General features: G+C 40.2%; 5 protein-coding genes across 5 annotated transcripts in view; 4 read left to right on the forward strand and 1 right to left on the reverse strand.

Annotated features, from left to right (window-relative positions):
* Positions 1-14,499: 14,499 nt before the first annotated feature.
* LOC149287947 (SLIT-ROBO Rho GTPase-activating protein 2-like) lies at positions 14,500-72,069 on the reverse strand. Its single transcript, XM_089492227.1, has 22 exons — positions 72,003-72,069; positions 48,534-48,726; positions 38,593-38,755; positions 31,872-31,934; positions 31,222-31,437; positions 29,505-29,633; positions 28,780-29,001; positions 27,946-28,047; positions 27,373-27,570; positions 26,197-26,281; positions 25,671-25,698; positions 24,685-24,715; positions 24,279-24,339; positions 24,105-24,182; positions 23,473-23,607; positions 21,078-21,183; positions 20,499-20,720; positions 19,456-19,535; positions 18,690-18,750; positions 15,960-16,109; positions 15,034-15,352; positions 14,500-14,883 (listed from the first exon to the last, which is right to left on the reverse strand). Exons 1-22 carry the CDS (start codon positions 72,067-72,069, stop codon positions 14,500-14,502), a joined length of 3,093 nt encoding a protein of 1,030 aa, XP_089348353.1.
* A 5,476-nt stretch (positions 72,070-77,545) lies between these two features.
* LOC149287948 (protein FAM72A-like) lies at positions 77,546-91,082 on the forward strand. Its single transcript, XM_089492326.1, has 4 exons — positions 77,546-77,697; positions 78,161-78,238; positions 81,357-81,481; positions 90,982-91,082. Exons 1-4 carry the CDS (start codon positions 77,546-77,548, stop codon positions 91,080-91,082), a joined length of 456 nt encoding a protein of 151 aa, XP_089348452.1.
* An 11,165-nt stretch (positions 91,083-102,247) lies between these two features.
* On the forward strand, positions 102,248-104,377 carry LOC149287949 (vasopressin V1b receptor-like). Its single transcript, XM_089492293.1, has 2 exons — positions 102,248-103,133; positions 104,091-104,377. The coding sequence occupies exons 1-2, from the start codon at positions 102,248-102,250 to the stop codon at positions 104,375-104,377; spliced, it is 1,173 nt and encodes a 390-aa protein (XP_089348419.1).
* A 16,688-nt stretch (positions 104,378-121,065) lies between these two features.
* Positions 121,066-133,113, forward strand: LOC149287950 (cathepsin E-A-like). The gene is made up of 9 exons (XM_089492240.1): positions 121,066-121,121; positions 123,207-123,363; positions 124,778-124,895; positions 127,612-127,730; positions 128,512-128,711; positions 128,880-129,002; positions 129,097-129,238; positions 129,951-130,049; positions 132,934-133,113. The coding sequence occupies exons 1-9, from the start codon at positions 121,066-121,068 to the stop codon at positions 133,111-133,113; spliced, it is 1,194 nt and encodes a 397-aa protein (XP_089348366.1).
* A 9,877-nt stretch (positions 133,114-142,990) lies between these two features.
* Positions 142,991-144,179, forward strand: part of LOC149287951 (ras-related protein Rab-7b-like) — a 10,079-nt gene continuing 8,890 nt past the window's right edge. Inside the window, exons 1-4 of the mRNA XM_089492340.1 lie at positions 142,991-143,043; positions 143,163-143,289; positions 143,650-143,865; positions 144,003-144,128. Of these exons, the coding sequence (XP_089348466.1) occupies positions 142,991-143,043; positions 143,163-143,289; positions 143,650-143,865; positions 144,003-144,128 (522 nt within the window). The remainder of the gene's footprint in view (positions 143,044-143,162; positions 143,290-143,649; positions 143,866-144,002; positions 144,129-144,179) is intronic.

Below are 144,179 nucleotides of genomic sequence, written 5' to 3' on the forward strand. Positions count from 1 at the left end.
TAACTAGACATGCAAAATCTGGGGGTTTAATTATCCTTGCGTTTCAACCAGTTACATTAACAATTAAACTGAAATGTACCTAAATTTGATGACTAAATAGATATGTTGACTAAATAGAGAGCTGCGGTGAGACAAATCTCATTGCTGTGTCTTATCTATGAATGACACTTATTTGGCCATTTACAATACATAAACTATTCAGTGAGATGATTGCATAGATTAGGAACAATGTTAACCCTTTTTCTGCAGTGTCCAAGCTCAGGACGGACAGTCCCCTTTGGGACCTAATCCCTCTCTTTATATCATTCTTTCCTAGGCGTTCAGAATGTTCATTGGCCATGAATGCATCACATTGCATATAAACATTTGTTTGAACAAACTCTGAAATGTGCTGTCTTATGACCTATTGTAGTGTGGGGGACTATGCCATGGGCCACTGTCAGTTCTACAAAATGTAATAATACAAGGGTATGCACATTACTGTGACCCCTTGGTTTATGGTATAGGTTGATTTCTCTGTACCCTCGATCAATTAGGGATCTGACCTATTAGTAGCACTAACTTGTGCCATCACTTACTTGTACTAGATTTAGGATGCTTCTTACCTTTCCTTATCCACAACATATGTATCATAGATAAGGGGGTTGCTAAAATTTTACGAACTCAGAATATGATTATATTTATTAGTGTGTGCCATTAGTCTGTCTAGGAGCCTACACAGATCAGAGGTTTAAATGGACAGGTTACTGTCACATGGAGACCTCCATGGTCTGATGATCACATGCACTGTGCAGTTTAGCCGAACGCATCTCCTGAATGGCATTTAGTTAGGTGGTGAACAGGTGAAGAGAGTGGCAAATGCATGTGGGGGGGATTCTAAAAGGGGCAATGCCACAAAAAAATTTAAGGGACCACCATGCATTAAAGCGCATATAATGGCTGGAGTGTCCCTTTAACGCTTTACTAATACAATACCTGCTTATCATGTAGATTGCCTACCACATTAGACAATACAGAAGGACAGTTTGCCAGAAAGTGACAATCGTGCCCTAGGTAAAATATCTGAAATACTGAGGGCAAGTCTGTGTTACCATTATGAAGCATTTTATTTCCGTAAACTAAAAAAAAGTACAAAAAAGGAACTATGATTATATTAAATTTTATTTCTAAAGCCTGCATGATCTGTAGTGATGCTACAATAGGGGAGAGTGAAAAGCAACAATAAACATTAAAAACGACAACATACAAGACTAAAACTAACACAATAACGACATTAATACACCTTAAGGCATACTGGTACAGAAGGAGATGAGGGACCTGCCCTAGGGATCTTATAAATATATAGGAGCTTGCTTGCACTCTATTAGTATATGAGTATGTTTATGTGTGTGTCAACTAAGTGATATTCAAATCTAACAAGGATATTAATAGATAAAACAGGTTATGGGGTGAATATGCATACACATGTACATATTACCCTACAATGCAATCACAGAGTGTGAGATAGATGGCCTTTGTCATACCGACCTGTTTAATGCTGCAGTAACCTCATCTGTGTTCAGATCCCTACTCAATCACAGAATGAACCTCTTTCTCCTGGCTCTGACAGTCAACTTAGTTTCACGCACGTAATAACTACTTCCTCGTTTCCCTTGTTTGTATGCATTGGCGTGCCTTTTAAAGAGGCAGAGCACCTATTTAGCAACGTCGGGCATTATATATGACTTCCCTTTCCCTGTTTTAGACGAACTAGCTAGGCTCGATCTTCTTTTGATGGTGTCATTGATGTGGATGATTCCATACGTTTGGGATGTTTAAAAGTTACATGCGATATGGCACTCAAAGAGTTAAGTATAATGCCATATGCATGTACAAGGCATCATGCAAATATTTCCTGCTGTCTGGTTATACATATATCAGGGCTGGTACTTTCTGGTCACGGGGAAGGTAAAGCCAAGTGGTCCCCGCACCCCCCTAACTCACATTCACTAGCAGACATATTACACACACATTTACAGATCTAAACACACACTTAAATTCATGTTAACACACCTACCCTCTCACATACACTTACACATTCATGCTAAGACAAAATCACTTACGCATACATTTTCATGCTAACACACTCACACACACTTAGACATTCATGCAGGTATTATTATTATTTATTGTTTTATATAGCGCCATCAAATTTCATAGCGCTGTACAATGGGCAGACAGGACATAACAAGTAGTATGTAACATAACAAATTGACTAACAGAGAGAACAATGGCTGTTTGCCAAGTGTTGTGTTACTGAACCCCGCTGCGTTCCTGCCTTTCTGGCCGGTCTGAACTTCTTCACAAAGGGCCAGTCTGGATCACCCGGTCCTAATCAATCCTGGTGGGGTGCATTTGGCCATCTCCCCCATGATCACAGTGGAGACTCAGGTTTCTAGGTATTTATCATAAACTAAAAAAACGCCACAGCAGTCAACCTTAGTGGTAAACTTACATGGTGAGCACAAGTAGCAAACCCTTCAAATGTCATAAAAACAGAGATTGTGGGTTGACATTTAAGCCAACTCTGACACCCCTGTGGCAGCAGTTAAAAGTTCAAATAAGGTTAAAAACAAATATAATTATTATTATTATTATTATTTGTATGCGCCAGATTACGAGAAAATTCCAGGTATTAAAGTGTTTCCAGTGATATTATGGTCCTGGTGCTGGTATTTAGACCATGAGGGGATCATGAATGGGTCATGATTTTCAATGCTGCAGTCAGAGGCAAGAGGAGGGCTGCCACCTTTCAACTTGGAGGGGTGCAAGCCATGCCAAAGGGCCCGGAACATGTGTGTTATTTACTCCTGTTCAAAATGTATTCACCAAATGATGTGTCGAAGCCCAAAATAGGAGCATAGGAAGGACCTGGTTCTGGAGTAAAAGCAGTACATTTGTAAATTGGATTGGCACCAGCTGGGCTTCTTCCTGTTTTTAGTTTTACACTGAAAGGTCCAACCACTGATATATGGCAGAAAGAATGTGGCATTATGTTAAATGAAAGTAATTTAAATGCCTAAATGCTAAGATTTTAGGAACCTCCCTTATCTATGATATATATGACGTGGATAGTGAAAGGTAAGAAGCAAACTAAATATAGTACAAGTAAGTGATGGCAAATTCAAACTTAGTACTACTAATAGGTCAGATCCCTAACTGATCAAGGGTACAGATGAATCAACCTATAACAAAGTCCATGGGCCACAGTAATGCACATGCCCTTGCATTGTTGTTATATTGTTTTTGAAGACCCACAGTGGCCCATGGCACACTCCCCCACATTACAATAGGTCAACATTTTTTTTTGAACACTGTGATGCATCCTGGACATTTAGAAAGTAGGGATTATATTATTTTTTTTACACAACACAGCAGTAAAAGGAATAAAATATATTGTGTGTAATCTCTGTAATGACATTTTACCCCAGGAATGATGCGCCCTTGCACTAGTGCTAAAATGTTGCACACGTGGCTGCACAATAAACAGGTATAGTGAGATCCTTCAATGACATGTCCTAACAGACAGGAAAGAATCTTTGCTAAATATTTCCTCACAATGCGACGACAGACGAACAGCGGGTTAGGTGAAGCCTACAAATCACATCCTGGGGAAATTCCCATTGTAAGAGTACTACTGCTTATAGTCATGTGACTGGTGCTCTTAACCCTTACTCAACCAAGTATAATAGCACATACTAGACAAACAAGGAGAATGTTTTACAAAGTGAATGGCATGGTGGTAACAATTTAAATGATAAACTTTTTAGTTTAACCATGTTAGAGGAGCAGCTGGTCAGAGTGTTCCATAACGCATAGCAAAATCAGTGAGGTGAGTTTTAATCTGCCATTACCTCTGCACTAACACAGGGAAAACTCATCCCTTTTTGTATAGAATGCTGCCAGGGTATGCAATTTATAATACATAGTGGTATCCTGAAAAATTAAGGTTTTGAAATCTTCTCTTTTTCCAATGTATGCAATTTGTACAAAACCCGCTTGACTTAGATTAATCATTTAGTTGCCGTTTGAAAATAGGCTATAATTACATGATTTTGCTATTTACATGACGAAAAGTCATGATTTTATTAAAGACACGGAGGCCAGTATTGCTTAACTCTTTCTTTACTGGATAAAATAGCAGCAAGAAAAAATGAGTAAAGGTACAAAGAGAAAAATATAGTATAACATGTGACCCCAACGGCCAATCCCACAACAGACTGCTTCATAATGCTAAACTCCTCCTCCAAAACTTCCTCTTTCTTTGGCTGGCGAACGTGAAGAAACTTGGAACCAGTAGTCAGACACGAACGTCAAGATCCCGAAAGCCACATCTGAGAGAAACGTTGAACAAGGAAACCTCCTGGAATCCACTTAGGCTGCAGAAAAAACAACAAATAGTAGGAGATCCATGGGTTAATGCCAGTGGACCAGACAGAGATATACGGCATAGGCAACAAATATATAACGTACAATGGAGATACCGAGAAATCACAGATAATCAAAGATGCAATGAAAATGAGAAATAATCATACAGATCATATAAAGAATGCACCCAACACTTACCCTTACCAGAACAAAACATCGGGTGGGAACGAGGAAAAATAGACGAAGGGAGGGAAGCAATACTCGCCTCCGTGTCTTTATTAAAATCATGACTTTTCGTCATGTAAATAGCAAAATCATGTAATTTTATGGCAAGACACGGAGGCTCCTATTGCAAGTTTAAAGCTGGGCAATAATCGATGAGAACATATTAGGGGCAGGTTTGAAATAGAATTCTTTAAACGTAGAATGTCTGGACCAATCTGCCGCTTTCATTAGATCCTCCAAACGGCCGCCAAAAGTAATAACTTTGGTAGCCACTGCACTCCTGGAGGAATGAGCCCCAAAAACCGAGGTATCCACCCCGGCGAGCCCCATAATACGCCGCAACCAGCGGGCTAAAGTTGTAGAAGACACAGGTCCGAATGGAGCTTTGAATGAAATAAAAAGATTAGGATGCGATAGAGATCGTAACTCCACCGTGCGAGCTTCATACTCCCGAAGACAAGCCACTGGGCATAATGACAAATTAGATGGGAAAGCCGGGTAAAAAACAGATGTGATCAACGTTTTAGTCCGTCTGGATATGTTAAAGGTAACCCCGTCCGGGTCGAAGGAACGATTGTCAAAATCCAAAGCACGAACATCTGCTACTCGTTTGCACGAGATCAAACATAATAAAGCAACCAGTTTGGCCGATAAGTCCTTTAGGGAAAGGTCTTCATTCCGAGGCCATGCTTCCAGGAAAGAGAGAACACGGGAGACATCCCAGGTAGTGGAATACCTAGGACGAGGAGGCCTACTAAATCGAACACCCTTCAGTAAACGACAAACCAAAGGGTGTTTCCCGATCGGACAACCATTCAGGCCTCCATGAGAAGCTGAAATTGCAGATCTGTAAACGTTAACAGTTCTGTAGGCCTTGCCGTCCTCAAAAAGAGAGGTAAGAAACTGGAGTACCGCATTCAAAGGTGCTGAAGCGGGATCCAAGTCCCTAGCCACGCACCAACGGGACCAAACTCTCCAAGCTGATCCGTAAACCTTACTGGTTCCCGGAGCCCAAGATGCTGCCAAAAGGCGATTAGTCATGTCCGATACGTCGCGGATTGACCAAGGTCCCCGGAAATCAGCCATGCTACCAGGAGCAGGGAGCCATCCTGGATCAAAGGATGAGGATGACCTTCCGGATTCTGTAGAAGGAAGAGTGACGTTGGCAACAACCTGGGGTGGTCTATCGACATTTCCAACAGCGGAGGGAACCACGGTTGTGACCTCCATAGTGGCGCAATGATCACCAACTGAACCCCCTGACGTCTGACTTGAAGTAGGACACGAGGGATCATGGAAAAGGGGGGAAACGCATAATGGAGGTTTCCCGTCCAATCCTGCGCGAACGCGTCCACTGCCAAAGCTTCCGGGTCCGGGCGCCAGCTGAAGAACCTCGGGAGTTGAGCGTTGAGTCTGGAAGCGAACAGGTCTGTACATAAAGGGCCCCAAAGAGAAGCAATAGAGAGGAACACCGTCGGATCCAATTTCCAGTCGCTGTAGTCCCGTAGGTATCGCGAATTCCAATCCGCTACAGTGTTGTGTAGCCCCGGTAAGTATTCTGCCTGGATGGTAATGTTCTTGTGAAGACAGTGGTGCCAGAAATCCAACGCCAGATTCGCCAATGCCTTGGAGTGGGTACCCCCCATGTGGTTGATGTATCGAACTGCCGAGATATTGTCCATCCTGAGTCTGATACAAACATTGGCGCAATCTTTCGAAAAACTGCGAACAGCAAACGATCCTGCCAGAAGTTCCAGACAATTGATATGAAGCCTGGCTTCCCCTGGAGACCATCTGCCTCCCGTAGTGAATCCCTCGCAATGAGCACCCCAACCATGAAGGCTGGCATCCGAGTCTATGGTGAACTCTGGCTGCGGACCTATGATGGCTCTGCCGTTCCACGCTTCCAGGTTTTTGATCCACCAGCGCAATTCATCCCGTGTGTCTGAGTCCAAGGAAATGAGATCCGCGTAAGAAGCTCCTTTGCGGAGGTGAGCTATCTTCAGACGTTGGAGAGCTCGATAGTGCAACGGGGCCGGAAAGATCGCCTGGATCGATGATGTTAACAATCCCACGATCCTGGCAAGGTAACGAATAGAAATGAAAGGGCGGCTGAGAGCCCGGGTCAATTCCTTGCGAATACTCCGGATCTTGGCAGAGGGCAGACTGAGGGACCCTGATTCCGCGTCTACTAGGAAACCCAGAAATTCCATCCTGTGAGTAGGTGTCATACATGACTTCTCCTCGTTGATGAGGAAACCCAAATCCAACAGAAGCGTAATCGTCAACTGGAGGTGCAACAACAACGTCTGGTGGTCCTGGGCCATGATCAGGAGATCGTCCAGGTAGATGATAAGCCTCACTCCTTGCATACAAAGCCAAGCCACCACTGGCCGTAGTAGTTTGGTGAAGCACCACGGAGCTGATGAAAGCCCAAAAGGAAGACATGTAAAACGCCACTTCTGTGCCTTCCAAAAGAACTGGAGCAGGTCTCGCGACGTCTCTTCCATGGGTACAGTGAGATATGCGTCTTGTAAGTCTAACTTTAAAAGTAAGTCCCGAAGGAGATGGATTCCTTCCATCTTGAAATGTCTGTAGCGAACTAATGCGTTTAGCGACCTGAGATTGATCACTGGACGAAAGCCGCCTCCTTTCTTTTGAACCAGGAATATGTTGCTTACATAACCTGGCGACTCTGCGTTGGCGAGTTCTATAGCACCTTTCCCCCATAAATCTGACAATTCTGTCTCTATCAAAATCTGGTCTTGAGGGGAGAATATAATAGGAGACGGAAGAACAGTCTGGTACGGTAAATCTATCAACTCTATCTTGTAACCCCGAACACAATTGAGGACCCAAACGTCTGCCGTGAGATCTTCCCAAGCAGGGAAAAAATGACGGAGACGACCTCCCACCTGAAGACGGGAAGAAGGGATGGTTATATGTGTACTCACCATAGGGACGTCGCTGTGCTCTTCCGGAACCTCGCGAGCGCCACGGTCTGGCTCTTGACGGGAAAAACGGTGAAGCCTGTCTGTACTGTCGGAAGTTGTCCATCCTGGTAGGAGGGGGCTGAGTGAAGGAGCCTCTGGGAGTTCGTGACGAACCGAAGGTGTGACGGCCGGCCAGACGGCCCCTGAATCTGCCGGCCCTGGTGGAAACCCGAGTGTCGAAGACACGTCTCATAGAGGATTGGGCCTTATCTAACGCAGTAAAAGCCCCTACAAACCTCCCAAGTTCTTTTATGAATGAATCTCCAAACAATAGTCCCTGAGCATCCTTGCCCGATTCAGTAAGAGCAAGGTTAACCAACTTAGGTTCCACTTTTAAGAGAATGGCTTTACGCCTTTCAATGCAAAATGAGGTGTTAACGTTGCCCGCAATACATATTGCCCTCTGGATCCAGCCTAAGAGGGGATCCGGATCAACGGCCTCACCCTTGTCTTTGGCAGTAGCCGCCATTTCAAACAATTTGGCCAAGGGGCCAAAGACATCCAGGTGCTTGTCTTGACAAGACTTGAGGGCAGCCTCTAAGCCCTTTCTGGGGTTCCACCCTGACTTAGATAAGTATTGGACCATTTTAGGGTCCACCACAGGAGTCTCACAGACCTTGTTAGGCACAATAGGCCGTGGACATTCAGCCCGGAGCTTTTGTCTAGCTGTTTTACTAAGTGGTCGTCTGACCCATTTCTCGAGGTATTGGGCGATATGATCCGCCGGAACCCATTCCGCTGATCTAGGGTGATGGAGATCCTCGGGATCGAAAAGGGAATCACCTTGGGGATCTAGAATACCCTCCGTGGTCGGGGATATGTGAGAGACCTTTTGGTCCTCTAGAGTGGGGGATGCTAGTCCCGAGGAACGTAAAGGTTCCTCATCCAAAACCTCATCCTCGGCCGAGGATACATCCGACACAGACCAGACCTCCTCTGCGGAGTCAAGCTCCGAATCCGAAACGTCGGTGAGTGCCTTTGCGCACTTCCACCGCCGTGCCCGTTCAGCCTGGCGCGGAAAGGCTCGTTTGCGTGCTGGAATCACGCCATCTTGGGCGGCATGTACATCGCCAGTCATATTATTTCTGGAGGTCGGAGGATTAACGTGCTTACGTTTAGCAAGCGCCTTCCTAGGTGCTGACAACGTGGTAGGGACTGAGGAATGTGGGTCAGGTGGCAGACTAGAAGTATGGTGATGTTCACCTTGATGACAGGATTGTAGGGCCTGAGAAATTGAATGAGACAACGTGGAGGTCATGGAGCCCATGGCTGCCAAAATGGCCTCTGACACAGACTTTTGAAAGTCCATGTGGAGTCCTGCCCCTGAAGAGGATTCACCTCCTTCCATACCCATAGGTGAAATATTAGTAGTAACTTCCCCACTAGGGGTTACATTTTTGGCTGCCTGAACAGGCATATCACTAGAAGGTTTATGCATGACCTAATAGGTGCTTAGAAGATAAGAACCTATATGAAGAAAAAACTAACCTGCTAAAATAAACTAATCCCAGGGTGGGAGCTTACCCCTGCCTGGGAGAAACTGTGAAAAAGTAATAAAACGCTGTTCTGCAAGAAAAAGACAGGTTCACCAGGGTGTCAGGAGATGCCAAGAGGTAAAACGTCAGAAAAAATAACAAGAAACCGCTAACGCGGCCGGCCGTCACAACAGACTTCGTGAAGAAGAAAAACTAAGTCCCAATATGCGCAGAAGGACGTGTAACTCGTCCGTTGCCGGAACGGCAGAGAAAAAAGCCGCGAACAGCCGAAAAACGGAAAGGAGCCGTCGGGTTCGCGTCTAAAGAGAGAAAAACCTGAACAGACAGAAGTATAAGGTAGAGACCTATCTCAAAAGCACTACGAAACCGACATCAAGTAAAGGGGACAACGGAGGTAGGAAAAAGAACTACATACTAAAAAGGGGGGTCAGCTGAAGGTAAATAAACAATTGAGAACAAAGTAAATAATATACACATATCGTACATATATAGAAATCAAATATACATGGATAATATGAGAGAATTCACTGGTAATACTTATCTTTCCAGTGAGCAGCAAAGAAAGAGAAAGTTTTGGAGGAGGAGTTTAGCATTATGAAGCAGTCTGTTGTGGGATTGGCCGTTGGGGTCACATGTTATACTATATTTTTCTCTTTGTACCTTTATGCATTTTTTCTTGCTGCTATTTTATCCAGTAAAGAAAGAGTTAAGCAATACTCGCCTCCGTGTCTTGCCATAAAATTCACTATCATTTAAAGTTTAACTTTAGCAGCAGGACAAGCTAAACTAAACTAATTAATTTAAACTAACACAGATGCTACTGCTTGATCCTGTTCTAAAGAGAGTATGAGGTGACATGCCAACTGAGGCCTGTAGAGCTTTTTCAATTTCTCTGAGCATTGCACGGTCTGACCTTGGGGTGAATTTGCTGGGAAGATCCACAACTTGAAAGTTTTCCACTTTTGAATAATCTCACTGTAGAATGATAGACTTTATAACCCCTCCCAGATTGATGTACAGCAGCAATTGCTTCTCTAAGATCAGTGCTGATGTCTTTCCTCCATGGCATTGGGCTAACACACAAACCGCTAAAACTTTTGCCTTTATAGAGGAGGTCACACTTGCTGATAATCAGGTAATCAAGGGCATTTGATAAGCAGACTTGTGCATTCAGATTCATACGAATTCCAAATTTACTGAACTCTGCTAACTTCCTTGATTCGTACAAAGCCCCGAAAAATCAAGCAAAAAGCTCTGAATTTTTCACCGACATTCGTGGGTCCACATTCACCCTACCTTTCCTGCTGACCACTTCCACATCTACGTCTGATATCTTCTCCCTCCTCTTCAATCCGTAACCTTCTTTCTTTGTCCGCATCTCCAGACATACCATGGCAACTTATGCCAAAATGGCCACGCCGCACTGATGTCCTCCAATCGGGACACTGCAAGCACCACCATATTGTCTTCAGTTCACGTGAGGGCAAAATGACGACACAAGCAGAGAAGTCCTCTCCACCGATTGAAGGATCAGAGGGTTGACATCACCAAAGCACTGCCATATTGCCCTCTGTTCACCTGAGGGCAATATGGCGGTCCTTGCAGAGCCGTCCTACCCTCTGATTGGAGGATCGGGGAGATGATGTCACTGCAGACCCACCACTTGTTTGCAGTGGCGTCTTTTCTCCAATTGTAGGATCAAGGCGATCAAGGCAAAATTTGCCGGGTTATGTCCACGGAGATGTGGACAAAGAAAGAAGATTAAAGGATTAAAAAGAGAGAAGTGAAGAAAGAAGAAGATCCGGAAGCAGAAGTGGTTGGTGGGAGTGGTTTGCACAGAAGGTAGGGAAACATCTAGAGAAGGCGAGAGAGTGAATGAGTGTGGGTAGGAATGAGAGTGAATATGGGCATCAGGCAACCAATTTCGTTCCTGAATTAGAAATACCTACCGCATCGCAAGTTATTCCGAATCATTTATTGGACTCATTTGCACGTTTAATTAGCAGCACCTGTCGGCTACTTACCATCTCAATTCCTATAAAAGCAGGAAGGATGTACTTAAGTTTTTCAGATATGGCTTTTTTATTTCGGCTTTTTTTGTTGTTGAATTCAAAGAGGATGTGCTCTCTTTTTCACAGGACTGTATGTTCATAGATCTACTTAAGGTAATATTAAGTAGAGGTGTAAATTCCAGGGCTTTGCTTTTGATCACAGCCCAAGACTCAGCTAGTTATGCCAACCACAGTACAGAATTTAGCTTTGATTCTTTTGCACATCAAAGATCATCCACTGTCACCTTGTGTATATCAAACAAAAGCAAGCATTCCTTACTAAAGTCTTCCAATAGTTAGCATGCATTTATCAGTCAATTTGATCCAAGAGAGAATGGAATGGCCTCTCCGGTTGGGGTTTTTGCTGCTCTCTCCTGTGTTTCATCTCTCCCTCTCAAATGTTCTTCCATTATCTTGGATGATTTAAATGATGTATGTGCAGCCGCCTGCTGAAATACATGTGATGGCCCAGGATGTGCTTACTAGTGTGTCTAGTCGGAAGCCACAAAGCAAAGTACAGGATCTGCTGCATTAGTGTCGATAAAGTGATCAAACTTAAAGTGCCACTCTCAGCAAATATAAGATACAATTTAACTTATATGCCAACTCGTGTACCCTATGCTATAAAACATATTACTAAATCATTACCCATCATTGTACTTATTCCATAAGTTATTATTTGTTGGTTTCCAGGTGCTACACAAAAAGAGCAAGGCAGCAAATTAGTTTTATGGTTCACGTCCAGCATTTGATGTGGTCACAAAACACACAATCCCCTTATTTAAAAACACAATTTATTGAGGAGGTTTCACATTAAATTCTCCTCCCCTTAGTCTGGGAATTTGGAGAATACAAAGCACAAAACGGACATACATTATTCCAGTTGTGAAAACATTGCTTACTTCTGCTCATAGATTTAAAGGGAGTGGGGGTGAGGAGACCATTTTAATCTTACACATGGTGTGTTACATACATGACAAAAACATTCTCCTGGACAGAAGCAGTTTTAATATGACATAGCTCCCAGAGAACAGTGTCCAAGAACATTGACTTTTGTTTTAAGTGGTTGAAGTGCCATAAACATTATTTAGAAAGAAAAAGAAAAAAAGCATTGCTATTGTGCTGGCTTATTGCAAGAGAGCATCTTAGTAAGATGCATGCTTTGTTTCTCCTAAAATACACGCACAACAATAAAACTGTTACATTTAACCTTTTTTGCTGCCAGTGTAGGTAATTTAGAAAAATATCATTCACTTCCATGCAGCAGAGAATAAAAAAAAAACTACAACTAATGGTACTGGTTTATGAAGGAGGATGATTTGCAACCCGTATGTTGTCAGAGGGAGCTTCCAATAATGACTCCCCTCCAGAAGTAGATAGTGACAAATGATCACAAACCCCTGAAGCCTTGCACATGTGACTTTAAAGTTCGATCCACAACAGCAGAGGTCTCTACCAGCTTCTCTGTAAAACAAGAGGATTCATAAAAAAAAGAAAAAAAAAAAAAAAAAGATTCCAACTGGTCAGATGTTCACCATGTCTGTACATATGGGACAGATAACAGGATGATCCTTAAAATACACTTATTATTTGTACATTTAAAGTCACCATATTGCTTAAAAAAAACAACTTGCTGGTTGTGTTGGACAATATGGGCCTGACCCCTCTTTGTAGCAGTCTCATGGCAGTAGTTGCATGCTTTGTGATGTAAAGAGATTAAAACACTTCTGTGCTTCATGTCAGAGGAAGCTCACATTTATCATTGCACATAATAAAGGTTACATTATTCTATTACTTTAACCTTTTCTTCAACAACTAGCAGTAAAACCCACTGGTCCCACCTAAGTAAACCATAGTGTCACATCTCTTTATAATATGGCCACTTCGTGTTTGCTGCCCAAGTTTTGCTGCCATGTTCTGTTCTCCACTTAAAATAATTCTGCATGTTAGGTGCCAACATGGGATGGCGAAGATTGCCTAGTTGAAGCACACAGTGTTTCATCTTGGGGTAGGATGCTACACATACACATTCAAATTGCAGCTTTAATTCCTTGGCATCTACAAGTGCCCATAGAGGCATTCAAAGCAGCACCTAATAAGTTTAACATAGAAAGTAGTTATTTACCCTAGAGCCTTGATATGATCTACAACCATTATGTCCTACTTTTTGATAAGACTTAACTCCCCTTACGTGTTGTGTACTGTATATAAAACATACATACTGTAAAATGTAGCATAATATTTATAATGAAGTATAAGACCTATTTAACCAAGTCACCTTTGGTTCCTGCCAAAGCCAAAAGGAATATATTATATAATCCCGAGACCAGATTTCAATTACATTACACAGGGTTAACATCCTATGTCCATTAGACTTCAAATCTCTTATCTCCTTCCCTCAACATGGACCTTAACCAAATGTACCTTGACAGAAGACTCAATCAAAGCTTTTTTTTCATTTTGCTGTGCGTTGAATTGTTAAGAGCTGTTAAAAACAGTCCCTCGTTTCTCTGTGATGTAGGATGCAGTGGAATGTAAAATAAAAAACAAAACACCTCATTTATATATATATATATAAAAATAATAATAATTAAAAAAACCCCTATGCTTTCCCCAAACCAAGATGGCAGATTGGGAAAGGGTGACATTCTCTACTTCCTATATGGTAAACAGGAAGCAAACCACCCCACCCAACTCTCCAAGTGCAAAGGGGATTACGGAGTCAGCGTAATGTTCCATGCAGGATCAATTCAATTTAGAACACTGTTTGAAAGCACCATAATGTGCTCATGTCACCCCTAGAAGAGCAACAGTTAATAGCAGTGACATGCTTAACGCCTATAAAGATAAGAGATTGATAGCCTCGTAGAAATATTTGGATATTTTATTTATTTGACCTACTTTATTATCTGAAAATATCACCTAATCAGATAACTATCTGTCAGACAGGAAAGATGCATGAATAAATTAGAACTAAACTAAAACAAAGGCAACAGTACGGTGAGTTCCACAGGAATATATTCAGACTTTCAGCAATATTTTCAATGCAGGTTGATAAGCCACTGCAGATGACTGGCCCTGGAATTCATTAACCATGTCACTGTCAATATATCACCTTGTCTCTTTTGGGGTTGATCATGCCCATCATTGGCTCAATTTGATCCTACATGAGAAGGTCATTTTCAGTTTGTTCCCAGTGTAGCTGTCCATTTATAGGCAGGCCTTTAAATCCATCGCTCCCCCCCCCCCAACTCCCCTGAACACTTTAGTCACTATGTACACACTGACTAACATTTAATTCACAGTGATGACCCTTATCGCAGTCTATCACACAGGACATGACTTGTCAGGAGGCTGCTGACCAGATGTAGACCCAGCTGCTCCAGAGTTTTGGGGTCCAGATTTAGTGAACATAGTAGGCTTAGGGCGTGTGGCTGGGGGCCTTGATGGTGGCAGGCGCACAGATTTGGCGGTACGGAAAGGACAGGAGATGTCACTTGCAGAGCTCGAGCTGCGCTGGAAGCCAGGTTCCACATCCCTCAAGGATTGAGCATGAAGGGGACTGGAAGGCTCAGAATTGGGGGCAGCCACTGGAGAGGTCTTGAGGGGCTCCAGGGTGTCAAGTACCACATCAGGGGCATGTTTTGCACTGCTTTGGCGCTCTAACTCCCGAAGCTCATTAAGGGCAGAGTTCATGGTGGCTTCAATATCCTGTATGGATAAGAGACATGTGTTAAGATAATAATCTAATGCTCTTTCACATGCATTGTCAAATTTCTCCAATTCCAAAATACTGATAAATATATTGGTATTTTGTACACACATTTTAACGATACTTGACTCTAAAGAAAGTTTAGTCACCTGAGCAATGACCTCTGGGTCCAATGGACGATGATTATTGAAGCTCTTTGACCTTCCTGCAATCATTGCTTTACGTATTTGGGGACTATCCACTCTGTTCTTAAGAGACGAGTGCCTGCTTATGCTGCTGACTGTGCCATGGCCACTGATAGAGCAGCGGTCTGGAGCCTCCCTGGAGAAGCTTTGGCTCATGGTTGGCTGAGATGCTGGTCGTACTGCTCCACCTGGAGATGCTGGTTCCGAGGTGTCAGAACTTGAGACACTATCACTCTGGCGAAAAGTTCTCCGGATGCTACCAGACTCAGGCCTCTTCCTTTGTCTAGCAAAAGGGAAGAGTTGAGTTTGTAACATTTAAGATCCACCATAAGAAGACACAATGAGTCTAAAAAAAAAACTAAACAAAAAAAAAAAACACTAAACCAGGTATTTGTTTAGACTCTGTTTATGTATAGCCTTTTCACCATATAAATAGTTGGTCATGCTGGGAAGGGCTTAAGTGGGAAGACCAGAGTACTGGTGGTGATGTTTGATTGGACCTTTGTGATAAGCTCCACTCGTTGTGAGAGGTAATTGCCAGTGTAGAGGGCTATGACAAGATGACATGAAAAACTTGTGAGGCTGACAGAGGGATGAGGGTATTTAAGGGAGAAGTGCTTAGTGCTGCCATCTGAGGAAAGGAAAGGAAAAAAAGAGGAAGAGGTAGAGAGAAATGGGTAGCTTTAGAAATAAAGAAAAGAGACAAAGAGAATGGAAAAGCAGAGAGAAAAAGAAAGGGAAAAAGAGTACGTAATTTTAAATGTCAGGAACATATTCTAGTGTATACACACAGACACATATATTAATGTGCAGATGTAATATGGCTGTGGTTTCACTAATTTGATAAATGCAAAATTAAAGACCAGATGGGGCCAGAGATGTAAACTTACTTGTTAATATTAGCAAGGTAAATATCTGCCACATGACTCCCAGTGGGGCAGCTGAGGCTAGCTCTAGCCATGATCTTCTCCTCTTGTACCGACTCTGTATTTTGCTCTGGCTCAGATCGGGGGCTAGATCTCTCGCTGGGAGGGTCTTCACTGCAAGAGAAATAAAAATGGTTACCATAATGTAAATTGCACCCTGCGGGTGGTAACACGTACCAAGAAAGAACTTCACTGTGCAGTACTGCATTAAAGTATATAAAAGCCACGGTCTAGATGCCTAACCTCAGCCTTAGACGGTGACACACACAATGCAGCCACTGATCATTCTGGGAAACTAAAGTGAACAGAATATAAACTGCTAAGGTGATCCATTCACCTAAAGGATGACTACTGGGCCACAGCAGCCATTATGGCAATGAACCATGATTAATGGCAGAGCACTATCTCTGCAATACCAAGCCCTGTAGATCCAGCATCACAAGATAAACATGGTAATCAAATGTACTGTATTTTTTAGTCATGGACAGATTTGCTTTATTAAACCAATACATTAAACAAGCGGACAAATTGCCTTGGATGATACCTAGCTGAAAGCTGAAACTAGTCTTTAAACCATGTTCAAGAAATAATTGTATTTATAAACTTAAGGGTTACAATTAGTAACCAAATGCATAGTCAAAGAGGCTGTAATCCAGCATACAATGAAAACATGTTTTAAGGGCTGTAGACGACTCATTTTTGTATTGCTCACACAATGTTTCAATAGAGAACAGCTTTGAGGCTAAACACCTGCTCATTCATAAACTTTGGAAGACACTGGGCGAGTGTTTTAATAATCCACCAATCATACTGAGAGCAGAGTTTGGGTTCAAAATGGCAGCACAAGTCTCTAAACCATTGGGAATATGGTACTGGTGTAGAAGATGATGTGGTATCTGCTCACTATGCAGTAGTTATAGGCATAGCAGGTTGCACGTAATGTTAAACGATGTTGTAACCTTCTCTGTCAAAATGATAGATTGTTACAGGAAAACTCTGGCATATAGGTGGTTAAAAGGCATATCATGGGACAGAGTGGCATATAGGGGGGTATAAGGCATATCAGGGAGGCAGAGTGGCATATAGGGGGTTAAAAAGGCCTTTTTGGAGGCAGAGAGGCATATAGGGGGTTAAAAAGGCATTTTTGGAGGCAGAGAGGCATATATGGGGTTAAAAGGCATTTCTGGAGGCAGAGTGGCATAAAGGGGGTAAAAAGGCATATCATGGGGCACTCTGCCTCCAGAAAAGCCTTATGCCCCCCCATGTAACCCCCCCCCCCCGACTTACCAGTGCTTCTGACTATCTGGTGTCTAGTGGGGGCAGCGGGTGGAGGCCGGCGTTAGTTCCTGCCGGGGCTTCTATGGCTGAGCACCGGACGGTCATGTAACACCGGTGCTCTGTCATAGAAGCCCCGGCGGAAGTGCCAGCAGCAGCGGGGGTTGTCTGCGTCTATTGCGCAGACAGTCGCCGGCTGCCAGAGACTTCTTCGCAGCGCTGCAGGGAATTCTCCTCTCTGGCAGCCGGCGACTGTCTGCGCAATAGACGCAGACAACCCCCGCTGCTGCTGGCACTTTCACCGGCGCTCGGTGATAGAAGACCCGGTGGAAGTGCCGGCAGCAGCTGAGGTTACCAGACAGGAGGATCCAGGTCCCCTGCAGCGCTAGGGAGGATCCGGATCTTAGTCTTATAGTCAGACCTCTATTTTAGGTCTGATTAGAAGACAACCTCGATTATAAGACGAGGGGTATTTTTCAGAGCATTTGTCTTATAATCGAGCAAATACGGTAATAGGCTTCTTTGTGAGCAGGGATAATAAAAACAATGACCTTCATTAAGGAAAAGAATACAACCAAAATTAAATGGTATTAGGCTAGCAATGCTGAGGCCCTAGTAAAATAACCGTAATGGTTTACTTTAGTGACCCTTAGTGGTGAATTGGCAAATTTGTTCAGATTCTGTCAAAGGAAAAAATAAAACTACATAAAAATACAGATAAAACCTTGTTCAGCCAACATATATATCATAAATATCAGCACTTGTTTAATTAATGATTAATATGCGTTGTGAGGTCAGAGAGGCAGCAAAATGCCTATTTTCACCCACTTACAACTCATTGATGCTTTTGATTTAGTGCATTGAAGCAAATGGTAAACAAACAAAAAAAAAAAAACCCTGCATGGTAATACCTCCAAATGCATAGCTTAAATTTACGAGCTTGTGTAAGAGGCCAGGGCGAACATCACCTGAAGCATCGTCACCATAAATGTAGATTACTATAACTAATTGGAAATATTTTGTCATTGATGTAGCCACCCTATCAAAGGATTGCGCATTGCAGTACTTGATGATGAAGTAAAGACCACAAGTGGAAATTGCTAGTGATTTCTGCTACTAGAGGAACAGTCATATTATTTTATATTAAAACAGATCCACCACCACCACCATTTTCTCTGTGAAGGGCCTGGCTTCAAGTCTTTCAGACTTCGGTTTAATCTTGAGCTATGCTACTAGGAAATAAAGCACTTTGCAAAATACCTGCAGTGCTGCCTGCCAGAATGTGACCAGTGGCCATCTGGAACTTTAACAAGCTGTGTCCATTTGTACTACAATGTGTAAGGTTCTTTAATTTCAACAACATTTTTCTATGCACTTTTTGAGATCAGATCCCACCCCAACACTCCTCAATGGATATACCTTCCAGTTGCAGTAATCCGTCTGCTGCCGTATCCACTTCCTGTGCTGTTAGGATGACACCCTGAATGCGAAGACAGAAGAATAAATTACGGTGGTGATCGAAAGGCCAGACGACAGAAACTTGATTTTTTGGAGCGAGTTATAAGAATACCAGCTATACCAAGTATCCTACACAGAGGACGACAATGCTGGGAACACACAAAAATGCTGTATTAATTCACCTATTTTAGTATAATTGCTCTAGCTTTTCTAATAGATTAGGGAAGTGGAAGTTGCTCTACACATTGAAACACAAATTTATATTGTGTAGTTAGTGTGGTGGGGTTTAGTTAGTGGAGAATTAGATAGATAGGGTTAGGTTTAGGTAGGGGTTAAAATAAATTTTAAAAAAACTTAGAAAACTTAAAATAAATGAAAATGATATAGAAATATATAGGATAGTTTAAAAAATAGGGCAAGTTAACATATACTTTTGGTACTTTTTTCCCAGTTATACTAGCTGTGTATAATTTATATACCTGTAAAACTGAATAAGTGTTTTTACCACCATTTTTTTTTCATAAAAAATTGAATTATGTTTAAAAATAAATAAAACCTTACGTGTCTTGAAAAAAAAAAGTACAATCTGTGTGCATACACTAACATAGCAAAAATATAAAATTGCTCTCTTCCTGTACCATAAAATAGCCTAATATTGTTAATGATTTTCTGAGAAATCAGATCTAAAGAGGAGAGACATACAGTAATTACGCAAACAAATTCTTACCATCTTCTGAGCTGTGTGTCTCGACTGTGATATCCAGTGCTGAGTCTTCTACTGAGATTGGTTCACTATGAGAACTCTCACTGCAGAGGAAGACAGAAGAGACAGGTAAAGGTTGAGACAAAATGCAAAAATACAATGGTGACGGGGCAGAGAAAAGGAGGCACCTTTACTGGGTCCTACAGTGCTGCTGTTGGTCCTTTTTGGTCTCTGCAACATTGAGTGAAGCAGAGTGCTAAGATATATCATAATATCAAAGCCTTTTGCTTCCCTCCGTGATGATGCAGAAACGACAAGCGTATGTAAGTGAGAACAGAACTCTGCTTGTCACTTCCTAAGGACAAAGCTGTCCCGAAAACCCTGAGGTATGCTTACACTGGGGTCAACAAACTAAGATGTGACAAGGGTAAAATGAGATTAGTAATACTAAGAATTCTAAATAAAATAGATCAGACGTGAGACATGAGAGGGAAAGCCACTTATCTGAAAGCACAAGACAATAATATGGAACGGAGGTGTAAAAACAGAATTCCACAGAAACACTTGATATTTGACCCAAAGCGTTGTCAGACATATGGGATTGAATACAGCCATTTTGACGATCCTTAGGGAAAAAGGACTGAGGTATTACCAAAAGGACAGTATCCCTCAAACAATGCAAAACCATTAGAATCAAAAGCCATATTGTGTAGTATGAGTTTGTCTGCAAATATCCATTCACTGATCATCTACAATGGAAGTAATTGATACAGTGTCTTCTGATTAACTTTTTTTTTTTCGGTTAATAGAAACGTAGAAGATCTTGTTTTTAATGGATTTAATTAGAGAAACAGCATCCTCCAGTTTCTATGGAACGCTGTCTGATACATATGGTGACAGATTCAAAATTATCTTACACAATTGTGAAATGGGTACCCACTGAAGGCTACTAAGCAGAAAAGTTAGGTTGGCCAACAAATGGTCAGTACTGCTGTATTGGTTGTAGAGCTCGGTCATTAAAGTTTAACCACTGCAATTTTGACTACTAAATTATTGAGTCTTAGTACCAGTCTTCACTTATTGTTCCTGGCACATAGGTAGGTCCTTCCAGTTCACGTGGCCCAGGAAAGATGCTTTCATGCTGCATGATAATTGTCTTGATCAGCTCGTTGACGTGTGACTGGCAGGAAACCTGGTCTTGATTGTCAGGTACGCACATCAGGGTGGGACCAAAGCAGATGGCCAGATTGTAGGGGTCCATCATGTTATCATCACTAAATTGAGAGAGGCTGTGTGAAATGAAGATATAAAAGAAACTGAGTTATCAGACAGTTGAGCCAGGGTATGCAAAGTGACAGGGATAGTGAAGATATGATAATTTATGATGAAACAAGGGTGGACCTAGAAAAGACCTAGGGAAAACGAAGCAACAGAGAAAATAATAGAAGAGCAAAGTGACAGGGATAGTGAAGATTTAATCATTCATGATGAAACAAGGGTGGACCTAGAACAAAGATGCAGACACAGATAATATCTTATAATGGTAAAATGCCACATGGTTTGACCAAAAAGTACGAGTTGAAAGCCAGGAAGCCACTTGCTGAACAGTCAGAGTCCTGAGCTTAGTCACCACGTGGAACACTCACTGATTAAGGAAGGCAAAGAGGTATCTCATAAGAACCAGAGTGGGAGAAGGAAGGCAGAGCAGGACCCTGCGGATGTGGGAAGCACGTTCTTGCATATTGTCCATTGCTGCAATACAGAAAATACTATAGATATCATATCAAAGTATGGGTTGAAGTGTGTATTTTCCTTATAATTAAATTATTCTATCTCAGCAAGTTATTTATGGAATGAATTACAGAAAGTCTTCTATGGCAAGAAATATGTACAAGTAATCTACATCAAAGCATTTCCTAGTGGTTCTCAAATTTGGAGGATTTTCTTAAGTCACCCAATGTAAATGTACAGAGAACCATACATTCCATGTATCTCACAAAAAACTATAGGGTCTTACTACATTCCAATAATATGACCAACTCTGGCTTTATTATAAAAGGCGTATTTTCACCACAGTGAGTATTTTCTGCAAGAATGACTGTGCTTGCTTTGCATAATGCATTAGTTAAATCGGCAAGACGTGCACGGAATCTTAATGACTTAGCTATGCACTATGCAGGCCCAACCTTTCTGGGGAAGCTCACTAGGGTTGGCCCTTCAGGATACATAGAAAAGTCAATGACATGAAGATCCCAAGGTGTGTACAAGTATAAATTTACAGTAATCTATGGTTCCCAAAGATTGTGGATGAGGGTTCTACAATCCATCTCTCCTTTATCCCTAGTGAAGACAGGGACATAAAATATGTCCCTATACAGGGTTTTTGAAACAGACAATGCTTTAAATGCAGACATAAATAATAAATAAGACATTTGCATATTCTTGAAGGTGCACAGGTGGTCAATCAAAATGTCTAAAACCGATTTAACTCCATGGCCAAGCTTAGATATCCTGAAGTCCTGGTTAATGTCTGGAATTCAACACCCCTTGTTCCAGAGTATAATTTGGACAGAACAATGCTCAACCCATGCTACAGGCACACCTCTTAGTGCTTCTGATTGCCTGGAAGTACAATATCTGTTTCATTTCAAATGTATGGAACAACATCAGTAGAGGTATTTATAGATATGGTGGTAAAAGGGGTACTTGGTTGGGAAAAAAAATGTTCAGAATGGTAATAGGAGGCATAAAGTATAACCAAGCATAATAGCAGAATGATACAAATACTCCAGAGGGAAAGTAAAACGGTGTATGGGCCAGCTGCACACAAAAAGTAATAATGATGCCAACGCCCTGCTACACCCAGTATCCATATCCCTAGTAGACCGCGACACAAATAACTGTCCACACAGTGAATTAGCGTTGGTGGCCCCCGCACACAAAGCATAATTATAAATTAGCAGTATACTGTATTTTAATGGAAAACAGACCAGAACACTCCGTTCTATACAAGAGGAATGTGTCTTTAATCCCCACAAGACTGAGAAGAAACCACACAAATTACGTCAGTATGGAGGACTGTGACTCTGTAAGAATAATCTTATTAAAAAAAATAACCACCACCTTAGGTCTGTTTTTATTTACTTGTATGTATTAGAGAAATAACAGTCTGGATACCAAACATAATCCAGACACTTCTCTTTTTTATTAAAATGTGCTTAAAGGACAACTAGTAGATTTATTATATTTATTATAATTTGTCTTCTTGTCTGATATGATGATATGCTGCACTCACAACCAGAACAGGTTCACAACATGAGTGGATTTTATATTATTGTAGGTTTTGGCGTTATATATGAGTAACTGTCCTGTGATGACATGCAGAAGAACACAAAATTTAGCCAAAAAAATCACTGCCTTTGAAGTATCAAAGCTAAATTGAGGACTCCGTGAGAGACAGGCATAATTGCAAAGAGCTAAAGTAGACTTGCTGAGTAGTGAAAATTCCCCTTTAGAAGAGAATATTTGTCAAGCCAAAGGTTATTTATGGCACTGAATTCAACATGTGCAAGCACTGAAAAGGTTAACTACACCCATTGCAAAATGGATTGTCCCAAGGAATGATGATGATGATACTTAGCCACTTCAAAGGGCAGCAACTATTGCTAGAAGACAAGCTTGCTTCTTTGGTAGCTTAGTCATCATTTGGCATGATTTGTTCAAAGACCAAACCGCACCAGAATTTGATTTAACCCTTCACGCACCATAAAGCATATGATAGCCATGTGGTCCTTTTACATTTGTTGCTTTTGCAAATGCTCGGGAGAATTCTGCAGAATGTCATGTGCATTTTCTCCTTTGCCTATCCCCCAGCTAAGTGCCACGCAGGAGATATGTTTCGACCAGACATCTCTCCATCAAAGTGAAATACTTACTGCCCGTCTGCCACATCACTATTATAACCAGAATTTCCATTTAAATACATTGCATTACTATAAAATGTATATCAATTCATGTTATATGTCACACTCAGTTTCTTACAGACACAGCTTAGGAGGTCATGGAATATTTCCTTTGGAAAGAGTGGAGTTGTGAGCCCCCTAAAATACAGTTTGAGGACCCCGGCAACAGAGTCCAAATCATGATCATTCTGATCTTCCTCTAGTGGGTCTTCCCCTGTAAAAAAAAAAAACATAACATGAAAACGGTGACTAAAGGCAACCTTTCTCCAACCTACTCCTACCATGTACTTCATAAAAAGATATTACACACACCCAAACATCTGCAAATATCAATCTCTGACATACAGACATACACATCATAGCCTACAAGCCTACTGTTGTAGTGTAGGTTTTAGACCAGGACCTTACAGTTGATGAGACAGTTTCTGCCTTTCTTTAAAATGTGCTTGAGTTTAGACTGTTAGCCCCCTTTAAAGAAAACTTGTCTAATTTGTATCCAACTACAGTGTGAAACCAACAGTATAAAGCTTAGGCTTAATCCCATTGACGCCACATTGCTTATTTGAGCCACCATCTGAATGATTAACTCATCCCCAAGAGCATCCTGCAAGAGCAGTTATGGAGCAGGACCTGGCTTCTAAAAAATGTATCCAATTTGCCGCTTAAACACACTTTTCCCTGAAAATTTCCATTTTAATGAATATAGCATACCTCGTTCAAAAGCATTCTTTATATCATTCACTTCAACCTGGGAACCAGACACTCGAAATATTCCCTCATGCTGGAGACCTGAAGAATGGATAGAGAAAGGATAGGTTAGCTTCTATATAGAATGAAGCAGTTGTTGAGGTACAGCAACATCTCAAATGAGGGATCAGTAGATACCATGACGGCTGAGAAATCGTATGCAGCTTTCTACCATAAGTGGGATAGGTTGCTTTGAATCCTGCAACACAATAAAAAAAAAAATCATTACAATATGTCTGACCAGATGTTTCTTTTTCAACCAATCCCTCCATATTTAAAGGGATACTGTTAATTAAAAATGGACCCATGTTTTTCCAACACCACCACATATGTTAATTTGCAGTTGCCACTGTGGTTATGTACCCAAAAAACATACAGCTAATTTTTGAAGACAAGCAAAGATGATTGAAAAAAAAACTATATTAATTCCTGATATAAATCACGCTAAAGTCACTAGAAGGTCAGCTCCACCCACTGTCTATAGCATTAGCTAAAACATAACACACGTATCAGATATTTGGGCTTACAGACTTGAAACGCTTACCTGTTTCCGTAGGGTGGACATTCTACGACCACTAGAGAGGGAAAAAAAAAAAATCATTAGAGAGTACACTAAAGGCACACACATATTATATGCTGATAATAGTTAGTCCTACTGTGGTCTCTCTCCTATCAATAATTTGTTGATTGTTGTGGATTGGTTCAGGCAACGTTTGTAATGGGGGTTAAAGAATAAGGGAGATCAGTTCAGGACATGAAATTGATTAGTCAATGAGACATAAAGCTCAGTGGGAGGTAAACACTGATTGCCAAGCGTAAAAGAACAAACTTCTAGTAGTTTACAATAAATGAAAATATTATACTAAAATGTGGGATTGTAACAGTTCCTCTTTAAGGACTTTTCTTCTGCCCAGGTACACATGCTTAGGCCTCAGGACGAGGATGAACCAGTAAACTATTAAGGGGACACCGGTGTCCAACTGGCTATGTGGAAAGGGTAACAGCATAGCAACAGGTCAATTTAAGCTAGAAATAACCTGCTACCAGAGACATTTCTTGGGGGCAGTTCCCCTACCTACCACTTACCTCCATAACAACCGTCTGCCATGTTGAGGGCCAGAATATGAAGGCTGGCCACAGTACTCCGCAGTGTGCATGAGCCAGTTACAAAGTAGATCTCTGATCTCCCCACAAGCCCAAGGAGAAGCAGCATGTTGGAGAGCCTGATTGCCCAACAGGCACCCCTCTGCCACATAAATGGGTGTAGGTCACCCAATGTAGAATGATCTGCTGACACAGCAGAGGCTGCGGCCCCTGAAACTATGTTTTAGTTCTCTCATTTTTTTTTTATTTTTTTGTTTCCCATGGAACTGCCGTCCTAGGCTTAGTCAGCCTAGGCAAGAATATGACTGCTTGCTACACACCATAACGAAAATTATAGCAGCCCTGTGTAATGATTTTTATAATTGTAATCATCCAGAACAACAACTTCTAATTTAGGTGAAAAATTGTCGCAGTTCTGCCGCTTACCTGGCAAGAGAACAATCTGTCCGCTGACCTGTAAAAAGAACCATAAAGCTACATAAAAAACAAAGGAAATAAATTTGCTTCATAAACACTTGGGGCGGTACTCTGGAAAAGCTACGGTCTACGAGAATTTTTATGACTAATATACATTGCATGTTTATAGCGTACCCCAAGCACAGACACAAAGTAGATTACTCATTCAGTCATATTCCTATGCATAAAAAATAAATTAAATCACAAACCACCACCAACTGGTACAAAGGGAGAGAGCCCTGCTCTTGTGAGCTTAAAATCTATATAAACGAGATTGTAAATGGAACACCAGGCTTGTGGAAGTCAATGGTGCATGATCATATGTCCAACACAAAGCCTTTTGTTAACCAACCCTGATTGAATCCACTACAGATGATTCTCATTTGAGATAATTATTGACCTTGTCAAGGTGTCCTACAAAGATCACCTCCTTCAAACCTTGTCCCTGGCAGCAGATGAGAAATGACTTTTCTCCACCCCCTGCTCCCAAACTCACACTCTCCCAGGCTCTTCTGCAGCATGTCATGCTTGGCTTTCAGTTTGGTAATCAGATTTCGCCCCTCCAGGAATTCCTTCATCTTCTGCAGAGAATAAAAAAAGGGGAATTGTTTAATCAGCAAAAGCCCAGCGTTATTCCCAGAACACATAGCTATTATACCTGACCTAGAAAATTCTAATTAATTTCTGTGCTTTAATATAATTGAAGGGATGTTTCTTGGGGCCATATATTACAATTTGTCATTTATCACGTCAGAGACATTGTGTGTTAAATGGAGAAGAAGCCATATTGATAGGACATCCTGTGATATATAGTGGTTTCAAGAAATAGCAGCTTCCCAGTAAAGCAAGAATGGGTCGTGCTCAGAGGTACGGAAGTCCATCTGAAAGTCTATACAGAGGGTGCAAGTTCTTAACATTTCCATAATATTCAGCAGATTATTGCTTTTATTGTTCAAGGAAAATAAAGACATGATTGATATCAGCCAGCACTTTTATTCTGTCCTCCTTTCATACCTATGTGGAGTCAGACCATTATATAATATATTTAATTCAGTGTTGCTATAAGGTGCTCTATGTGATATACCATTAGAATTGGTAAATTGCCAATTGTTTAGATGACATAACCTTTCCATCAATGTATGTGAGTCTTTGGAACGCTTCTTAAAAAAGTAACTTGTTCAGCATACTAACATTTTAAGCATCCTAAAACTATTAGGTCACTTGTGTTGAATAATGACTTCAGTCTTTTTCAAATGGCTCATCTGTATGGCCATTGTGAACTGTGTTATTTTTAAAAAAAATGTTTGCTACCTACAATATATGATAAGAGTGCAGGTAAATATTAGTTTTTTTCTGTTTATGTGAATAAAACAGGGCCATACCTAGGATGTACAGTTATTATTTGGTTGTTCCTTACATAAAAAGCCAAGAATATGTGGTGCTACTAATGTGTGGCCAAAGCTACTTGGGCACAGTGTTCCTTTGGCAGGAGGTGACCATTGATAACATATCAAATATCTGGGGATGTGTCCATGTCTTTCAGTTTGAAGATTAGTTTTGCAGAATAACTTTTTGCATCCCTTTGAATATTACATATTGCATTTTAAGAGAATTATTTTATGGCTAAAAAGAAAAGGCTACCATTCCAGACTGTAGTTAATCTTTAACTCACTGTGAAATAGAACTGTTCGGTCTCCTGCTGGTTGGCACGGCGCTTGGCAATGCTGGGTTTGCTCATGTAGGTCTCCGATACGGTGGACTTTACAGATTCCATGGAGTTGCTATATTGAAAGCAGTCTGATACATCAAAGTCCTCTACGGTCACCATGTCCTGTATAGTCTGCAGCGTGGCTTCCATGGTCTTTTTAACCTAAAAGATGGGAATAAATATGGGTTAAAGTGCGGATGACCAGATTAACAACATGTAGAAAAGGAAAATTAATCATGTAAAACAGAAAACAGAATTATAGAAAAAAAAGAGGCATGGAGACAAAGTAACAATTAAGAACAATGAAGGGAGACAAATTGGAGAACTACTGAATGAAGAGAAAAATAAACAAGAAATCATTCATCTAAAACGAGTAAGAGGGAAGGCACAGCGAGGTCAAAAGCAAGAGCGAGAGGCATTAAATTGGGAAGAATCGGGGCAATTGAGAGACATGGCTACTGTGCAGTCAGAACATGAGAGCAGAGTGAAAATGGAAAATGGAATGAATGCCATGAGCACAGCATGCGGGCTTCGTACCTCCTCATTCTCTATCTGCAGAGTGGACAGACGGCACTGCAGCTGCTGACACCTTTGAGCCAGCTCCCCCTGCAGAGGCTGCTGAGCACAGAGCTGAGACATCTACGGGATACAGAGAGATAATGAGGTTAGAGAACCACCTCGGGGCTCACAATATAATAGCAGAGGTCCAATATTCAAACACCATACATTACGAGAGCAAATAAAGACAGTTTATGTTTTTTTGATAAATGTATTACCGTATAATTTGTTTTGTTTTAATCGATTTAAGATATATTAAAGTACCACAACGATGACAGACCAAAATCTGTTCAAAACCGTTTTCTTTCTGATTCAAAGGCAATGTAGTATTTACTTTTTAATTATATATATATATATATATTTATTATATGACGTATATGTATTATACATTGAAATGTATTTGCATCGTAAACAGAAAGACTGATAGTAATGTGTCTGAATAAATAGAGTCCATGATCTGATAAATACTAGCATTAGCAGCTTACTTGTTAGTATTTTATATTCTGATAATAAACATTCTTAGTCTGCAGACCTAACAAATATCTTCAAAACTTATAAGGAAACAATGTATTGGTCAGGTGTTTTTGCATCCAAATTTTACTAACATTATTATTGGTAAAGCATCCCAACCATTGATTAACAGCCTAACATTTTGTGGTGTTTGACAATTGACAGCTTACATTTTGTTTAAAAAAGTTTTTTTTTTTTTTTACATAAATGTAAATATAATTTTGGCCTACAAATGCCAATACAGATTTGCCTCTCATGCAAGCGTGTGATGTAACAAGCACTAATTATTCATATATGACTGACCGTATCACCCATGTGTGGTTGGAACTCAAACCTCACAGGAGGGCAGAAGACAGTATTGGAGGACTCCATTAGGCGCTGCTTGTCTGCTGAGGCATCTAGATTTTCCGTGGCATTCTCTAAAGTTTCTAGTCCCTCCTGTTTGGAGTGCTGCAGATTAAACTCGGCAGAGAGGAAGGTGCGTAGAGCACGATGAAGACTGGAGTGGTAACCCAGATCACAGCACTGTGGAAAACACTCGGAACATGTAAACATAAAAAAGCAACATGTGGTGCACCATAACAATGATCAGATTTAGGAAGTCCCTTCCATATGCTGACACGGCAGCCGCTTCATCCTATTTCACACAAAAGGCTCCGCCCACCCGTGACCACTCACTAAAAAGTGCTTTTTGTGCATTGAATGGCACCAGTGGTAGTGTGAAGCTTTCAAGAGTTAAGTCACCCTGGGACCTGCATCCCCTAGGGAGAGCATTTTACCTAGGCCACAATCCCTGATGGTCACTACCAAGATCTTTGCCTCACTGACCACTAATATCAGTCCCTCTACTCCCGTAGACATGGAGACCAGGGTTTATCAACCTAGGGTATGTATAACCCAAAGGACCAAGAAAAGGATATATTATGGGTGCCTCCATGCATAACATACTCTGTATACTTATATAGAAATCAACAGTAACCTACACCTAAGAATTATGGCTTGTTTTCACAGAGCCCAGAGGCACTTACATCAATGAGGTCTGATAAGTCGTGGATATAGTATTTGAAGACCGACGCGTTGGTGGCTTCCAGTGCCAGCACATACTCATTCCTGGCCTTGATAGCCTTGACTTTGTTCTCTGTGTATTTTGCCTGACGCTAGGGGATGATAAAAAGGAGGCATTAGAACAAAAGTGCTACAAAAGACATATCTTTTACAATTGTTAATTGGCAAGTATTGCTTAACATTAAGACTTTCCAAGCCCGCATCTTTAAACGTCTGAATCCTGGCTATAAACATGTTTCCCTTAAATATACCAGATTTATTGTTCCTTTCTTATTTCAGAGACGCTTACCTATGTAAATTATATTTAACACTTATCACTTATTTTAACACCTATGCCTTATACAGATGGAACAGCTTATAGTCGGTAGTAAATTATTTTTAACACGGAGCTCATGGGTATAGCTCATATCTCAGGATTGTAACAAATAATAAAGACACGCATATATACGCAACAGATTCACTATCAGGAAATATAAATAAAATATTATATCTATATACTGTATGCACAAATAGTTATGCACAAACATACGTGCAAGTACATTTCTAAATCTGCAGCGTGGTCCCCATCTTATGTTGCATTATTTGATTACACATTATCCTCATCAAGAATACATTGTGCAATTACCCACAATCCAGCACTGACATATGACATCTGTACACATGCTGTCCCCTCCCCACTGGTGTATCAAATGATGCAACATTGCAAGATCTATGCTGAAGACAGATAAGAAAAAAAAGGAAACCCTGTAATATTTCCATATATTTGTATTATGTAAGAGAGAGGCAATGGATGATCTTTAATAACAGACAGGCCTTCCGAAATCCACCCTGTTTGAGATTACAAGAATTGAACAGGTCACTGTGAAACAATACAGAGCGAACAAAGGGAGGATTAAAGAGGGATCGAGGAAAGGGCATACATGAAAATAGAAAGATTAAGAAAAAACGAAAAGAAGTGAATTTGATCATGCAGAAAAAAACGACGAAAGCGATAAGGAAGGCTTAAAAGGCAGAGAGACCACAAACAATGCAAGTCCTGTTTCTCCCCAGTAATGATGGCTGTTATCAGCAGTTAATGATACTAGGTAGTGTTCACAAACAGAAATTCTAGGACGGCGCTACATGGGGAGACATATTAATGGGCATTTCACTGGAAGCTATGGTGATAACCATATGGTGATAAAGCTATGGTGCATTTAGAAAGTTTGGAACCCATTCACTCTTTATAATATGACTACTAAGCTCTTAATAATTCAAAGCCATCACTACCTTTGAACCACTCCATCAGTTTTATCTGAATCTTATTATAATAATATAATTATCTTATTAAAACTATAGCTTGTGGGTTTTTTAATCAGTATTGGAGATACTAACTTAAAATAGATCGGTGTTGCAGGGTCATCTTTATCTAATCAATTTGCCTCTACTGAAACTCTCTCTCCATTCTTCTCACTTACCCTAAATAGGTCAGAGATAACATAGCAAGGAACAATATATTGTTTATTTTAATCTGTAAACACCATAGCATGGTTTATTTTGTGTACAGAACTCTAAACGTTAACACTTGAGAAACATAACTGACCCGCATTAACAAGTAGGCCAGAATACGTACCAGAATCGGGTAACAAAGACTTACCAAAAAAGTAATTAAAAAAAATAAATTAAAAAAACACTTCTCACCTTCTCCTTCATTTTCTCAATCTTCCTAACAGAGCTGCGCCTTATGTGTTTCTCTTCTAATCGAACAGTGGCTGCAGTGTCAGGGGAACGAGGTGTTTGACGATCCTCTTGTTTCACCGACCGGCTCATCTGCTTCTCCTCCTGCTTTTCTGCCTCTTTCAGCTTGCTCTGGGCGCTGATGCTGTCAGCATTATACATGTGATAAGTCTTCATCACCTACAGCAAAGAGAACAAGCGATCAAACCACAGTGGCTGATTACATTTTAACTCAGAAGCATGAACTATTAGCCTGCCTATTAAAATGAATCAGTCATTTATTATAATAAATCATGATGTGGCTGTAATGATTCTTATATCTCAACATTGTGTTTGTGATCTCCCGCAAAGGTAATCGATAAAATATATAATAAAATAAGCATCAATCTACAGCCAAAGCGTTTGAATAATACCAAATTGGGATTTTTTTTTTCATTCACTCACAAGAAAGCAGATGTGCACAATATGCTGGTGCCTTGTTCACAAGGATATTGAAGTTATTACCACGCAGTATGGGCAGGGCCTTCAAAACGGAATTAAAGTTGTGCGATTCTTTATTCAATGTTTCTAACTCTGACGATATAGAAGTATACAAGTAAAAGGTAGCCACTTACTGTGTAAAGCTCATTTAACACTTTCATAAGGTCCTCGTGAAGCTGCAGGCCAATTTCTTTACTCTGTAGAAGCAAAAAAACAAATATTTAATTGACACAAGTACCAAACCATCAACAATATGCAGGTGTAGCGTCACACATACATAGAGTAGAAAAGGAAATCAATGAGATCAGTGATGAAAATGCTGGCCATAGGCATTAAAGGATTCACGCCCATTTTTCCTCTTGGGCTTTAGTGACACACTCTCTCTCTCTAGAAAGTGACATTTAATATGAATTAATTAACAATGACTCAACTTCATCACTTAAGAACACAAAAGATAAAAACCATTTGATGATAGGGCTCACAATAATAACTATGCACCAGCCAAATGTGTTTTAAAAACTGTGAATATCTACATAATAATCATGTACTTAAGTAATTTTTTTTAAATAATATATTAAAAAGGGGCATGAATGAAAAACAAAATTCCTAACATATTAACGGACAATGATGTTTATTTTTATAACAGTAGTGTTTTTACATCTTGTTGATGACAATTGTATACTGTATATGTTTTGCTAACGTACGCCCATTAATATGTAAAAAAATATTTTTTTCCCCCTTAAACACTAACACGCCTTGTCATTAATTTGATAATCAAACTAAAGTAGTGGTGTATGGGAGGGGGGAGGAGGCAGAGTGGTTTATGGGAGGGGGGAAGGAGGCAGAGTGGTATATGGGGGTGTAATGAATTTCAGGGAGGCAGAATGGCATATCTGGGGGAGTTAGAGTGGTGTATAGGGGGAGGTAGAGTGGTGTATGGGGGGTATAATGAATTTCAGAGTGGCATATCTGGGGGAGGCAGAGTGGTGAATCAGGGAGTATAATGAATTTCAGGGTGGTGCAGGGCATTTATGGGGGGGCGGAGTGGCATATCAGGGTGCACAGTGGCATATAGGGAGGTATAAGGCATAAATGGGGGCTAATGGCATATTGGAAGTTATGAGGCATATCAGGGGCACAGTGGCATATAGGAGGTATAAGGCATATCGATATTGGGCATATCGGGGGGGCATAAGACATATCTGGGGGTAAAAGGTATATCAGGGGGCTCAGTTGCATATCACTGGCATATAAGGAGTATAAGGCATATCGGGGGCACAGTGGCATATCAGGGGGCACAGTTGAATCTCTGGCATATAGGAGGTATAAGGCATATATGGGGACAGAGTGGCAAGCTGGGGGTCAGATGTGCATAACTGGGGGCAGTTTGGTAAATAAAAGAAAATATAAAACAAGGCTTTTTTCTCATAGTTTTTATTAAATATGAAAAATAGTTAACATATGAATTAATATTTACTAATAACTTTGTATTAAAACCTAGTTTGAGAAACACTGTTTAGGTTCTTGTAGCTTTTATTATTATGTCAGTAAAATAAGAAGGTGAATAGAGAGAGAGAGGCCATTACAATAAAGAGATGAAAGTGTAAATTGTACGTTTTTTATTACATTATTTTAAATAAAAAAAAATTGCATTTTTTTATCCGATTAATCAAAAAAATAATCGGCCAACTAATCGATTCTTAAAATAGTTAGTTGCAGCCCTAGGTATATGTGTCACCAAATACTCCGCCATTTATTAATACTTTCACCTAATGCACAGCTGTAAAGTCACAAGGAAATGCATGTTACTGAAGAATTTAAATATGGCTTTATTTTTTACATCATGGACCCCAACATTTATTTTCCTCCCCAAGTGCAACTCAACAGAAGGGCTGTAATTAATTAATTATGCGCTATATAAAATGTTTTTTGTTGTTATGTATTCTGATCACAGAAAACCTTTTAAGGTACAGGGCAAATTAATCTGAGGTGCTAGTTAATTAATTTTCAATAGCGGATCAGTGGAAAAGTTAGGGAGACCTCAAGAGAGCGTGCACCAGTGATAGACTAACATGCATTAGATAAGACTGGTCCTTTAATTTTTTTTTGTCAGTAGGATTGGTGGCATAACTGCAAAACTGTCACAATGAGGACACTTCAGCCCCTGATGTTCCCTGTATTGTGCAGGATATATCCCCCCTGCACAATTCATGGTACTCTAAGTACTTTAATATGCATTATTTAAACCTAGATTAAAGAATAAGCACTTATCTTTAATAGAAGATGCAGCTGCAGAAAAACACACCCGTACCACTGACTGGCTGCTTCAACCAGGAACACGTTCTCAGTGAAATCAATTGGAGAGCTTTTCGTACATGTTCAAAAGGACCCTTGTTAGATTACCCCCCCCCACACACACACACACAGTAAAGGGACACCCCCCCAGCCCACCGAGACCAGTTGCGGAGATAGCAGAAGTAGATCTCTAGGTAGGGGGTCAAATCAAAACAAGCATTTGCAACAGAGACCACACACGCACAGTTGAGGGACCACTAAACTTTCATATACATTATAATGCATATGATGGCTTGAATGTCCCTTTAAAATATGTGATGTGGCAGCAAGATGAAGATCTGTTAAGGTCACTGTAGCACAATAGACTCTGCTTGCGTTCTATAGACAAAACCCAATAGAATTGAAAACTGGTTCATTGGCACATTTCAGTTTACTGGCCTTTTGTTTTTCTTTCAATTGGGAGAAATCAATAAAACATATGTGTTTCATATAAGCCACAGCTATCCATAATTGTATTACTGTTATTTAAAGTTACACTTATTAAGGCAATTATGTACTCGTTGAGGTGGGATTCAAATCTTATGTGTGCAAATCATCTCTTACAATTAGCAGTCAAACGCATTTATTCACTGTTTATGCTTGTGCATGGTCACCATCACATTTTTTTGCTTCAGATGGTAAGGTTAAGCTGGCATAATGGGCAACATAAGAGAGCTCTAAGACATGACGAGGGATGCTGGCAAGATGAAGACGTGACAGACGGAGACTGGAGGAAAGATTCTTGGAGGGCGTGTGGTGAGGAGAGAAGGACTCGTTGGGTAATGGGGGTTGAAGAGAGAGCAGGATGAGGAGATACCCTCCGGAGGTCTGACAACAGATGGGCATGGGACAGGCGGGTGAACACGCACTGTATTAGCTGGATCACATTCTGATCCCCTGTAGGTCTGGCAACCCAGCCACTTACTGTGTGAATATCAACAATTATTCAAAATATTACATGTTTATGAATATCTGTACCTATATCTATATAACAATATCCATGTCTAATTTATATATACAAACAGACCTGTATCAGTTTATCTATATGTGGTAATATTGCAACACTTTGTATTGTTTTATTAAATAAACAATATAAAACAAATAGGCAAGTTCGCCACAAATATATTACATAGAAAGAGTTTGGGCAAGTGCTTTACCATGAAGACAGACACAGGAAGAACGTTCTTTAACATCCAATAAATTTAACCCATGAAGAACCACTTCTTCAAAAGCAAGCAGTTATGGCCCTCACAAATTATTGTTCAGTACCAGACAAGGGAGAAACTCAGACGGACTCCCCTCTGCCAACTCGGGGGACTGGTGTTATTAATTAATGATGTTGTTTTTTCTAAAGGCTTCTAACACAGGAGGGGGTAGTTGCCTGCAATCCTATTAATTGTTAATATGTTCCCTTCCACTGCCTCTCCCCCCACAGGACCTTTTAATGTGGCCCCACTACAAAGGCAGGGAAAAGACCACAAGCTACGTTGTATCTTTAACCCTTTCCTACCCCTAGGATACGTAACGAGAGCAGGGTGGACCGGAGGTTAAATATGCAGTCCCATCTACAGTAGCTGGCCACAAATCAAGCCTTTGTGTGGTATTGTACAATTCAACTAGGTTAATTAAAAATAGATCCAACCATCCTAGAACCAATCTACTCATTTTCAACGTTGGCGTAAAAGTTGTGTACTAATTTTCTTCTTAGTGGTAAGTGGCTGTCACATACCTCTATTACTAACCTACTGTATTGCAACCCAACTGTATTTGCCCTTTATACAACAAAAATAGCATGTGTTCAACCTATTCTGTTGGAAGTAACACTTTTTGTAAAACAAAAAAAAAGTCCCCAAATCCTTCCAAAAATATTCAAATTGTACCTAATTCCAAATTATGGCAGGTCACAGGCAAATTGGAAAAAATGTCTGGTTTTATATGATTAAAGCTCCAAAGGAAATAATAAGGTGGCACACTTAACCTGTCTGCTACTGTTGTTCATACCTCAAGTCAAGTATGAAGAGTAGAGTCCAGGAGGAGGACATGGCATGAGGACCCTGGATAAATAAATAATGCATGTTTGAGGCAACTCAACTTGTATACACCCAATATTTCAGGTGTCAACGCTGCAGAAACCGCAGGTGGCAGTTCACCAAGAAATCGCAGGAGTTTACACTGTATGAGAGCTGCACTGAAGACAGCCAGAGTCTTCACAGAATAAGTGAGTTGCATGTGTGTGTTAGTTACTGCGAGGGTGTGTATGTGCGTCTGGGTACATCAGTGTGTGTGGCTTCAGGTTCCTTCCGTTATGCGTTTATGTACTTAAGCATTTATCAACTTCGTTTAATAAACTGAATTGATCTTTCTCCAACTATTTCATGTATTTCTAAATTTAGAATTTGATTTACCAGTAATTTAATTTAATGTAGTAATGTATCAGCTTCTTAAATGGATTAATGTTTTCAATAGTTTATAAAGTGTTTATTAAATGGATTATCAATGTATATTTGCCAAATATTTCATGTATCGATCAATGCTTTAGTATAAAAACTTAATGTTTTGTGAGAGATATTAAATATCTTTATAATGGGACATATTTCATAATTATGATATATAATATTTGATATATTATATTAAGGGGACATATGATGGGAGAGAAGGGAGATATGACTGAAAAGGTAAATATATGAAGGGATTAAACACAGTCGAAGAAGGGAGCATTTCAACAACAAAAAGGTGATGGGGGAAAATCCTGGCTCCCAAATGTTATCGCCGGCTCCTTGATCCAAACCAAATTTGTCAACTCTTGCCTTGGAGGACACAGGTATTGCCATACTGTCCACCAATTTCCGTGCATAAAAAAACCCCATAAAGTCAAGTGGACTTCTACAGTTTTAAGTTTACAGTGTGGAATTGTTCATGTTAAATCTTCCAAAGCATGGAATTTACAATTACTATTGCTCTAGACTAACACAATAAATCTGGTAGGTTATACTCTATGATAAAGCAATTGTGGGTTCACTGGGCAATGAGATCATCAATCAGTATTCAACATAACTCAAAAACAGCAATTGCCAAACAGAAAACCCAAAGACTGGGGGGAAAAAACGGTTCGATTACTTTTTGAGTAAGAGTCTTAGGAAGGAATTTTAGGCTACTTAAACTGTATTTGTTGCTTGTGTATGGTTCACTGAGCTTGCTGACATCGGCACTCATGGGAAAAGACTTGTCATTTATATAAGAGTAGAAAGAACAATGGCATTTTACAGCTGCTGGAGGAAAAAGTACACTTATTATTATTATTATTAACCTATTTACATACTGTGGCTGCATCCCACAGCAATGCAAAACTTATTCTTTGAAAGTTAGAAAGTAGTGTGCTGTAGTGACACAGAAGTATTCAATATTGTTATAACACCCCAATATAAGGGATTTATACCACACTATTGACTGACTGATATACAACTACGTGTCCCACCTCCACTAATAACTCCCTGTATGGTATTACCAGTAATTGCCCTATATATATATTTTTTTTTATATACAGAACCTATATAAAAGAATTTAAATAACCATCACTTAATACATATGCTAATCTATGCCTTAATATGTAGGTTCCCATTTACATCAAATAAAACATATTTTTCCAGTAATTTAATAAGTATGCATGAGGGAGGCAATACTGCTGCATAATGCAGACAGCAAATAAACCTTAAACAGATAAACTCTGACACTACATCACTCAGGGAGATGCAGAACCTTTTTAAATGGGTTGCCTATTGTGACCAGCATGTGGAGGTTTTGTATGTAGCGAGCATAACTAACTTTCTATTAGAACATATTACAGGCCTCAGAATGTCTGAAACAGATATAAATTATAGGTATTGCTGAAGCTAAGTACTACTTCTCACCTATCCTCCTCTGCCAATTCAGTAAATTAAACACACACATTATATATAATATATATATATAAAATAGAAAAACATAAATTACATTTATGTAAGTGGGGCATAGGTGGATATTTTGAGGAACGTGGTCGAACATGTGTATCTTTACATCTGAAGGCTAACGTCAGACAGGCAATGTAACAAAAAAGGCAGAAAACGCAAATAAGGTTGTCAAGAACAGGGCTGCAGGACTTCAGCCCTCAAGGACTGAAATAAGGCCAGACATTCTGTGAATTCTTGTCTGAAGGCAAATAAGTTTAATTTTTCATTTGAGATGCCTGTGCTCAAGTAGGGATATCCAAAAATTGAGGCCTGTTTGCAGCCCTCGATGACTGGAGGTTTGCAGCTCTGATCTAGAAGCATGAACAGCAGAAAGGAGGTTGTTATGCCGCTTCACTGACCTCTGGGCATATATCTTTTGTCATTAGTGCTTTTATAAATGTATTTACATTTTACAAAAGTATAAGAGCATATTACAAGTGTCAGGTATCATATTGAGATTGATCAGCCAAACAGAAGAAGGTTTATGAACCTGCAAATGGATGCGATAGGAAATTAAATGTTGAGGGCAACTCACCTTCTTGAAGAGCCGTCCAGAGTCTTCTCCAACTTGGCCAAAACGAGGAATAATATTGTTCAGATAAATATCACTTAAGGTGGCATGGTCCCGGCTCTCCCTCTTCACCTGGGTGAGAAGAAGGTTCCAACAGTTCACTGGAGACAGGACATTCTGATCCTTCCTGTAGAGGGTTGAGATGAGCAGGTCAGAAAGGACCATAGATCAATAATACAAAGTTTTCAGAAAAAAAATCCCACAGCAACGTATGTTTCCTTCAAGTACTGAAAAGACTACTGTTCGTTTTGCAGTTAGTAATAATACAAAAAACTAAGTTACACTGAAGGACATTTAAGCAAAAAAAGCGTTTTCATGTCAGAGATTAGTATTATTAGATAGAAATAAATATTATGGTGCCATAAGTTTAGTGCCTTTAATAGCCAGTTTTATTTTATATATTTAATAATATTTATATATAAATAAATATAATATAGAGTAGTACAAGCTTGCTCACAGTGCCTGTACACGTGCAGAAGGAAGGTAGTCGGGTAAGTAACCAAATATCGTTTGTCATTGAAACATTAATTGCACTAAACAATGACAAACTGAGCACACACTTTTCCGCCGAAAAAGTAATGTCCCTTTTATGATAACATAAAAACCAAACGGTGGACTTCCGCTGAAGTACGAAATCATTTCTTTCAAGAGTATGCTGGAAAACCTTATTTGTAAGAAACACTGGGTCATAATTTGATACAATTCCTCTGGTTTTCATGGTAACTCTTTCACTTTCAAGACTTCGACCCAGAACTTCCTTTAAAAACGATGTATTTGCAGCTGGTGTTATTTTGTGTGCTCGCTATTAAAACAGCAGTCTACTATTATTATATTTTATTTATATAGCGCCAACAGTCAGAGCCGGCCTTAGGTGTTACGGCGCCCTGTGCGAACTACTTCTCTGGCGCCCCCCCTCACTATCCCCCCTCTGCCCCTTCAAACTACCCCCCCTCTGCCCCTTCAAACTACCCCCCCTGTGCCTTCAAACTACCCCCCATGCCCCTTCAAACTACCCCCCTTGTGCCTTCAAACTATCCCCCCCCTCTCCCTACTTCTCCTTATCCTAACTTACCTTGAGGAGTCCTGGTAACCGCTCGGCGCCCCTGCCCGGGACATAAATGAAAACATTGTTGTTTTTTTTTGTTGTTGTTTTTTTTACTTTATTTAACATCCTCCATGTTAAATAAAGTAAAAAAAAACTTTATTTAACATGGAGGATGTTAAATAAAGTTAAAAAAACCAACAAAAAAAACCCAACAATGTTTTCATTTAGGTGCAGAGGGGGCGGCAGCGGACCCCGCGGCGGCAGCGGCGGAGGAGGACCTCGCGGCGGCGGAGGACCCTGCGGCGGCAGCGGCAGAGGAGGACCCCGCGGCGGCGGCGCCCCCTGGAGTGTGGCGCCCTGTGCGGTCGCACAGGTCGCACACCCCAAAGGCCGGCCCTGCCAACAGTTTACGCTGCGCTTAATACAATACATATATTCAAGGGGTATGACAAGACAAGAATTGATAGACTAACACAAACAGATACATTAGGTGGAGAGAGCCCTACTAAATTCCTGCATTAATTTAAACACACAAGCATCAACAGGTATGAGAGTTTCATACACAGTTCACATACCATACGCCTGTATGATAAAAGATTCTAAACAGGCTTCAGGCTCCATAATATAAGTTCACGCACACCTACGCACACACGGACAAAGGTATTGGAAACCTAACCATTACACTAAATGGGACTTTTTAGACATTACATTCTAAATACATAGACAATATTTAGCTGGCCCCCACTTTACAACTTTAGCAGCTTCCAATCTTCTGGGAAGGTTTTCCACAAGATTTTGCAGTGTTTTCGTGGGAATTTTCACCCATTCATTTACTAGAGCATTTGTGGATGAGAAGGCCTGGCTCTCAATCTTCATTCCAGTTCATCCAAAAGGTGTTAGATGAGGTTGAGGTCAGGGCTCTGTGCATGCCAGTCAAGTTCTTTCACACCAAATTCATCAATGTCTTTATGAACCTTGCTTTGTAAACAGGGCAACAGTCATGCTGGAATAGAAAGGGGTCTTCCTCAAACTGTTCCCACAAAGTTAGAAGCACACAATTGTCTAAAATGTCTGTATGTTGCGGCATTAACATTACCCTTCACTGGAATTTAGAGGCCTAGCCCAGCCCCTGAAAAACAGCCCCACACCATTATCCTTCTTCCACCAAAGTTTGCAGTAGTCACTATGCATTCCATCAGGTACAGTTCTCCTGGTATCCGCCAAACCTAGATTCGTCCATCAGACTTCCAGATTGTGAAGCTTGATTGATCATTCCAGAGAACACATTTCCACTGTTCCAGTGGCGGTGTCCTTTAAACCACTCCAGACGACTATTGGAAACCCATGTCATGAAACTCCTGACACACAGTGCTTGTGTCGAAGTCAATTCCAGAGGTAGTTTGGAACTCTACATTGAGTGATGCTTCAGAGGAGAGGTCATTTTTACACACTAAGCTCCTCAGCACTCAGCTTTGCGAGTATGCGTGATCTACTGCTTTGTGGCGGAGATGTTACCTTTACTATACATTTCCACTTCATAAAAATAGCACTACAATACAGAGGACCAGGGCAGATCTAGCACGGCAGAAATGTAACCAACTGACTTGTTGAAAAAAGGTGGTATCCTATGACACTGCCATGTTTAAAGTAACTGAGCTCTTCAGTACAACCCATTCTACTGCCAATGTTTGTCTATGGAAATGACCATCTGTGTGCTTTATTTTATACGCCTCTTGCCAATGGGTGTGGCTGAAACACCCTATTAATTATGAGGGGTGCCACAATACTTTTGTATGTATATCGCCCATAAACATACACATATTATATAAACACACATACACAAACAATTGTTAAAACATCTATTAAAGGTAAGTGAGAATACATCATTAAGGAGATGAGTTCACCTATACAAGGCCTAATAAGTCATATGATTTTTCACAATATTCTCCTATCTATCCCTCACAAGTCCAAGCAACTGGGATTTATGGGGCCCTGAATTGAGTCTCAAAAATCAATCCATCACCCAAAAGCTTCCACTGATTGGCTGGAGATCTTCTCCCTAAGGTAATTTATTATTTTTTTTTTTTATGAATATATTCATAAAGGTCCTTTTTACATTAACTCTTCTTTCGTGAGGCCACCTGTCCCTTTGGTGTTATATCCAGGCAGTTGGGCAAAAGAGATGTGGTTTTCTATCAAGTAAAACCAGCATTCCATAAAAAGGTATTATAGTGTTTAAACTCTGCTAGCTGTTAATTTAGGACTCTGTATGACACATTCTAATAGAAGAGATTAATTGTAGCAATTTGCAAAACAGGCAATCTGAGTCATCGTTTAATTGTTTAAATGGGTTTCAGAGATACCTTTTTTTAGAAAACCATTGTACAACACCTTATAATGGTAATTCACTTTTGGTTTTTTTACAGTAAATCCATTAATAAGAACATTCCACATACATAACCACCCTCAAAGTGGTTTCTATCCAGGCTTGGCGTCAAGGGTTTCACTTGCTGGACACATGAATCTTCTACAACCAGCTGGGAGCTCAGATGGGTCACAGAGACCCCACAGTAAAAGCTCCTGGAATCAAACAATAGTTTGTGTAAATGTGTATGTGTGGGTCTACAAAAACACACTACCCATTGCTCAGAAATTTATAGGTACCGAGAACAGTAAATAAAACCCATAACTGGTCCATTTATTATCCGTATCTGTACCATTCCCAATGTAGCAGTCTACAACCTATTTAAAATTTCTATGTAGCGATTTCATTGACAATAAAATGTATTTGTGGTACAAGTAGAGCTTCAATAGCCGTGAAATCAAATATTTAAGATAATATACATATTTGAAAAAATAAATATGACCTTTAGTTTAACAGATATTTCCATGCACCAAGATACACACACCCTTTAGTTTCATTCAAAATTTAATCTATTTAATTACTAGGAACCAAATATCAATTAAATATTTACAAAGTAGTGGAAACTGGACACGCCTAGAGTACCCTACAGCGGATTTGTCACTTTCTCAAATCCAACATTTCACGGTTCGGTTCACTAAATAAACTACAAACTGTAATTAAAATAATCAATATTAATGTATTAGACACCCACTTTATGTGTATAACTTTGGTGGAGCCATCTTAACTTCCAGGTCGGAAGAATTGTATTATTATTCCTCTCCTTTTGTTAAGTGAATGCTGTCTTGTGACAGCTTTTTCCATCTGTGATGTTCTGAAAGCATATATTATTCTGTGTTGTCTTCAACAAAATACTCTAATTACTCTTGGGATAATCTGGCTATATCTCTTTTTAAGACAAAATATTTCCCGAAGCAAGGAAAGCATGAGCTTTGGATAAATTAATTTAGTTAGGTTAGAAGGTGTAGTTCTACTTAAAACATAAAAGGTCTACCCAACATCTTCTTTCTTCAACGATGCCCTTGCTCTCCACCATAGCCTTTTCACACCTGCAAGTCCTCTTTATCCGATATATCGGTTTTGTATTACTCTTGTCATAACCCTTGAATATGTCTATTGTAAGAAGCGCTGTGTAAAATTGTTGGCGCTATAAAAAGGGACAATAATAACTTGCCAACAAATGTTACACTGTTAATGTACCTAGAAATAAAGGACAATTCTACTGAATGCTCAAATACATACTCCTGGGGGGGGGGAATGTGTAATCGATCATCAGTAAAAATAACAAAGTCTCAAAAACAGATATTAGATAGCACAAAAAAGCTAGAATTCCATTCTTGGCTTTCCAAGGGTTACATGTATTTCAATTCACCTCTGGCAAGTAAAGGCCAAGTTGACACTGAGTACTTGGGGGGTGGGGGGGATTAATGTGTCCCTGCTGTTAAAAGAGATGTGATATTCTCCAACCCCCACACCAAGTGCACAGAGTGAATTAAACTGCCTGGGATTTATCCCGACTGTTGAGAGAATGGATTTAAGGGTCATTTGTAGGATGCAGATTAGGCTGAGCAGTGAAAGGTTCAGGATACATTATCTAAACGTACATCATGCCTGTTTTTGGACAAATATTTCCAGAAGAAGAATTTCTGAACGAAGACCATTTTCAATGCAATATATGGATTTGTTTGATCCCGCTCGTGTTCCTGGAAATATGCCTGTACATAAGAGAATTAAAAATGTCTTCCGTCTTTTTTTTAATAGAAGCGTTTCAGTGACTATGCTGCTTCATTACTCAATTCCGTATTTCGCTGGAAAATACATTTGTAACAGAGAACCCCAAGACTGGCCTTTCCCCTCCTTAAGATATTACAACCTTAGATTTTTTCCTCCCTCGTTACTCATGTCACGCATGTTAACAGCCAATATTGTTTAAGAATTGATTCAAGCGAGAGGTATCACAAAAGAGAGGAATTTGATTAATTAGCATGTTTAACATTATGTCATTTATGCGACATGTATGGCACTATCAATGAGGTTCCAAAAAAAAGGTAGCCGGTTATTTATTCTTCTTAAAAAAAAACCTGCTTAATCAATTTTAACAATACCATTTCTAAACCACTGATTAGTGTAAAGAATTCCTATTTTGTTCACATTACAGTTGTATTATCCCTCAAGGTCTGTTTTACACAGCTTCCATTCTCAAAAAAAATTAAAACAAACGAGAGAGAGAGAAATTGTGCGAGCTGTCAATGCATAAAAGAATACAGACAATTAGACCAGCGGTCTGTGCTTTATCATGAAATAAAAAGCGGTGATGTTTAGACAGTTCCTATTACAATATATATCACTGATTCTTGCCAAAGACTTTCTCCCCTGGATGTAGCACTTTTTCTTAATTAAAAAGCGTGAACTAAAAGTTTTGTTCAGGATTGTGTCAGTGATTTAAACATTTTGTGCGGCACTGATTTTGGTTCGCAATAGGGTAACTCCACACCTCTTTAACCAGGGGCACATATAAATAATGCATTATAAAAGACGGGTTACCATGCAGCATATATATGTCATGTATTTAAGCCAAGCCAAGATCTGGCTTGGTTCCTTGGGTCATGGCTTTCAAAGACCAAAATATTAAAAACACTAAGAGGAGCTTGATCCTGCTTGGCTCCTGTTGACACTTCTTCGGGCTTGTGGAGCCAGGCATCCACAGCTAAAAGGAAACCTGGTCATACTTGTCTTAAAATCAAATATGTGAGAGCGAGATCTGAAATCCGACTCCATACATATATTGTCAAATCACTGAAGAAGGCAGCTGTGCTTAAACTGTACATTCGCATTAATCCTTTGTGAAATAACGCACGCATCCTGCCCTGTAATGTTTTACGACCCCATACTCCAACTCAAACAGCAGGGTTATATCCTGCACCTTTTCCTCGTCCACCCAGGTCACGTTACACTTTCACTAGTTATTTTGATACCTCCTGCTTCCTTTATTTACATCAATACACAATTACCCCGTGCTTCATATAAGCCAGTCTTGGACAAGTATCAGTCAAAATAACACTGGCAGAGTTTCATTGGTTCTAGGGCTGCAACTAACGATTATTTTAATAATCGATTAGTTGGCCGATTATTTTTTCGATTAATCGATTAATCGGATACATTTTTATTTTTTTTCAATTTAAAATAATGTAATAAAAAACGTACAATTTACACTTTCATCTCTTTATCACAATGGCCTCTCTATTCACCTTCTTATTTTACTGACATAATAATAAAAGCTACAAGAACCCAAACACAGTGTTTCTCAAACTAGGTTTTAATAGAAAGTTATTAGTAAATATTAATTCTTATGTTAACTATTTTTCATATTTAATAAAAACTATGAGAAAAAAGCCTTGTTTAAATTTTTTTTATTTAACAAACTGCCCCCGGTTATGCACATCTGACTCCCAGCTTGCCACTCTGCCCCCATATATGCCTTATACCTCTTATATGCCAGTGATATGCAACTGAGCCCCCTGATATACCTTTTACCCCCAGATATGTTTTATGCCCCCCTGATATGCCTAATATCGATATGCCTTATACCCCCTATATGCCCTGAAATTCATAATACCCCCCATACACCACTATAACTCACCCATACACCACTCTGGCTCCTCCCCCTCCCATACACCACTCTGGCTCCTCCCCCTCCCATACACCACTTTGGCTCCTCCCCCTCCCATACTCCACTCTGCCTCCTCCCCCCTCCCATACATCACTTTGCCTCCTCCCCCTCCCATATACCACTTTGCCCCCTCCCATACTCCACTCTGGCTCCTCCCCCTCCCATACACCACTCTGCCTCCTCCCCCTCCCATACATCACTTTGCCTCCTCCCCCCTCCCATACTCCACTCATGCCTCCTGTCAGCCACGGAGGTTCACAAGACACCAGGGAGCCGGGTGGAGAGGCAGAGTGCCGTATGGGAGGGGGAGGAGCCAGAGTGGTGTATGGGAGGGTGGCTCCCATACACCCCTCTGACTCCTCCCCCCTCCCATACACCGCTCTGCCTCTCTACCCGGCTCCGTTACTGACAGGAACTTTCACTGCAGCTTCATAGAAGCCTCAGCGTAAGTGAAGGTGAGTAACGGAGGCTGTCTGTGCGATGCAGACCCCCACCGGCTGACAGAGAGGATGATCCTCTGTCAGCCGGTGGGGGTCTAAACGATGCGCACAGACAGCCTCCGTTACTGCCCTTCACTTACGCTGAGGCTTCTATGAAGTCAGTAACGGAGCCGGGTAGAGAGGCAGAGTGATGTATGGGAGGGGGGAGGAGTCAGAGGGGTGTATGGGAGGGGGAGAGAGACGGAAGTAAGACACCGGCCGACAGTGAGGGGAATCCAGGTCCCCTGCAGCGTTGCGGGGGATCTAGATTCTAGTGTTATAATCCGATCTCTGAGGTCGGATTATAATTTTTATAAATCGCTAAAAATCGATTCGATTAATCAATAATGTAAATCGTTGACAACGATTTTCATTATCGATTATCGATTTTATCGATTAGTTGTTTCAGCCCTACATGGTTCATAGGAAACCTAATACAATCAATTTGATTGCTATCGGCTACTCACATGGATTTTCGAAGTGGTACGGCAGTAAAAATACTGGCTAGGTGGCAACTGTACTTGCGTTAGCAGTCAAAATTGTCGATGACTCCTTGGACCATCAATAAAAAGTAAGCCCAGTGGCCAAGTGATGTACTCTTTCTCACTTAGGCCAACTAAACGGTGACACGTCATGATTTATATTTTCCCTTGCTTCACATGACACCTTGTTTCCTTACACTTCACCTGAACATCACTGCTTCATAAATCCATCTTGGACAACGTAATATTGTGTGTTTATAACGTACGGTTATGAAAGTTTTCCTGATCAATAACTGCCTGTTCCCTTTTCCAGTGCACAGGGAAATCTTCAACGCCTTTACACGTTTCACTTTAAGCAGGACAGATCTGAAGCAGAAGGATCTCTACCTTGACATTTATATCTCCAGCATCCCTTAGGCCTTCAACATTCTTTCCTGTTTCTGACAGCGCAAGTGTTCATTGCATCTCCCCTTCTTTGCATTACTAAAGGAATTTCAGGAATTCCGTCAGCCTCTGCACATAACATCTGCTGTTTACTAGAGTCCTCAGGAAAAGACATATGCCAGATACCGGCAAGGACTTCCAAGCCTTCCGGATGTGTTTAGCCAGGCTAAATTTAAAGTGAAAAGAACCCTGTAGTAAACATTAAAACAGTACTGTAAACATAACCATTCTCAGTTGAAGAGGCATCAGTGCTTAGCAAAATAGTAGCTGGTCATTAAAACTATATTCTAATGCTCGCAAATAGTACTATACATACATCTGCTGAGATACTACGTTGTGTTGAGCAATTTTAGACTATAAAACAATACTGTTCTGTACTAGAAAATCAGATGGCTAAATGTCCATTCAACAAGTGTGCGGTCACCACTAGAGTGTAATCTTCTACAGTATCACCATAAAGAGAAAAAAAAAGGGTTACAAAGTAATCTCAGCGTTTACACATAATCAGACCGCATTTTATAATTGGAGACAATTACTATGGAGCACCATGATTTAAGGCTGCTTTGGGACCTGGACAGCTGTGCCCCTGATATGCCATACCCCCCTATACTTAGCTCCCCCATGCTCCAGACTCCATGTCTAGTAGGGGCAGCCCGTGAACGTCTGCGCGATCCGCACAAACCTCTGCTTCTGGCCAGCACTTTCACTGGAGTTTCTACGACTGAGCACCGTAAGGTCATGTGACGCTGGTGCGCCATCATAGAAGCCCCAACAGAAGCGCCGGCAGTAGGGGAGGTTGTCTGCGACACCCACCGGCTACCAGAGAGGGAGTTTCTCCTCTCTGGCAGCCAGCGAACGTTGCCCAATGCGTGCAGACAACATCCGCCGCTGCTGACCAGTACTTCCGCCGGGGCGGAAGTGGTGTACAGTACTGGAGGATGTCTGGGCGCATCGCACAGACGCCCGCCGGCTGTCAGAGAGGAGGATCCGGGTCCCCTCCAGCTCTAGAAAAAACCCTCATTTTATATATGATAAAAATCGATTCAATTAAAGGATCTAAAATTCCTCCTAATTGTTGTGCAGGTCTGACCTGTAGCTACTGGAAGCGCTTGTTTGAGGTTATTGTACCAGTTGTTAAATTCAAGGGTTCTCTTTTATTTGTTTTTTACCAGCGCTGTGAATGTTTAACGGGTGTTTTCAATAAAGACATGAAAGATTATTATTGTTTATTTGTTATTGGATTATGCACATTGTGTGTGACTTAGATGTAGATCAGGTAATTCCAAAGGACGGACTGACTTACTTCTTGGCATTGTATATATCATACAAACAGTAATGTTTAAGTTTAAAGTTACTAGCTTACTTGAACTGCTGATCTTTGGCTCCACGGGTCTTAGATAGGAAACGTTCAGTAAGCTTCTCCAGGTTTCGAGAATAGTCCATCTCTATCTCTGCTTTCTTGCGGAAAAAATCCTGTAGATCCTGGAGGAGTTGAGTGCGCAAGTCACACTGCTGATCTAAACATTTCAGCTGCTCCATCAACTGAGCTCGTATCTCTGGATGTAAAGAAAAGATAACATGTCACATGAGCCCAATAGAAGGAGATAACAGGTACAACTGACAAGCATGCATTCCAGACAAAGAAAAGATGAGTCAAATAGGGCGCTGGATGAGTCACAAGAACACTGTAATAGAAAGCCAAACACACAGGGTGTGTTAAAGCGCAAACAAAAATGGGCAACAAAAAATAGATGGTCTTGAGATTGGTCAAACTTGTGTATAGTTAGACTGGAATTTAACAGCGATCTATATGACTATTCATAACCAGACCCATAATGCATTGCATAAAAATGTAGAGCAGGTCTCTATATCAATAAAATTCTTCTAAAGGATCTAAATAATTTACAGCCAAGGAGCAAAACCATTATTTCATGGTGGTTCTTATTGAAAATTCATCTTCCACATATTCAGACATATTAGCAATGGATCTTCAAATGTTCCCACAGTAATGTCAGGAATTTCCTGACCCACTCAGATTTCAATGCAGCAGTGCAGAGTGGGGCTCAATACGGCTTTGTTCAGCTGTGCCTAGCCCACAATGAGTGGAATCCGTACAGCCTACAGGACCTTGGGCCTCAGAGGCTATTCCCTGTGCCCTCAAAAGGCAGAGCACAAACTTAACTCCTTATTTGTTCAAAAATACAGAGTTATACATCCTGTAGTATTATACTGGTAAGTTTAATGTAGGTATGTTGTGTGTTGTCACATTTAATCTTGGTTTTTCCCCCCATTCTATGTATAAATTATTATTATTAAAATAAAAAAAAATTAAAAAAAAAAAGAGCATACCAAAGAAAAAACATTGTGCAAGAAATATGTTATCACCATAGCACTTGATTTCAATGCAGGCAATTTATTGTGTGAAAACTGTTGAGTCCCTTTAAGTCGACTCCCATCAGTCAGGTTAACCCTTTAACTCGACTAGGGTCTCAAATTTTCAGTAAAACACCACCATGGATTTAACTATACAATATATAGTTTATATTGCGTTATATATCGTTAATAGACAGGGTCTATTGAGTATCTGCATGAAGGACTAAGCTGGCCCTGCATTATGAAAAGGAAATGGTAAAATTCTAAAATACCGTATTGGCCCGAATATAGGCCGCACTTTTCCCCCCCACTTTAAGTCTTTAAAGTGGGGGTGCGGCCTATATTCGGGTTTTTGCACCCGACGCCCGGGACATGCAGTCCTGGGCACCGGGCAGGCAGCGGGGTTAGGATACAGATCCCCCGCAGCGGTGCAGCGGACGAGTATCGTACTCTCTGATACGCTCTGACAGCCTCCCCTGCTGGCACTTCCCACGGGGGGAGTGCCGGCACGGGAGATGGTCTAAGCGCAGAGTGGCAGCATATCTCGGGGGGGGGGGGATAGAGTGGCAGCATATCTCGGAGGGGGGATAGAGTGGCAGCATATCTCGGAGGGGTACATCTTCGGGACAGAGTGGCAGCATATCTCGACAATATCTCAGAAATTTTTTTCTTAACCCCTTGGCTGCTAAGCCATTTCCCACCCTGGTGCTAAGCTGGTTTTCGGCATTTTGTTGCATCTCATGTTTAAACGCGTTTAGAAGTAAATTTCTTGGGAATAAAAAAAAAAAAAAAATTAAATTAAAAGCGACAAGTTCATTTATGTCTTGTGCACTCCAGTCTTGTGCTACGAATACATGAAGCCCCTATTTGATGTGCCAAGGGGTGTAGTTTCTGAAAATGTATACTTTATGTACCATAATTTAACTTCCCAGCTGTCTAGAGCTGTCTAATTGCAGGCATCACCCCTAAATGTTTTAAGACAATTTTTTCAATTTCTTAAAGTGGTCTAGACATCTGGGAAGTTACATTAGGGTTCATAAAGTACACATTTCAAGCAAGTACACCACTTGGCGCTTCAAATGGGGGGTTACATGTATTTCTAGGACAAAAGTTGAGTGCACAAACAATGACAGAATATGTCGATTCGGCTAGAAAATGTTTTTTCTAACCATAGCGACATGTTCATTTGTGTCTTGTGCACTCCAGGTTTGTACTAGAAACACATGCAGCCCCTCATTTGATGCGCCAAGGGCTATAGTTTTTGCTAATGTATACTTTTTGTGCCATAATTTAACTTGCAGTAATGCCACGTCAAGGCTTCAACCCTAATTACTGACCATTCACACGCCTTTCATATCTCCATTCACTCGCAGAAGCACACACCATACTTTCCCCTTACAATCCCAAAGAAATTATGGTAAAGGGAGAAAAAAAAAAAATCACTTTTACAGCAAAAATAAGTTTTACTGTAAAAATGCAAGGCGCTCCAGGGATAAGATGGTTACTCACGTACCGCACAGGCTAAATGGCCGATTTTAATAATATTTGCAGTTAATTTACAGTTCAGCAAGATTTCAAAAGTTGCCTCCCTCTACCATTGGCTAAAATTAAAATTTAGTATCGGCCATTTTTTAAAAGGGAATGTGACTTTTCATAGCTATATGATCACTGTGGTAACATTGGCTACCACAGTGATCATTTAGCTAGAATACTTAAACTTTTTAAAGTTAAACTAGTTTATGTTTAGGTAATTTAATTTGGGGTTCTCTAGGCAAATTTTATCTTTATTTATCTGCCTTTAGAAACCCCCAAATCATTTTTTTTTTACTTTTTTATATTTTTATTTTTTAACTTAATATTTTTTTATTTTTTCTTTCACAAGCCTTATACCGTTAGAAAGGTAAGGCGATTACCTTTCCAACGTTATATGTTGGGGGTCTGTAGCTGCTTAGATGCCTGAGATACATGCATCTAAGCAGCATGCCCCCATACCTCTTTAACTGACAATTGTCAGTTTTCAATAAAGTTGCGCGGTGACGTCATCGCGTCATTACGCGCGCCGTCACCGGCCGGATCGGGTGGTCCCGGTGATGCCCTTCAATGTGAGGGGGCAGATCGCCAGGGTAGGTGATGATGGAGGTCCACAGACCCCCATCAAGGTAGGGTAGTGCTAGCGATGGCACCGTGCCGTCGTTAGCACCTGACTGGGACTGCTAGTGACGGCACCATGCCGTCGTTAGCAGTCAAGGGGTTAAAAAAGCACCTTACTTTTAGGGTGCGGCCTATATCCGAGCCAATACGGTAAATGGTTCAACAGATAAGTACCGTATTTGCTCAATTATAAGACGAGGTTTTTTCCAGAGCAAATGCTCTGAAAAATACCCCTCGTCTTATAATCAGTGTCGTCTTATAATCAGACCTCAAATAGGTCTGATTATGAGACTAAGATCCAGATCCCCCGCAGCGATGCAGGGGACCTGGATCCTCCTGTGTTATGCCCCCCCCCCCTCCAACTTACCGGTGCTTCCGAGCCCCCGGTGCTTAGTCCGGGCAGCATGTAGAGCTCTACGCGATTCGCGTGGAGCTCTACATGCTGCCCAGACTAAGCACCGGGGGCTCAGATGCAGGGGACCTGGATCCTCCTGTGTTATGCAGCCCCCCCCCAACTCAGAAGCACCGGTAAGTTTGGAGGAGGGAGGGGGAGTGTTAAATGGGGGGTGTAAGGCATTTCTGGAGGCAGAGTGCTCTCTGAAATGCCTTTTAACCCCTTTAATGCCACTCTGCCTCCTGAAATGCCTTTTACCTCCCTATATGCCACTCTGCCCCATAATATGCCTTTTAACCCCCTAAATGCCAGAGTGGCATATAGGGGTATAAGGCATTTCTGGAGGCAGAGTGGCACATAGGGGGTCAAAAGGCATATCATGGGGCACAGTGGCATTTAGAGGGTTAAAAGGCATATCATGGGGCACAGTGGCATATATGGGGTATAAGGCATTTCTGGGGCAGAGTTTCAAGCCTGGGGGCAGATTGGAAAAAGAAAAAAAAAAAAAAAGGAAATAAAAACAACATATTTTTCTCAATCATAGCTTTTATTAACAAACAATTGTTCACATAGTTTAGATGAACTAACATTTACTGGTAAAACTTTTTTCCTATAGGGTCGTCTTATATTCATGCTTTTTCTTTTTTTCATAAGTTAATATTCAGATTTTGGGGGGTCGTCTTATAATCAGGGTCGTCTTATAATCGAGCAAATACGGTATGTTTGTTGTGACCAAACCAAGCACATGGATATTCAATTGGCGTACTATACTGCACAAATGGGCCAACAATTAACTACTACAGATTCAGCAGGCCAATGCATTTGCCTAAACTTCTGGCAATAGTAGTGCAGCTTATCTATGCTTAGGATACTAACCAATAAGTAAGCCAACTAAAGGTAGAACGGTGTAGCTCATCGTGCCCAGGCTTCCAGATGTTACCTATTCCTGGCCATCTCTTCTGTCTAAAGAGTTAAAGCAATGCCTCGCACAAATTAGTATTTTGTATATGTGGTCTCAATACTCCTTCCACTGTAATTTGCCAAGGAGCTGTCTCGGCCCTCTACAATTACTTCTGCTGTGACAGACAAGGAGGGAGGTAGGGTGTGTCTACAAAAACGATGACAAAACACTTCCTCAATCCCTTTTGAAAAATAATTTGAGTTTTGTTAAGAAAAATAAAAAACAGTCTGTATTGGCCAGTAATACCATTCAGTTTATAATAACTGGGGGGGGATCCATACAAGTTAAGATTTTCCCCAAGTAAGACTTTTCTAATAAATCCACATTGATGGTCTTCTAAACTCATTCAAAGTTATTTATGAGGTGTATCCAAGAAGATAGACTCATTTTCCTAGCTACAAGGGCAAGCACGGCAAAGCTTGATCCATCTACTGGTACTGTGCCAACACAGTCTACCAGCTAGCGGCACATGCGCCCAGATTCGTTTTCTTATTTGTGTGGCTCCATAGAAATTGTCAGATATTTGATATTGTGTAACAGAAATAAGAACAAAAGGTTTTTTTTGGAAGGAACGGGAAGGCACACATGCCTCCCACTGATATGCCAACATGGAACTCACATGGATGTAGCCTACTTATAATGCATAAGTGACCACACACACACGAGAACAGGCAGTGAGGCTCACTGAACTTCCTTCGCTTCCATAAATTGCAAGCTACACTCCAAATATGCTGCATTCACTAGAGTTTCAATTTGGTACAAAGCTGCAAGAGCCATATTTCTTTCTCCAAAAGTGCCATGTAATGCACAGTTAATTATGACAACATGAATTCTTGATCTTATGTCATCTCATATCAGTATCCTCAGATCAATTTAGCCTTGAATGAGAACACAATGATTATGGTTCCTTTTTACCGTTGAGTATATAACCACAAATAATGAATGAAAAAAAATTGAAAGGAAAAGGATGCACAGATTAAACACAGAACATAGTTTCAGCTGAAATCTGGTATTACTGTCAGGAGAGGACGTCTTTCATTATGACTTATAATTACTAAATACTTCTCTGAAAGGTTTTAGTTTAAACCCTTTTTCACAGAAAGTAGAAGTAGGCTGTATTTTGGAATACATTCGAACATTTCTCTTTTTAAGATTGTAGAGCTCCCGGTATTTCACAAAACAATAATTATAGAGCCCAGCAGTTTTTAGGGGAAGGGAGGAACACATTTCGCTCAACTCAATTCTCACTCCCTCCTTCCAACCAGTAGAACTAAATATGTCACATCTCAAACTAGCTCTAATCCAAACGAGGAGCGAGGTTCGCTCACCAAACTGGAGGGCTGTGATGTTAGAGGGTGAGGGAAAGAACTTTTGCCAAAATGCAGAGGATGTAGGTGTGCCCCCCTAGGCAAGGTAAGGAGTGGCAACTCCCAGGAACAACCCCTGCCACCCTTCTGGCGGGTGAGATATTTACAGACATGATGGAAATGTATCTTAACACCTCTGTGTAATTATTTACCTTTTATCCTCCTATTATAGGTGATGAGAATAGCGGATGATCTCATGTTTACGTTCCCATCTAGGTCTGACGCGTGCAGTTGCAGCCCCGTGATTGAGCTTGTGACAGCAAACTCGGTATGGATACCCAGCGGAGAGGGAAGAAGATGGGAAAGCACCGCTTAACCCCAGAAAAAGGAAGCAGAAAAGTTTCCAAAAATCGTAATATATGTCTGTAAAGTCCTTCCGGTTAGACTTGTGGCTCTTACTTACTATCGAACATATCAGAAATTCCTACCTTTACCCGTTATGGAGACACAAATACTACATATCTCACCTTCTCTTAAACCCGACAACAGACACACATGATCTTTCTTCTTATAACCCTATTAGTACCTTTACTCTTGTTCATTTATTGCAAATACAGACTTTCCCTATCCACCAGCAACTGGGCAAAAACACGTACCTACCTACCTCCAGCTCACATACACATCTATGCCCTAATACTTAAATAAATAAGAACTTCCCAGCATTTGTGGCAAAGGTTAATACGGTAAGGGAATTTAAACATGCATGGGTTAAGCATTTGGTTGAATATATAACAGGAGAAAAAGTTTGATGGGTTTGTTTCACAGCAGGAAACAGTAGGCAGACCAGATGGGCCGAAAGGTTCTTCTTATCTGTTGTTCAGGAGGCAGAGCTCTCACTTCCCCTAAAATTAATGAGACATATATATTTTTTTTTTTATACCGGAAGAAGCTGTTCCCAAATTAAATGAGATTTCACAATCACTGGTCCCGACTGCTAGTAGAAGCAGACACCAGCACGACTTGTAATTACCAGATTCGAGTAATGTTCTTCCTCCTATTTTCTGATTACCTTTGAATTTTCATTCCGACTATCAGACTGCAGAGTGGCAATAAGACCCCATTTCAGAACAGGGCCCTGATTAAGATGTCTATCCCCGTTTCCCCAAAACCCTTACGTGTATAATGTATATATGGTGGATGCAGATGAGTATTTAATAATATCTGATTTTATATATATAATCTGGGGGGATCCATTGCCTACTTTGCCTCCAGTAGGCAAACTAGTATATACATCACACAAATACACATACATACAGTGAAGGAAAAAAATTTGACCCCCTACATTTGCCCACTGACAAAGACATCAGCCTATAATTTTTATGGTAGGTTTATTTGAACCGTGATAGACAGGATAACAAAAAAAAAAAATATACATTGATTTGACCCCTTTGCAAAACATGACTTATTACTTGGTGGCAAAACCCTTGTTGACAATCACAGAGGTCAGACGTTTCTTGTAGTCGGCCACCAAGTTTGCACACTTCTCAGGAGGGATTTTGTCCCACTCCTCTTTGCAGATCCTCTCCAAGTCGTTAAGGTTTCGATGCCGACGTTTGGCAACTCGAACATTCAGCTCCCTCTACAGATTTTCTATGGGATTTAGGTCTGGAGACTGGCTAGGCCACTCCGCCTTAATCCTTGGTTGATAGGGACCGGGATCCTTGGACAGCTCTTGGCCTTGCTGATTGATAGGGGATATTTATTTCATGAGTAAAAATGCAAATCAATGTAGAACTTATTTGAAATTAGTTATTCTGGATTTTTTGTCTCGTTATGCAAATAAACCTACCATTAAAATGATAGACTGATCATGTCTTTGTCAGTGGGCAAACATACAAAATCAGCAGGGGATCAAATACTTTTTGCCTTCACTGTATACACATACCGTATTTGCTCGATTATAAGACAAGGTTTTTTCAGAGCAAATGCTCTGAAAAAATATCCCTCGTCTTATATTCGAGGTAGTCTTCTAATCAGACCTCAAATAGAGGTCTGATTACAAGACTAAGATCCAGATCCCCCGCTGCGCTGCAGGAGACCTGGATCATTCTCTCTAGCAGCCTCTGCTGCCGCCGGCACTTCCTCTGGGGGCTTCTATGACGGAGCGCCGGCATCACATGACCTTCCGGTGCGCCACCATAGAAGCCTCGGAAGTATTGGCCACCAGCAGCGGAGGTCTGCATCGCACAGACCTCTACCGGCTGCCCCACTAGACACCAGGTAGTCTGAAGCACGGGTCACAAGTAAAGGGATGCCCTGGTAAGTTAGGGAGGGTGTTAAGAGTGGAATGGGAGCGGGGCTCAATGGTATTCTGGAGGCAGAGTGGCATATAGGGGGTTAAAAGGCATGTTAGGGAGACAGTGGCATACATGGGTGTACAAGGCATATCTGGGAGGCAGAGTGGCAAATAGGGGGTTAAAAGGCATATCTGGGGCAGAGTGGCATATAGGGGGGTATAAGGCATTTCTGGAGGGCAGAGTGGTATATAAGTCATATCCGGGGAGCAGATGTGCATAACTGGGGCAGAGTGGCAAATAAAAACAAAAAAATCATTTTTTCAATCATAGTTTTTATTAAATATGAAAAAAATAGTTTACATGTGAATATTTACTAGTAAAACTTTTCTTATAGGGTAGTCTTATTTTCAGGCTTTTTTCCTGAATTAATATTCAAATTTTAAGGGGTCATCTTATAATTGAGCAAATACGGGCTCAGAAATGTTTTAGACTTGAAAAAGGTAGAAGAGCTCCCAAAAGCTTGTCATTCCAAAATTCTGTTAGTCCAATAAAAAAAAAAAAAGCTATTGTTACAAGATACTTATTTCATCTGTTATTTGATATTGACACCACTGGACTAATACGGCTACAACCTCTACTCTATACATACACACAATTGACTGATCCCCTTTGATATCCACTTTAACCTAAAGTACATTTATTATGTAAATCCATGCCTGCTATTCTAAATTCTATACATTTCTAGAAATATAAGGATACACTGATGCAGAATACTAACACGACCAGAACAATTAAGGTGTTGTGAGCGTCTACATGAGCAGAAAACACACCCCACCAGACTCTCCAGATGATGGACACAGCCTCTAACCTAGGAAACCTCTAGCCTTGTTCTCAACAGCATGTGAAATAGTTAATGCTTGCTGTGAGGTGAAGTGCTGACCTTTCCTCCAATCCCAACTTCAATCTGTGCCAGGAGGCAGGGGGATTCCCTATGTGTCCCAAAGGACTATTCTGTGGGGAAATGACCCATAAAACAATTAGCTAGGGGCTGGTTATTTGACAATTGATTTTACAGTCACATTCACAGAAAAACTGATGTATTTTTTTTTTTTTATTAGTGGCTCTGGATTAGCGGCTAAGGATTTAAATAAACAAATGAAATTGGGGAAAAAAAATGTTTAGACCACAAATGACATAAGCAAACACATGAAACCACTCATGCATTCCAAGCTCAGACATCATCAACTCGTTCTGTATATGCCCTAGAAAAGTAATGGAAAGAAATCTTCATATTGAAACGTTAGGTCTGTGGTATGATGATATGCCCAATAAAGCCTTATACGACGTCCTTAAATCACACTGAAATATGCTTGCTTAGGCAGTTACTACAGACAACAGTAGAACAATTTATGTTAAGTACTGCAATTTATATTGATCATTAGTAGGACCAAAACACATACATATGGATACACTGATTTTATCAAAGAAGAATTCCATTCAATCATTAGTACGCATTATGGAGAAACAACTCAGCCTTTCTTACAACTGAAATACACAGTCTCATTATAGGATAGCGAATGCATCTCCTGCAGTGCATTTGGCTAGGAGGTGGGGAAAAGCCAAATGCATTTGCCAAATGGGTCACACAAAAATGTAAAGGTGCTGGAGTGTCCCTTTAAAACCGAATAGAATACTTGACGGCTTCTGCTACATGCCATGGAACACAGACTGGGAGTAGGGGCCCACACATCTTCCTCTGTATGCCGTCACTTAACCTAAGAGTTTTAGGGTTGTGTATATGGGATTGTAAAATAACTTACACTGGTTTGTGCGGCTTGAAGAAGGATGGCGTTGCTACATTGCATACATTTAAGGTCTCATAAAGTTAAGTATGTGGGATCCATGACTAGGAAATGCGCCTTTGGTATCCAGTATCTATGAAGGATGGACTAAGCTCAGGTATCAAATAGGTAAGGGACAGTTCAATGTCCCATGTAATTTAACCAAAACAGCATATGAATGGAGTACTTCTTCAAAAATGTGGCAAGAAAGCCACCCCATTGAAGCAAATGTTCCCCAAGCCAGCACTGGAGCCGATTGGGGTATCCGGTGTGCCAGGAGATGTGTTGAACACACAGCTGAACACATACCCTCCATGGACAATAGCTGGGGGTGGGGAAAAGCGCGAAATCCATATGGGTGTATTCAGCCTTATCCCCCAATGCATTTGCAAGGGAGACAACATAAATTTACTTCTCAGCTCATATGCAATAAGAGGCATATGATGTCTGGACTGTGCTTGTATTAACTTAGCCTGTAGTGTATGTGGATTATGATTTTTCATTCCCTTCGTTGCCCAGATGAGTAGTTTCACCAACCAACATTTTTTGCTGTCCTTGCCATGACCTCTAGACATTTCTGTCCTGAGGGCAAATCTTTCAGGCAGAGCAGGGTAACACCTGACAAAGTCAGGTGAGGGTCAGAGAGCAAAACTAATTCTTTCAGCTCTCCGGCAAGATAAATCTGAAACATAATGCATTAAAGCTGGGTGTCCAACTACCAAATTTTTTTTTTGCCATTTTATCAAGAACCTTGGCTCAGGCAAATGAATTTTGAAATTTTTTTTTGTGTCCCGGAAACTATAAAAATTTATTTTTTTTAAAAAAATCACGGGGCACCCATCTTGTTTTTCTAGTGCAAATATATAGTAATAGAAGAACAATTATTACATAGTTGTCTTAATTCTGTAATAACTAACATCACTGAACACTCAACATATCTCAGTTGAAGCCTACACAAAACACTACACATTTTATGAAGGCAATCAATCTTTACTATAACATTTTTAATATAAGATATCAATTTAAATGCATTCAAATCCTAAATATAGTTAATGTCCGTATTAAAAGGGCATCACATAATGCTGACATGCGGTACACCAAAAATGTTAAACAGATGAATTCTATGAATGTTTATCTATATGTTTCTCTCCATTTTAAGAATTGTTAAATCATATGCCTGATTTCCTTAACGCAGCATTTGAAAGCATTAGCAGTGAACATAATAAGTGTTATTTTCCCAAAAGGTCATTTGCTTTCAGACTGCAATGGCAGCAAGGGGAGGAGTGGTGCATAAACCGGTGTTGTTCTGTATATCAGGGAGGTGGTGGGGGACGGATTTGGAAGGAAGGGGAAGGGTGCTGTGCGTACAGTCTGGCACACGGTCATTTCCACCACCATCTGCTGCCACTCTGGGCAGGAAACTCAACAAAGTGACAGCAAGAGAGATAATGAAAATAGTTCTAGAAATATTGAAGGCTTCCTAGCTTTTAGGAGACATGTGCTGCTCCAGGGCTGCTCTCTTAGAATCTAAAATATTCCAATTTAAAAAATTAGACAGCTGTATGAGGCCTCAAGCAAAGCTATAGGGACAAAGGAGTGTCATAATAGATTATACTATTGGTCTTTTAAAAATCAAGTGATTAATGGCATAAATATGTGGTACACTGGTATTACCTATTTTGAATCCTCAGTCCCTCTTTCAATTCAAAATTTTCATTTGAAATACTGTCACGTATACAGTAAAGTCAAATAATGAATTCTTTATATATGAAATTCCTAAAACAATAATAAAAAACAGGCTGCCCTATTAGACTACTTGCTCCATGCATCGATTCCTGCAGGGCTTCTAATTTCTCACCGAGTGATCAGAAGCCTCCTGTCTTCGCACTAGCGAATGACCAAACTCTTCATGATTTCAGCTGCAAACACTTAAAAGTTGCATGACATTTCACAGAGGAACGGATAGGCTGTTGCCTATTAGAAAAAGCTTTTTGGAAAAAGGAATGGAGGTTGTTTATCTTCACAATGAATTAAATGGAGTCTCAACTTTACACTGTAACCAGGGCTGAACTGGCAATCATGAGGAGGCACTGGGCTGGCGGCTATATATGCGTGGCCACACACTGCACCACCTTATCTACATCAGTTGATGGCCAGTGGCTCACCGGGCATCTGGCCAGTGTCCCAGATGAGCAGTCCAAGCCTGTTCATAACTGCAGCATATAGGGAGGTATAAGGCATTTGAGGAGGCAGAGTGGCGTATAGAGGATTGGGAACTTCACTCCTAGTAGTACAGAAAACAAACAGTTTTAATACATATAGACGTCCACCAGTCTCTCTCGTGCCTTCCTGCCTTCCAAACATACATTTCACTGCAGTCCAACGAAACAACGTCCATTGACCCAAACTATGTCCTCTAAATATTTACTGTCAGTGTTCCACTCTCTCCTGCTTCATCTCCTTTGAAATAAAAAGGCACACTGTAAACAGTACTTTGGTAAGCATTTCTGCTACTTGGCACAGAGCCCACACTAATTTTACAATTGAATCACAGGATAGTGGAGCTACAGATTGGCTAGATTTCCAACAAAGGGCATGAAGCAAGCAGAAGAAATAATGTTGTACTAAATATTATGAGATGAGAACATCTAAGTAGACACTGCAATGCTGTATAACATAGCATTTGCCAAAGAACAAGCATGTACATTGGCAAGGACTTTTTAATGCAAAACCCATCAGGACTATTGATGTAGACAACAGAAATTGTTTAGTACAGATGGCAACAAATTGCTATTAGACGCCAGATTTTAGGTTAGTTTGTAAACCCTTCACAAAAGGTTATTAAACTGCTTAAGTAAACCATTATCAATACAATATTTAATTGATTTCTCACTATAACCTGCTTTAAACAAAAAAATAAAAAAATAATGAGATATATATATATATATATATATATATATATATATATATATATATATATATATATATATTAAGCCAAGCCTGCCAACTTTGATCTACCATTGACCAGCTCATAAAAAAGGAACGTAGCAGTTGTGACAACTAATATTAGGAATTGTGGGTTCTCAGCGCTATAGCTTATGAATGGATGTGTTCTACATTATATCTAAAGACTCTTCCTCAATGTGTTGTTACTGCAGGGGGAGGGGAGAAATAAGCACTCCTCTCTGCTACTCCAAGCAAGTTGTGCATTCACATGGGTGGTGCCTGCTGCATCGCAGAGAGGTGCTTGCAGCCCCAGCCAGCAAGCATCTTCACAGCACAAGGGAGTTGTCATGGCAACATTTACACTTACTGGGTACCAGCGCTGATAACAAGCCTGCTGCACCTCTGTCTCTTATTAGACGATAGCATAGATTGGGAGTGACCCAAGGAATAAAATGCTAAATAGGCTGATGGGGGAGGGAAACACATACACAGTATAGGAGTGTGTAGACATTAAGTGTAGTGAAACTAAATCAAAACATAAAATAGGCCCTGCTATTGTAAGCTTACAATATTAGATGCATGAAAAAAATTGTGGTATTTTAAATCTAAAATCTACATTAAAAGAAATTCCATAGTCGCTTAATAGAATATTTTAGGCTCACGCTGCGCCCAGATACATTAATGACATTGAACCAGCAACATCAAGTAATGTTATTCCACGAGGAGCAATTATTTTATTTGAAAATGTCCTCGCTTGGACCACCGGTTTAAAGGTAACTAATAGTTAAGTATGCTGTAGACTTTAAATAAGTATTTGGGCTTTTAAGACTACAGCATACTTAACTATTAGTTACCTTTAAACCGGTGGTCCAAGCGAGGACATTTTCAAATAAAAGACTTTTAGGTTGAAAAGATTTGGACAGTTTGTGAAACTGGAATGCCACTGAAATTAAAGGGGCACGGGGTTCGTACAAGTTTGATTCAGGGTGCAGACCGAGTTATAAAAGCAAAATGTCAAGGATTATCGAATTAAGCTGTCCTAAATTACATATTAGGACAAAGCAGCCTCCTGCATATTATATTATTACACACAATGTAATTATATATATATATATATACACACACACACACACACACACAGAGTATAAATGTTCTCTACAATTGTAGATAAACATTAAAAAATTAAATTGTTTAATGATACCAAGTAGTTTTTTTTTTTGTTTTTTTTTTTATAAACATGACACGTTTTATTGCAAAGATTGACAGGATTACAAACAGCAGTTTTGTGCTTTACAACCTGGAATGACACAGAGAAACAGAAACAGATTCCTCTGCCTTGTGAAATACATTATTGTCCTTCAGCAGCAGGAGGTATAGGACCTGAAGGACAGATTGGACGGGTCACTGAACACAATGAAAAAGCCCAAACATTGCATGGGGCGTTATCCACAGACTACATGGTCTTTACAAAAAGATACACATAACGTGAAGATTATGTGAATTAAGAAAATTAGACAAAATTAAAAAAAAATAAAAAATACAAGGATAAATTGAAAGGTCCTAAATAATGCAAAAGGAAATATCACATTACTGTACTTGGTGTTTCAGCCCTGCTATTGTCATCTGACAATAAAAGAACTGCAGAGCACACGAAATGAGGCAAAACACATTGGCTTGTTTCGTAGTTACACTTGGCAGGAGGTGCCGACACTGCAAATCCACCAACGCAGTATTACCAGCACACATGGCCAAATGGATTCACTGCGCAAGACTGATGTGCTGCGTAAAAGAGCATATCTCTAAAGTGCATTGTAGAAAAAAATGTGTATTATGCATGTGGATTCTTTTCTAAATACTATTCATTTTTGCTCATCACACACACACACACTCGTATCACCACACCAAAACAGAACTTCCACATTGACAAACATTTAGATACACAAGTTTTCTTGACCTGCTAGAAGCGGCTCATTAACTATACATGTTACAGGTAGCAGTAAAACTTGGAAGGAAGTAGAGCAGCAACGTGGTTTCTCCCTTGGTGATCTTAACCGAAAGCACTCTTACTATGAAGGTCTTTATATAAATGCTAATTCACGCTGCACAATCAATGTGTTTAGAGAAAATAAACCTGGGTAAACATATGTATATATGCTTTTGCAAAACCCCCTGGCCTTTTATCACCATCATTGCTGGATTTATGTTACATACATTTTTAGGGCACTTCACTCGTTTAAAGGGTAACTGTCCAACAGGTTATAAAGTCCAGATAACTTTCAACCCAAAATTTCTGTTCCGTGATCCCTTTTGCTTTCCTTCCAAATGATTTTGTAATAGTGTGTGTGTATACATATCAAGGGTTATTTTCGAAGAAATCAACTGTCAGCGAGCTATGAAGAACAGAAAGGGATTAGGGATTTCATCTCTAGCAAACAGAAGACAAAATGAAAAAAAAAAAAAAAAAAAAAAAAAAAAAAAGGTTGACCTCAATGTTATTGAATACGCACAAAAATATTTGCAGAATTCACAAAAAATAAGGCTTAATTTTCACTTAAACTACCTTAAACCAAGACCTGGTGCAAAAAAAAAATAAAAAAACACATCAAAAACTAATTCCTTAGTTTGTGTTCAGACTCCTCCCTTTTTTCTCTAATCTTTGTCTTCCCTTTGTCAGTTAAGCTCAATTACTACAAAAACCTATCTTTAAGCAAACTTATCATTAGCAAACATAGGTCAAACAGTCATGCATGGTTGTTTACATATCTACAGGAACATCAAGTTTTCTTTTCTTTTTTTATTTACTTATTTTCTTAAACACAAATATTGGCTGAAATACCAGAAAACATAACACCACTTGTCGTTCTACATTCTTGGGAATTAAACGTCCAGCTAAAGCTTTAACTGCTTGCACAATCACGGCAAGAACAGGATTCTAGGCTTGTGTGATAAAAATATTTAGGCAGGAGAAATCCTACAGTAGGAGGGTGTGGGCAGAAGGGATCACCAGGCTCGGTTCCATCTGAGTGTCCTGCCAACATAAACATGCCAGAAGGCAAAGGGGATGTAACCCAGAAACATGACAGTGTGATAGGAAGAGGAGGGAGCAGAACAACAAGCAGTAAAAACAAGAGAAGGAAGACCTCAAATATCAGAAGATATGCGAGAAGGGAAATAAATAAAGAAAATGGACAGAGAATATATTGAGAGAGCACGCAATGGGAGCTGGACAGAAGAAGAATTATGCAACAAGCGTCCCCATGAGCCGTAGTAAAATGTTAAGGTATATAAAACTAGGATTGACATCAGGGAGGTCTCCAACTCCTACACCCATTCTAACAGCTCCCCCGAAAAATAAATTGGCACCTATTAAATATTTGTCCAGCTCGGATGATAATGCAGATGCTGACCAGTTAAAGAGAACTGTTTTTAGTGTTTTGTACTAAAGACCATACTAAAAACACAACAAATTAAAAACCACCATAAAGACAATTAAGCACATCAGAAGACTATTACAGTGGCCTCCTTTTTAAAACCGGAGGAATCAATCTTGACTTATTTGCCATTGATAGATATATACCAGGTATTGTTGCCAGGTTACAAACATAGTTAATACATGTATGAATAGCCCATGGCAACTTTGCAATACTGTAGGAATGCTGGTAAAATACAAGGCACATTCCTGTCGGATCCTGGGCACGCGGCCTCCTGTTTAATCAGAGACCTTAATTCATCAAGCAGCTGGGCAAGAGGCCCAACAACTCCTTAACTATTTTCCTTCGACAATAGACTAGCGTTACGCTGCGGACCACTCTGCGTGCATTTGGAGAACTAGGGATCCTTGTGTGCCAAATGCAGAGCAATACATGTTAGTGGTGAACAGCATTGTCACAGATCTTGATCAATATTGTGTACTGTGCTCCCTTACACACCAGTGCTACAAACTTATCAAACCCCCTTCCACACCAAACTGGTCATTGACTTTCTGACCTTTCTTCAACTGAAGGTCAACAGCTGTCACAAGGGCAAAGACAATAGAGGTCTGTACACCAAGACATCTCCATAGCAACCTCCTACCCTATAGTCTAATTTATATTGCTTAGGGTAGCCCAGGGCTACAAGGATAACCTTTAATCCAACATACAAGTTACAAGCCACTAGCGAGCCACCTTCTCATAAACAATGGCAAACAACGCCCCCCACCACCAGCTCACAGGAGTGATTCAATATTTTACAACATAACTTTCACAAACCTGGCCTCTTTGTCTGTAGTAAGATAAGGAGGACCTTTATTATAAGTTCCTTGTGATATGCTGTAGACTATTTTATATCGTCTATAGACAAAAACCTCCACATGCACACATAACCTCACTTTTGAAAAGAAAAAGTCACTCTTTAAACAATAAGTTGACAGTATGTCAAAAAAAAATAAAAAAATTATGCATTGGTAATGTATACCAGAGAATAATGAATGGAGTTTGTTTTTTTGTTTGTTTTAAATAATGTATCATATCGCAGAAAGAGAACTAATAATTGGACAGGGTCCCTGGTTCAATAATCCTATTCTCACAGAAATAACAGAAGCAGAGCTGAACCTAGGGAGCAAGTATTCTTCAGACAGTTGTCTGGGAGAGGTTAATGGCTATTCTGTGCCCCCCTACTGAGTACTCAAATGGTCTTTGATGAAGAGTCAGCTTACAGGCTCACTGAAACAAAATGCCAGAAAAAAAAAAAAAAAAAAAGTTTAAACACATTAGGGTTCCCTCCCCCACAGTAAATATCTAAAAAAAAAAAAAAAATCCTCAAGGAGTAGTCATTAATTATTTTTAAACTAACAAATACATAAGAAACAGATTTTATATATATATATATATATATATATATATATATATATATTTTAATTTTTTTTTTTATTTTTTTTTTTATTTTTTTTCTTGGTAATTTGGCATTGTATATTTTCATTGGGTAACTATTTTATAATGATATTACTGATATTTAGTATACAGTTTATGCTCCAATTATATTTTTTGTGCTAATAAAGTGGAGGGGAACACTATGTAGAAAGGTTGTTAGCGTGACACAATAACGGTGGCAGTACACTCATACGAACTGGTTACTTCATAATGCTGACTTGTAAACATTTTAGCTTGGATCCCATATGTATCCAACTCCTGTGAGAGGAAATGCTATCACCTAGGTAGTTATGCTTAAAAGATGTATGAGCAAATCCCAGTGACTTCCACTTATTGGAGTGAGTCATACCTTCAGAAACACAGCAGATGTTCCCACTAATGTTAAAATAAGGATATATATATATATATATATATATATATATAAATAATCACACACACAAACGTATTTGCATTCGCCCACCCAGAATTACTTGTGGTTGTGGCAGCACCATGGGATTCCTGAGGAAAAAACAAGCCTTCTGGCTTGTCTGGTAGATGTGGATGTGTTGAATAATGCTACTACACACAGTACTGTGCAAAAGGTTTAGGTAGGTGTAAAATAAAAAAAAATGTGGAAGTTTTGAATGCTTTCAAAAATAGACATGTTACTAGCTTACTTTTTATCATTTAACAAAATGCAAAGTGAATGAACAGAAGCAAGGTCTAAATCAAATCAAAATCTGGTGTGACCAACTCATTGCCTTCAAAACATCAATTCTTCTAGGTACACTTGTAGACAGTTTAAGGAACTCAGCAGGTAGGTTGTTCCAAAGATCTTGGGAAAACAAACTACAGCTCTTCTGTGGATTTAGCCTTCTTTCTCTTTGTGTTATCCCTGACAGACACGATGATGTTTAGATCATGGCTCTGTGGGGGTAATATCCCAGGACTCTTTCTTCTTCTTTATACTGGGTTCATGACGCAGAATACATTTGGGGCTGATCAGATGGCTCCTTGAGGGTATTGCATGATGGTTAATTATTTGCCTGTACTTCTCAGAACTGAGGAGACCATTAATGTTGACAAAATCCCCAACTCCATTTGCAGAAATGCAGCCACAAACTTGTAAGGACAAATATTTAAAATGATGACTCAGTCTAGAACACTTGCTCCCAGTTTTCTGCACCCCAGTTCCTGTGTTTTCAAGAATAGTTGAGTCGCTTAGCCTTGTTTCCACGTCAGAGGTATGGCTTTTTGGCCGCAAGTCTTCCATGAAGACCACTTCTGACCTGGGTGTACCAGGGTCTCACTGTTTTCTGCCAATGCTAAGCTGATGGCACTGCTGGATGTCATCTGTCATCAAAAGAGCTTAGAACATCTGGACACTCCAGTCTGCCTTGTAATACCTTGCTGATGCAGTAAGACTTCAACATATCTTGTTGCAGTGCTCAGTCTTGCCATTGCGTATGACTTCTGACATTAGATGGTCTTCAGCAACCTCCCCTTGTTAGTGAGCTTGGGTGTTCCTCACAGCTATTATTGTTTTATATAGTGCCATCATATTCGGAAGCGCTGTACAATTAATGATTGTGTTTTAATCTACGTATTAAATTGATCATGGGAACCTGTTAGGTGTATGATTAAACAATTATGCCAAACTATATGCCTACAGAATCACAGACATTGTGCAAGTGTACTTAGAAGAATTGATGCTGTTTTGAAGGTAAAGGGTGGTCACGCCAAATGTTGATATGATTAAGATTTTTCTTCTGTGCACTCACTTTGCATTTTGTTAAATAATAAAAATAAAACTATTATTAACATGTCTATTTTTGAAAACATTTGCACAGTACCGATATATATGAACCCTATTTCTTGCTTCAAATAAGGAGTCACTGTAAGATGCTCTGACAACAAAGGGTTAAGGATTGGATCCCAATAAGGCAGCAGTTTGAAAAATACCGTATTTGCTCGATTATAAGACGAGGTTTTTTTCAGAGCAAATGCTCTGAAAAATACCCCTCGTCTTCTAATCGGGGTCGTCTTCTAATCAGACCTCAAATAGAGTCTGATTAGGAGACTAAGATCCAGATCCCCCGCACCGCTGCAGGGGACCTGGATCCTCCTGTCTCACCCCCCCATCATACACACACTTACCGGTGCTTCCTGCTGTATTGCCGGGGCAGCGGGTTGACGTCTACGCGATCCGCGTAGACAACGTCCGCTGCAGCCGGAAGGAGGTGTGGCTAGCAGCGGGGGTTGTCTGCGTCCGTCGCGCAAACCTTCCCCGACTGTCAGAGATCAGCGTTCCCCGCACCGGTGCGGGGAACTCTGATCTCTGACAGCCGGGGAAAGTATACGCGACGGACGCAGACAAACCCCCGCTGCCAACTCCACCTCCTTCCGGCTGCAGCAGAAGGCGACGTCAACCCGCTGCCCCGGCTGGAAGCACCGGTAAGAGAGGGCTGAGAGGGGAGGGGAGGGGAGAGTGTGTGTGTGTGTGTGTTAGTTAAATGGGGGTATAGGGTGTGTGTGTGTGTGTGTGTTAAATGGGGGCATAGGGCATTTCTGGAGTGGCGTTAAGGGGGCATTTAATAGAGCACTCTGCCTCCTGAAATGCCTTATACACCTATATGCCACTCTGCCCCATAATATCCATTTTAACCCCCTAAATGCCAGAGTGGCATATAGGGGTATAAGGCATTTCTGGAGGCAGAGTGCTCTATACAATGCCTTTTAACTCCCTTAATGCCACTCTGCCTCCTGAAATGCCTTATACCTCCCTATATGCCACTCTGCCCCATAATATGCATTTTAACCCCCTAAATGCCAGAATGGGATATAGGGGTATAAGGCATTTCTGGAGGCAGAGTGGCATATAGGGGTATAAGGCATTTCTGGAGGCAGAGTGGCACATAGGGGGTCAAAAGGCATACCATGGGGCACAGTGGCATATAGAGGGTTAAAAGGCATATCATGGGCCACAGTGCCATATTGGAGTGGCAAGCCTGGGGGCAGATGTGCGTAACTGGGGGACAGGTTGGAAAATACAAGAAATAAAAACAAAAAAAATATTTTTCTCAATCATAGCTTTTATTAAAAAAAATAGTTTACATGAATTAACATTTACTGGTAAAACTTTTTTCCTTTAGGGTCGTCTTATATTCAGGCTTTTTCTTTTTTTCCTAAGTTAATATTCAGATTTTGGGGGGTCGTCTTATAATCAGGGTCGTCTTATAATCGAGCAAATACGGTAGTAATGGAAGCATAAGACAGAGGTGGTGATTGTAGTGAATGGATATAGCCATTTAGGCAGCCTGCCAAAATAAATAAACCAAAGCCTAATTTGAATGCTTTTATTGGTAATGATGTCCTTTTTAGAAGCGCCTGTAAGAGCCGCACAGCTGGAAAGATGCAGTGACTGGATTATGGGAGAAGAGAGATCTGAGGATGAGATGTTCTAAGGCAGGAGACAGAAAGAAAGAAAAAGGCACAAAAGAAAAGCTTGTTAATGTGCAGCCAGCTAAGAGGTGGCATAATAGAGCACAGAAACATATAAGGGGGGTAGATAAAAAGAACACCCTCTTCTTTCCTACTCGAATATTTACAACCTGCCCCCAAGCCACAAGGTGTTATACAGCATTTTAGCGCTATCGCACCCCAGCATGAACCCCACCTTGAGACCTGAATGGGGTGCAGTGTTAGGACTTTTGTAGGTGGGGCTGGTTGCATCCGAACATTGGGTGTATTATTATTCTGACACATCCATGGCCGAATGGGAGTCACCCTGTTTCAGACATTGTTTTGGCAAGAAGATAAAGAGGTTTCTCACTGAAGCTGCATAGATCTAAAATGATTGGGTAGGATTAAAGAGAACTCTGTAAGAGTAAAATACTTGCCGATAGTATTATGTTCGACATATAAAAACAAGTGTCTAAAGTACAACGCTATTTACGATAGTCATCTGGATGTCTACCTAATAGGTGTTACACAAAGTAATGGGATGCCTTCCAGATGTCCAAACACTGCAATGAGCATGGAGACTCCGTAAAACTGGGCAAGCCACATTAACCAAACTCTCTAATAATGGGATCCTTTGAAGTCTTCTGGAAGGATGGCATACAAAATAGCAGGTGGTTCTGGGAATCCCTTCATGGAACAGGGAGATTTAGAGGTTTCCATGAAGCATCAAAGTACAGCTGTCCTTTGGTAGTATCTGATTTAAGGATTGTTTTAATGGTCTGCAATTTTTAATGATCATCCCGCTACAGCAGCTTTGGTAACTCAGCCGCATGCATACATATTTTAAAATATACTTTAAGATGCTGGCTGGAATATAAATCTGAAGTGTAATATTCATGTGAATGACCAATAGGAATAGTGTTACTAAAACTACAAGGGATAAAAAAAAAAAAACCCCAAAAACATAAAAAAGTATATTTTTGAAAATACTTAAAAAAGGAACATAATTGATTTCTAAATACTGAAACTATTGCTGAGGTAAAGACAATTGCTAAATTGTACATGATACTGGTTTACAGTGACTTATGGGCATATAGAATAAGCAATAAATTATTTTGAATTTTTAATATATTTTGGGATTATACGTAGCATACAGAATCAAAGAAAATAATTGGAACCAGCCAATTCAATAAAAACTATGCAGCGTTTTGCAGAAATTATTTTCTAAATAAGTTATAAATTTAGGTTATGTACACTTTATATTAAGGTCTACCTTGGGACTTATGTGAAACATTATGGTATTATTCAAGTTGTCTTTATCAGGATAGAAAGACATTTATATAACTTTAGGTTGAATGCCAAGTCCCAAATCTGAAGGAAAGACTAAGAATGTCATGTTTTATGTGAACGGCCCAAATTATAGGAGGTGGATGGTGATCGTGTCTCCTGTTCGATGATACCCACATGCACAACTGGAAAGCCATCGAGTCCTGATGGCAGAAACTAGAACACACATCCTTGTCCTCAAACCACACCTCCAAACACCCTGCGCATTTAGGATGCCCAAGTACATCAGATGCTTATAAAAAGGAACAAAAACAGACTATTTACAATGCTGTTTTAGCAGCAGCGCTAGTATTAATGCAAACAGCTTGCGATTCAATCTTTTCTTCTGTAAATTCCACCAACCCTTTATCGAAACAAAGACCCACCCCACATTTTAAGCTATAAAACAAGTTCTCATGAGAAACAAAAAGCAAAAGAACATAAAGAAAAATAAAAAAAAAATATATTTTTTTTTTTAATGAAAAATTATAATGCAACATTGCGTTATTGTCAAAATGCATCTCGGGGGTTTTTGATTATTATTGAAAACGTACCACACTATTTGTTGAGAATATTGTGGTGCATATATCTATATATATATATATAAAATATTTCAAAATAATGTAGAATTATTTGTAGCAAAGGGTTAATTATTTTTTTTGTACTGCATACAAAATCCCTTCAAGCAGTCAGGCCCTGCTGTCAAACATACCACCGCCCAGCCCTTCTTTATTAAAAAAAAATAAATAAAAAAAAAAAAAAATATTCACTGCAAACCCACATCCAACACAGCTCTTTAAATCAAAAACACACCAGATTCAGCCACTGAAAATCTCCAGCTCAGCAAAACAGCAATGCACAGAGAAGAAGGGGAAAAATAATTACCTTTCACTTGAGTTTCATACTCCGCGATGATCTCTTTATCCTTCTTAAATTTTGCTGGCGATGTCATGGTCTCTGGCTTGGCTGCTACAATCCTAGGAAGAAGAGATCTTGCAGATGCAAATCACCGTGGGTTTTTATCAGGGATCCTGCTGTTTATCTGTCCATGGAGTGTCTAAGGGACAGTCAGACGTATAAGAAAGGAGGTGAGAAGTACTATTGGTCTTTCAGACCATATGCAGCTGTGCACACACACACGCACCAAAAGATTCAATGCCGCAGCAGTTTTTCTAAGCTTATTCTCTGCACCAAATCCCGAGCAACAGCGCTGGCTCTCGAAGTCTTCTCTTAATTGCAGACATTAAACAGCACAGAGTGTTAAGTCCTTCCCCAAATGAACTGCATGGTGCTCTCCACCACCTCCAATGATCACATGCAGCCTTACAATCAAACAGCAGAAGGTGGAGGAGAGGGGGAATTCTCTGGGCTGTGAATGCAACAGGACAACATATTAAAACAGTGTATAAAATAGGCATATTGTCAAAAAAATGTCACTGTACAAGAGGCATTCACACTAAACGGTGCGGGGTCAAAGTGGGAAGGAGCTTCACCTCCTGCTGTTTATGCATCAAGTGCATGGCTTCACGGGTGGAGGTTCTAACCCATCGTTATCCAACTACTAGGTGAAGTATCAAGAGGTGAAACAATAATATACAAATATTTTGTTCCTTTACCAAAATGTATTGTGTTACAAATCGATCAGAGCAGGATAGAACAAGTCCATCCATAGAAAAATGATTGCGGGTGGCTTATGATCTTCTTTAATATGATAACCTTATGCAATTCATTTATTATCTTTTATTTATACAGCATCAACAATTTACGCAGCGCTTCTTACAATACATGTATTCAAGGGGTATGACAAGTCTAGAATTGACAGACTAACACAAACCGATACATTAGGTGAACAGGGCCCTGCTTTACACTTATGTCATATTCAGAATGCACCCAAAACAAACAAAAATACATACATAATAAGCAACTTTAATGCACACAAACCGCAGAAGGATGTTTCTTTGTGTTAAACGCTTAGTGTTGTTGCCACTTTAAAATAAAAATAAAATAACACACACAATGAGTGGATATTGTGTTTTTGTGAACCCTGGTATGACAGAGAACAATGCAGAAGAAAACAGAATCCTGCTGTTAGGATTTTTGTCAGATCTGGCAAATTCATGCAGGAAGGGCTGTATTTAATATCCTCCTTAGTGATCCAGAAATAGATGTAGTACCCCCCCCCCCTGGATTCTTAAGAAAGGCAACGGACACATCCAGACCCAGCAGGAGGATGGACAGTCACATGGAAAAAAGATGGGGGGGGGGGAATCAAAAGGAATAAAACATTTTTTTTTTTTTAAATGCTTTTTGGCAGACGGTAGGAGTAAAGCTGGGGGAGGGTAGAGATAGGTCATCCAGGAAGGAAAATCCCTCCATCCTTCTCCACTTCAATAAGGCACAGTGACCAGATAATAGCACAGGAAATTGGATTTTGGGATTTACAACAAAAGAGGGAATTGGTTACTGCACAACCAAGCAATTAGCTAATTGACTGTAAGCAGCAGTGAAGACGAGAGATGAAGGGGTTAACATTTTAGGGTTCCACGTAAAGGAATGTGAGCTTCTGGGATACAGCCTGATGAATGCAATGGAGGATGATGATGATGACCGCAATTTACAAGGATGGATTCTCTTTCTCTCCCTCTATCTGTTATAAGAATCCCTCCCTATGGGGAGATCCACCCTGCCAGAATATCTGTGACCCAGATCACCAGGCGCTTCTTTGGTCTCTTCTTTGCACATGTATCCAAAGTAAGACAATCAGACGCTGTACTGACTTTAGAGATTTAGAGCCCGAAATGCGAACTGGAAATATGTCTGTGTGCACATTCATGTGATCAATCATACGATGAATGAGGCTTTAAATGTCTCTCTGCAAAGGAGATCTTTTGTTCTCCACGTTTACTGAAACTCAGATCCCCAACCAATACCTCCCAAAAACATGCTTAAAACATACCATTATGGGTATTACAGTGTGCATGCACATGGATGCGAGTCTTTACTTAAGGGACCCTCGCATCCGCCCCTGTGCATTCCCTCACATTATGTGTGATGCATTACACACAGGGGGATATGACACACCCCATTAAATCTCGGGTTTTGTTTAATGAACACGCATGAATAAGAGATCATGTAATAACCAGTACGGATTCTTTTCTTTTACCTTACTATAGCGATGGTGCTTGATCTTTTCTAATATCTGTAGCTGCTCCTTTCATCCTCACCCAGAATCCGGTCAAACCATAAAAAAGAACAGACAGGGATCTCCTTTTGCAACTACAATTCCCTATGGGATACTTCAATCCCGCCTACTGCGCTCGGCTGGTCCAATGAAAGAACGCAAGCGTGGTGATTGAAGTCTCGTTAAGCCAATGGGTGTTGTCTAAAAGGCGTTGCCCGAAAGCATGGAAAAGGGCCAATGATAATACACTTAAAAGTAAGGAGGCGGGTTATCTCGTCACTGAAAAGGTGTGGTTAAGAGGAAAAAAAGGGCTGGGGCGTAGGTTTAAGTTGACAATCACCAATAATAGCCAATGATAATTGATATATATCACAAAGGCAGGCGGAGCGTAACTTCTAGCCTATTATAGTAAAGAGCTAGGATGAGAAGTACTGCTGTAATTGGTTAGAAGGTTTTTAATTAATGAAAAGACGCCAATCAAGGCGAAGTGACTATCGCGGGAGTTTCAAACCATACGTAAGGGCAATTGGAGGGCGGAAGTACCGACTGGACAGTGGCTGACAACCAAGGTAGGCTGATACTTTAACCCCTTCGGGCCTGGATGTCCACTTCTACCACTTTCAGTTATGTTGTAACGTTATTTCAGCAATACAACTTCTCCTAAGTAGCAGACTTACATTATACAGCATTTTTTATTGCTATTTATAAAGAGAAAAAATACACAGTAAACACTATACAGAGGATATGGGGGGGGGGGATCTGAAACATAATAGCAATATAAAATGTCACATATATAATTTTATTTATTTTGTTACATCTATATAAGATTCACATGGATACATTACATATTATATATATATAATATTTTACCCTTTGCCGTTTAAACATTTTTTAACGACTGGCAAGTAGATCTGCTCGGTTTGTGAATAAAAACAAATATTATTTTTATTGTGCCAGCAAAATTTAAGAATTTTATTTTTATCGCGCCAGCAAAATTTAAGAATTTTATTTTTATTTCATTATATTACAACAATTGGAAAACTCTAAACAGCAGGTATGAAAAACAGAAAAAAAAATTGCAGATCATGTCATACTGTGAGAATGTATTTTCACTTCCTGTTTTTTACAATTATCGCAACTGTGGTTTAGTGCGTAACTCTCTCTTCTTTTTTACGGCCAGTAATATTATTAAAAAATGCCACAGCGAAACCATTTTATTAAATACCCCCAGAAAATACAGTACATTTATTTATATAGTGTGGTTCCAATGCAAATAATACATCTGTGACAAAAACCGATAGTGCCATTTCATTAAAAAAACAAATCTTCTTAATTTTGTAACTGCCTTAACCAGCCGTTAGGTCCATAGTTTCCGGAAAACCTGAGAAACAAGTTTATTTCTTTCTTTTTTGGTGTTGTCCTGTCCAATGGATATTCGCTGGGTGCTGACCATTTTTAAGCTGATGGCTAAGAGAAAGGTGGCAGCTCACCAGACTTTTGTTTTTCCACATCAGTGGCATTAGAAACAGGAAGGCGTGCGCCAAAGGCCATGGGCGTATTTATAGTAACATAGTAATGTATGTTGGAAAAAGACACAAGTTCATCAAGTTCAACCTTGCTGTTGATCCAGAAGAAGACAAAAAACCCGTATCGAAGCAGTTTCCATTGTGCTTCACTTCAAAATCTGATTTCTCACTGGATCAACAAACTATAACTATTCATGTCAAATTATACTATTATATCCCTGTAAGTCTTATTTACTAAAACAATCATTTAGCCCATATCTAAAAGCAGCTATTGAATTCAATAGCACAACCTCTGTGGCTATCAAATTCCACATCTTTATTGTTGTTAATGTAGAGAACCATTTTCCTTGCTTTAAGTGAAAATTAGTTTGAATGAATGTCCTCTTTTTTTTGTACAGTCCTTTTAACAAACAGGTCATCAGAGAGCATTTGGTACTCCCCCTGTATGTACACTACATGACCAAAAGTATTTGGACATGCCCATTGATAACAGGTGTATAAAATCAAGCACATCTCCATAGACCAACATTGGCAGTAGAAGGGTTGTACAGTCAGTTCATGAAATGTCTGACCTGGTCCACTGTAAGTGAAAGTGCATAGGAGTAAAAGCTCATGCACAAAGCGGTATATCATGAACACTTACCGAGTGGGGATGCCAAGTGCTGTAGAGCATAGAAATCACCTGTCTTTTGTAGCATAACCCACTACACTCACTGCCTCTGGAAGTAACATCAGCAGAAGCACTGTGTGTTGGGAGCTTCAGAAAAAAGGTTTCCATGGCGGAGCAGCTGCACACAGTGGATCACTATGCACAATGTGTTGGCTGGAATGGTGTAAAACACCACCACTGGAAACATGTTCTCTGGGGTAATAAATCACACTTTCTGTAAAGTCCCATTTAGGTTTGGTGAATGCCAGGAGGATGCTACCTACAAGCATGCATAATGCACACTATACATTTTGATGGAAGAGGGATAATTGTCTAGGGTTGTTTTTAAGGGCTTAGGTGAGACCCCTTAGTTCCAGTTAATGATAAGTCTACAGCACAGAAAGACATTTTTTTTTAGACAAATGGATGCTTCCAACTTTGTGGCACCAGGGTGAAGAAGGCCCTTTCCTGTACCAGCATGGCTGTGCACAAAGCAATGTATATAAAGACTTAGTTTGAAGATTGGACTGATCCAAGCCGGACTGACCCTGTTTACAGAACATCACCCTCCCCGGCCAGCCCTTTCGCCCCTGATCACCTAGGAAGGTGTGTGAATGTTAATGTAGTTCAGAAGACAAATCCTTACTGAGGCACCTTTGACAGTTTATTAAAGGTATGACCAGTTCAGTGTTTCTCTACATGGTATGTTTTAGATTGCCTGCCTAATTCTGCTACACATTCAACCACAAGTAAGCAATGCTAGATATTTTAGGTTGTATAGGATATAATGCCACAGAGAGTGATGTTCCTTACAGGCCACCATGAAAAAAGATAAAGAAGAGGGTTTTTTTTCCCATATTAACAAAACCATACTTGATTTATCTGGTCTTCATCACTCATCAAATCCATGTACAATGTTTGTAGACTATTTTATTCTTCATCTGTCACTGTTTGTATCACCAAGAGTAAGCATTTTGTGGGTTTTTATATTGCTGACTTGGTAAAATTAAATATTTAATCACTCAGACTTCACACTTTAACTTTTCTCTCTCCCTAGAGCTATCACTATATTATGTCCTCTACCACTTCCCACTTCAAAGACAGGCATGTGTCTGTTCTGTGCTGCAGATTCTGTGAGCAGGTGTTGAGCGTTCGTGGAATGAAAGCAGAGTTACTGACAGCTACAGATCAGGAGATGTTTTCTACAGATATTCCTCCTTCTGAGTAAGTTTAAAGGAATATTACTTTATTCAATATTATCCTTTATTTAAGTCTATAGATATTTAAAGGTACTGTACTTCTAATGGAGGACATTTGGTTAATGAGTGTTTTAGTCAAGGTTGTTGTTGCCCAAGAACAAACCTTAGTTCTAGATCACATTTTTAGTTTTTTTGCTCCCAAAAATGCCAACTTATCTCACGTGAGGCTTGTTGGGGTCCCCTCAAGATATCCAGTGGAATACATCATATGTGAATTAAGCTGCCACAAATAAATTAGGTGGACAGTTTTTGTTTTTTTGTATACAAATAAATTAGATGGTTTAGTCGATTCAGACCTCAACCACAATTGGCTGCCCATAGCTTTTATGACTCTCATTAACACTATGAATGACTATGTATATAGCATATATGTATTGAAAATTGTATTTACTTTGATTGTTGCTGTTTTGTAATATATTTCTTTCCAGGGCTGTGGACTTTGTGGGCACTTGTTATTTTTCAGAATCATGCAGATGTAAACTGAAGTCTGTGGCATGTCTCAAGTGGTGTGTATTTCTTTTCGTATCACACTGTAATGTGATACATAGGTTATGGAGTAATATGTCTATTCTGCCTAATGGAAAATATAACCTTGAATTTATTTGCTATTAAATCCACTGATTTTCAGCCATTCAGTGATAATTAAGATCAAAATATTTAGGACCCTGTAGGAAAGAAAGAATGTGCAATAATCTATGGGTATTTTTTTAAATAATAACTTACTTCCATTTAAGATGACATTTTCATGCTTAGCATAGAGAAATCTCAATATTTAATTAGCCGGGGTCGACAAATTTGCCCAAAAATTTAGGAGCCAACTTTATTTATTCCCCAATCATGTTTTTATTTTCATATATTACCCCCTGGTCCTTGGTTAAAATATATTTATTGGGGTAATACAACTTGAAAAACACCTTCAGGGCTGAACCGCTTTGTATGTTACTGCAGTAGACCACTTCATGACAAGGGGTATTTTACACCATAAAGACTCAAGCTTGTATGTTTAACCATTATTCTTACACTTACACACACTAAGACCATACAGTAACATACACACACATGCTAATGTCTTATGCTCAGAAACACTAACATTCTAACGTTCTACACTCATGTGCAAGCATGCTAACATCATACACAAATACACACACTATATGCTGACATATACACTCATGCTAATGCTACTGTAACATACACAACACCATACACACACTACCAAGCAACATACAAACACTGGCTAACACTATACTTATATAAAAACACACACTCTAACACTATAACACTATGCAAACATACACACAGACTCTGGCACTATACATTTACACCTACTGACTCTAGCATTATAAATATACAAACTGCGCCCTGTGCAGACTACTTCTCTGGCACCCCCCTCGACAAAAAAGAAAAGGAAAAAAACTTGTAACAAACAAGTGCAAACAAGTACAATGATATATAACTGGAAACACTGGTAACAATAATGTATCTTAAATACAATAAATATAGGGGGGGGGGGACAATCTATGTAACAAAAACATTTTTCCTGTAAGTATTGAAAAAATTGGACCCTTTCCTTTGCACTCCCTCCACGCACCCTAGCATGCAATCACTCCCTCCGCTCCCACACCAAAAAACACACACCCTTTGTCCCCTCATTCACTATGCCACACCTCTCTTTTCCTTCCTCCCTTTAGTTCAGGTATAGATAAAAAAAACAACACATGTAAACAACACTTGCGTGTATAGCATTGCAGGTATAGTCCAACAGAATAACACACAAACCCAGCTTTGTAGGTATAGATCAACTGGGGATCACATGTAAACTCAGCACTGGAAATATAGATCAAATAAACAACACATGGAAACAGCACTGCAGGTATAGATCAACTAAATAAGATTATACAAACCCAGGTATGTCCACATAGAACTTGACCAGCACCCAGATTACACACACAAATTATAGCGCAGCATAAAACATTTTTGTCCTCAAACAGCCCAGCATAAAACATCTTTGTCCTCAAACAGACCGCCCTGTGCCATCTTTGTCCCATAAACACCCTGCCCGTGCCATCTTGGTCCCCAAAGCTCAAACACCCTGCTTGTGCCATCTTTGCCTTGCCCCAAATCACTTATATATCTATGATACACACAAAACACTTATACAGTCACTCACTCATTCACTCTGTCATTTACACAATTCCTTCATACAATTATTCATTCTCTCACTCATTCATGCAAATCATTTACACATATTCATTAAGGCATTATCACAATTCTCACCATTCATCCACACGTTCATTAATTCTCTAATTCATTCACACAATTTATCCACACATTCATTCATTCTCTCACTCATTCACACAATTTATCCACACATTCATTTATACTCTCACTCATTCACGCATTTCATCTACACATTAATTCATTCATTATCTCCCACATTCACACAATTCATACAGACATTCATTCTCTCACCCATTCACACAATTCATCCACACATTACTCCACTCATTCTTACTCTCTTTCAGGATTCTTACTACCCCCCTCTCCTCCCCCTACTCACTATCTACCCCCTCTTCTCCCCTACTCACTATCTATCCCCTTCTTACTATCTACCCCCTCTCCCCCCTTCTTACTATCTACCCCCCTTTGCAGTTCACTTACCCTGGTGAAGTCCTGTGGTGGGAGCGCGAGGCCTCAGTCTCCCTGTCCTGCCTCGGCGCACGCAGCTTCACTGCTGAGCCTCGGGATATGACGCGTATCATGAAGTGCCGCACCATGACCACCACCGAGCTCCCACCACCGCAGTCAGGGCAGTGGTAGGGAGCAGAGGAGACAAAGGGGGGCAAGTGGTTGCTAAAAACTTTTTTCATGTGCGACCACTCGGTGCCACCTTGTCTCCTCGCCTCGGCACGGTCCTGGCCTTGGTCCTGCACACCCCTAAGGCAGGCCCTGCTGATACTACAGTATACACACACTGACAGACTGACTCCAGCGCTATGCATATACACACTGACTTCAGCACTATACATTTACACACTGCCCTTGCCACTTTTTACCCACTTGTTATGCAAAACCCTGGGTGCTGAGAAATGATTTTGTGGGGTTCTCACAATTTCTTTTTTTTTATATTTTTCATTCTTCATTAGCTTACTAAATTCTAAGACATATGATATCTGGCCATATACCCTAATAATGAAATGTAATAAAGTCTTAGCCCTAGTGATTGTCTGTCTCTGGTTCTTAGCCCCAAAACATAAAACGAATCCCATGATTCTTAAATTAGCTGTTCACTAATGCCCTAGCTTTAAACTGGATCCAAGAGTCCTAATTCTGACTCAGATCTTAATATGTTAACAATTTACTAGCATCCACTGATGTTGCTACTTTACATTTGGCCAGTAGTCAACAAGAATTTAACATGAATTAACAATCCTGGACTATCCAATAAGAGTCACATGTGCTTTGTATTTATTTACATACATGCATATATTATAAGGCTTGAACTGTAAAATCTTCTGGTCAGGGACCTCTCTTCCTATTGTAGTGATACTCACTGTACCGCAATTACAATGTCTGTATTTAAGTATTAATCACTCACATATGAAAACTGTGATTTTGCTGTTTCAGTGGCAATGAGGTTGGCTACCACGTGGTGGCTCCATGTCAGACCTGTCTTCTGTCCTGTAACAATGGCCACTTCTGGATGTTTCACAGCAAATACGTATGCACCATTAACCGATTGGACCATACTGGTAAGTAAGGAATCTCACTCATTCCCATTGCTTGTCCCATACTTACTTTATTGCACAGTAGGGAATGCATACATGAATATCAATTTATTAATGAATCACTGAAGATAAGGAGGTATGTTTACTAAAGAGAGAGTCGACAGGAGTTTTGTGTTGTCAGTTTATTGACTTCACCATACAAGATAAACAACTAACTCCAGAGTGTAGGAAGAGCTTGCATGTAGAGGACTGCATTGGGAGGCGGGTGGTCTTGCTGGTGCTGTGGGCGGGCGGGCGGTCAGGCACTGTACCTGCGGGTCCTGGTAATCCCGCGCAGTCCCGCAAGGCTGCCTTCTCGCTGCTCCCTTACAGTGTCTCCTCTCTTGCTCTGCCCAGGAACATGATGTGACGTCACTTCCCGTGACTCCGCCTTATTCCTGGGCGGAGCAAAAGAAGAGACGCTGTGAGGGAGCAGCGAGAAGGCAGCCTTGCGGGACTGCGCGGGATTACCAGGACACGCAGATTGGCCACAAATGTGGCGGGAGCGGAACACCCACATTGCGGGAGCGGGATTAAAAAAGCCGCCCCGCGCAGGCAGTGGCGTCGCTACAGGGGGGGGCAATTGCCCCCCTAGGTTATTCCCTGTCCCCCCTGTTTCCCCCCCGCCGAATCTGGAACCACCCAACGGATTGCCCAGGACACTCCCGCAATGGGACTTTAAGTCCCGGGCAGCCTCAAAATGTTTTGGTTTTTTTGACGCAGAGGAGAGAGAGGGGCGCCTAGCAACCGCTCGGCCCCCCTCAGTCTCCTCCACGAGGCCTCTACCTCTGTCGCGGTGCCGGCGTTTCATGCTGAGCGCCGGTAAATGACGTCATATCCGGCGCGCAGCAGTGAAGCAGCGGGCGCCGTGGCAGAGCAGGAAGACGGAAGCCTCGTTCTCTGGCCGCAGGTGAGTGAACTACAAAGGAGAAGAGATTAGATAGTGAGTAGGGAAAGAGGAGTGAGAGGGGTTAGAAAGTTATAAGGGAGGCAGAAGGAGTAGAAAGTGATAAGGGAGGGAGAAGGGGTAGAAAGAGATAAGGGAGGGAGTGGGGGTAGAAAGAGATAAGGGAGGGAGTGGGGGTACATAGTGAGAAAGAGGGTAGTAAGAATATTGAATTGAAGTAAAGTGTGAATGAGTGAGATGAATTGTCTGAATGAGGGAGAGCATGAGTTAATGTGTGGATGAATTGTCTGAATGATAATTGTGGAAGGGCAAAGATGGCACTAGCAGGATGTTTGAGCCTTGGGGACCAAGATGACACAGGCAGGGTGTATATGGGACAAACATGGCACAGGCCAGGCTGTTTGGGGACAAAGATGGAAAATCTTATGTGTGTTATCTGGGCGCTGGCCAGGTTCTATGTGGGCAGTGTGGATGCCAGGGGTGTGCAACCTGTAATTTAGGGGGTTTTAAATATACCTTTAATGCCGAGTTTTTATGTGAATTCCAATTGATCTATACCTGCAAAGCTGGGTTTGTGTGTTATTCTGTAGATCCATATCTGCTATGCTATGTTTCCATACATTATTTATGTATACCTGCAAATACAGGGTTTGTATGTCTTATTCAGTTGATTAATACCTGCAGTGCTGTTTCCATGTATTTATTTGATCTATACCTGCAATGCTACATTTCATATATTATTATTGTATACCTGCAAATACAGGATTTGTATGTCTGATTCTGTTTATTTGATATATACCTTCAGTGCTGAGATCACAAGTGAATTTCAATTGATCTATACATGCAAAGCTGGGTTTGTGTGTTAATGTGTTGATCTATACCTGCTATCGGCAGCAGGGTCTAATATTTATATATATATTTATATATATATTTATATATATATCGGCAGCAGGGACTAATATTAATATATATATCGGCAACTGGGGCTAATATTAATATATATGGGCAGCAGGGGCTAATATATATATCAGCAGCAGGATCTAATATTTATATATATATATTGGCAGCAGGGTCTAATATTAGGCCCTGAAATCATTTAGTGGAAAAGTTAAGGTATTGTGTTGTTTACTCTATAATATTTATTTCAAGGATTAGTCGTACTAAATTGTGGCTTCAGGCTTCCCATGTGGAATGATCAAGTATTGTATTGTCCAATAACAAAAGTATCATTCCATAGCACATTACTTTTGGCAATATGTATATATATATATATATATATATATATGTTTTTTTAGTGGTATGATTTAATGGTGGAAATTATTAATGCCCCCCCCAGTTTGACTGTGGTATCTTGTGTCCCCCCTATATATTGTTTCTAGAGTCGCCACTGCGCGCAGGGCTCTACTTGCATGGCCCTATATTATATATAGTTGAATCAGTTGGATTTCCTCAGAGTCCTCATGCATTCAATTATACATTATGCAATGCTAGCTCAGTCCTTCTTGCTGGAGTAACTTACCAGTGTTGGCCCCTTGTTGGCCCTCAAGCTCTGTTTCCAGCTCTTTAGTGATTAAACCAGGGTCTCCAGAACTGATCACAGTGTTGTTATATAAATATATATAGGTCTTACAATAAGTTACTTTCCACTTATTAAAAGACTATATCTAAAGTTACCACAATACAGTGTGTATATATATATATATATTATACAAAGATTGTAAGCTCGTTTGAGCAGGGCCCTCCTCACCTCTTGTTTGTGTAAGTCAAATTGTTATGTTACATACTACTTGTTATGTCCTTTCTACCCATTGTACAGCTCTACAGAATTTAATGGCGCTTTATAAAACAATAAGTAATAATACAAAACACTGCTCTCACTTACTTACTTGCAGTAGGCTCCTGTTAACAGTTGCCTGTTGGAGTGCATATTCACAAACTCCTTGCACCCTTTTCCCCACGTAACAAACTTGGTGGTTCTCCATCATGCTATTACCACAAGAAGTCTGGTAGATAGAGACAGTGATGGGCCCTGCAGAGTGTTTCTAATAGAACCAGTACAAAGGAAAGCCAGACAGGGGCGGAATTAATTTTGTTTGTAATGTAGACAACTTCCTTTAATTCATTCAACAGTTACTTTGCTCAGTCCTTTTAAAGTTTTAAACATTAAACCCACTCACAGCTTGCCATTAATACATTTCTCCTTATCGAAACAATTTCAATATACAGTATGTTTGTGGTGCAGAATAATAAACATTATTGGAAAATGTATTAAAGTGGCAGTTAACGGTATATCATGCACAAGTGGAAGATGTAAATGCCCACTGATGGATGAACCACTGAAGCTGTGGACTTCTACTAGCCGGTTCTAATTTAGAGACACCTGCAATACCTTCATGCTATTAAAGCAAGTAGTCGGTATCATAATAGCTTCTCCCATCAAATCTAAAAATACCAGTTAACAAAAAAATAAAAAAACTGTTATGTGTAAACTAGCGGTTTTAGTGACATACAGTAACTGCTACTTTTAATAAAAAAGTAAATCTCTTAGCCCCCATGCCTTGCAGACAAAATCTGATTATGCTCCACAAAATAGAAAAACGTTACCCCTATTCATGTGATGCTTAATTTTTATTGCTATGTCCCAATGCAAAAAAAGTAAAAAAAATGGCTAGACTTATTAAACTATATACTGATTCTGTTTTCATCCATGAGGGATGTGACATTGTTGCTTTACATCCAGCCATATCTTGTCTCTGTCATTGCTGGTAAAGACATTATTGTTTTCTGCTCAGTAGCGCTGTAGTAACAGGTGTTTACTGGTGATAAGGCAGGGTTTGCATGCCTGTGATGTGCACACGGTGAAGCTGCCAAGTTATACATGTTCGGCATTCCTGGGGATGTTTGTTGGCAGTAGTATTCTGAATCTGTTCAGAGAAGCAGAGATTAAATCAGTATAACAACATGTTTTTATTAAGCCTGATATAGCCAAATAATCACAGAACAAAAAAGTAAGAACAGTAGAAGAGCAAGACACAATATGGGATCCTTGTTAAAAGGATATTTCTTCCCCTTATTTTCACCCCATACAATATTTGTTTATACCTTTTTTTCTACACACGTTTCATTATCCTTCTAATGGTAATTTTTTTAACCGTCAGTTATTTACCCGCTGGGAACCCATCTCCCTTGCTTAGATTTCTAGGCCAGGCAGTTTCATTCGGGTGGCTTTGTAGTACGGACCAGTATTTCATCTCTCAATGTCAGAGGCGTAACTAGAAACCCCTGACCCCACCATGCAACTCTACCGCAGAAATGCCACATATACAATATATGTTATTATTGCTAGCACAAGGACTGATAAAGGTTTGAATCCCTCATGTCACGGAAGCCTCCGTGACTTGGGACTTGGGGGCCGTCTGGAGGCTGTATTTCACATTATAGACGGTGGACCCCTGGATTACATTACATACTAATTGCAGTGCAATATCTGGTTCCCTTGCTTGCATTTATGTTTAAGTCACCCTGTACCTGATTAGGGGTACAGGGTGGCAACAGTGAGAGAGCCAGAGCTCTCTATTTCCCAGTTTCCCCCTTCTTCCTGCCTGTCTTACCAATATTATTGGTTCTGATGGCAGAATTGCATAAGGTGGTGTGGTTTTCTGTTATAACTAATTTGAATATGATCTGCATATTGTGTTTCACATATGGTGTGATGCATGCTGGCCAGCCTATTGAAAGGCTCTTGGAGGCTGGTTATTGTTTAGCTTTTAGCCTCAATAAAGTCAGTTCCTGTTTTACCTTAACACGAGTTCTGTCTTGTTATTGGGGTAAGCACTGTATTGCTATGCTTCTGTATACTACAGTGCTGCAGAGGTTCCCAAAGAGTTATGTTTCCTGCAGTCTTCGACGCTAGTCCTGCCTGATGGTTGAAGTTTCGTGTTCCTGGTGGCCATGGGGAATAGGATGGATCGTCTGGCGGCAGTAGCGTACTTAGTGGGGAGCGGGGGGGGTCCACACCGGGTTCCGCTCATCAGGGGGGTGCCAACTTGCCAGCACCGGGCACCCCTCCAGAGACGGACAGTAATGTCCGCCGCTGGAGGAGCAGGCTCGGTTGGGGAGATCAAGGATCTCCCTTTAACCGGCTTAAAATCACTCAAGGGAGCCGGAGGTCTGTTAAAGACCTCCGATACCGCTCCCTTGCGATGCGCACAACACTGAAGCCGCGCCCACCGCCGTCCGTGCCCTCTGAACCGGAAGGAGCCAAAAGAAGAAGAGCGAAGAGGAGGAAAAGGAGCTGACTGCTTTAAAGAGAAAAGTGACAGAGGATAGGTAGGAAAGCATTCAGTAAGAGTGACAGTGAGAGTGGATTGGTAAATGTGGATTGGTAAATGTGGATTGGTAAATGTGTGAGAGTGATTGGTGTTATGCTGTACCATTTCCAAAGTCTTTTTCATTATATAATTATGCTCTAAAGTACATCATAACTCCCATCACTCTATCCTCTTCCATACATTACATTATATGAATGTGTGTAGCGCGGTTACAATCAATCAGGAAAATAAAAAATCAAGTAGCAATCACACTCCTATCATGCCAAGTCAGCTAGTACATGCTGGAATCTGGGTATGCCTGGGCATGATAGGAGTGTGATATATATATATATTAATATTGTTATTGAATTTTTGTTGTCCTATTTTGGTGTGTTACTTTAAATAAAAGTTTGAGATTTTTTTTTATCATCGGGGGGTCATATTTGGTTTCGGTCAGGTAAATGCTGCATTTTCAGTTTCAGTCCATAGTTTTCGTTTAGGTGCATCCCTACGACTAAGCCAGACAATGAAGGGTGTAGGCTTACACCACATCAATGTTTGGCTTAATATATAGTGATAGGAGTTATGCTGCACTATTGTCAATGTCTGGCTATATGTATAGTGATAGGTGTTATGCTGTACCCCCATCAATGTCTGCCTCAGTATATAGGTGTAATACTATACCCCGTCAATGTCTGCCTCAGTATATAGTGATAGGTGTTATGCTGTACCACTGTTAGGGGAAGAATAATAAAAAATGTTACGATCGGGTTGGGGAGTTAGTCTTTAAATTTTAAATTCAGAAACACATTTTAAATTCGTATACTGGAAGCGGATATGATTAGACTAACTCCCCAACCCGATCGTAACGTTTTTTATTATTCTTCCCCTGCCCATTCACCGAACACTTACCTTCGATCACCGCCGCATACAAGAAGTGTACGACAGATGTCACGGATGGAGGAGGCAGGAGGCTGGAGCAGGAGGACGGACAAACTGACGCCAGACGAATGACGCCGGATCAGTTAGACCAGGGGTTCTCAAACTGCGGCCCTCCAGCTGCTGCAGGACTACATCTCCCATACTCCTCAGCCAGCCCCTTAGCTGAAGGAGCATTATGGGAGATGTAGTCCTGCAGCAGCTGGAGGGCCGCAATTTGAGAACCCCTGAGTTAGACGTCAGACGTCCGGACGTCAGTGATCCAAGATGGCGCCCCCCATACACGGATAAAAACGCCGGCGCAATAACGAAACAACACTCTTTGGTGAAACGCGTTGAGAAAGACGGACAGAGCTCTCGTTTTAAGTTTGGACTTTTATATTTCATTTTAATTCAACTTTTTAAGTTGTTTTCTAGCGAGGTAGTATTCCTTCACAGGAACTACCTATATATTTAGTGTATTCTATTGAGCTGGGCATGTACCCAGAATAAATCTTCATTTTATTTACCAGTATATGTTTTGGTGGATCAGTTCATACATATTCTTCTATATACAAGCACGTGACCAGTAAGGATTGATGAAACCAAACTCCTATACGCCTGACACATCAGTGAAAACTGTAAGTGCACATCTGTTCTGGCAAGCCAGAACTGATTGAGTTACTACACCATTGTGTTTTTTATGTTGTTTTTTTCTCCATATATACTCCACATACGGACCGCGGTGGGTTTATATATACGAAGCCTGATCAAACCATTCAGATTGTGAGTGCATACACAAAAAATCTTCATATAATAATTGAGTTTGACATACTACACTATCAGAGTTATCTCTTCTGTTTATTTTTCAAATTGAGAACCGACCATAACACAAGCGCCCCCTAGTGGACCAAAAAAACAAAACAAAAAAAAAATCAGGAAAAATGGGCAGACTTCATGGGCTGAATAGTTATAATCTACCATCAAATTCTATGTAACTATGTACATAATCTTTGGGGACGGAAAAGCTCTCTTTGTTAGATGGAACTATTTGAAGGTTGCATCTGAAGTAGAGATCTCTCAGGTCCCAAAATCTGAGTAACTTTACATCATTTTCTTTATTGGGCCAATTAAAGGTATCAATTTACACAAAAGACTAATTTGTGGGAAAAAAAATTGTAAGCAGAATTGGTACCTTAGTGAAATTACCTAGGTAATTTTTTTTTTTTTACAACTCTTTTGAAGAATGTGAGCTCTAATAATCCTATAATCCCCATATAGCAAAATAGAAAAAGTGATGCGAATGGTTTTCTTGTCCTGGAAATAAACAATATATAGTTTTGAGGGAAAAATTACTGTTGGAGAAAGAGGGTTAACCAAAAAAACTTTTCTTAATTTATAGTAGTTTAGGTTGAGAAAAGACTTGCATCCATCAAGCTCAACCCTTTTCCTTTTCCCTGTTAACCACTGTTGATCCAAAAAGGCCAAAAAAAAACCCCATTATGTCAGCCATTGTGCTTTCATTGGGGGAAAAAAATCCTTCTTGACTCCAAATTGCAATCAGATTTCTCCTTGGATCAACAAGCACTAAATAAATATTAATTCCTATACTATCATACATAGCCCTCTATGTTCTGCTTAAAACAAATTAAAAAAGTATCTAGGCACTTTTAAAGGCATATAATGTATTTGCTAACGCCACCTCTTCAGGCAGTGAATTCCATACTTTTATTGTCCTTACTGTAAAAAATCCCCTTCGCTGTCATAAAACTAAATCTCCTTTCTTCAAGTGTTAGTGGGTGACCTCTTGTCCTTTGTAATGTTCTATAAATGAACATGTCTTTAGAGAGTCCTTTGTATGGGCCCTGTACATATTTATCTGTTTGTCTGTTGGATTTGACCACATAGGCCAGCTTTTGCCCCCACGTGCATCAATGAACCTTGGCCGCCCGTGACCGTGTTGCCGGTTCACCACTTTTCCTTCCTTGGACCACTTTTGAAAGGTACTGACCACTGCAGACGAGAACAACCCACAAGACCTGCGGTTTTGGAGATGCTCTGACCCAAGTATCTAGCCCTTGTCAAAGTTGCTCAGATCATTACGCTTGCCCATTTTTCCTGCTTCTAACACATCAACTTTGTAGACGAAATGTTCAATTGCTGCCAATATACCCCACCCACTGATAGGTGAAATTATTCACTTTACTTGGCAGTGGTCATAATGTTATGGCTGATCGGTGTATAACAAAATATAATGGTACAAATTCCAAAATTTCCATATTATTTCCCAGGCTAAAAGCTAAATAATCACAATAAAAACTAAATGTTTTGTTAGAAGTAAGCTTATCCATTACATTACTTTATATCCCATTTATTTGTAGAGCAGCAAATATTAACAAAAGTATTAAAACTTTATAAGGGAAAAGAAAAAATGTCGGTGCGCTAAGCTAGTCTCAGGCTCAAATAATACAAATGTATAATATGAGGCCTATGGTAGGCCTCATATTATACATTTGTATTATTTGAGCCTGAGACTAGCTTAGCGCACCGACATTTTTTCTTTTCCCTGTTTGCACATATTTGAGGTTGTTGGCTCCTCATCAGTCTGGTTACAGCTTGCTGTCCAGGGGTTAAATGGGAGGAGGTTTAATTGTACCTCCCCCAACACATTAATAAGGTTTTGGTACACTGCTTTGTGTGCCCACTATGTAGGAGGTGAGAGTAGGATCTCACCCTATTGAGAGTGTGCCTTGACGTGGCGGGTGAGCTTAATTATGCTTTGGCCAATTCATATAACCAAAACCTCTCATTTATATTATGTTTATATATTTGTTGCCAACTTTATTAGGGTGAGAAGCGCAGACAGTATTTTGTTTTTTAAAACTTTATAACACAATAAAATTAACAATATATAGTTTAACAGTAATATTAACACGTGTTAAAACATACTGCTACATATATAAAAACTTACCATATGTTACAATCTATCCCGCATGGTTTCTGGAAATGGAAACATGCAGCCAGGCTATACTGATGAAATCTGAATGAGGTACTTAAGACTTTTTTCAACAACAAATCTCATATGTGGCAACAACAGCTCTGCTATTACTTTTCTGCTGCTGCTCACAAGGTCTTCAATATATAGTCATTTATGGCGAGCCTGGATGCTCGTTATTTTATAAATCCTTACGTTATGTAGGAAAACTACGGTAGGTAGTTAAACAGCTGAAATCCCAGGGTAACTGAGCTCAACTTAAGAGACAGTTATTTGCTAAACGTAGCCTTATATTAGTATATTTATTTGTTTGCTGCATCGTACTTTAAGATTATTTTTTAATATTTTCCTTCAGGTACAAACTTGTTGCTTTGGAGAGACCTTCCAGATACAGATGAAAAGCAGGAGGAATGGTCCACCATCTATGAAGAAGAGCAAGAAGAGTATATTAGATAGCACAATGTTTACTGAAGTAGCAGTGGGACTGTGTCTGTACAAGCACCCTTAACAGCAGGAGTATTGTTGTCATCTCACTGATATGCACAACCAGTTTTTATTCCTTTCATCAGCATACAAAAGGCTCATGAGTCGGAAGCACTCCATCCTTTCGGATTTAAAAAATAGTAAAAATAATAACATGTTTAAATAGCAATTAGAATATTTGCTACAGATTTGGTATTTTTAGGGGTTTAATCCCTGCAGCCTTCAATTTACAGTAGAAGTATGATGTCATAGGGCATCAAAGGGACAATGTACTCCTCATCTTGTTTAAACATTTTGCTTGACAATACAGAAAGCTGCCTGTCTGCGGAGAACATGATCTAGCATGCAGATTTTGCAGTGAACATGAATGACCTTTTAACAATCAAAATGTTTTGGTCACGCAAGGCCATTCTCAAAGTTTAGCCAAAACGTGTTAACCATGTTCACTTTTCATGCTTTTGCCATGTCATTTGGTCATTTATTTTAAAAATGGAAACTTAGATAGATAGATAAGTTAATCCTTCAAATCTTCCAAGAATTAACCTTTTATTAGTCCATAATACGTATAATATTGTAGTTACTCAAGATTGGTGGCAGCCAGATTGTGGTTCTTAAAACCCAAGGGCGAGTCTGTGGTTAGTAGTGCCTTGGTGCAGTATTTCTTGATCTGCCCACCCTCCCCCCCACATAACTAAAGTCCATGGACAAACCTGCTCCAACACCCAATAATTCTATCCACTTCCACATACATACACCCACTATCTCTCTTCTTTCCTTTGCACCGCTACCTCTAGGCTTACTGCTAACACACACTCACCTAACATTATACATTGACACCTACAAGCACATGCAATTCTTATACACAATAACAATAGAAGTTTAGTATGTAATAAAAGTTGAACTTGAGCCAGGTCTGATATGGGATACATTAGATTCCACCCAATAGTAGTTAGGTATGAGGCCTTTTTTTTTTCTTTATAATCTGATTGCCACCTCCAGTTCTAGTCTTACCCCTGACAAAGCTAATTAGTAGTAAAAGGTACTGTATGTCGGGTAATACTTCAACCTTCTCTGTTCCAGCATAAGACTTCAGCTATAACTTAGCCATCATCTACTTCATTGTTTGTAGTGGGCACACTTAGTGAGGCTTCGGTGTAGTACACTTTAAAAATATATACAGTAGTCAGGTGTCCTACTAACTTAAGATATATTTAAACTAGTTATTGTCATGATTCCACCCTGCTAGCCCGGACCATGCATAATTATTTTGCTGTCATGTCCATCTGCTACCACTAGTGGCCACCCTCCTCCCTCTGGAGTGCTCAGAAGCAGATTATCAGGTACAGCTGCACCCATTACCTAATTGAAGCCCTGCCTTTAAAAGACCTGCCCTTCAGTCAGGGCCTTTGCATTAAAGTGTTTGGACCGCTCTGCTTTGGCCCTGTACCTGACCCTGTGTTTATCCTGCCGTCCGCCCTGCCAATGGGCATCCTGCCGTCCGCCCTGCCAGTGGGCATCCTCCCTAGAGACTTACTGCCTGTACTTGCTGTTCCTGTTACCTTCATTAATACAGTACCTTTCAAAGTGTTCTGCCTGTGCTGTGTTTCATTGCGCCTGTCTGTACCATCCCACTAGCCGTCATGCATGGTGGGGTTCAGACAGAACCCCTTGTATCCCCTGCGACTGGGCTCCTACCCGACCTGCTTACCAGGGTCATGACAGTTATACAGTTTCAGAGTAGCCTTTACTGTTTACGCATACATTACAACAGTACACATACCGAGCTACTTTGTCTCTTTTCTGATATGTACCTATGTATCTTTTTCATCCTGCACCTCCAACAATGTTTTTTTGTGTATTGTGAAAACCCAACCTAATTTTTGCTAAATCATATATCCAAGTTCCTTCTAAAGGAAGAGCAGTTCCATTGGTTCCTCATTCTCTCAGATATCCATCTGGCCATATTGTACACCGGGCAAATGCCTGGCTGCTGGCTGGCAACTCACCCTACCTGCTCCAGTGGCAGATACGGTGGTGCAGCATACTGCACACTGCATGAATATAGAAACGTAAAGAGAAGTCAATTCTAGATGGGGAATAAATATATAAATACATTTCTGAGTACCACCCCAATATTTCATGGTGACATTTTTGTGGATATGCATGTGGGGGTGCCAGAACATTTGAAGAACAAATAACTCATAATTGAGATGCATATGAAAACACAGTTCTTAATATTGCTTAGCCCATGACATCATGCAGTGGGTTGGGACCATCTGGGAGAGCACCGGACCCACCTGAGAACTCTGTGCTCTCCCTGCAGGTTGGATACAGGTGTTGCATCCAACCATGCAGGTCAGTGGAGCCCAGCTTACTAATCACTATGTGATCAGTAAAATATGTCTAAAAAAATAATAAAAAAATAAAAAATAGTAAAAAAATAATAACATTTAAAAATAATGCTTCAGTAATGTCACCATGACATCATACCACAAACTGGAGGTAAAATAAGTGTGTGGAAAGAGTCAAAATGCCTGCTTTTGAAATACCCTGAGCCAGCTTCAAAGATGTTCCAAACAGAACATGGGCTTGGGATAACCAGATTTGGAAAATATATTTTTGAAATACCAAAACAAACTTAAGAACTCAGGAGAAATATTTGAATATATTTTGTAGGTTTTTTTCATTTGCTTTTGTATTTTTCAAATAAAATAGTGTTTTTTTCACAATATTTTATTATTTATTTTATAGTAAATTAGATGATATGATCAAAATAATGGTATCTAAAGAAAGCCCTTCTTGTCCTGAAAAAACAACCCCCCAACCCCCACGATCACTTCCACAGAGGCCCTGCCACTTATCTGTACGTTGCTTGCTGTAGGAGCAGCGTCTCTTGTTCCACCCAGGACAAGCAGGAAACCAGCGGGGTCACGTGACTTTACGTTACGTAACATGACTTCGCTCCGTTCCTGCTTTCCCGGGCGGTACAAGAGAAGAATGCAGAAGTCTGCGAGTGGTACAGCGTGTTCTGCAGTTCAGGTAATGGGGTAGGGGAGGTGGTATGAATGAGTGTGCGTGATGAGGAAATGAATGTGTATCTGTCAATGAGTGAATTAATGAGTATTTGCAAATGATTAGTATCTGTAAATGAGGAAATTAATATATGAATGAATGAATAAATGTTTGAGAATAATAAATGAATGAATATGTGTGTGATTGCATGGATGTGAAAGTGGGGGGAAAGCATTGCACAGGGAGGCTGCTTGAGGATACCACAGGCAGGTTGTTTGGGGGCAAAGGTGCTATGCTTCCATTCTGGGTGTTAGGCAGATCCTGTGAGTGAAATCTGGGTGCTAAGGTGGGGGGTCATTTATTCACAAAAGGGTGCTGGCTGGGGGCATCACATAAATCAATACTAAAGGGGGGCTGGGCAGTGGGATAAATATACAATGTGGGGCTAGCTGGGGGTAATACACAAGGGTGTGGGCGCATTAGGGTGACTGCATTGGTCATGTTTTCCAGGACACATATAGCTTTTACATTCTGCTGACCAGCCCAGATAAAGTGCTGCCCTGCAGATTGTGTGTTTTGTGATTAGTAATGGACTTCACCTCCGGTTTTAGGTAATTTTATTAATTTTCTGACGTTTTTTGTGATTTAATTCCTTTTTATTGCGTCATAAAAGAATGACAAGAAGAAGCAATACCATATATACACCACAAGATGGGAGTCTAGATTTTCCTTTGAGGTTTATTATGCTATAGTCTGTTGCAAAATGATGTAGATGTCTTACTTCTGTTTTAAAATGGTAGTTTGGGGGTGAAAAGCATCTGGAATTTCTATTGTCTTTTGTCTGTATGATTTTTACAACTAAATAAATAGATTACGTTTTTAATGATTTTTATATATTTGTTACAAATAATTTTGTTTATTTCTATTATAAGATTTGTGATAGATTAACTGGTGATAGTGGTTTATGGCATTGTGTTCCATACAAACCTGAGGTCCCAGGTAACTATCTCACTGTCCCGCGGTTTCCACACGAGGTCACGTGACTCCGATATGGTCCTTTCACCCCGTGCCGGTTCAACATAGGTTAGAAAGAGCCCTTCCGACCTGGAGTGGTATGGTCCAGGTCAGAAGGGCCCTTTCTACACTATTTTGAACCGGCACAGGGAGACAGGAACGTATTGGGATCCCATGATGTCACATGACTCCGCAGTGAAACAACTTAGTTATACAACGCTTTTATCGTATTAGCTTCAAACAGCCTTCATAGTGAAAAAATGAACGCACTTACAGACTGACACTTTGGAACAGCATTTCGGACATACAGTACAAGTGTTGTTTTTAACCAAGAAACGTGTGGGGCAGAACTTGTGGTCGTTCATTAAGTAGTGATGGAGTAATCCTGATTACCCCCCTTCTCACTTGCTACCCTCTCCCTGCCCCCCCTTCTCACTAGCTACCCTCTCCCTACCCCCCTTCTCACTAGCTACCCTCTCCCTGCCCCCCCTTCTCAATAGCTACCCTCTCCCTGCCCCCCCTTCTCACTAGCTACCCTCTCCCTGCCCCCCTTCTCACTAGCTACCCTCTCCCTGCCCCCCTTCTCGCTAGCTACCCTCTCCCTAACCCCCTTTGTAGGTTACTTACCATGCAGTCCTGTGGTGGCAGCACGAGGCCGCTGCCTCGCTGCTCTGCCGTGATGCCCGCGGCTTCACTGCTGAGCGCCGGGGGGTTCCTATGGCCCTGGGGGGGATATCTTCATTAACTATCCCCCCCGTCCCCCCCGGTTCCTACGCCCATGGGCACACATACTTACACACACATACACACTATTGACAGCAATGACATGGGGGGCTGAATGGGTACAGAGGTGACACTGGAGAGCTGAATGGGGACAGTAATGACACTGGGAGGGGCTGATTGTGGACAGAGGTGACACCGGGAGGGTATGATTGGGGACACAGGTAACACAGGGGAGCTGAATGTGGACATCAATGACATGGGGGTGCTGAATGCAGACAAAGGTGACACTGGGAGGGGCTGATTGGGGACAGAGGTGATACTAGAGAGCTGAATAGGGACAGCAATGACATGGGGGGGCTGAAAGGGGACAGAGGTGACACTGGGAGGGGCTCATTGGGGACAGAGGTGACACTGGAGAGCTGAATGGGGACAGTAATGACATGGGGGGCTGATTGGGGACAGAGGTGACACTGGTTGGGGCTGATGGGGACAGCAATGACATGGGGAGCTGAAAGGGGACAGAGGTGACACTGGGAGGGGCTGATTGGGGACGGAGGTGACACTACCGTTTTTTTTACGAATACAATAAAATAATATATAATTTGTACAAATATAGATTGGTTTAATAACCTTGTACATCTCCCACTTCTTCGTGTAGACCTCCGCTCCCTGGTAGCTGCAGACTGCCGTTTTCTACGTCGTGTCACTGACATCCGGTGCTCCAGCAGTCTGAGTGCGAGGGGGCGGAGCTTTCACCCCTGACCCTGCTCCCATCACTATGCGGCCAATCTAATCTAAACGGCCGCTGGGTGCTGATGCTGCTGGCCGGCGCTGCCCGGCCCCCCTGGATTGCCCCCCTGCCTCCTGGCCCAGCCCGCCCCTGGATGGGGTACAGCAGCAGAAGACCACACCTAGTACCACTCCTGTCAGCTAAGAACAGGAATCTGGGGCAATAATTCGCACAGGCTAACCAAAATTGGACAAAGGAAGACTGGAAGAATGTTGCCTGGTCTGATGAGTCTCGATTCCAACTGCAACATTCACATGGCAGGGTCAGACTTGGGAGTAAATAACATGAAAGCATGGATCCATCCTGGCTGGTGGCGGTGTAATGGTGTGGGGGACATTTTCTTGGCACACTTTGGGTCCCTTAGTACCAATTGAGCATCATTTAAATGCGACAGCCTACCTGAGTATTGTTGTTGACCCTGTCCATCCCTTTATGACCACAGTGTACCCATCTTTTGATGGCTACTTCCAGCAGGATAATGCTCACAAAGCTCACATCATCTCAAACTGGTTTCTTGAACATGACAATGAGTTCACTGTACTCCAATGGCCTCCACAGTCTCCAGATCTCAATCCAATAGAGCACCTTTGGGATGCGGTGGAACAGGAGATTCGCATCATGGATGTGCAGACGACAAATCTGCAGCAACTGCGTGATGCCATCATGTCCATATGGACCTGGTACTAGCAAGGTGTGCCTAATAAAGTGGTCAGTGATTGTAAATAGCGGGAATGGAGTCTGTAAATTAAATAATGTAAATAACGCACATTATTATTTTTGTTATTGGCTTACTTATGGTATCTGTGAAATCACATTGCTACTTGCATCAACAAGACATTTAGTATCCATCTGGTATTCAAAGGGTTAAATAAAGTCTTGTTACTCTTAACTATAGATATGATTGTAATCTAAGTACCAATTAAGTATAATGAAATGGAAAGGGATCTAATTTATAGCAAGTGTTCCTAGGGTTATTGGTACAAAGATTGGTAATTCCACTATGCTTGTTCTCCTACACCCTATATGAAACACTGTCTGCTCACCACAAGGCTCGCACATGGGGAGTTTACCAAGGCTACAGTTAGTATGTGCTGCACCAGGATTTAGTATCATTTGCAGTTTACCAGTCAGCAATTAATGTATAGGGTCCTATTGAAGTAAATTAAAACATTGACCTTTTGTGTAAAGTCTTATAACCTCAATTAAAGGGACAATGTTACATGGAAACAAGTGTTTATTAAATAACGTGATACTGTGATCAGGATACTAAGGGATAAGGCATCCATATCCATTCAAGCAGAACATTTTCATTAATTTCTACTTTCCACGTAAGAAGGATACTTCTCTGGTGTCACAAAATAAATGGCACTTAACTCGCTCCTTTCCAAAATCTTTTACAGGTGATAATTGACTCTGGTCAAGTGAAAGGGTTTCCGCAACTGAAATTCTAAAGAGTCATTTACGACAGTTATATAAAATATATCTTAATATACCAGTATATATCAATATGGCATCTATTGTATGGTTAATGGAAGACAGACTTCAAAGGGGTGTCTCCATCTTTCAGCATTCTGACATTAATACCATTGTTAATCAAATAATCAATTATACTATATTCTGTTTCCATCATATCAATTTAATAGAAGAGGGTATGTTTTAGTGTAGAAAATTGTGATTGGAACACAAAAACACGAAGCTCGCATGAGGGTACGGTCACAATATGAGACATTTTTTAGAGGATTACATAGGTTTCCTATGTTGCTGCCCAGCACATATAAAGTACTGCCCTGTAGGTTGCGGGGTGTATAGTAGAACCTCAGTTATATATCTTACACACTGCAGGGCTGCACTTTACATGTGCTGGGCAGCAACATGGAGACATTTAGATATCATGGAAAAAGGCTCATATGGCAGCCACATGTGAGGAAGGTTTTATAGAGAATTTTTTTAAAAAAATGGATAGAACCTGCATTCCTAAGTAGGAAAATTAAGCAAACAACGAAAAACATCAATATTATTAATTATTGACTTACATAACACAATTATATTGTTGAGGCTGCTCCTTACAGTTGAGTTGGATCTCCAGAATGCACAGTGTGCCAATGTTTAAGACTGAAAAATTCCTTTTTTGTTTACTAAGGTTTCTCCTAGGAGAGAAGTCTCACCATGTCCTTTTAAAGAACCCTATGTACAGTTTATAAACCAGGGAAGGTTCACATAGTGTGGTTCAAGGGTTTTTATGGCTAGGTCAAATGAACAGTTGTGTGAGCTACATTTAGTGATAGCCCATGTGGAAATATGTGCTAGAATGTTCTAGAAGTAACACAGGAGTTCTACCATGGCTTATTTTATTTACTTGTGTCTGTGATGAGATAAGGGCCAGTAACTGCACCTGATGCAACAGCCGTTTGGATTTTCTTTATCTTGTGTACGCTAACCATAATTTCATTTTGTGACCACTGAATGAAAACCATTACGGCTTGTGCATTTTCAGAATATTTAGTCTGGTGGATCTCATAGAGCTTATGATGTGATATCTGGCCAGCTGGATTGTTATTATGTATTAGGTACTCATAACCAATGTTTTTACTGCATATCATAAATGCTCATTACAGTATCATATTGTACCTTTATGGTACACTTGTTGACGCCTGTTGACAGGATATAAATTAATTAATGCAATATGCCTTTGTAATTTTTGCTTTTGGTACTATCTAGTTAATATGTACACTTGCAAAATAACCTGATTTATTCTAGGCCACAGTTTATAGGGTTAATAAAAAAAAAAAAAAAAAAAAAACCCTAAAGGTTATGATCTGGTTGTTTGTTGAAAATAAACGGACTGTAATATCACCTACGCTCATGTCATAAATCCTTTTTATTGAGAGTTCAGATCAGTGTGCTTTCTAAGTGCTGGCGAAAAGCTTACACTAAGCCCCTGGATGAAATACTAACCCAAGGGATTTACACAAACAGAAAGACAGGATGCTGGAGGGGCTGCACTTTCTAGTTGAATAACAAAGAGAACAGGGATTAATTGACCATACGTTAGTTCTTCATAGAAGGTTCTATGCATGGGCAAATTGGAAATGGATCCTTCATGTGCATAAAACAAGGCTTTCGTATTTAGTGTCATACAAAACTTGCAGGCCGTACAGGACATATAAAATCCAGGAATCATAATGGCACACAGGAAGAAAACACGTCTCTATAGAATTTACCTAGAACAATACATTGTAGAGTAAATATGAACTAGTGTACTCAGTGATTTTGACTTTTCCCCATTAGATAAAAGCTTACTCTTGTAAAGGTCATCATCAATGGAAAGGCAGATTTCGCCACATCTTCTGATTCACTGTGCAAGCAGCTTAGTCTTATTTTAGCTTCTGTGGTAAGTAATATTTATTAAAAGGTCTGATATTTCTTGTTCTGTTATCCATATAAAATCTTTGAAGAAGGGGTTTTTCGAATGGTATCTAGTTCACATTAGGTTGCCTCAACTTGTGTCCCACTGTTTCCTACATGTGTTGGAGGGGTTACAAGGGTGTTGGGACATTAATGCATCTATTGTGGCAATGTACAAAGCTATATTTATTTTAACGGAAAGACTAATACAGGTTCAGTGGACCAGCATCTCAGGATAGCACTGCTCCATGTTTTTTACTCAAGACTCTACAATGAACTTACGAAGATCTCAGAGAATATCCTTATGGCAACCAGATTGCTGATTGCCAGGCATTGAAAAAGAATACAAGAAACCAACGCACAGTAAGTGGCAGAAACAATACATTTTATACAGGTGATGTTATTCAAAGGTTTCAACACTCGCAAAGTGTAGAAAAAAACTTGGGCTGGCAGCACAATAGTACACAATAATATACTTACAAGTGGAAGTGATGCATGATGTTAACATCTTTAATGTCTATGTTTTTATTTTTTTGTACACAAATGGGCATAGATTGGTATTCGGAGCTCATGCTTGGGCCATCCCAAGAGTGAGAGTATTTGAGCAACGAGGTCTTGCATTGGGAGCGAACATTGCCGTATGTTTTTGGTTACATATAGTTTCAGGCCTAACTTTTCTCAATTGCCAGTGCTCATCGATGGGGGTGATAAATTGTTACAAAATATGCAATATTTGCATTGATTTTCTTACATTGCAGACATGCAGTTACATCCCTGCATCAATACATAGTAGCATGATAAATCAAGATTGAAAAACAAGTTCAACCTTGCTGTTCATTTATAAGAAGGCAGAAACCTCTCATTGAAACAATTTCCAATCGTGCCTCATAAAGGGGAAACATTCTAACAAGCTATAACTAATAATGCCCCTATAACCAATTATATCCCAACATTTTCTTCATTGCTAAAAATCATCTAGGAATTTATTGGATTTGATAGAACAATGTATGTGGGTTAGTTTATACTGTAAAGGACCCCTTTTTGTTGACATTGATGTGACATTGATGTCCATCTTTTATGCTATTTGCTATACAAGTACAGTAATTGTATTATCACGAATAAAAAAAATGTATTTTTTTTAAGCCATCCACTGAAGCTTACAGTATTCATTTTTGTAGGTTCAGCTACCCCTGAATAGTATTTTTGGTATAGTGTTCAATTCTTCCTTTAGGTAAAATCACTCTTATCTATGACACATATAGCTGTACATACATATCCTGATGTCAGAAAGCGAAAAGAGAGACGTGTTTTATGCATCCCCTGTCTGTGGTAAACACAGGGTCTGACTTTAAAACTCTCCAAATTGCTTTTATGTATCATATTGCACAGCAAATAATTTGTGTGAGTTGGGTTGTATGTAAAATGTATAACACCACACTTGGTACGACATCATGGAACATTTTAACCACAGATTTGCGAGACAAAGTTTTATAATTGTAGAAAATTGCTCAACAAATTATCAGGCAACAAACACAGCACTTGCTGTTTTAAGGTGTATAAGAAGAAAATTAAAACTTCAGGATTTATGCTTGGAGAAACATTATAATTTAATTGCTGGAAATGAAATTCTATATAACAGTTTCTATATTCTTGATAGAAAAAAAAGATGTTTTAACATTAATATGATTGTAACATGTTCTGTATGATATGAATTATTTTTTTAATCTGTCAATTAGCTGTTCATTTTCTTGATGCTCAACATGGGCATTTCCTTGATCATAAAAGGGTGAAAAATACACGAGCCTACCCTACAACAATAATCTACAAGACTATAAAAACAGATTAGCCAATAGCTCACTAGAGCACTAGCAAAAAAATATATCTAGCTATCAGAGTGCAGAGTACTGGAGGGCAATTGTCACAGTGTTCTAGGGAATGGCAGTTTATAAATTGCCAGATACCAACTGGGATATCTATGATTAGGAAACTAGCTGTCTCCCTTTGAATTAAAGAGTCACACATGATGTCACTATAGTTACTCTCTGATTTCATTTAAAAAGTGTATGTGATGAGTCCTCTGGCAGTTTTTATGTCCTTGAGTTGGTCAAATAGCAATTAAAGCAATACACTATTTATGTTATTTTCTTTTTGCCACTATAGAAAGAAGTTGTGTGAACACAAAGTAGGTGACAACATGGACATGAATGCTTATCCTCTAGATACTTCTATCAAGACCATGAACTTGTATAACAGTACAGACCCAAGGGATGAAATACTTGCAAAAGCTGAGGTTGCAGTGTTAGGTACTGTCTTAGTAGTAACAACAGTGGGTAACTTGGGTGTCTTACTAACCATATACAGAAGAAAAAAGAAGATGACTAGGATGCACCTTTTTATTGTGCACCTTGCAGTAACAGATTTAGCAGTTGCTTTCTTTCAGATTTTACCCCAAATGATTTGGGAAATTACTTTTCGGTTTATAGGCTCTGACTTGCTGTGTAGAGTTGTAAAGTATACCCAGGTAATGAGTATGTTTGCATCCACTTACGTGCTGATGATGATGACTATAGACAGGTATATGGCAGTCTGTCACCCACTGAAGACTTTACAACAGCCAAGCAGACATGCCTATATCATGATAGGGGCTGCATGGATCTTTAGTTGCCTCATGAGCCTTCCTCAGGTGTTTATCTTTTCCATGAAGGAGATCACCCCTGGTTCAGGGGTGATAGACTGTTGGGCTGACTTCAGATACCCATGGGGTGCCAAAGCCTATATCACATGGACCACAATTTCCATATTTATTGTACCAGTTGGGATCCTGGTTCTCTGCTACAGCCTGATCTGTTGCGAGATTTGCACAAATCTAAAAGAAAAAATGCAGACAACTGGGACGTGTCATAGAGGAAGCAATGGGCAGGTTATGCCTTCTAGGGTCAGTAGCATCAGGACCATCTCAAGAGCTAAAATCAGAACAGTGAAGATGACATTTGTCATTGTCCTTTCCTACATCATATGCTGGACACCATTCTTTAGTGTTCAGATGTGGTCTGTATGGGATGAAAATTCCCCCGATGAAGGTAAGTGGCTTTTACATTTTTCTGGATGACAGATTTACAATACAATATGACATTCAAATTTTATATGGGTTTTATTTTTGTTAAATGTTAATCAAGATGAGTCGGGGCTAGTTTCTTTATGTTACACTGTGATATTATTCAGGCAGGCAGAGTGTCCATCCATGGACCATTGTTCATGATGAAGTTTGTGAAAATGGTACATTATATTTACAGTAGTCAAATGTAAATCCCTATTAGTATATAACTATTGCTAACTCCTGATCTGAATGGATTTTGAAGGTACTGAACACATAGCGATAAGGTACTGATCACATAAATACCGTAATATGTGTAAATAATATTAAAATAATATTAAAGATGAATAATAATATTTCTAAATTACTACATAATTTGTCTCCATATGGTTATCCGTAGCTATAAAAACAAAATAATATCTGGTGGTTTTCTAGCAGCATATAGAAGTTTTTTTGGTAAAATAGTATCTAAGACTACAGTGCCTACATAATATCTCCATTTTGTTGCACCTTTGGGTTGGAATCAATATATGGGCTCCTTCAGCTTTTTCTCAGTTTCAAAGCCTACAACCATCTGCAAAGAAAAGATGTAGTAGTGGATCTGGCAGCTGGATAGCTAGCAGACAAGGAGCATGTTGATCTGGTCTGGCTGCGAATATGAGCCAAACCTCAGGGAGCTTGTACATGTGGAATATGAGGAATATAACAACAAACACTAAAGTCACTAAAAAATGTGACTACTGTACTGTACTTAATAATTCTAACTTATATTTGTCTCCTCTCTCAACCTGTCTTTTACAAGTGGAAGTTAAAGCGGCTTGTGACAGTCAAGTTACACAATTAAAACATATGGTCTGAATAATAATTTAAAATAAATGTATCATTGTTTTTATTTTTAATTTAGTGCTGTGTTGTACTATAATCTTTTCCTCTCTGCATCTAGATTCCACAGACTTTGCCTTCACTATCACGATGCTCCTGGCCTGCCTGAGCAGTTGCAGTAATCCCTGGATCTACATGTTCTACAGCAATCCCCAATTTTGCTGTAGAGTCTCTCAGCCACGTGCTGGCAGGCAGAACTCCATGGGTAGTGCTTCCAGCCGTCGAGATACTCTCCTCTCCCACCTTCGTGCTCACACTCTTCTCAGGAGTGGTAGTACACAAGGAACCTGCCGCAGGGACTTTTATGCAGTATATGAAGACACAGTAATAGAATCAGGGCTGTTGTAATATACAGTAGATATAGTTTCCCTTGTAGGAACATGATGTTAACTACTTTGTATTAGACTTGTGCATTTGGATTCGTATGAATTTTGATACATTTTGGTAAATTTGGCAACTTGTACAAAGCCCCGAAAACGATGCCAGACCCCTTACAAAACGTACAAAAATGAAGCAAAAAGCTCAGAATTTACTCACTAAATGTTTCCCTACCTTCTCTGCCGACCACTTCTGCCGACCACTTTTGGTTTTTACTGACCGCTACCGCATCTTATTCTTCATCTTCTCCCTTCTCTTATCTCTTTATCTTAAATCTACTATCGAAGTCCACATCTTTGGGGACATAACCAGGCAGAACTTCCACAAAAATGGCGGCGCTTTTGGTGACATTCTATCCCGATTCTTCAATCAGAGGAGAGGATGTCACCTAAAGTGCCGTTATTTTGCCCTCCCTTAAACTCGAGGCAATATGGTGGAAGCGGTTGGCAGAGAAGGTAGGAAATACTTAGAGAGCGTGAGCGAGAGTGATTGAAAATGAGAGTGTCAGAGTCAACGTGTGAGAGAGTTAGAGTGAATGTGGGCACTGGGCAACGAATGGGCCAAAAACGAATCGAAAAATTTGTCCAAATAGTTTTTGGCCCATTTGCACATGTCTACATCTACACATATATATTTTGTCATATATGCTCTTCCCATCTTATATTCATATTTGCGTGTGCTCTATTCTAGTCTTATAGTAAAAAAATAATGAGAACCCCCTATTAGCTTATTTGAGGGATTACTGCCTATGTATGTATCATATTTTGGATCTAACTGTCTAAACTTTATTGAAAGTGAAATTAGCAAATAAATGCAGTTTTAGTTAAAATACATGCCAGGGTATGAAACGCCTTGCGTTTGCTTGGTAATAAAATATTACAAATATCATTTACTATAGATTATCACCATTTTAATTGGCCCAGGAGACAGGGGTTCAAAGTTTTTCAAAACTTGCAAAGGCAGTTATATTGTAGTCCTACCAGTAGTAATATCGTAGCCACTTGAAGCTCTTAGGAACAGTTACAAACAAGGCAAGGTACGGGTGTGGTGTAAGAGGTGAGGTGTGCTGTGATGAGGTGTGATGGAGGAAGTATATTTTAGTGTGTGTTTTATACTGAGTACATGTGTGTTAATATGAGTGTGTGTATTAATGTGTATTTGTGTAAGTGTTTGTGTGAGTCTGTGTATGTGCATTTTTGCATAGAAACATAGAAGTTGGCAGCAGACTTGGAAGTCTAGTCTGCTTGTTTGTCCTTAAGTGAAGACCTTAATCAGTCCTTGGTCTCAAATCATATTTATGATGTTATATGCCTTGTGCGTGTTTAAATGATCTCACTATATTTGCTTCTACCACTTATGCTAGGAGGCTGTTCCACATAGCTACCGCCGTCTCAGTGAAGTAAAATTTCCCAACGATAACCTCTAAGCCTCTGACTGTCTTGTTCTAGATTATGACTACTTGTTCTTCTGAATCAAAATTCTCTCCTGTACTTCCTTAAATCTATCACATCTGCCCTCTCTCCTCTCCACCAAAATATACATACATACAATCCTCTATTAAAACACTTGCCATTCATTTAATGTACTTGCTGATCTCATGTCTAGGGTCGCCACCTGCCCAGTTTCACCAGGACAATCCCAGAATAAAAAAGTCCTGGGTCTCAGATTTACCTCTTCATGTCCCAGAAACTGCTGGGCTGGTGATGGAGGTGGAGTAATACCGTATTTGCTCGATTATAAGACGACCCTGATTATAAGACGACCCCCCAAAATCTGAATATTAACTTAGGAAAAAAAGAAAAAGCCTGAATATAAGACGACCCTAAAGGAAAAAAGTTTTACCAGTAAATGTTAATTCATGTAAACTATTTTTTTTAATAAAAGCTATGATTGAGAAAAATATTTTTTTTGTTTTTATTTCTTGTATTTTCCAACCTGTCCCCCAGTTACGCACATCTGCCCCCAGGCTTGCCACTCCAATATGGCACTGTGGCCCATGATATGCCTTTTAACCCTCTATATGCCACTGTGCCCCATGGTATGCCTTTTGACCCCCTATGTGCCACTCTGCCTCCAGAAATGCCTTATACCCCTATATGCCACTCTGCCTCCAGAAATGCCTTATACCCCTATATCCCATTCTGGCATTTAGGGGGTTAAAATGCATATTATGGGGCAGAGTGGCATATAGGGAGGTATAAGGCATTTCAGGAGGCAGAGTGGCATTAAGGGAGTTAAAAGGCATTGTATAGAGCACTCTGCCTCCAGAAATGCCTTATACCCCTATATGCCACTCTGGCATTTAGGGGGTTAAAATGCATATTATGGGGCAGAGTGGCATATAGGTGTATAAGGCATTTCAGGAGGCAGAGTGCTCTATTAAATGCCCCCTTAACGCCACTCCAGAAATGCCCTATGCCCCCATTTAACACACACACACACACACACACACACCCTATACCCCCATTTAACTAACACACACACACACACACACACTCTCCCCTCCCCTCTCAGCCCTCTCTTACCGGTGCTTCCAGCCGGGGCAGCGGGTTGACGTCGCCTTCTGCTGCAGCCGGAAGGAGGTGGAGTTGGCAGCGGGGGTTTGTCTGCGTCCGTCGCGTATACTTTCCCCGGCTGTCAGAGATCAGAGTTCCCCGCACCGGTGCGGGGAACTCTGATCTCTGACAGTCGGGGAAGGTTTGCACGACGGACGCAGACAACCCCCGCTGCTAGCCACACCTCCTTCCGGCTGCAGCGGACGTTGTCTACGCGGATCGCGTAGACGTCAACCCGCTGCCCCGGCAATACAGCAGGAAGCACCGGTAAGTGTGTGTATGATGGGGGGGGGGGGGGTGAGACAGGAGGATCCAGGTCCCCTGCAGCGGTGCGGGGGATCTGGATCTTAGTCTCCTAATCAGACTCTATTTGAGGTCTGATTAGAAGACGACCCCGATTAGAAGACGAGGGGTATTTTTCAGAGCATTTGCTCTGAAAAAAACCTCGTCTTATAATCGAGCAAATACGGTACTATTTGGCAGTCACTCAAATCTCACCCATTGCAAACTACACTATCCAGACCCCCTATTAAAATGGCAGATCACCACATAAATTGCCAGTCACACTGTGCAGGGCTTACTGAGAAGCTCCAATCAGATTCCAGCCCTCTTCTAATTTCGTTGGAACCTTGTTTTAAGCTCAGACCAGTACAACTTACTTTTCTCACTGTGACAAGCCTTTTTACTTATAGAGATCTATATCTTCTGTAGAAAGTTCTATGGTGTTCATTTTCTTTCAGATCCACAATCTGACCAAACAATGATTTGTCAACACTAAAGTTTTAATCACGGCAACGTTAATGTCAATGGTGTTTCCCACATCTATGTATACATAGATACATCTGTAAGCTTCCAGTGGGCTGAAGTTTGAATACTTACGCAAGCAACATTTTTAGTTTTTCATTTTTTAAAATAAACTGTTAGCAAAATAAATATACACGCCCCTCATAATTATGAATTTTAAATCTGTGTGTTTTATAATACAATTGTCACAAAACTAGGGCTGCAGAAGACTGTTTATCCATTTGTAGTTGTTTCCCCCTGTTTCTTCAATTTCCCCTAGGAGTACAATCACGTCCTGATGTTAAAATCCCAGCGGATCATCATTTTCTGTGCCCTGCACCTGACAGTGACCTAGACACGAAAATCATGGAACTGTATGGCGACTAGGACCCGCGGCGATACCTGCCGACAATTGAGACTATGTCGCTATGGACTCCAGTTGTCCCACCTCGTTGTTCTGGGTTGGGGTTATACTTTGTTCATGGTGGGCCACAATCGGTTACGGAGAGGGAGCTTGTTTGGGCACCCCAGTCTTATCACTAATCCCAGCCGCAGCTATGGAACTCTGGCCCGGCTACCGTGCTGACTATCCTTGGGATGTCGCTCAGGGTCCCGATGTCAGATCACGTCGCTCTTTGGAACATAACATCCTCGGACCCTGAGCTTTCTAATGGTACCCCAGGATTGACACCGCTCCCTCGGGATCACCCTGAAATAGTGACTGTCGGGTGGGTACTGTTGGCCATGGAGGCGCCGGTCTGTCTGGGCAGGGTATGGTTTTGAGGCCGATATATAAGGCTGTGTGTTGTCCCAATAAACTGTTCCTGTTGTCACCTCAACATTAGTGCTGTCTGATGCTTGGGGTGGGCTTCTATGAAAAGTTATTGACCTTTTTAGGACAATAGCTACACTGTGTAGCTCAGCTTCGGATAGCCACAGTGTCAGCGTGGCTCCATTTAATCTAGGGTCCCGCTCCATCGCATAGGTGCTTGACCTGTCCAGCGCTGAAAGGGTTAAACGTGGAGCCTTGGAGTCATGTTGGACATCCCATTCCAAAACCATCGGTATTAATATGGACTTGCCAGCCCCCTCTCTTTTAAGGCTATAACAGCCTCCACTCTCTTGGGAAAGTCCAACAAAATTTTGGAGTATTCTGGGGGGATTTGTACCCAGGTACGGGTCTTCTGGCATTCTCCGAATGCAGATTCAGCCATCAGACTTCCAGGTAGTGGCGCGTGATGCATTACTCCATGGCACACTTTTCCATTGCTCCAAAGTACAGTGGCGGTGTGCATTACACCCCTTCCAGTCAATGCGTGCATAGTAATCGCCGGCTTGTGCGTCAAATTTCAAATGTTTTATCTATTATTTAAACAGATAATCTTTAAATAAAGTAATGAAAAGTGTCATCCATGTCAACCATACAAGAAGGATCTTGAAGGATCTTGAATTAGCACATGCAGCAACTGCACACCAAGGATTCAACCGCTGTTATTGTACATTCACACACCAATTGCACCATACATACAAGACATGTGTCGATATGTGTGCCAGCATACATATCGACACATCTTTGATACAAAATGGCTTGCTGAGCATCATAGGATCTGTAGCACACAGTAGCTGGAGTGTCAAAGTAAGCTGTTAGGGTCCTCACTTTTTCTTCAAAAAAGATACTACCCATAGTCATGGGTCATGATTAGTCCGCAGAGGTGGAGGTGAAATTAGGTTTCCCTCATGATTGAGCTGCAGCCTTTCCGTTACAGGTAACAGGTAAAATTATTGAACCATAAAAACAGCTTACATGTTAACTAGGGAAACCTATATATTTAGGTATTTGGTAGAAGTTAAGCTATTCATAGATGCCTAGTTGAAGACACACTGTGCTCCAGTTCACACATTCACCCCTATTATTACGCCATTTAATATCACATTTCCTAATTCCAAATAGGTAAAATTAAAAGAAACAAAATAATCCTCTTAAAAGCTCTAACCTCCCATGGTAATTTTTTCAATAGATGTGTTTGTACATGAATGTAGAGTGTACATGCAGCCCAGGTAGGTGACAGTACACATTTTAGGCATGTATAAAAAGGTGTTAAATTACATTACTATGCTAAATAAAACAAACAATAGAAAATATATATGTGCATTTAAGGGCTACAAATCTCATCACCCTTGTCAGTTACAGCATGAGTGTATTGTTATTATATTGTATTTATAATGCCCCAACAATTACGCAGCACTTTACAATACATATATTCATGAGGTATGTAAGATAAGATCAATAAGAATTGACAGACATAGAAAAACATTAGGTATAGAGGGCCCTGCTTGCAAGCTTACACTTTACAGAAAATGGGGTATAGAGAAATATAAGGTATGGAGAAAGGGAGAGATAGTACCGTAGATGGATGTGGCAGCAGAGCTACCTATGTGGGGGTAAAAGCAAAAAGAAGGTGGAGAAAATGGTCCAATTGAGCATAGTAAGTAGCGTTGGTGCCCTCTACTGGTTCATAGATTAAGGTGTAAATAGATCAGGTGATAAACTGTCTCTATTTAGTAAGACAGCAAAGAGTAGGAGAGATGCAGGGAGAGAGGGCAGAATTGTAGCAAAGACATTATGTATATTGATATTAGATGATTATATGATATTAGAGCAGCAGAGAATTAAAAAAAAATATTGTAAAACAAATGTCCCCAAACCCAGTAATATATTCAAATGTTGTGCTTCGCATCATGACACTCACATGCTCTAATTCACACACTTACTCAACCTGTCACACTCTTACTAATGCTCTCTCATACTCCGATGCTTTCTCACACTCCCACACTCTTATCCACACTCTCACTTACTCTAAAGGCTCTCACACACTTGCTCACCCTGTCTCACACTCTCACTCAATCTCACTTAATCTCTCTCACACACGCTCTCTCTTTCAATGCCTCCCTATCTTATCTGGTGACTGGTTTAAAGTCCCTGTCTAATTTCCTGCAGCTCCTCTTCTTCTCTTCCCTCTTCTTCTTCTGTATTCTTTTTTCAGACTTTTTTTTCCTGTCTCCCTCTGCCTGGTACCAACTCTGCTGACCAAGGCATCACGGAGCACTTTCTCAAAAGGGTGGAAGAGGGTGGTCACGGAGGCTCTGCCCCTTTGTGGAAATACTCCAGAAGCCCTTGCCAGGAGAAAGAAGGCACGCATTGAGCTGCGGAGGATCAATAAAGCTTGTCAGAGGGCCGCTGCTGATCTCTTCAGCGGCAGTAGGCCTCCCACAAGTTGTACTGAGTCTCTGCGGCTCATATGCCTAGGATATCTCTTTCCCTCCCCTGGAAAAAAAACATATAAATAATATACTTTTAATACTGCTCTCTAAATACTGCTCTCTAGATATAAATAGGTATACTTATATAGATAAAATATGAAGCGTAGCATCAAATTACACAATAAATGCATGAAATGTTCTTCTAGATACCGCTCACAGGCAGAAAAAAATTTATAAAAGCAAGGGAAGATTGCATTAAACCTAACCTTAATTTTTCCTTGTTAATGGCATGTGATTCAAATAAGGCAAGGTGAGCTGTTGATAGGGGATGAGCAGATGGTTCTGAAGTAATATATTAAAATAAATTAGGAATACCCTCACAAATGTGCGATAAAGTCAGTATGTTCTTATACAGCTGGAATTTCATTAGTAAGTCACAGGAGACTTAAGTTGTGTAGATGCATAATTAGAGAGTACTGGAGTGGAATCAATTTAAAGAATGAATGAAAAATAGCATATAATTATGTTATTATGAATGAAAATGTTATGTGACATTATATAACAATTTAAATAAAAATGACACGTTCAGGGTAAATTTGTATGAGTGCATATGTCTAAGTTTGTGTGTGTTTGCATGAGTATGTATATGTGTGTTAACATAGGTGTGTACATGTGTTTGTGTTAGAGTGTGTGTAAATATATGTGCCAGTGCATATGTTAATTACCGGTGGTAATGGTAAGGTCAAATTGGGTCACTTGGTCTTACCTGCCCTCCAGGCCAGAAGGTGTCAACTCGCCCCTCATTTCTGGTATTAGCTTAAAATTATTTTTAAAAAATATTCTAGTTTTTGCATAATTAAATATAACATATTTAACAATAATGGCACTCTCCAGGTCTGCAGATAAAGTGAGTTTATTAGAACAAAATGAGATAAAACCAGTTTTTTTCAGTGCTAACCTACATTAATGTAGGTTAGCACGTGTGTGAGCATGGATGTCCAATTGTGTGTGTGTGAGCATAGATGTTTAATTGTATTTTTAATTAAACATCCATGTTCACACACACACAATTAAACATCCATGCTCACACACACATAATTGGACATCCATGCTCACACACACAATTACACATCCATGCTCACACACAATTAAACATACATGTTTACACACAATTAAACATCCATTAGACATCCATGTCCCCCACACACACAATTAGACATCCATGCTCACACACACACACAATTACACATCCATGCTCTCACACACACAATTAAACATCCATGCTCACGCACACAATTAGATATCCATGCTCTCACACACACACAATTAGACATGCTTACACACACAATTAGAGATCCATGCTCACACACACAATTCGACATCCATGCTTCCACACACAATTACACATTCATGCTTGCACATAATTTCACATCCCTGCTCACACACACACAATTGGACATCCATGCTCACACACACAGACAATTACGCATCCATGCTCACACACATAATTAGACATCCATGCTAACAATCATACATACAAACATTCCCACTCCCACTTACCATACCTGGGAACTTCTCGGCTCCTTGCGGGACACAGCCAGGACTGCACACCGACATCAGCGGGCAGTTGGTGGGCGGTCCCGCTGACGGCAGCGGGAAACACCCCCATTTAAAGGAAAAAATGGACAGGGAGCAGGGCGTGTCAGGACCCCGCTCCCGCCACCCGGAGGATTCGGGTCTTGACACGGAGAACCGGAGGAGCAGCGCTCACCCGGCAATCTCCGGGTCAAACCCAGAGAGTTCCCAGATATGCCACTTACCTCTCACTGCTCCTGCAGCTTTCTGTCTGACTGCTTGCTGCTAACTTACATCCACCAGACATGCCTAAAGACTGGTTTTTTCCCACAGAAATCCCATTGTGCAAGTGATTCTGGGTAGGTGTTTTTTAATGAAAATTTACATTTGGAACAACACTAGATTAACACTAGAGTATAATTATTGAATGAGCAAGCATTTTAGTGGACTCTTCATTGCATATTTCTCATGTACTGTAATGTTTGGAAAAAAAACATTTAATATGGTATGGACAACCTCAGCAGCTTTAGCTATCATGGACAGCTCACAACATGTTTATACAGCCTCTGGCAACAGCTAGTTATTCTTATGTTAAAGTGCGGATACTATGCATATTGTGCTGCCAAGGTACACAGACATCCATGTAGTGGAGTAAAATCATGAACTTGTTTTACGTACACATATAATTTAAACATGTCATATCTCTCACAATTAATTATATTTTGATAATTTACTCTAAATATTTTGTATTTAATGTTAACTGAACAAGTAAGATTTACAGATAACTTTGAGGTTTATATTTCCACTTAGATTTAATTTTAAAATATTATATGGGCGAGACCGTGGTGATCAGTTGTATGACAGATGAAGATAAAGGTTGTGTGAAAAGGAATGCCAAAAACTCATGGTGGTGGTGGGTTTAATGTTGTTTCTCACGTTACAATATAGGGTGCGCCCCTATTCTTATCACTGCAGCTGGACCAATATTATATTCTTTCATATACATGATTCTCTACTCTAAAATCAAAGAAATATTATGTTTTTGCTTACAGTTTGTGTTACCATAATAACACATAAAGTGTTGCCCTTCAGTATATGGAATGTATAAACTCCCAAAGCTTAATCAACTACTTAGGAATACATTCCAAAACTACATACTATAATAGCCCCAAGAAATGGGAACCCTGTAACTTTTTTTCATGTTTAGTAATTTTCTAATAAAATGAATCAATAAAGCAATGCATTTTGAAAATAATTTGTTATTAAAGCATTCGTGGTACCATTTGGGTAGCTTTTAATAGAAACCATATACTAAAAATAAAATGAAGGTTAATACATGATTTAATATAACAGTACATTTAGTAATTGACAAAACTGTGGAACTCTTTAAAACATATGCTAGTGCAGAAGACCAGAAGAGAGGGACAACGAGGGCATAATAGAAATTGGGTGCCTTCTCAGACTTTATATGGTACACACTCTGTATTATGTTTGAGGATTTTGTTTTTGTATGAAGAATGGCACTTTAGGGCATTTTCATATTGTAACTTGAATGAATACAAGGCAGCTGCTCAAAAATAATTTAAAATAATATTGTAAGAAGATATTGTAAAAGATAAGTATTGACATACCATTTATGTAAGGTACTGTAGTGTATCCTCAAGTTTTTATCTTTGCGGTTTTGGGTCATACCCAATTGATTGGGCAGATCAACTCTCTCCATTTGTTTGTTGTATTCCATAATGTAAAATACTTTTCCTTTTTTCTCTCAAAGACACTGCCACAGTAAATTTGTTGAAGAAAGAGCTGAAATACGTCACGTATAGAGGGTGCATCAAAAAGGTTTTACATCTGAATGGCACCGAGGAAGTTATTTTAGAGTTATATCATAAACAATGTTCATAGAAACATAGAATTTTATACCCATTTGGTCCATTTAGTCTGTTCGTTTATGATCTCTACAGTGAAATATGTATTATCCTGTCCTCATGTAAATTAATGAAGCCCACGGGGGTCAGAATGGCCAGGAGTGGGCCTTCACTGGGATGCTGAGTAGGGCTTGGTCTGGCGGCATTTGTTTAATGTGGGAAGTGGAATAACTGCAATGGTATTTAAATACATGTGTTGCTAGGGTAGGTGCCATTTTGTTTTCCACCTTACCTCTTGTCGTTTGTCACTTGTCATCTGTGAGCCTATTTCTCGCCACTCCTTCCTCCCCTCTTGTCTTTCCTGAAGGGCAGCTTGGATCTGGACATGGAGAAGATGCTGGAGGGAGTCCAGTCAATGCAGTGTGGCACGCTGTGGCTGCTGGAGAAACTAGGTCAAATGCGGGAGTGTAACTAGAAACCACGGGGCCCTTGTGCGAAAAGTCCCCCCAGGCTCCCCAACTTCATCAGCTAGTCATCATTGCCCCCACAAAACCAGTGTTCCCTCTAAGCTGTGCGCTTGTGCGCGCGCACATAACTTTTCGAGGGAGCTCACACGTCGTAAAACTGTGCGCACAGTACCTAACAGGGAGCTGGGGGGGCGGGCAGTCCGTCCAGGGTGCCGTCCAGGGTGATGCTGGCACTCCTCCAGAGACGAACAGCAATGTCCGCCGCTGGAGGAGCAAGCTCGGTTGGGGAGATCAAAAATCTCACCCCAACCGGCTTAAAATCAATCAAGGGAGCGGGAGGTCTGTTAATGCAGACCTCCGATCCTGCTCCCTTGTGATGCGCGCGGCAACTGATGCTGTGTGTCGGGATTTGAAGTCAGATCCGGGCGCACAGCACTGAAGCCACGCCCACCGTCTTTACTGCACCGGAAGGACAGGACACAGAAGAAGAGGCAAGAGGAAGAATGAAGAGGAGGAGGAAAAGTAACTAACAGAGGAAAGAAAACATTAAGTGAGAGTGGATTAGTAAGTGTGTGAGAGTGATGGGTGTTATGGCTTAATGGTTGAGCACCATGAGATTTCTGAGCGAAAAACAAGCCTTCTGGCTTGTCTGGTGTCTGTAGATGAGTGTTTAATAATACTTCTACTACCCCTTAAATTTAAGTGGAAGGGTTTCCATCACCTTTTACCCACCATAACTTATGTAATGGTATTTCTTAGCTACCCCAAGCCTCAACTATTAAGCCAGTATCACAACCTCATGCTGACGAGTCCCATGAAGGACGAAACAGCTGTCCATGAGTGGTGATCTGGCTATTGTACCTCTTCCCGAGTTTTGTCTAAAGGCTGTCTTGTACAGCGGGCAATTACTTTCAAGGGATCCATGTATAAAGTGGATATAGAGGCAAAGGTGATAATTGTTAACCTTATTTGCATGTGCGTACCCAGAATCCCTTGTGGTTGTGAAAGCACCATGAGATTTCTGAGGGAAAAACAAGCCTTCTGGCTTGTCTGGTGTCTGTAGATGAGTGTTTAATAATACTTCTACTACCCCTTAAATTTAAGTGGAAGGGTTTCCATCACCTTTTACCCACCATAACTTATGTAATGGTATATATATATATATATTTATATATCTAATATTGTTGTTGTTTTTTTTGTCCAATTTTGGTGTGTTATTTTTAATAAAGTGGGGGTTTTTTTAAAGGGGGGGTCATTTTCAGTTTCGGTCCGGTGAATGCTGAATTTTCGGTCCAGAATTTTCATTTCGGTGCATCCCTATATACTAAGCCAGACACTGAAGCAGTAGGCCTACACCACATCAATGTTTGGCTTAGTATATAGTGATATGGGTTATGCTACATTATTGGCAATGTCTGGCTCAATGTATAGTGATAGGTGTTGTGCTGTGCCTCAGCATATAGTGATAGGTGTTATGCTGCCCCACCGTCAATGTTTGCCTCAGTATATAATAACAGTTATGCTGCAACACCGTCAATGTCTGCCTCAGTATATAGTGATAGGTGTTATGCTGTACCCCTGTCAATGGTTGCCTAACGACAGAAGCTATGCAGTTTTTCCCAATAAAAAAATAATATATATATATATATACACACACACACACACACACACACATATATATATATTGATCCTTTATGCAGCCCGGAGCCCCCGCTCGCGATTCGCTCATAATTAACTTTTGCGGTGAGAATTTCACCTTTAAAATAGACCATGGAGTCAAAAGGGTTTTTTTTTCAGCTCCACCAACTTCGCTTTACTGGAGAAGCATATTGTGCGCACAAAATTTTGGCTCTGGGAAAAATTTTGCACAACAGAAATTTTCTGCGCACACCACCCAAGAAAAATTAGAGGGAACATTGCACACAACTGGTCTGTGCCTTCTCCTACCCCTTCCAACATACAACATATGTAAACACACAAATTCCACACACTTACTCATACTCACTAATACACATCTCACCCCACTTACACATCCATGCTCACACACACACACAAGCACACATCCATGCTCACACACACATACACACAAGTACACATCCATATTCACACACACACACACACAAGTACACATCCATGCTCACACACACCCATGCTCACACACACATACGTACATGTCCATGCTCACACACACACATATATAAACACATATACATATATCCCACTTCCAGTCCCCGCTTACCTCTCACTGTTCCTGAAGCTTTCCCTCTGGCTGCTTGCGCACTCTGCGGACAGCATTGGTTTCATCGCAGGGTCAGGTGACGTCACGTAACCCCCGATAAGCTCCAGTCTCCCCGTGTAGTTCAAAATTGTTTAGAAAGGACCCTTCTTATCTGGATCGGTATGAGCAGACCCGAAGCCACAGGGAGCAATAGCAAGGATCAGCATGAAGTGGCACTTGAAGAAAGAGGAGTCAGAAGGATGGCCGGGTGCAGTCTGCACCGTGGCCTGCTAGGGCCCAGATGAGGCAACCACAAGGGAAAGGCCCAAGCGAGTACATAGGGCAGCGGTGGGTGCTGGCCAGTGGTCTGCTATTAAGGAGACCTGTGCTATGCATGAGGACGAGGAGCCCAGTGGTGGAAACTGGGAATCCTGGCTGTCCAGACAGTTTGATGTTCCCTGAGATTGTACATCACAAGTTAGCAAAAGAGATTCGGCTGGGCTGCATGACTGGCCCTTTTGGTGAGGCTTCGATGGGAGGGTTTGGGGTTTCTTTTCTTGGGGTGGTTACCCCAAGTGGGAAGTGGGCAAGTACCTATTGATCTACCACTTGCCTTATCCAAAAAAAGTATCCTTCCAATGATGAAATTCACAGGGAAGTTTGTTCCGTCTCTTACACCTTGTTTGATGTCAGTGTCGACAGAGACCTTGACTTTGCCATAGTCATGTGTATGGCGAGCCGCAGTTAAAGTCAACGGTTTGTAGCTGGGCTTCCCCATGGAACTGGTCCACATGAGATGGTTTGGGGTGTGGGGCATGTTGTGGGAAGGATTGTTTTCGATGGTTACAAGATTTCATGCTGGGTGTAATGGCGTGGGGGTCACGCCTCAGTGGAAGCTGGTTTGGAGGATGAGGAAGCATGTGCATTAGTTAGTTCCCAATGCTAGGTTAATTTGGTTGGAGATGATTTGCAGGTTGAAATGGCACCATGGCAGGGATACAGAGGTAATGGAGCAAAGGTTGCCACACAACCTTAAACTAAAACGTAGGCTGTGGCCTTTTCAAACCAAATTGTGGTTGTTGTGTCTTTAGTGTTCATTTTAATTTAGTGGGTGGGCCTAGTGCGGAAAATCGAGGCTACAGTCAAAGGTCCATCAGTCATCTATGAATGCAATCATCACATGTGGTTCCAGCTGATCTGTCATCTGTCACATTATGTGATGCCGCTGAGTGCATTGGCTACCTGGCCAGAGCCCGGGTGCAGTGGGTGCAGCCCCCTGATGGCAGCCCAGGAGTGAGGTGTGATGGAGTGAAGTGTGGTACATTAAGAAAAGGTGCCATAGAGTGAGTATGTGTTAGTGTGAAAGAGTGTGTTTGTTACTGGGGGCAAAGGGCTGGGGTGCCACTCCTAAATTTTTGTTGCATTGAAATAATCAAGATAAACTTTACCTTTACATGAATTTGTATAACATCTGACCTTTTTTCTGTGGTAGTCATCTATTGTTTAATGTTAGCTGAGTTTACACTAATTGATCGCTCAAAGAGACCCTTTTTATGTCTCCTATCTTTAATGGCGATATTGAAAAGGGGGAGGAATAAGGGTAAAGAAAATAAAGAGTTGACTAATCTTATTATTAAAATGCCATTAGTAACTTCAAGTGAAATGAAATATGGAGATTGGATGTGATTCAGTATAGTACGACTTTTAATTGCGAGAGTGTTTTCTGTGTTCCAACAAGGTTATACCCGCATCATATACATGCTTCTTATTTTTGAAAATATTAACCCAATTTTATTTTTTTCTCTAAGGAACCAATATTTCAAAACCAAAGCAAAAGTAATCCTGACTCAATTAGCCACAATCCCAGGTCAAATACAGATACACATAGTCTGAATCAAGTAATCTGCATTCAAGAAGATACTTCATCAGATGTTCAAGTAACAAAACTGGGATGCTCAGACATAAAGTGAGAAAAGAATCAACTCAGGACAGCGTGACCATGAGAACATGCTCACTTATCCTTCAGAATGGAATTCAGCATACCAAGACATTTTGGACAATGCTATGCTTCCATTTGGGGAATGGTTTGGGGAAGGCCCTTTTGTATTCCAACATCACTGTGCCCAAGATTAATAAAGACATAGTTGGATGAGTTTGGGTTGGAAGAGCTTGACTGGCATGCACAAAGCCCTGACCTCAACCCCATTGAACACCTTTGGGATGAACTGGAACAGAGATTGAGAGCCAGGCCTTCTCATTCAACATCAATGCCTGACCTCACAAATGCTTTACTGCAGGGGTGTCCAACATGCGGCCCGCGGGCCAAATGCGCCCCGTGAGACCTCGAGGTGCGGCCCGCGTAAGATCGGCAGCCAGGGCAACCGATCTTACGCGGTCCGCACCTCGAGCCCTGCTACAACAAGAGCCCTGCTACTTACTTGTGGGAGGGTCTTTTGCACTGCACAATTTGTACTGGCAGAGTTCACGTGACATCACATGACTCTGCTCCAGTCCTGCTTCCTCTGTGCAGTACCAGAGAACGCAGAGGGAGGCCGCGCCCCCTGCTGAAGTCTGTGAACGGCATCGAGGAGCTGCAGTGCAGGTAAGGGGGTGGGGAGGGTGTTTGAATGAGTATGCGTGAATGAGGGAATGAATCTTTGAATGAATGAGTATATGAATGAATGAGTGTGTGTGTGCTAGCATGGATGTGTAAGTGCTGGAACCTAGGCATGATGTGACTGTGATTGCTGTTAGCAATCACACTCCTATCATGCCAAGTCAGCCAGTATATGCTGAAACCTAGCTAGCTGCCCCCTTGTGTATTGATGATGCCAGCAATATGGGGTCTGCACATCACTTACAGCCACCCTGTACCAGCATTTACTGGTTGCCTGGGTATGATAGGAGTGTGATTGCTGTTAGCAATCACACTCCTATCATGCCAATTCATATTGCTATTTTTTTTGTCCAATTTTATAAAAAATGTGAGTTACTTATAATTATTATTATTATTATTATTTTTAAAGGTGGGGGGGGCATTTTCGGTTTTGGCTAAGTGAACCGTGAAGGTTTTGGTCCAGAATTTTCATTTTGGTGCATCCCTAGAATAAATAGAACTATTTCATTTTTAATTATCCTGAATCCTGAATTTGTAGTCACAAAACTTTCTAGGCCCAGAAATTAGTGAGAGGAAAAGTAATGTAATTTACTTTATTTTAATCTGCATATTTTATTAAAGGCCATATTTTCTCACAGTGAAAAATGAGTGCGGCCCGCGCATGTATACAATTCTGATGAAGTGGCCCACTGCAGAAAAAACTTGGACACCCCTGCTTTACTGGATAAATGGGCAGATTCCCCAGAAGAGTGCAAGCTGTATAGCTGTAAAGTGGGGACCAACTACATATTAATGTTTATGTATTTAGAATGCAGGGTCATAAAAGTACCTGTGGGTATAATGCCCAGGTGTCCCAATACTTTTCTTCATACAGTACATATACATATATGTATGTATGTATGTATGTATATATATATATATATATATATATATATATATATATATATATTAAGGATTAGATTTTGTTCTTCTGTAATGACAACAATGCTTCACTTCAATGTTAATGTTGGAATAAACAAATATATATATTTGATCCTACCTTCTCAGTTTGTTATGACATTTATCCTAGTTGTGTAAGTGTAAAGTAAATCTTACATAGGTTAAAATCTATACATAGTCCTCGAAGTGGTGTGGCTGACCAAGTCACCAACACTTAACCTTCTTGAAATAGGTGAACTACGGAAATAAGTCACCTGTTTACTCTTTACTGCAAACAGTCTTATCTAAGGGCTTGGTCCTAGCAGCATATAAGTTGGTCATTTTATACCAGATCTTTGCAGATGCAGAGAATCTGAATTTCTCTACATGACAACGATGAAACAACTACTGCTTGTTTTACTCTTTGTGGCCCTGGTCCACGGGGTGATACGGTAAGTATAACATCTATTTGATATTAAATCTAGCTTTCAGGGGTGTAATCCATACTTTTGTGTACTTATATTTTTCCAATATTTCACCGGTTTGCATGCTTTTATTGAGAGGGACTGTTTGCTCTGCATTTGTAGCAATCAGTAGAAACATTAAATTAGCATCTATGGCTGTAGCCCCATAATTAGCATTTAGTTCCATCTGAAGAGAAGACCTTTTAGGGCCTGAAAGCTTATTTAACTTTTGTATGTGGGTCCGATAAAATGTATAAACTTCAACCAAATACTTAGTTCTAAAAAGGAATTCAGTCTTAATATACCTATAATTGTCCATCATCAGGGTTGATTCAGTAAGCAAATTAATTATTACAGAATTACCTATTCTATGGCATAATTAATAAGGGTAGTTGTTTTACTTGTTTAAATCCATCAACATGTAAAGTATAGATATATTACTTTCTTCCCCAGATGAGTTACAGCATTTAAGTGTGAGCACAAATTACAAGTCTTACATGTACACTTTAACATTCAAGACTTCTGCTGGGGAAGTGGATAGCTGATAGCTTTCTCTTTACTGCAGAAATGTTTTTCAACAATGAAGAAATGACAGGTGACCTTACCAAGCTACTACATGTGGAATATACATATATACATATATTTACATGGTTGGCTCCACATTTTTTTATTTTTTTTTTGGGGGGGGGGACATTGTTCCCATGCTTCTCACCCTGGTTTCGCTGCCTCATAATTGTAATAAGTTACTTAACTGATGGGAAAGTAAATAAATGGAACAGCCTTCTTGTAGAAGTGGGAAGTTAAACATGCAAGGGATAGGTGCAGGGGAGGGCTGGCAGCCTAAGGCCTGGGGGGCAAGTCAAGTGAAGTGGCTCCGCCCCCTCGCACTCACCTTTCACCCCTCACGCTGCTCCCATCAGACTGCTGGAAAACTAAAATCTAAACAGCCGCTGGGTGCTGATGCCACCGGCCGGAGCTACTTTAATCCTTTTTTATTTATTTATTTAATATGCCGGATCGGCTTGCCATATTAAAAATAAATAAAGTATTAAAGTAGCTCCGGCCGGCAGCATCAGCACCCAGCGGCCGTTTAGATTCGATTTCCAACAATCTGATGGCCGCATAGTGATGGGAGCAGCGTGAGGGGCGAAAGGTGAGTGCGAGGGGGCGGAGTTTTCACCCCTCATGCTGCTCCCATCACTTGGCGGCCATCGCATACGGCCGCTGGGTGCTGATGCCGCCGGCCGGCGCTGCTTTAATACTATTTTTTTTTTTTTATTTAATAGCCGATCCGGCTTGCCATATTAAATTTAAATTTAAGTATTAAAGTAGCGCCGGCCGGAGGCATCAGCACCCAGCGGCCGTTTAGATTATATTTTGGGCGGCCTGGGGGGCAATTGCCCCCCTGCCCCCCGGCCCAGCCCGCCCCTGGATAGGTGTAATGCTTTCACGAATATAACACAAGATCAAGAATAAAAACTATATAACAAAAGTTATGGTGGGGTAAAGGTGATGGAAAACCTTCCACTTACAATTAAGGGGCATAAAAACTACATATCCTTCCTGCAGTGTCAGCATTGATGCTGATGGAAAGAAATGCCCAACTTTTGTTTGAGCATTCAGAAGTCAGCACACAGGTGTAATAGTCCTTTGGGAATGCTCTGTCCGGGTGAACTATGACATCCTGCATCATTTATATGTTTATAACCCACTATATTACACATTATTACAATATTGCATGTTAGGGGTTCCACAGGGATTCTTTGTCCCCCTGGTGATGTAATTAGTGTATCAGTGGAAAATGCAGACAACATTGCAGATGTCTCAGTTTAAAAGAAGTGTTACTTGTTATCATCGGAATGTTATCTTTAGAATCGTCATTCCATAATTATGGTGTTCATCCAATCTGTGTGCTCGCTCCGATATAGCTTTGACATATAATCAGACTGCAAAAGAAAGCCATTTAATCAGGACAAGTTGGTTAACTATACTTATGACAAAGGTAGGCATTTAATTCTCCACTGTGTACAACGATATATAAGGTGTAATATTTAATTGATTTCCATTGTGCAGAGTTCCCCTGAAGAGACAGAAATCTTTGCGGAAAATCTTAAAGGAGAAGGGGAAACTGAAAAACCTGTGGGCCTCACAGGGGTTGGACATGGTCCAGTACACTGAATCATGTAACGTTGCTGAGGCCCCCAATGAGCCTCTAATTAATTACATGGATGTGAGTATACCTTTCAATATCCAATTTCAATATCCATATGTATTATTAGAGCCAGAATTAAGCTAACTCATTGACTTCAAATTGACATGCCTCACTTCTCAGTTTAAACTTGTATATTAAGTCCCAACCTGTTCCCCCCAAAAATGTGTAGGATTTTGTGGTAGGGCAAGGCCGCAGCAAAAAACAAACAAAAAAAAACAGGGACACCCCCAAAACCTAGATGCCAGAATTTATTCTTACATTCTGACCCTTTTTTTTTTTTAAAATATTGATAGTTGCCATGGTACCAGGCAGCCATTTAGGCTACCTGTGCTATGCATCAATTTCCATCAGCAGCCCCACTACACCACAGATTTTTTTTTAATCGCTATAGCGAGCCCTCGGAGTGCCACTATGTAGTGCATACGTAGTTGACATTCTAAGCTTAGTGCATAGCTGGTATTTTAAGAGTTAAGAGAGGAGATGTCACATTTGAGAAAAAAACAATAGTAAATCCAGCACCAAGCACATCTACCACTTGTGTTACTAATATTTTTATGTTCCTTTATTTAGCGTTAAGTTATGTTGATTTATAGTTGTTTGCATAAGCATCACAATTGGCTCCATCAAAGGCATTTCATGCATATTTTCATTTTTTTACTGGACTACTACCACACATCCTGTGCAACTTATCAGCACACATATCATTGAAACATCGTACTGCAACAAGATGGCAGTATAGCAGAAAATAACATTAACAGAAACGGCATAATTCATGTGTTATACTGTATATAGGATTAACTGGAAAGTACACGGAAAGCAAGAAAATATCCTGGTAAAAACCCATTTCTGTAAACCTTTGAGCATTTTGAATATGGAAACTAGACAGCTACCAACCTATGCATTATGAAAGTCACCCTTCTACTAATAGTGATCATAAGGTGGTAACCTTATGATCACTATTAGTAGAAGGGTGACTTTCATAATGCATTTGTTTGCATAGGTATTACAAGAGAAAAATGAAAACCCTTCTAAAGCTGAGACAGCATATTTGCTTTAGGTCTTGAACATACAAATGTATTACAAATGGTTTTATGCAGTTTATACGCATACCCCCTCCTCCACATCCTAAGGGCAGTGGCGGTGGGTGCTACCCTGGGTAATTGTTGGGCAACACCCAACGTGAATACATCATTGCCATCCACTGCAATTCTTTGGGCATATGAATCCAAAACGTTGTTTTAATCCAGAGACTTGTAGATGGGTGTTTTCATTGTATGGAGCTGAGTTTCAACCACTGTGTATTGAATGCAAAACTGCATTAAAAAAACCCTTGTAACTGTTTGACTTAACTGCCTAAAATATCCCTGTATAATACTTGATGCACCCCTATAGCCTCCTGATCTGTATTGTTTAATGTTTAATGTTTTTTTAGGTGGAGTATTTTGGAGAGATCTCCATTGGTTCCCCTGGCCAAAATTTCACAGTCATTTTTGACACCGGTTCCTCCAACTTGTGGGTCCCATCTATATACTGCGTAAGCCGTGCATGTGGTAAGATGTCAATGCCAGTTATAGCATTTTTATGAGTATCAATGACAAGCAAGTGCATTGTGATCACCAATTAGGTTATACTACGTAAAATAACAGAGTAACCTATTTAAATTATTTTCACAATAATACCAAATTTTAAATCCATTGTTTTCTTCTTTTTTTATTTAATTATTTTTGTGCACATTGGGTTTCTTTTAGTATATAGAATGTTAAAATAAGGTGTCAGTCAGACATCTATAGAAGCCAATCTGATTTGCCTATGAGACAGGGTAGAGGTATACATACTACATGAAGAATACAGTAGCTGCTACTTATTGATCTTTCACTTTTAGCAACTTCGATATATTGTTATAAGAATGATGTCCATAATTTTCCATGTTTTTTTTACTGAAGCTGGGAGTTGGCAGGAGAGTTACAGGATCAGCTTATTGTACTCTATACATTGTCAAGGGGCAGCCCCTGTGAAAACCAAAAGCTTGGCTGGTCCAGTATAGTGCAACTTTAAACCATGGCTAGAACTATTTTTATGTATACTTTTCAAAAAAGCTAAATATAAAAATTACAGAGCCTTGTTGTGTGTCATACTGCAGTAATTGCACAATATTTGAATAATATCAGATCGGTTGTACAAATTGAGTATTTTCCTTTGTGTTCTATTAATATTGCATGAGTGGACATTAGTCAGCTTTGAGTTCCTTTTTAAATATGTATTTGTGATTTATCTATTTTATAGATACACACAAAACAGAACCCTTTAGTTTGTCTTGTACCAGCTGACCTGGTTGGTAGTAACCCAGGTTATTTATTTTATAGTACTCAATCATTGGTGCTTCCAAAAAGGTATACATGCATTTCTGATTATATATAGAGTGGTAGATTAGTGAAACATCCCTCCAGCAGAAGTGGTAGGGGTTAATACATGCATTGATAGGTATGAGTCTATCCTGAATCTAAGACAAGACCAAGGATTAATTGGGCTTGATTATTTTACACAGGAACACAAAATAGTAAAGTAGCTTTCAAAGGAAGATCTGTTAATATTTTATTTGTATCGTTTAACAAAATGCTAAGTGAGTGAACAGAATAAAAATCTAAATCAAATCAAAATTGACCACCCTTTGCCTTCAAACACTTGCAAAAAGTCAAGGATTTGGTAGGCATATAGTTAGGCATATAGTTAGTTGTGTGGTTAAACAATTATACCAAACAGGTGCAAACAGGTCAATTTAATATGTAGGTAGGAGAAATAAAACTTGGTGAGGAGCAGTCAACTCACTAACAGGGTGACAGGGTGAATTTTTAAGGCAGACAGGGGTTTACAGATGTTTTGCCCAAGCGCTTTTGAAGAAAACACAAAGAAACAGACGGTGTTGAGGACCATAGACACAGTGGTCAGCCAATGAAATGTGCAGCAGTTAAAAGACTCATCATTCTTCCTTCCCTTCGAAATCAGGAGACGTCCAGCAGTGCCATCAGCTCAGCATTAGCAGAAAACAGTAAGACCCTGGCACACCCATCTACTGTCTGGATAAGTCTGGTCAGAAGTTGTCTTTGTGGAAGACTCGCAGCCAACAAGGCCCAGCAACTCAATTTATTCATGAAAACAGAGGAACTGTGGTGCCGAAAAATGGCAGTAGCTGCTCTGGACTGATGAGTCAAAATCTGAAACATTTGGCTGTAGAAGAGGGCTGGAGAGCAGTACAAGAATGAGTGTTTGCAACAATGAACAATGGTGGAACTTTAGGGCTGCAGTTCTGCAAGTTGAGGATTTGGTCAGAATTAATTGTCTCCTCAATGCTCCGAAGTACAAGCAGATAATAAGCCATCATGAAATACCATGAGGGAGACATTTGATTGGCCACAAGTTTATTCTGCAGCATGACAACAACCTTAAACATGCAGTCAAAGTGATTAAGAACTATCTTAATCGTAAAAAAGCACAAGGAGTCCTGGAAGTGAAGGTATGGCCCCCACAGAGCCCTGATCTTCACAGCATCAAGTCTGTCTGGGATTACATGAAGAGAGAGGTGCAACTGAGGCTGCTTAAATCCACAGAAGAACTGCAGTTAGTTCTCCAAGATGATTGAAACAAACCTACCCGCCAAGTTCCTTAGACTGTGTGCAAGATTTTTCTTCTGTTTAATCACTTTATATTTTGTTAAATTATAGAAATAATCAACATGTCTATTTTTAAAAGCACTTTACAGCATTTTTTTCACTCATGACTAAAACTTTTGCATAGTACTGTGTGTATATATATATATTTATATTTTATGAGGAGGTTTAGCATGGGGAGGGATTCCTGTGATGATACAAGTACTGATCTGTGCATGGTATTAGGGATCAGACATTTTCTGCATGTTGGCCACTCAATCTTACAATAGATGAGTTGCCAACATGCAACCACAGTTTTTTAAATTGCCATGGTAGCAATCTGTCATGTCAGGTTATCTGCTCCATGGACCAATCACTGCCGGGGATGATGTAAGAAACTGGTACCCAAAGGATCAGTAGAAACAGAGAAGAGATAAGACAATACCTATTTATTGTTAATGTCCCCAGTATACGTCCATAATAGTTCATGTTTGAAAAAAAAATCGTAAGTATGTCCATTAATGCTGGTTCTGAGGATATTTTTTTCTTTTCCGTTTTTATTTGTCAGTACTTTTATTGGTAAATAAATTTAGGGACCCACTCTTTACTTGTGTCTATTTAGTTCAGCACCCCAGATACCAGCCCAGCAAGTCAAGCACCTATGTTTCTAATGGGAGTCCATTCTCCATCCAGTATGGCACTGGCAGTCTCTCAGGCATTATAGGAGAGGACCAAGTTACGGTGAGTACAAGTAATGCAAGCTACGGATACACTAAATCCATAAAACATTTTAAAATGATTGTCTAAACGATTATGCAATGGGCCTCTTAAGCACAAATATTATAGGATGTTTTGCTAATTTTATTAATGCTATCTAAGTTTTATGGACATCTCTAAAATGTATATGGTAGCATAATGCAGTGTGTGTCAAATAATAATGTATTGTAACTGTGGCTTAGCAAACAATGCCTTGTTATGAACAGCAGATACAGTTAATATCCAATGCCATCATTAACTAGATACGTTTTTGGCATCAGTATCACATACCTCCCAAGCGTCCTAGCTTTTGCAGTACACTCCTAATTTTCCCACAGTGTTCTATTGTCCTGTGTAGCTGCAAAAACCAATTATGGGTCAATTGGGGGGATCCTTTGAGCTCCCTTGACTATCCCAGGGACCTGTAATGGCTTCCATCACAACTTCCATGTGGAGAGATATGTTTGGGATTTTTTTTCCATTTAGATAAGTAGCCTAGTCCGCAACAGAATTGTTAACTACAGATTAATTGGCTTTAATTTTGGGGCAGGTGGCAATCACTTTATTATACTTTATTTATATAGGAGTAGGCAACAATTTGGGCATAATACACCTCTCTGTGCAGCATACTGTCTACTGTCATATAGTCAAACTGTCACTTATTGGAATCTGTTCATTAGCTTACTATATTGTTTCACATGAGTTTCCGGGATTTTCTTTTTCAAGATGGGAGGACTCCATGATATATTTACCTCTTTTCGGATAGGTGGAAGGAATCGCTGTGCAGAACCAGCAGTTTGGAGAGAGTGTGACAGAACCTGGAAGTACCTTTGTGGATGCAGCCTTTGATGGCATACTGGGCTTAGGTTATCCCTCATTAGCAGTAGGAGGCTGCACCCCTGTATTTGACAACATGATGACGCAGAATCTAGTGGAATTGCCCATGTTTTCTGTGTACATGAGCGGGTAACTACATCTCTTTGATATCTGCTGGTTTTTCTCTTACTTTGTGAAGTCATCTCTTTTTTTGTAGTACATATGTGAGATTTGTCCAAATAATAGAAATGAAAAAAAACCAAACACTGACTAGGATGCAAACTGAACTTCAATCTCCTGTTTTATTTTATTATCCAGGGACTCCAACTCCCCTGTAGGAGGGGAACTGACGTTTGGGGGTTTTGATACTTCTCGTTTTTCTGGTCAACTAAACTGGGTGCCTGTCACTCAACAGGGCTATTGGCAGATCAAACTGGACAAGTAAGTAGGTAGAATCTGTAATAGAAAGTGTATGTATCTATTTTTCTATTTTTTTCAGCATTATCACTTGATAAATATGCCCCTTTCCTTGCAGTATACAGGTGGGCGGTCAGGTGGTATTTTGTAGTGATGGATGTCAAGCCATCGTTGACACTGGAACTTCCCTGATCACTGGTCCTTCCTCTGATATCCTTCAGCTTCAAAATGCGATTGGAGCTACAGCCTCCGAAGGAGAGGTGAGAATTACCTCTTACCATAGAGCGTGTAGTCTACATTTTAGCATATGGTTATTTTGGTTCGGTACTTGGCAGCAAACTCCAAGTGTTTCTTTTCCACCTTCTTTGCATGTGTTTCGGACAGTACAGCTCACCACTGATGTTGGCCCAGGTCCCTCACGCTACGCATTGAATAAAGTGGCACATTATGTAACAATTAAATAGAAGTAAATGGCAGAGAATTAAAGGTTTTAGTCTACTGTTTTCTTTGTGTGCTAACCAAATATTTGAAAATAAATTCAAAAGAGAACATGGGATGCCTTCTGTTTTAAATGTGAAATCATCTGCATTACAGTAAAAAAAATCCTAAACTATATTAGGTACTACCTGAAGAGAGAATCTGCTAGATATTATAGAATACTAGATAGATTATCTATCTATCTATCTATCTATCTATCTATCTATCTATCTATCTATCTATCTATCTATCTTGCTCATCGAATACTCAGTCTGAATTATACAATATATTATATATTAGTTGACTTCTCTCATGCATACTGAGATCTGAGAAGAAGCGATAAACACCTTTGCCATAAACTGAGACCTTGATCTAGTATGTTATCTATTATGTAGCCTAAATACAGAAGATGCAAGGACCATCTATATAAAAAATTGAAATCTACTTTTACCATGTTCATTTTTATATTAACTACCTTTATATTTGCTCGTTCAGTATGGAGTAGAATGCAGTAACCTGAATGAGATGCCCACTGTCACCTTTACTGTTAATGGAATTGGATATCCACTGTCAGCTCAGCAGTATACACTTGCGGTAAGTTGCTTGCTTTAAAGTAGTTTTAAAAATAATTTTTGGTAGGCTCTGAAATCCCTTGGGACACAACTTACATTTATTGTTTTATATAGTGTCATCATATTCTGTAGCGCTGGGCATTTAAATTATTTTCACTTTTATAAAATTAACACACAGCACCTTTCTAGGGAATAAATTACATTATATTTATTTGCAGAGCACAAGCAGATTCTGTAGCACTGTTACAATAAGTAGCAGTGGAAATATTTAACAAAAACCATTTCAAATTGACAATAACATTAACACATGTTAACAAGTAATGGTAGAGAAGGAGAAGGGGGCACTGCATTTGAATACTTATCTATTGGAAAGGATTTTGTTTGCACAACAAGCCAAGCAGGGTCGATTTTTGACATGCCAGGGAGGCAGGAATACAGCAGGGTCCCATAAAACAATGATTTACCCGTGGTAACAGGGAGGTGGAAGCTCTGCAAGCAGCCAGAAAGAAATCATCGAAAAGAGTGAGGGATGGTGTATGTATACAGTATGTGTGTCAGCATGAATGTGTATGTGTGTTTTATCATGAACATGTGTGAGTATGAATAAGTGTGTGGGAGGGAGTATGTGTGTACGTTTGTGTAAATGTGAGAGTATGTATACAGTGTGTATGCTACCGGCATACCTGGGAACTCCGGGAGAAGAACTGGTTCTTAGCAAAGAAAGGAATCAAAAATGTTCAAGTAGTTTAGAGTCAGTAGTGGTTAGCTAAACAAAAGCTCTCTGCAATTGACTGATTATCTATGGGGCATAAGGATGTATAATCCACCAGTCTAATGTCCCTGATACCCCAACAATAGAAGAATGTGTATTAAAGAACTCTGTGAGTTCTTTAATATGCATTCTTAAAAAAACAAACAAACAAAAAAAAAACAAAGCAAAAAATAAAGCACTTACCTGACAGAAGTTGCAGTCCTGCTGTGATCTCATTATTATTGTTATGCATGTGGGTTGGCATCAATCCCATTCCTCGCTGCAAACCGAGGAAGAGGGTGGGTGGGTAGTATACATATTGTATGTATGTATCATGAGATGATGTTATATCAAGTGACCCATTTAAGACCGACTGATTTGCCATGTGATTAGGACCAGACGATGTGATTTACCAATGCTGATTCCAGATTAGTTGCCCTGTTTCCAAGCTATATCTTCTAAAGGGGAGCACACAATGTATATATGGGTATAAAGGGTATTGCTATTTTTGGTTTTATTTTTCTCTAGGAACCTTGTTATGCAATAAGCTGTCTGAAAAGTTTTATATAGTAAAACAAAATTAGATAAAATTGCCTCTTTTTGTTCTAGTGTGCCCATATAGTTACCTATTGCATTTTTTTGTATGTATACACATTCTGATCTAAAATGTAGTTACATTTTGAAACTGTAATCTGTCTTATCAAGTATTAACTCTTTTATATGTAGTTGTTCAATTGTGCTGCTGTTAACAGATATTTAGAAAGTCTATCTCCATAACTTCACCACTTTATTTCCTAAATAGTGTCTCTAGATCTGTGTGAAAAAAAGGCAAAATATTAATCAAAACCACCATTTTACTGATATCACACAATGTACAGGATCCTACAAGGGGTACCCGACACTCATTGTGAGCCAACATGCTCTTAGAACATGGTGATGTTTATAAGTCCACCCATGTCCTTCTACCTTTGTTAACACTTTGAGCTAAGGTTCCAGGCTATGCCTGTTACATGTTATCTCTACCCACCCCTATCTCTATGCTAGCTCACAATTAAATCAGACACATAGCTTTGCAAACACTATTACTTTAACATTAATCTCAGACCTGTAGAATTGGTGAATGTGACAAAGCAGTTCTGTCTACACCTACTATGATCACAAGCAAAGGTTCAGTTACACAAAATAAACATGATTAAAAGCAACTACATTGTTACTTTCGCACACAATGCAGGATTCAGCTTCACTAAGTGTTTAGCTATACAATAGAAATCAATTTTCTCACAAGCACTACATTACATAATGGAAAGAGGAACATTACTATGCAACTGAAAACACATAATAAATGTGACTAAATGTAAATATTATTATTAAGTCTTACCAATCAGATGTTAATGGCAGCACAGACAAATGACTCTGTTACTACGTATTAGTCACTGGAATTGCTTATAGGATATATGAACATTAATGTGTGTATATATATATATATATTGTTATATAGTAGTGAAATGTATTTACTTGAGTATAACAAAAAACAAATGTGTGGGACACAATTACACTATTATAAAGCCTGTAAACAACAAAAAATATAAACCTAGACAGGCTGTTGCAATGCATGCATAACAAGCTTTATTAATTAATTAGCGTTGTTGCTGTGGCCTTTTTTGGGACAGAGCTGTTATTAACCAACTAGCCAAGTGGTTAGACTTTCCCCAAGGATGACAAGTTGTCAGCACTGATTTTAATATGGATTCCCTAATCAAATTCTTATGAATTTATGAAGGAAACATGTATCGCAATATATCAGGTGTTATATGTCCTCCCTTGTGCTTCTGCATATTCCTTTTTATGTAGATCTGGCAAATGGTGAGCAGATCCTTATGACTTTGATACCCCCTTACCCCAACTTGAACGTAGCTCCTTCAAATAATAAAGTGGCCTCAGGAAGCTAATCCAATTGTTTATGTTCCCTATGGCAAATCATTATATAGCACACAACTTAACCAAAATTGAAGCAAAAAGTGTCCTGCACCATTAAAATGGTACATGTACTTTATTATGTGTTATTTTGCTTTTGAGTCATGCTTGTTTTATGATTTTTATTAAATAGATTTCATTTTTGCAGTGCGTCATTTAATGTTCCTGCTTTTCTCTGTAGGAAGGTGGTGGTTTCTGCAGCAGCGGCTTCCAAGGCCTCAACATTCAACCTCCAGCAGGGCCTCTGTGGATTCTTGGTGATGTTTTTATTAGACAATATTACTCTGTATTTGATCGTGGTAACAATAGAGTTGGACTTGCCCCTGTAGTACCTTATCCATCTCTGTCCAATGGGGTGTAAACCAAATCAAATATAAAAGCTCAGTACTCTTTACAAACCCCTGCTTTTTAATAAAGTTTTGATTGCTAATCTGACACATTGTTTTGAACTTCATTCTTTTAAAAATAAAATAAATTCCAAAGGGCTTTTCCTTTACTTTTATACAACTGACATACACTAAGAGTTTCTGCTTAATGTGTAGAGCCACACAAAAAAACAACAACCTTACTGGTTGCATACATTCTCTACAGAGAACAAACTGCTTCTCTTTTTCCCCTCACAGGCACCACTAATCCTAGGTTCACCCCTGCTACTCCAATACCCTATGCTGACACACAGACTCACTATAAGATCACATGCTGCCACCCACGCACACATGCTAACACTAAATACTAACACTCATGCTAACACCATACACTTACATACTCTAACCCCATACCTAGTTATGAAGAGAGACTAAAAAAGTAAAAATTATATACACTGGAAAAACAGCGTCTTAGAGGGCATATGATAACATTATATACATCTATGCAGGGCCAATATAAAGAGCTCTTCAGTGACCTGTTCATTAACAGAAATGTACAAAGAACAAGAGGTCACCCTCTAGATGACAAAGGAAGGTATTCTTTACAGTAAGGACAATAAAGATATTGAATTCACTGCCAAGGGAGGTGGTGTTATCAAATACATTACATGCCTTCAAAAGGGGTCTGGATATTTTTATTTTAGAAAGGCATGACATACAGGGCTATAAATAGAATATTTTAGAGTTTCTTGATGCAAAGAGAAATGTGATTGCCTTTTGGAGTAAAAAAGGAAGCCCCCCCCACATCAGGTAGAAGGGTTGAACTTGATGGACTTAGGTCTTTGGCAGGTACTGACTTCACCAGGACTTGAACCCTGAGTTCTAGGTTACTGGCTTTCTCCCTTTCCGGTTTGCCAGCCTGTCTCACAGTTTAGCCCCTCAGTTCTGGTAACCATAAACCTACAAGTCTTGTTATAGTTGCCAACTCTCCTCAGCTATGTCTGTGTCGTCAGGTGTCTGACGCTCTGCCTATAAAAGCATCTTCCTGTCACTATACCATTGTCAGATTATTGTGGTTCCTGTCTGCATTATATCAAGCCTGCTACTGATGTCTACTTACCTGTTATCGATTTTGGACGCCTGACTACACTGCCTTCTCCTACCTACTGACCACAGCTTGCCTGATTACGCTTCTACATTCTGTCCCAGCCTCTCAGCTCTGCTAAAGACCAGATTGCTCAGAGGCTCAACCACCTGGGAAACAAGTGGTTACTTCTGGCAGAAGACCTTGCTGATATCGCTGCTAGACTCCAAAACCTGCTCACATCAGTATCATTACAGTCTTTTTTAACCTTATGTACTATGTATTATGTAACTATGTTATAGACACACATATGCTAACATCACGTGCTCTTAAATGTTAACACTTTACAGTAAAACACACACATGCTAACACCGTACACTTTTATAAAGTATGTGTATATATGCATTACGTATAGTATATATAAAATATACACTCTGAATAACAAACTGAATTTAACACAAGAGTGCACAAGAGTACATACATACACACACAGCACCGCTTCTCTACTCCATGGTTCTCTAGGCAAGGTGCCAATTTGGGCCCCTATATATACACTAACTGGCCACTTTATTAGGTGCAGCTTGCTAGTACCGGGTTGGGACCCCTTTTGGCTTCAGAACTGCCTTACTTCTAGTGGCATATTTTCTACAAGGTGCTGGAAACATTCCTCAGAGATTGTGGTCCAAATGGACATTATGGTATTATGCAGTTGCTGCAGACTTGTCAGCTGCACATCCACGATGTCCTGCTGGAAGTAGCCATCAGAAGATGGGTACACCATAGTCATAAAGGGATGGACATGGTCAGCAACAATATTCAGGTAGGCTGTAGCATTTAACAATGCTCAATTGGTACTAAGGGGCCCAAAGTGTTTCAAGAAAATGTCCCCTATGCCATTACACCACCGCCAGCCTGAACCATTGATACAAGGCAGGATGGATCCACGCTTTCATGTTTACGCCAAAGTCTGACCCTGCCATCTGAATGTTGCAGCTGGAATCGAGACTCATCAGACCAGGCAACGTTCTTCCAGTCTTCCATTGTCTAAATTGTTAATTTAAAGACCTGGAGTGCTGACCATCTTTTGAAAGTGCTTTATATATATATAAAGATATATACATGGCATCTCTACAGAAGCATTTTCTGGCTTCGATGCGAGAGTTGATTTTTCTACTTACTAAGTTCATTAGGAATGACCAACCCTGGCAAGTTTCTCCTTCAAGAAAGCCTAACCTGGCCCTGTTAATATGCATAATTGAGGAGAGTTGCATCTGTTTCCAGGATGACAATAATACCTCTAACAGTAAAACCCCAAAAGTCTGTTTAAATAGCAGAACTGTACTGTTATTGAATAATATACAACCATGGAGAAATCCTTGCCACAAACACAATGTTTTTCACGTGTTAGGAGTTCAGCATCTGTATGAAAGCGACCAGCCATGTGATAAACTGAGTAATGAAAAGTATTTTTGAAATTTTTTTATATGGAAGGGTGATTTGGGTGAAATTTCACCTACACAGGTTCAAACAAATAATTATTTAATGTATTATACTTTGTATTTTTTAATCAATATATCTGGAGATTTAAGCGTTACAAACCGGGGACTATTTTACCTCATCAAAGCTTGGCTGTACACTCCAGTGTCCCATCAGCCAACGAAAAATCATATTTAAGAACTCTTAGGTACTTTAATATGCATTCTTTACCTGTAAGAAAAAGTGCTCGGATGACTACAAGTGTCATTTTATAGATCAATAATATATCACCAGAAACTATCCAAGTGAACTGTTTGTGATGTCTCTGTGCTGGGCAAGAACACAATAGCTAACAAGGAAAACCAAAAAGCCTGGAATTTGTGTTTATGAGATATGGAATACGTTGTCAAGTAACTTCATTTTGTGAGGGAATGACTCAGTGTGATCTTTAGTCTGTATCATTACACTTGGGTTTCACTCAAGTCAGCCAACCCTGCAGGTTGGTGACTCAGATGTGGTTTCTAAGGGAGACACAAACAGATGGTGGTTGCAACACTGAGGACATACAAAATCATGTGCTTTCATAGATGTCAATTACCATTGAGGCAGTTCCTCTATTCACCCTCTAAGGACTGCACTGTCGCCAGTTAACCCTCTGAGTCCCACAACAATGTTAACCACACAGTGTTAATGAATAGATAACATACTATAATATGGTTGGGTCTATATATGCAACATAAAATTATCTTAGTTTCTAAAACCCTAAACACGCACCTATAAATGTATCTTACTATACATACAGCTACGTGTGTATCCAACACCTACCATAGCATAGCTACAGTATCCCTTAACCTAATAAAAATACAGTTTCGCTGCACTGACAATATAATGGTAAACTATCAAATTATATCATAAAGTATGCTATGCAGTGCTGGCCCACAAGGACCATCAGGCACACAGGGACCGGCCACGATGCATATAGGAGTGAGTGCAGGCATAATCTTTCCCAGTTTCCGATCTAATATATAATCACTACTTTACATCTCTATAATTCTATACATACATGTCCTCTCTGCACTTTTAACATTAATACCATTTCCCCCGCTGCAGTCTCTGCATGATACATGGGGCATGTTTAGACATAGGGTGAGGGTATGGCTAGATGAGGGGTCAGGGGTCTATCTTACTTGTTAATCCACTTTGTGTTGTTTTGAAGCAGACTTTGTGGCAACCAATAGATTGTAAGGTGGCTACGTGGGAGCTATGATTAAGTACACAGACCTTTTAGGTCAGTGCGTGGTTGAGGGAGATACTCTGGTCTACCTAAGCGGCCAAAGATCCCCACTGACTGCAAAAATGGGATAGCGGGGAATCTCGGTGGGACAGTGCTGAAAATTTAAAACTTGTGAGGAATGCCCATACTACAGCACAAACAATGTACATGTAACCAGTCCTCAGCTTGCCAGACCTTACTGTTTTAACAAATAGGTAAATTATGATAAATGGAAAAAACGTTTCATGGTGAATTTATGGTGGCTGGTGAAACGTGGGGACTGGACAGAGAATGAAGAAGAAGATGTCACAGAAGAAATTGGATTCTGTAAATCCCCACTAACCTGCTCACAAAATACCAGGAAACTCAATTTTGCTCAGCACGAAGCTACCACTTCTATGCTGTAGTTTCAAGGCACGTGACCAGACTTTCATGGTAAAAACAGCTGCACTATTACACAGCAGAGATCTTTCCAACAACCTTAATAAGACAAAGCCAGGTCTATGATTCAGAACTAAAATATTAAACAGAACAGGGCGTGTTCCCCCTAATTCGACTTTGGGATACAAACATGTGTTTTTGCGTATGCCTGTTTGTAAGTAAAAAATATAGTTTGATCAAGTAAGATACTCTACAACAGTAAAACTAACAAAGCATACACCCTTTCAGTGCTAGGGCATATTTCAGTTTACACTGCCTATTTCGCCAGGTCAGTGGGATGCTTTTGAGACATCCGCCATTCAACTTAAAGGGATACTCAAGACATAGGAGACAGATGTGTGATCCCTTTAAATTTTCTCGCAGTCTGTTTTGCGAAGGCAAATTCCCCCAAATGCATTTGTCCCTTTCTCCATTCACAGCTAAATATCCTGCAGAAGACACAATGCTCTGCACATGATGTTCTCACTTAAATTCACCTCCAGCGCTGGCTCTGCTGAATGCTAAAACAAAAGGCCATTTCTCATTACTTGCCCACCCCACCTTTTTTTAAAGCCCCCATGCTCATAGCATCCATGACACAATTCTTTCTTGGCTCAAATTCTAACTCCCTGATCATACTTTTAGTGTCTCCTTCACTGGAGCCCGTTCCTCCCCCTACCAGGATCTGTTGGTGTTCCTCAGGGTTCAGTTCTCTTTTCCCACTACACCTCTTCACTTGGACAACTCATATATTCCTTTGGTTTCCAATACTACTAATCTCTATCTCCTCTTCTGATCTTTCACCCTCTTTTTATAACTTGTCTCACTAATTGTCTTTCTGGAATTGTATCATAGATGGTGTCGCATTAACTGAAGCTCAATATCTCCAAGACTGATTTTAAGGTAATCCTGCCATTCGCTCTGTCCAAAATTCCTGACATCACTGTTGTCAACTCCACTATCCAACCAACAGGCCAAATTTGCTTCCTTGGTGTCACACTCTGCTCTCTTTTTTTCCCTCTCATCCACTGATCCTCATCAAATCCTGCTGTCTTAACCTGAAAAACCTCTCCAGAATCTGCCTATTCCTCACACAAGAAACAACTGAAATACTAATTCACTCCCTTGTGAAATTCTGCCTGGATTATTGCAACTCCCTACTAATTAGTCTCCCTCTCTCCCTTGTTCTAATCCGTCCTCAAGACTGCAGCTAGATTAATCTTTCTCCGCCAAGGTTCCTCATCTGCCACTACTCTTTGCCAATCACTCCATTGGCTCTACATACCCTGACCTACAGAGCCCTTAACAACTCTGCACCCCTTTGTCATGGTTTCACTGCCACACTTAAGATTTCTCTAGTGTTGTGAGCTCTCTGTCTTTTCACTGTTTCTTTGAAACTCCACCTTGCTCTGGCCTATTTATTGTATTTGTTCGATTATAAGACAACCCTGATAATAAGATGACCCCCCCAAATTTTAATATTAATTTAGGGACAAAAAGAAAAAGCCTGAATATAAGACTACCCTATAAAAAAAAGTAAATATGAATTCACGTGTATTCATATGTATTCAAAAATGCATTTATTGTTTTTATTTGCCAATCTGCCCCCTAGTTATGCACATATGACCCCACTGATGCCCCCAGTGCTCCAGACTCCCTGGTGTCCAGTGGGGGCAGCCGGTGCACATGGACAACCTCCGCTGCTTCCCAGCACTTCCGCCAGGGCTTCTATGACAGAGCCCTTGAAGGTCACGTGACGTCGGTGCTCCATCTTAGAAGCCCTGGCGGAAGAGCTGGGCAGCAGAGGAGGTTATCTGCATCCACAGGCTGCCAGGAAGGATCCAGGTCCCCTGCAGCGCTGCGGGGGATCCTGATCCTAGTCTTATAGTCAGACCTCTGTTTGAGGTCGGATTATAAGATGGCTTCGAATATAAGACAAGGGGTATTTTTCAGAGCACTTGCTCTGAAAAAACCTTGTCTTATATTCGAGCAAATATGGTAGCCCTGCAGCCTGCAGGGTTCCATTCCCCTTGTGTTTTGCTTCCTACTACCAAGTGCATTAATTTGTTCTTGAGTATGACCTGCTTCGTCTGACTACCCTCCTGGCTCCTGATTCCTGGCATTCATACCTTGACTTCGCTGATTCATACTCCTGACTCTGACTATCCGCTTTGTTTCCTGCCCCCGGCTTGTCTTTTGGCTTATGCTCCTGGGTCACGATTTGGCTTTGTTTGCTTGTTTTTTTTTACAATAAAAGGTGTTTTGCACTTCATGTTTTGTGTCTGTCTGGTTCCTGGTCCCTAACAAGCGTCCTGTCTAAGCCATCTGAACAACCAACAACCTCGACAGCTCATTCCGACCCAAACAACTCATCCTCATCCAAGCAGTCCTCTCCTAGTCCTTCACCCCCCACCTAAACAACTAGATTGTAAGCTCACAAGAGCAGGGCCCTCTTCTGCTTTTGTACCAGTTTGTTATTGTGTGTGACTTTAAATCATTCCACTGATTGTAACAGCACTATGGACTCTGCTGGTGCTATATATATATATATATATATAAATGTAATGTAATGCAGATCTGGTTATACCCCAGTGTCCATGTGTAAAGTCGTTCCATTTATTTCTTTGGAAGTACTTTACTGACAGTGGTTGACAGTTAAAGCAGCCAATCAGTGGCAAGAAGATCATGCCAGCATTTTGGATGAATGCATATTAAAGTACTAAGGAGGTGTGCCAAGAACATAAGACTGTTCCTTTAATTTTAGCACAGTGTGACATACTGTATCTCATTACTATGGCACTGCAAACAGGCCCACCACCTCCAAGGGTGCTCTCATACTACTAAGCATCTGTGGAAGAAATCTTGGTTACATAAAGACTTCCTACAGTACATATTGATGCTCGATTCCTGCACCTCTGTGCTTTATCTTCCCAAAATAATTGGCTGTTTTTCAATAATCTTATCTCTTGCCACTGTTTTCCACTTTTAACACCCCAAAACATTCCTTCTATTCTAAATGCCACACCCAAGATCTTGTCAATCATTTTAAAAATAATAAAACATCAGTGGCAATAGCCTCTCTTCATGATGTTACTTACAGAGTATATTAACCCTTCTCCTTGCAGGCAGGATCGCTCATCTCCTTCATTCCCATCACCCTAACAAGATCACCCTAACAACATCAGTGAGCCTGCATGTCTGGCAGGGATAAGACAGGGATAGTTAAGCTTGCCAGCCTGGGCCAGCATCATGCAAGTTAGAAATGGCTCCAGATGGGAGCTAGGCTTTTATTTTATGATTTTGTTTTGGGATACTTATTTTGTTCATTTGTAACTAAAATCACTGGCATATCGGTGTTAGTTTGTGATTTCCCCATAAATTCCAAACTCAATACTAAAAGTAATCCACACAATTTAGTGCAGGGTAGACACATATAGGAAGGGGAGAAATTCTGTAACGCCAAATAGAAAAGTCATATCCCAAACTACTGCAGTCATTCTTGAGGACTACAACTCCCATTACTCTCATCAGCTTTCCATACTCACCAACATTTCCATTCTTGATCCTGGGACAAAAGGGTGCATGAGCTAAATGGGGCGGGGCCAAACAAGCTGCGTGACCCTGCAGCATTGAGCTCTAGGCTACCCAGTGCAGATACTGGGTAGTTTGGAGCTTATTTGAAGTGCTTAGGCTCTGTACACATTTAAAATGCAATGCTGCCTGTGCACAGTGGAATGCACTGTGCATAAGCAGTATTTTAATGACAGGACAGGACAGAAACAAATGAGACTGTCCCGGGAACTTTGGGACTGCTGACTGGTATGAGTTTTCTGGACGAGTGATAGGTGCTGAAGTCAATTCCTGATCCAATGCAGGCTGATCTCCTAATAGGTCGGCTGGAACCCAGAGTGCCATTTGGAGCCAGGTACTAGCACTCTAGCCTTTTTGGGCCACCTGTATACAACATGTAGTTGCCACTCTAAGGGTTAAAATTATTGACATATGAAGTGTTTACAAAGAAATGCAAATCTGTAAAAATGTTATTCCTCTCTATTATGATAAAGACTACTAACTGCTATAGCTAAGACTAAGATTTAGACTGTAGCTACTGTACTGTAGCTACTGTTTTCTGTCTTTTCATTATAAACAATGCAAACATTTATGCTGGGAAACAAAGGCTTATACACAGAAAAGGATTAAGTCTGGATGTGACAGACTGGTTGCACATTATGCCACCATTATCACATTAAAGGTGCCACCGTGCCAGACACCAAGCCCAGTGCAATATTGCCAGATTAATGTGTTATCGGTGAAGACCACGTGATCAGAGATCAGCCTCCAGGCTGGGTGGAACAGAGAAATTGTTATGTTGTGGAAAAAACATGAGTGATGTCAACGTGTGACACGTCCTACTAGGGAGGGGATGAGAGAGAGGGAGTGTTCAGGCAGTCAAACAGACTAAAGGAGGCAACAGGGATAGATAGATAGATAGATAGATAGATAGATAGATAGATAGATAGATAGATAGATAGATAGATAGACAGACAGACAGACAGACAGGCAGGCACTATATAGGGAATTGAAATAAGTTGAAAGTAGAGAGGTCCTTGCTGTATGGTATGCCCCAGAAGGGGTCCAGAAGCAGTGATGGTGATTCTACCTATGTATGATTGCTGGGCAGTCATGCTCTATCCCTATAGCTGACCTGAACCAAATACATGAGGATCATCACTGACTGACGGAGTGTGTGAGTAAATCCCTGAACTGTAGCCATGCATACGGCTTGTGTGTTATTTGTCAGAGGCTGTGATTGTCAGGGGTATATTGTTCAGCATGTCATATTATAGAATTTGGGTAATGTGGATTTATAGGACTCAAAACTCATTGAAATGGGTTGTACACTTGTCATCTGTTTTGTGTTGCCTGCGGTTCATAGTAAACTATTTTATCTTTTAAGCTTCTTCCGGGAGAGTGCATGCACTTTTTAGCAAATAGAATAATATGAGAGGTAACTCTAACAATCTTACAACTTTTTATCATACACATTTAAAAAAATGATACATGAAAGAGTAACAAGGAAATCACTGCCCCTTCAAGGTCATTTACATTATCTGTACCAGAATACTTAGTGGCAGTTTCTTACACTAGGATGAAAATCTTCTGTGGGACCATTCCACCTTTTTTTATACATGTTATATTGTCTATATTCAACTGCTACATTTTCATTGAACAATATAAAACATATACAACTGATATATATTGAAGTGCAGTATTTTAAAGTACTTGTTCCCAAAGATACTTTACCATTAAGCACCTGGAAGGCTTTTTTTTTTTGTTAGACTGACAGGAGCTTCCTAGCTTCCCTGTTTATTGACAACTCTTGCCATTGTCATGCAATTGTTTTAACCTAAAAGTTCCTTTATATTAAATCTAACAGTTTCCTGTCTCCATTGTGCTTAAAAGTATTTATTGTTTCTTGGTGTGGCTCAATCCTGCATAATCCCATATGTGGAGAGAGAATTGAAGGATTGTAGACACACAACACAAAAACATTACTGACATTTTAACATAACAACAAAAACCTGTATGATTTAATATACTGTGTTTTTTTCAGTTCTTCATGACTTCCAACAATAAAGTGGATTTGAAGATTAACATTATTGGCCCAATGGGGTAAGATGAAATATTAAAGAAATGATGATTTTTTTAAAGATTTTTTTGGCAATAGCTAAATGACAAGCAAACTGAAAATGTGGTCTTGCTTCTTACTGGTATGTATTATTTATCCACAGAGCTGGGAAGACTTCCCTATTAAATCAGTATGTGCATAAATGGTTTATGACTGACTATAGGAACACACTTGGCGCCCAACTTGTTTCTAAAACCATACAGCTGGATAATAGTTGTCTGAAATTACAGGTGAGGTGTTAAAGCTACTACCATCAGAGGAGGGATCTATGTTGTTCCACTTTGGAAGTTGTCCATATTGAAGTTTATATTGTCCTATTATGTGTTTAATTCAAGTTCTGACTTATGTAAAGAGAAAAATGGTACTTGTTTGGAGTAACATGCTAATGAATGCACAAAATAAGCCTAATGTATACTTCACAACACCTAAAACAACACCATGTCCTTGGCTTTTTTGTTTCAACAATATCATGAATAATATTTTTAGCAAGAGTGATGAAAGTGGATGGTTGTATTGTTATCACCATAAAAAAACAAGAACCTAGCCACCTTTAATTGTTTTTCACACATCTCCATGGTTGTCTCTTCCAGATCTGGGACACAGGTGGACAGGAGAGGTTCCGTTCCTTGGTGTCTTCTTTTTACAAGGGCTCTGATGGATGCCTTTTGGTATTTGATGTTACAGATGAGGACACCTTTTTAAGTCTTGAGAAATGGAAAAAAGACTTTATGGAAAAAATATACCCCCCTGTGGTTGATTTTCCTATGATCATCCTTGGAAACAAGATTGATCTTGTGGAGAGGCAGGTAGGCAAGATTTTATGTAATATATATATATATATGCAGTTCTGATATACTTTTACAAGTTACCCATTGTAATTGTTTTGGAATCAGAGCTTCTTAGAAGTCATTTGATTTTAAGATCATGTTCTTCTAATACTTAGGTCTCTAAGGAATCAGCAGTTTCCTGGTGCAAACAGAACAATGTTCCATATTTTGAAGTCAGTGCGAAACTCAATGTTAATGTGGACCTTGCATTTGAGACCCTTGCTAAAAAAGCCTTATCACATGTAAGTGTTTAGCCTTGTATCACAATCAGAGACTTAAATATAGATGCTTCT

This window comes from Sceloporus occidentalis, unplaced genomic scaffold (assembly GCF_023333645.1).
Source record: "Sceloporus occidentalis isolate IW3139 unplaced genomic scaffold, rSceOcc1.0.p SCAF_55, whole genome shotgun sequence".
Taxonomy (NCBI): domain Eukaryota; kingdom Metazoa; phylum Chordata; class Lepidosauria; order Squamata; family Phrynosomatidae; genus Sceloporus; species Sceloporus occidentalis.

Bases quoted from the DNA above. Each gene is read 5' to 3' on its own strand.
- LOC149287948 (XM_089492326.1), top strand. From the start codon at position 77,546: ATGTCCTCTACCACTTCCCACTTCAAAGACAGGCATGTGTCTGTTCTG. The intron at 77,698-78,160 runs GTAAGTTTAAAG...ATTTCTTTCCAG, and splicing joins ACAGATATTCCTCCTTCTGA to GGCTGTGGACTTTGTGGGCA. The intron at 78,239-81,356 runs GTGTGTATTTCT...TTGCTGTTTCAG, and splicing joins TCTGTGGCATGTCTCAAGTG to TGGCAATGAGGTTGGCTACC.
- LOC149287949 (XM_089492293.1), top strand. From the start codon at position 102,248: ATGGACATGAATGCTTATCCTCTAGATACTTCTATCAAGACCATGAAC. The intron at 103,134-104,090 runs GTAAGTGGCTTT...CTCTGCATCTAG, and splicing joins TGAAAATTCCCCCGATGAAG to ATTCCACAGACTTTGCCTTC.
- LOC149287947 (XM_089492227.1), bottom strand. From the start codon at position 72,069: ATGACATCGCCAGCAAAATTTAAGAAGGATAAAGAGATCATCGCGGAG. The intron at 24,183-24,278 runs GTATCTACTGAT...TCCATTCTTCAG, and splicing joins ACGATTTCTCAGCCGTCATG to GTCTCCAGCATGAGGGAATA. The intron at 16,110-18,689 runs GTATATCCATTG...TTTCTCTTGCAG, and splicing joins CGGATTACTGCAACTGGAAG to TGAAGACCCTCCCAGCGAGA.
- LOC149287950 (XM_089492240.1), top strand. From the start codon at position 121,066: ATGAAACAACTACTGCTTGTTTTACTCTTTGTGGCCCTGGTCCACGGG. The intron at 124,896-127,611 runs GTAAGATGTCAA...GTGTCTATTTAG, and splicing joins CTGCGTAAGCCGTGCATGTG to TTCAGCACCCCAGATACCAG. The intron at 129,239-129,950 runs GTGAGAATTACC...TTGCTCGTTCAG, and splicing joins CTACAGCCTCCGAAGGAGAG to TATGGAGTAGAATGCAGTAA.